General features: G+C 40.5%; 4 protein-coding genes across 6 annotated transcripts; 1 reads left to right on the plus strand and 3 right to left on the minus strand.

Annotated features, from left to right (window-relative positions):
* Positions 1 to 3356: 3356 nt before the first annotated feature.
* Positions 3357 to 52296, minus strand: LOC129113325 (stAR-related lipid transfer protein 13-like). The gene is given in 17 exon segments (XM_054625551.1): positions 3357 to 5423; positions 5512 to 5688; positions 6126 to 6343; positions 6702 to 6953; positions 7620 to 7734; positions 8177 to 8390; positions 8776 to 8974; positions 9245 to 9404; positions 9872 to 10042; positions 10424 to 11647; positions 11649 to 11767; positions 12343 to 12406; positions 13905 to 13986; positions 15107 to 15178; positions 45360 to 45390; positions 48274 to 48453; positions 52216 to 52296. Coding segments are annotated over 15 exon segments (3204 nt in total). The 5' UTR covers positions 45379 to 45390; positions 48274 to 48453; positions 52216 to 52296; the 3' UTR covers positions 3357 to 5305.
* Positions 52297 to 59909: 7613 nt separating this feature from the next.
* rfc3 (replication factor C (activator 1) 3) lies at positions 59910 to 62758 on the plus strand. The gene is made up of 9 exons (XM_054625781.1): positions 59910 to 60118; positions 60510 to 60647; positions 60808 to 60875; positions 61357 to 61454; positions 61617 to 61798; positions 61934 to 62070; positions 62186 to 62284; positions 62388 to 62457; positions 62557 to 62758. Exons 1-9 carry the CDS (start codon positions 60032 to 60034, stop codon positions 62746 to 62748), a joined length of 1071 nt encoding a protein of 356 aa, XP_054481756.1. The 5' UTR covers positions 59910 to 60031; the 3' UTR covers positions 62749 to 62758.
* Positions 62759 to 63779: 1021 nt separating this feature from the next.
* kl (klotho) lies at positions 63780 to 72026 on the minus strand. Of its 2 annotated transcripts, XM_054625780.1 has the most exons (13): positions 71201 to 72026; positions 70382 to 70812; positions 70196 to 70275; positions 69882 to 70044; positions 69556 to 69661; positions 68772 to 68921; positions 67935 to 68170; positions 67189 to 67384; positions 66718 to 66896; positions 66250 to 66357; positions 65912 to 66017; positions 65257 to 65383; positions 63780 to 64118 (listed from the first exon to the last, which is right to left on the minus strand). In XM_054625780.1, the coding sequence occupies exons 1-13, from the start codon at positions 71918 to 71920 to the stop codon at positions 63784 to 63786; spliced, it is 2937 nt and encodes a 978-aa protein (XP_054481755.1). In that variant the 5' UTR covers positions 71921 to 72026; the 3' UTR covers positions 63780 to 63783. The 2 variants fall into 2 exon arrangements, 1 of the variants encoding a protein (XP_054481755.1); XR_008532393.1 differs by lacking the exon at positions 63780 to 64118 and having other exon boundaries at positions 65293 to 65383; positions 65912 to 66043.
* A 2812-nt stretch (positions 72027 to 74838) lies between these two features.
* On the minus strand, positions 74839 to 103509 carry pds5b (PDS5 cohesin associated factor B). 2 transcript variants are annotated; one of them, XM_054625851.1, is made up of 35 exons: positions 103383 to 103509; positions 97710 to 97837; positions 97091 to 97294; positions 96721 to 96807; positions 94441 to 94538; positions 93392 to 93518; positions 92943 to 93023; positions 91969 to 92109; positions 90920 to 91035; positions 89712 to 89806; positions 89302 to 89447; positions 88492 to 88643; positions 87075 to 87188; positions 86753 to 86834; positions 86615 to 86663; positions 86260 to 86399; positions 84795 to 84910; positions 84497 to 84602; positions 84162 to 84322; positions 83821 to 83944; positions 83255 to 83413; positions 82684 to 82752; positions 82274 to 82410; positions 81834 to 81957; positions 81394 to 81598; positions 80324 to 80438; positions 79978 to 80110; positions 79740 to 79859; positions 79302 to 79364; positions 79047 to 79192; positions 78681 to 78753; positions 77108 to 77544; positions 76881 to 76961; positions 75762 to 75870; positions 74839 to 75646 (listed from the first exon to the last, which is right to left on the minus strand). In XM_054625851.1, exons 2-35 carry the CDS (start codon positions 97815 to 97817, stop codon positions 75614 to 75616), a joined length of 4251 nt encoding a protein of 1416 aa, XP_054481826.1. In that variant the 5' UTR covers positions 97818 to 97837; positions 103383 to 103509; the 3' UTR covers positions 74839 to 75613. The 2 variants fall into 2 exon arrangements, with proteins under 2 accessions (XP_054481826.1, XP_054481825.1); XM_054625850.1 differs by having other exon boundaries at positions 76881 to 76964.
* Between the last annotated feature and the right edge of the window lie 1178 nt (positions 103510 to 104687).

The following is a 104687-nucleotide window of genomic DNA, read 5'->3' on the forward strand; positions in this document are numbered from 1 at the left end:
TATGTTATACACTGCAGAATTTGAATAAAAGTGTCTGTTGCACGTCATACTGTTTACCAGGAGTCAGAAACCTTTTTGAAGTGCTATCAACATTAAGGTAATTATGACACCACATCAAATTAAGAATGTCCAATGGATCTGTAATTTTATTCCATCCACATAGGCAATATGCAGCAGCATTTAGAAAAAAAAAACATTTTCTCCCATAGACAGGACATTGTACACAATACACAATATTTGAAATGGTTCCTGTGAAACTCAGGTTTAGATCTATAGATTAAATCAACTAATCCATTAGTTGACAGAATAGAGTGTTTGTCGACAGAGAATTTTCTTTGGTTGAAGACAGTCCTGTTGTAATTCCATATGAGATCATTATACAAGAAAGCTGCCATCCTAATGAAAATAATCACATCTGAGTTGTAATCATTAACCCTGCCAACCTTCCAACAATCTTCTTCATCAACAACGACATTCAAATGAGCAGCACTTTACTGAACTCGCCCTTCTCCACATTGTGTTACCATAGCCCGTATCTTGATTAAAATGTCCTGCTTTTCTTGCTCTGAAGGTTTCTATACTGATACAAAAAAGGTAACGCTTCTAAACCTGCAGGGATTGAAAAGAAGATACACAACTTGACACATCTGTAATGAATATCCCATGGTCATGCTCAACCTGTTTGCCATAAAAGTTACAAATGTAATCAGGGACAGCAAAGTATATCTACTGATATTTGTTTCCATTATGTCACAGAATTAGATCAGGGATATTTATCTGATGCAGTCTGTGCAGCAGTGTTGAAGTCACATTTGCTAGAAAACAGACTCAGATGTACTGAAATTAAGAGATTTTTTTTATATCCCTTGTTTTGAATGTTTAACACGTTTCACTAATGTATGCCATTAATTTATGCATACCTTTGGTTACAGTATTCCAATACCAGAGTACACACTCAAGGCTAATGTACACACAACTGCCAACATGGTCTCATTAATAATGTATTCATTGGATAATTTATTCATTAATGACCTTATCATGGTTGTCTAGAAGAAGACAGTGGATGAGCCAGTCTAAGAGGAGATACATCTGTTTCCCCCTTTCTGACTCTCTCCCTGCTCAGCTTTATAGTGTTAATAATGTGCAGATAAAGGGCAACAACATTAAACAACATTCAAAAGTCAAGGACTACGAACCCTGCGGACAGTGTGAATCATCTTGGTCTCTTTAATGAGATAACAAGGTCTTTTTGTCAAATTCTGCTATTTTGGTCTGTTAATTAGATCGCTACATGAAAGAGGCTGGGTTAAGGTTAGCCATCATTCCTGCAATTATTTTCTTATATTTGTAATGGAGGAGAAAACATATGACGAATAAAAGGGAACGCATAAAGAACTAAAAGATCAGTTTTGTGATATCTAAAGCTTATAAAAAAGTATGCTCAAGAATATTAAAAAAATGGTGCAGAGGCATTCAGAAATCAAATACTAAAGCACTGTTAAATTTACACCACTTAAGTTGTTATTTATCAATTAAATGAGATATATTTAATTATATTTTTTGTGCATATTGTTTTTATTTTGCTGACCAAAATAAGTATTTATTATCAGACTTTTAATGTAAAAAAAATACTATTTATTTAAATGCAATACTCAGAACAACACAGACTGCAAACTTTATTAATAGTGATGTTTGATTCAGTTGGACTTTTGAATGGTAAAATGTAAGCCTATGTACAAATACACAGATTAAAGACTAGTCTGTTCTATAAGATATTGTTAAATGCTGTTGCCCTGAGAGGCATGCTTAACTTGACTTGACAAACAACTAACAAAACAATAAAAGGCAATAAAAATAGAAAAATACTAATTATGATTGTATGTATGTATAATGTCAGTGTGTTCACATGATACACATATTTTTTAGATTAATTTATACTTACACTTCCTGAGGACACCGGTGTCCATGGCGAATTAACGTCCACAAATCCTCTTAGAAATGACAGGGAAAATGACGCTCCTTGTTACCACAGAACTTGCCAGAGAATTTCCATATTTTAAAGTTTTCTTTAAAATCAAAGTACTCTAGTGATAGTTGTCTGTAAATCCGTGGATTTATTGCCAAAAGGAACTGCCAGTAGTTAATTCGGTGTACTTTTAATGTTGCCAATTCGGCAAAAATGTGTACAAATAATGCCAAAAGCAAACTTACCGACTGCACGGCTACGTTATACTCTCTGTTTACATCCCTCAAACCCCCTCAGAATATTGGTAATTGTAGTTCAAAATGTAAGAGCACGATAACCCCAAAATCGAAATAGGACAAAGAATAATATATTTACAATTTGATTAGTATAACTTGTTTCATGTGGCAATCAGTAGCAGTATTTTTTTCGACGGTATTCAGAATCCAATTGACATGGTTCTTACATTCCTGCAACACCGACGCTTTCCTCTACTCATTGACATGTTTGTTTTGTTAAGATAGGGATGTAAAGACTTCTTGGACAGGGGTAGTTGCTGGAGATGCACTTCCTGTTCCTTCCAGAAGAGGTCACCATCAAATCTTTTTGCAGGGTCACCCTGCGTGGAGGAACATTGATGACTTATTAACGCCTCTGCATTTTATCTAAACATAATGAGAAACAGCACTGTAATAGCAAATTACACTTTCTTTGCACAGTCTACGTCTTGACTCATGAATGACTCAAAATCTACCCCTCCAGAATATAGTGGATTCAGTTGGGAAAAAGCAATGTCTGATTCACCTTGTCAGTAATCCTTTTTGATTTACATAGTGTAATTTGCAACATGATGTTCCTCATTTGGCAGAATCCATGGTGTAGTGGAGCCGAAGTACACCCACAGTGCAGAGGATCATTGACATGCAGGAGCTGTAACCGTGTGCCCTAGATAAAATCACTGACATGTTAAATGGGGGAGAACGTAAAGTAATGTTTCATTCCTTTCTGTGTTGTTACACCCCCGCATACAGGGAGAGGAGAGTCTGTATTAAAACACCTTCATCGCCCTCTGTGAGAGTCCCCATCTGACACGTCTAAGTAGGTAAATGTGATTGAGTATTGATCTGAGCTGTGGGGGTTTCCTAAATCAATCCATTGAAAGGACACAGAGGGGCAACAGTGAAAATCTTCATAGGGAGAACCCCCTGATGACTCTTCACACACTTAAGTTATCTAAAAACATTCTACATGGCACCGTTTCCAGATTCATTCATGACCTTCAGACTCCAGTGGGACGAGAGCACCACTCAATGGACACAAGAGCACATAACAAGGAGTGATTTATAATGCCTGGTAATGTTAAAACAATTTAATATCAGAGACTGAAGAACATTTCCACAGATAACAAGGTTTTGTTGAATTCTTAGATGTTTTTATTCTCTCATGTAGTAACAGTGGTTCTGTTTCTGTCACTTTGTCAGAAATAACCACCTTGTTCTCAGCTACTCATATGTGTTTGGAGCCTCTTCCCACACAGCCAGAGGGCTCACGTCAAAGTCACTCACTCACTCTTTGTCTTTTTGTCTCTCTCATACACACATATGTACACAAACACACACACACACACACACACACACACACACACACACACACACACACACACACACACACACACACACACACACACACACACACACACACGGCACACCAGCAAAACAGCATCCACGCAGGATTTTGGTGGCACTGTAGAGATATTGTATCATAGCAACACCATAGCAACGCCTCCAGCTGAAACGAAACAAAAATAAGCTGATGCAGTGCCATGGCAGAGCAAGTTCTATTCTGCTATTGCTTTAGTAGGATGTCGTATGGGAAGTTCACATTTCAGCATATCAATATGATAGGAAGACCCTGAAAAGCTATGATGTTTGATCTGCTGGCACAGAAAGCGTCATATCTATATTTATTTACAATAAAGGCTGTACGTATATCTACAGTGCAGATACACAGGCACATCCATGCACTCTCACACACACACACACACATTTCAAACATGCTTCCCAGAAGCAGTGAAATGATCACATGTCTTAGACATTGTATAACATGACAGCAAAAAAAGGTGATACAATATACATCTATATAATGACAATGATAACTTTAAAATAACATTTAGATAATATTAACACTGAAAATAGTGACAGAAGTAAATCAACAGTGATATCCAACATAATGTTTCCACAACAGGAAATGTATGGACCTGATGAATGTTTGTTTTGCCCTTTCTGTGATCCAGATCCCTGATGTGCTCGTTTTTCCTGAACTATAGTGACCTTTTCACAATGTAATGCTGACACATAGCCATACTGTACTGGTCATAGTCATTCTAAATAAAAAGGGATTTTTTCAGAGCACTGGGATTAATGCATCTTTATCTGAGGAAGGCTCAATCATAATCAAGTGCCTTTTATAAATGTGCATACTTAAGTGATTTGTTCACCGCTTTGTAGGAGCATTTGATTATTGATGGACAAATTCATAGACATTAGAGGGACATTTTTAATCAGATAATTTATAAGCGTGCAAGATTTTTAAAAGCAGAACTAAGAATAATTTGAGCACTGGTTTTTAAGGTCTATCTAATAAAACACAACAAGATTGATATGAAGCGTTTCAATCAAATTAATCGTTTGTATTCCACTGGCTAGGCCATGTGACATTTTAAAGAGATGGAGTTAAGATAGATTTCTTAAAGTAAATAATCCATAGAAAACGGATTTTCTACTTTACTTGTGAGTAACCTTTATGTCAATTTTACACACTATAACATCAGTTACAGCTTTATCAAATTAAAGTGGTAGAGACGGCAACCATCGTATGTTCACTCCTTCTGGTGCTGGCTGTTATCTTAGGTCATTTTTGTTTGCAAGATATTGTATTAGATCAGAAGAATGATCCAGTCTGCACAACTGCTCCAAAAATGCACATGGTTATGAGATTATTATATGAAACATCAATGTCTATTGAAAAGAAAATCAAATTAGCTGTTCCATATTTGGAATTGGAATCCAACATGTCCTCAGTGGGGCAGAAAATGACAATTCAATATTTATGGGATAAATAAGAAGCGATATGTTGTTATTACAGAATTATTGGAATACATGGCAAAAAATCCCTTTTCGGTGAATTACGGTAACTCAGTACAGTATAGTACAGTACAGCTGAGTGTGGCTTCAGCAGTGTGAAAAGGTACTAAAGTCTACCGCCTGGATGATTCCCCTCCAGCGTTCTCAAGTTCAGCTGCTCTGGCAGTGTGACCCCAAGATGAAGTTTGGTTTCTGGGGTTCAGATCTTGGCCTCAGTGCTCGTCTGATCCGACAGGTGAAAAGAGGATCGGATCCTTTGAGCTTCATTAACACACAGATGACCGAATGCTTTGTTGTACCATTCTGGAGATCTTCCCCTGTAACAAGAAAAGCAAATAAGTCACATTACTATTGCGTTGTTTTTTAAAAACCTTTACTATGAGAGCACTTGAAGTCCGCCCACACCTGAGGTCCACTCTGGAGATATGTGTGAGTCTGGTCCTCCCAGTCCCACTGGGCTCTAGGAGGTACTGTGACTCCAGCACCACCCCCCTCACAGCTCCCGTGCGTGGGCTGTCATCATGTTCGACCGACACACACACCAGCGCACAGGAGCCTTTACATAGGTCTGTACGCCATGATCTGAGGGGGTGGAGGGACAAAGAAGAGAAAAGTGGTAAGTCAGGCATTCAATGTGGGAATGGGAGATATGGCTTGGTAACAACAAATAATTATTTTCATTGTTGACTAGTCTGCAGATTATGTAAATCAATTTATTGTTGGTCTATAAAATATAAGAAAAAAAACAGTCCAAAATGTCAATTTATTTTAATGCAAGCTGAAATTAAGCAGCAGATTCGATATTATTATATATAATATTTGATATTGAAGCCAATTAATTAATTTTCTTTCGATGGACTAATCGATGTAATGTTGCAGCTCTGCTTTTTGATACAGATTGATATTTCAGACATGTTCATGTATTTTAGGGTATGCTTAAGCAGGCTGTTTCGAAAAGTTATAGTTTAAAAATAAATTTACAAATCAAACAAAGCATGCAAATATACGTTTATCCTTACCTTAGTACCACATAGTCACAGCTGGGTTGAGGTACCATGTTGTGGCAGGAGTACTGGTACACGTCTGTCTGTTTATCCAGTGTCTCCAGAACTTTCTCCTGCTGTAGATCAGTCTGCCACAGAGGGCGCTCTCTCAGCAGCCGCTGCAGAACCTCGTCTGGAGTTGCCGGCACCTCGACACACACTCGCCATCGCCTCAGAGGGTTACCATCTCCCACCTTACACACATTATGAGAGTTAGATTTATTGTGATGGTGTAACAAAGAGATTCAAACTGTAGCTGGCAAAGTATAATTTGAACATGTGTGTGGGTCTCCATGCACAGAGATGTGTATACAAAAATGAATTTTTTCTTTAATTGTTCCCTTGTTATTAAAGTCTAAAGGTAAACAGTCCTTCACTTGAGTTGTGCTTCCTGTGGAGAAGCTAACTGAGAATGCTAAACACAAAGTCTGCGCTAAACAAGTAGTGTTATAATTTCAAATGCATTTATGAAGACGCCTGTTTTGCCCTCTTTCTTTCTTTCTCCCCTCTCAAAATCCCACAATATTCACCAGAAATTAAATGAACACACACCTTTTTGAATGCCAGTTCTGTATTGTCAGTTGTCGAGCGAGACACCCAGCCTTTGCTCTTATCTTTGGCCTCTTCCAGCAGGTTCTGGACCAGCCTTTCTAGGTGTGAATGATAGGATCCCTCCTCGTCCTCCTCTTCCTCATCCTCATCCACTTCCTCCTCGTGAGCCTTGCACAGCTCGTCCAGCGGGGGCACCATCAGCTCAGCCTCCATATAGGAGTTACGAGACTGGGTCACCATCTCCTCTGGGATCTGGGGGAAGGCCGGAGGACGTGCATCACATCACATCACATCACATCACATCACATCACATTACATTACATGACATTGCACCACATCAGCTCAGGTCTAAGTTCTACCATATCTAAAGCAGAAAATACACATTGATGAATAAAAAAGGTACAATTTGACCCTTTTGTCCATTCATCATTGGAGCAACAGCCTTTGCACTGAGGCTACAGAGATTTAAAACATGTCATTGCAGCTCCTGTTGAATTTTCTTTTTGTAAAAAAGGTGGACAGTTTAATATCAAATGTCCTCTTGCGAAAAACTCTTAAAACCACAATAAACTCAAAAATGCATGGTGATTAGGTCTATTGTTTTTGTCTCTTAATAGGTTTTCACTGACACTAGCATTATATACAGTACAGTCTGTCTGCCTCAAGGTAATGATGATATACAGTTTAAGAAATAAGCTCATTAAACATATTAATACTGAGGCCTAGATAATAACAACTCAGCAAGGGAAACATCACGACGCTTCCCAAAGTTATTTTTGTCTGTTAAAGTCACATATTCAGACCTGGACGTGCATCATTTCTTAATCAACACAATGAATTGCAAAACTTCTTTCAGCCACTTATCATTTTAGCTCTTATGGAAACAATCTCATTGAGAGGTAAATTGTAAATGCTGACCTGAAAGAGACGCTGGCACTCGGTGATCATGTGAGCCAGACCCTGGGTGGCTGCCAGGTTCTCACTCAGGTCTTTCTGATCGGGACGGCCCGTGGTGTACTTCTTCTGGATTGACCTTGAAGAATAGAAATTATAAAGAATATGCAGAATATAAATCATGTGAGCATTTGCATAGAGGGACAGAACAATGCACTTGAGGAAGTAAAAGCAATTTATATCAAAAGGAGTTCTTATTGATTTATAAATCCTTTAGCAAGCTGACTGATGTGCACAGCAACCAAAATTACATTAAAATTACATTTTTTTTGTGGTGGCAAATTCAATAGAGGGAATTAGTTTACCGTAAGCTAAATAACTATTATTTTCATGGTACTGAATAAATAGAATGTTTAAAAAAAAAAAAAAAAAATAAATAATGAGGCATTAACTTTTACCTAAACTGAACTTAACATCATATAATAAGGACATAATCTTCTCTCTAATTTATTTGTCACGGCCGAAGCTATTTTACATTTCTCTACATAAGCATCAGTGTGTTCATTAGTTTGTGACTGCACCTTGGTGAGAGCATCTCGTTCTTCAGTATGCTGAGGTGGAAGAGCGAAGGTCCCAGACAAACAGCAAGGTTCATCGGCGTCATTTGGTTCTCCTCTACAAAGGAAGTCACGTCACGCAGGAAGTAGAGCAACGCCTGCAGAACCTCCCTGTTCTCATCTGGCATCAGCAAGATGGCCGCTCTGACTGCCTGCAACCTCTGCTCCTTTGGGACGTCTGAAGAAAAAAGATGAGAAGAAGTGAGGAGTGATTGATGAAAGAAAATCTCAGTTCCCAACATCCAGTCTTTCATGTTTGTTTGTACATACATGCACATTTCATACACATAAATCATATATAAGGCATGTTGCTAAAATTGTACTTTTTATATCAAACACTGTTTCCGTCAGATGTGATTAATGGTGTCCTGAATTTCCTTGCAATATATTTCATGATAATAATAAAAAATCACACGCGTGATCATTTGAAACAGGCGACACACAGTCTGCTGACTGAATTTCCATTAAAACCAGCTCAACAATTAAAACCATTTACAGTCACTTCCTCTGAGGCAGATGCTGTGATAACATATAAACCCATTCATAGCTCGGAGGCGACTTACACTGGTAAATATGGAGGAAGGTTTCCCCCAGCTTGCTTGTCAGCAGAGGTTCTGGCAGGTCTCTGAAGAACTGTTTGACCATGTCGGCCACGTCGTAGGCTGACTGGTCCTCGTAGCTCACAGAGTCAAGGGACAACTCACACTGCTGCCTCAGAGCCTGAATTCGAGACTTCACGCCAGATTTGCGGAACAATCCAACCTTAGACGGGAAGGAAAGAAAAGTGAGACAAGCCCAACCAGGAAGCCAAAACTGCTGGAAACTTAAAGTGCACTGTTAAAGAAACTAGTAACTTTTGTTACACGTGTGTAAAACCAATTACATCTGAAATGTGTGGAAGAACAAGATCTACAGTATCGAAACATGGAAGTACACAAGTTCAGTGCAGTAGTTACGTTTCACTTCTGGTTAGCACTATATATGGTCATAGGAAGTGTACAGACTCTTATAAATGTTGTTTTCCTCTCTAACCTGGTCGAGACAGTGTTTTCTGAGGTGGCAGAGGGCCTGCTGTAAACACAGAGGGAGTGGAAAACCACAGCGCTGGACATGGATGATGAGGGGAACACCAAACACACTCTTCTCTTTGTAGTCTGGAACCTTCATGCGCTTCATAAACTTGGGCACAGACCTGGAGGGCGATAGACAGAAGACCATTAGGGAAGTGTGTGGGAGAAAGAACGGCGTATGCTTTCATTATCTTTACCCTCGTGTACATGCTGGTCAACAGAATTTCCCTCTCGGGGATAGTAAAAATACAAAAATGAGTGATCGTTAACAATGACGGCTGTGTGACTGAGAATCCAAGTTTCTGGCCGACACTGGCACCTTTAATTACGCACAGAACCATTGTCGGAGCCAGTATCAGTGTGGTAGATCAAGTAGATGGTATGGTTTTGCGTGGAGGTGTTGGTGCATGTGGTCCTGCTGTTTAAACTCTGATGTAGAGAAGTTGAAGGAAGCACTAACACACATACAGATCACACCTTGTAAACTCCCTGAATTGTGAATGAATGCATAAAATAGGAGCTTATAGACCCATTTTAGAGAGGTGGAGAGAAACATGTGGATGATGTATGTGGCAGAGTGTATACCCACCATGTCCAGCCATGTTTATTAGACATTGAGTATTTCTCCATGATGGCGGTGAGGCGGAGCAAAGAGAACTTCTGCAGCAGGCTGAGCTGGCCCGCTGATTGGCTAGTGATCTGCAGCAAAGATGCCGGCTGGTTGAGATGATCAGAGGTTCTGAAGCTGGGCCATCGTAGACTGGGATGGGGAGAGGATACCAGTAAAGAATGAGAAACAAACAGGGATTCAGTCAATATAAAAGCCTTACCAGGTTAATGTAAAGGATAATTACAAGTTGTGTCTTATTATCATTGATTTGGACATATTTCCTATCTATAATAACAACGTTGTATTCAAACAAAATCATTTCCGAGATCTGGGAATGCGACCAATCAAATTTGTTTAAAAAAACCTCCACGTGAGGCAAACAATAAAATACCTAAACTGCTCCTTGTTAACATCCATTGTAGTTTATAGACCAACCTTCAGGTTCTTCTTTGACCTCCTGCACCACAGTTTTCCTCTGCATTGAGAGATTATTACCGACATTTTAGGTGCATTCACTTTGGTTTCACTCACCGTGGTCTTGTCAGCGACGCCCCGACTCCGGAGTCCCGCCTCTCCCGACTGGTTCCCGTCGAATCGGTGTCGTTCAGGGAGACCCCATCTCTCTCGCCTTCACTGGGGGTGTTCCTGCCCTCCCCTTCCTCCTCCCCCTCCCCTGTGTCACCCTCGGGCAGCACACTGCGGCTCCAGTGGTCCACTATTTGCTGCAAGCCGCTGACGTGCTGGATGATGTCATCTAGGTGAGGGAACAGGTTGTCCTCTTTCTCCAAGTCCAGCAGGTCTCCTGTGCTGGCGTAAAGGTGGGAGCCCGGCACGTTGTCATAAACACTCACCCTGCTGCCACGTGGAGCTCCAGGACAGGAGGGCTTGGACAGAGGTTTGCTAGACCAGGGATCACCGGGGCCGTTGTTGGGTCGAGAGGTTCGGGCCCGTGTCTGGCGGCCATTGTTTCCGTCACCGGGGGAAGGCGCCAGGCTCTCTATGGATAGAGCTTTTGGAAAGGTGCCTGGTTTATGGTCTTTGGGGATGTGAACGAGGAGGTTTTCATATGAGCGAAACTGGTTTCTGCCAAACTGGCTCTGTCCTTCAGTCCTCTTACCCTGAGAAGGCAGCTCCATGTCCTCCAGATACATGCTGCTTCTCTTGCTGGCGGTGCGGTGTTTTGCACACACAGGCTCCTTCACATCGGGCGCCACTGTCTCACTGCTGGGGCCATCACGCAACGTGAATTGTTCATTAGAGTCATTGGTGGGCGAGACAGTGGATGTGGTGGGCGAGTCATTGGTGGGCGAGACAGAGGATGTGTCACCATCAGTTTGGTGGTGTTCTAGTTGGCTGATGGGAGTACACTGGAGCACCTGCAGAGCGTGAGGCTCCTCGCCGTGTAACACAGGCCCACTGATGACCAGCGGCGGCCTGCGATTTGACATTTTCCTCTTCGACGACGGCCCCCAGGTGCGCATTAATTCCATGCGACGCAAGAACTCTTTGGCTTTACTCCGCCCTCCTTGCCCGTGGCGACTGCTCTTCATTGGCAGGGAGTTGTAGTGTGAAAGATCCCTGGGGGGCTGGTAGGAAGCAGAGAGAGATGCCATAGATATAGAGTCAGGCATGGCGGAGGCGGAGTCCTCACTGTGCAACGAGGAGATTTCAGTGATCTCCTGCTCGCTCAGGTCCGTCAGCACACTCTCAATGCTCACTGTGCTGTGCAGCAGACCCTCACCCGGACCGGTCAGGGCTGCTCTCAGCGGTGCTGTCCAACAGGAAGTCCTGCAGGCGCGACCAACGTCGGCTGCTCCACTCGAACGTCCACCTTTTACTGATAGCCAAGGGGTCATCTTCGTCAGAGTCATCTCCCTGTGGAACCATAAAGGAGTTATGACAGGGTCAAAAAGATACAAAACAAAGGCCTCAATAAGAGTAACTATAGAATTAAGATCCTATGCTGTGTTCATATATTAAAAATCACGATTGACTCGTTTTATTTCCCTTCTAGTCCATTTAGGATTTACTACAAATAAATCAAGACTTATAGAATCAAAGTTTCTATTATTGGACAGATTTGGGGAACTATCCTTCATCATCAGCTCTACTGAACCGAAACTATCTGGACATGAGCACTAGTTGACCCTGCAACTGGATTTCATTTCATTTTTATTGCTTCAGTTTTAATTATCACCAAATTAGAGTAAGGTGTGAACATTAACATTAAATGTTGAATCAACTTTGAGGAACATGGAATCACATTTTCAGATGTACATTGACCAGACAAAGCACTGAACGGCTACACACAGACTGTATGACAAGCAATGAACAGAAATCAAACTATAAAATCCTTCTATGTGTCTATTTGTGGCAGACAAAGCATCCGCAAAGCGATAACGAAGATGTTTGTTAATTTGATGGCTAACAGTTAAAATAGGTTCTCTTACTTTCTTCTTGGGGTGGCTGACATCCAGTTTCATGGAGGCACACTTGTTCAGAGTATTTAGACGTCTGCAACATAAACACGCATTCAGATAAACATGTTGGAGCTGTTAGGTTGGATATGTTTTGTCTGTTGCTGTGTTAGTTTTTCTTCTGAACTGTCACTCTCTCATTTTCCCTCTCTTCCCTCTCACTCCTAACTGTCTCCCTTATGATGTTTTCTGACTCTATCCTTCTCATTACGCTCTCTCTATCACTTTCTCCCACACTGTCTTTAATCCTCCCTCTCCTTTGGCATCATTCTGCTGGGACTCATCCTCACCCTCAACGAGTGCATTTCCCCCAAAACACGGCCGGCTCCTCCCATCCACTTCTCTACCTCCTCCCTTCATCTGTCATCCAACCCTTCCCACCCACTTTCTCCCCCCTTCTGCAACTCAGGGAATGTGATCAGCGGCTGGTTAGGAGGGTGGTGTCTGTGCTGGTGCCTTTCATGATGGGATCATTAAAAAATCATTTTTGGGGCTCGTGACCTCTGTCATTTGAAAGATTTCTGCTTCTAACAGCACACTCAGAAATCCTCTTTTGTTCACTGTTTATTTTCTCTGTCCTCTCATACAAACTGGCAGACAAAGGATTGTTTGTTGCTGCATATAAACCAGAATCAAATACCAATAGAAAGCAGCAAGCTGTCATTTCAACTGTCTTTCTTGCTGAAAGTAAACATTCAGGTTTAAAAATATACACGGGAAACCCCTGTAGTCTCCACAGCCTGTATTTCTGCTGCAGGATGGAACAAACAATTTGCCCTGGTTTAATATATCCATACAGATTTAGAATAATATGCTCCATAAAGTATAAACTCTTGCATGCATATAGCAGTATATAATCCAAATTTAAACAGTTCTGAAAAAAGAACAATGTAGAGAGTGATGAATGAACCAGAGAGATCTCATTGTGAGTGTATCTTCCATCTTCTAAGACATTCTCAGGGGGTCTGATACGTATTCTCTCACAATATAGCTTTAAGGAATCACTAACGCTATAATTACCACACCCTCCTCTACCATAGATATTTGAGAGGCAGGGGTGAATAGAGAAGAAGGAAATAGGTAAAGGGTAAACTGGTGCGAGGCGGGGAAAACGTCAATGGGAAGAGAGGGAGATGGGAGACAAAAAGATCATAGAGGTGTGCAAAGGGACTTAAAACACACACTCAAAGCCATCTGGTAGAATATACTAGCATCCCCTCACTCCTTCCCCATTCCCTTTAACCCTCAGCCCCCCTGTTTTGCCCCCTGAGGGTCTCTGCTCTTTGAATGGGAGATCAGAGCGTGGCAGAGGGGAGGGGAGGCGACCAGATCAAAGCCTGGGCTGTCTGAGCGCCAAACAGGGATGGGGAGTTCATTATGGGTCGGGGTCAGACATCTAATGATTGGCGGCTAGTACAAGGCCGCAGGGACAAGTACAGAATCTGGGATTTTACTAGTGTTAAATGGGGCACACCACAGAGGAGGGAGGTTTGCATGTGTATGGCTTGATGTACAGTATGAACATGTGTCCTTACCGACATAGAGGCTCTACCAGATCCCGGTCCAAAAAGTCGTGGTCCCTTTTCACAGAGGAAATATCAACTGGAAACTGGGAATCTGTACAAGAGAGACACAGAGAGGAAGAAGAAAAACAAGAGATTGAGTTTTGTTAGTTAATGACTGACAGGAAAGTTTTCTCTTCCGCTTAACCGTCACTGAAGTTTGTGAAGCATGGCACAACTGCTGCCGTCGCTGTTAACACCTGCCATGTGGATATGAAGTTTAGAGAAAAAATACACAACCGCCTTTCTAAACCCTTAAATAACCAGTATTCCACACAATGCCAATGCCAAAATGACTCAAGCCTTTTATTTTGGTGATTCTCAGTGTGTGGTGGCAGTCTGCAGGCATCATGTGCACCCGGGAGCAGCCAAAGAGTCCAGGAGGCCGCCATCCATAACCCGACATTACTGGAGATCACAGCAGTTCTCAGCACAGTGTGTGTGTGTGTGTGTGTGTGTGTGTGTGTGTGTGTGTGTGTGTGTGTGTGTGTGTGTGTGTGTGTGTGTGTGTGTGTGTGTGTGTGTGTGTGTGTGTGTGTGTGTGTGTGCTAAAGCAAGACTGCTGGGTTTTTAGAGCTACTTCTTAGATTACTGGGGCCATTTCCTGTTTATGCCTCAACTGTATGAGACCCAATGATCATCACATGAATGAGCGCCTGTAGGCTTCACAGAGAGGCAGATAGAGGGCAAGACGGAAGGTAGGAAGTAAGGAAGAAAGGAAGGAGGAAAGAAAGCTGAATGAAAAGCAGACAGAAAGAGATAGTGAGGAAATACAGGCTGTAGAAAGGTGGAATGAAGAAGAGAGAAAGAGAAGCTGTGAGAGTCCCAGCAGTGATAACAAGGCCTTTCCCATGACCCCTCCCTCTGGACAGGAACTGAAGCCTTGAAATAGAACGCAGAGGCCCAGAAGACGAGGATACGCAGATAGAGGGATGGCAGGAAAAAAGAGAGAGGAATAGAGATGATGGAGAAAAAAGAGAAACCTATAGGCAGGATTGAACAAAAAGGAGGGATTTAAAGGGGAAAGTCTTTGTGTGAAACAAGGCACCTGGGTAAATGCTGGATTTTGGCTACTGTGTGTATGTGTGTGTGTGTGTGTGTGTGTGTGTGTGTGTGTGTGTGTGTGTGTGTGTGTGTGTGTGTGTGTGTGTGTGTGTGTGTGTGTGTGTGTGTACCTTCATAGAGCTGGGCGTACTGTGGAAATCCTGCTGCTCGAAGCCAATCACAAGCCTCCTTAGCCTCAATCTCTGTAAAGCAAGAAAAGGAAAAAAGGCATGTGTGAGTGCCCCCTTCAACATATTGATAATTTGGATTTGGGGATTTTTGATCTACGCTGTAATATGAAAACACATAATATCACAACAATTTTGTGGTGGAAAGTCCCCACATTATTGAATTTCCTTCTGAATTCCAGTGGACTGATGTCTTTTATATGCCCAGCATGGTGTGCCGTGTTAATAATTTGTGCTCTAAAAATAAACACGGATAAATTAGGAGTCATAAAGAGCATAACATTGCATTTGTCTGTCATCCCCTATCCCAGCATTTTGAGTTTACACAAGAGGAACATCTCCGGGAATTACATTTTTTCCTCTGGGAATTCACTGGAATGATGAGATTGGATGGCAGTGAGCCAGTGAGGGACAAAGGAAACACTTTACACACTTTAACCAGCAGTCAGACTTCAGCTGTTAATGCGTAAGTTTAACGGGCCTTACACATGGCACCACACCCCATTAGATGCTGCCGCCAGCACCACAAGACATTTTACAGGCATTTGTTTTACTACTTTTTTCCGCCAGCATATGTATTGCTCACACTGCTACGCTCATGTATGTATGTGTGTGTGTGTGTGTGTGTGTGTGTGTGTGTGTGTGTGTGTGTGTGTGTGTGTGTGTGTGTGTGTGTGTGTGTGTGTGTGTGTGTATACATTCTCTTTATGAGCTGACACTGATTAAACCGCTCTGCAGAGCTTTGCGCTGACAAAGACATTTAAAGGATCTTGGTGTCAGCAATCACATGAGTATTTTTTTTTTACAGAGAAATTGTATACACAAGCACATCCATGCGCACAAACCCATTTAATCCTATAGATACACACACACATGTGTTTAAAAACTGTGAATAAGTTTAACTGTTATAACCGTGAGTGTAAAGCTTAAGGTTTGTAGGTGGACATCTTGTAAAAAAACAAAGCAAGATCAAACAAATTATGTAAATTATAAACAATTAAGAATGAATTAAAAGCCCGTTTCAAGTTTTTTTAAGTTGTAATGGTAAAAATAATCCTTCCACACAGAGTTAATACAATACAATAACATCACTCTCTTTAAAAAAAAAACGACATTCAACATTATTTCTGCATCACTCTGCAGCCGCTGTCCTGATCTCGTACCTTTTTTTTAAAACCACCCTCTTTCTCACTCGTCTCATTCACTCATTTAGAGGAGCTGGCAGTGAACGGGAGAAGCACCGCAGAAACACAGGGGACAAAGTTCAGCGGGGCAATAAAAAGCCTCCGTCTTCACCGTCAGACATGGGAACGGTCAGAGGAAATGATCCTGTCACCGCAATCCAGCAATTACATCCCTCTCCTAGCATTCTCCGCATAACTCCTCTCTCTCTCTAAATCACATATGAAGCAACAGATCATGAAAAAATACTTCTTGTGACACTCTGAAAATAAACCGAGAAACACGAGAGAGAGTAGGGTGAGACAACCGAAAACTTACTTGAAGCCCTCATGGTGCGAGTGATGACATGCTTCTATTTATTTCTTCTGTGCTCTGTTTCCTCTCCATCCCGTGGCTCATCCACTCTCTGCTATCCAGCTCTCTCCGTCAAGTGGCAACGATTCTGTTCTTTCCTCCTCTCTGCCTTTCCAACCCTTGTGTTTACAACTCTGCCTCCCTCTTCCAGTCTGCCCATGCAGGGTTTCTCTCCCCTCTAATTTTCTCCTCAACCTCCTCTCTCACACTTGTTAGGATCCACGTACAATATCTCTCTATTTTTACATCTCTCTCTGCCCGATGCAGCACTAGACTCTTTTTTCCCCTCACCGTTGTTTTAGTAAGTTACTTGCCTTTTCCCTCTTGTTTATTCTTGTGTCAATTTATTTTTACTTTGCTCTCTCTGCACTTTTCTTGCTTATTACCTTTTCTCATCCCCTCTTGTTCTCTCTCTAAAGACAAATACTTCCCTTCATCCATCCGTCCTCTTTGCTTCTCCTTCTCCTTTCTTCCTCTTTGCTCCTACAAGAAGATGGCAGATGACACCACCTCCACATCCTCTTTGTCATCACCAGAGCTGCTGCTGCCCATCGCGTCCATGGAGGAAATGGTTAATTCCAGCTGGCGTTGGCATCAGCCAGCCAGCCACCCGCGGTCGCAGACTGCGGACTGGTGGACGCTAACCTCAAATGTCAGCTTTAACAACCTGGCGGACCAGCAAGGAGACTCTGACCTCGGCCTCTTTCTTTTGCTTCCCTCTACAAAACTGCTGACCAGAACAATGTGTGGGAGAATGCAGTGTGTATGCACACACATACATTACACACACCAGCGCAGATATTTAGCACAGTCCAGATGTTACCCCCAGTGAGTCAGAAGGATACAAAAAGGGATGAGACAGGCAGACAGCTGTGGTGGGAGGGAGGGCAGCTGAGATGGACAGACCCTGTGGGAAAACCACAGGGAGGAAGACTTACCACACCAGCCGCTTATTTACTGAATGTGAGATTTGAAAGATTAACAACTCATTTAATAGAAACAAGAAGCGGGAGACATTACAAGGAAGAAACGTTAAAGGATAAGTCTACATTTTTCTGACTGTCAACAAATCCCATACAAAGACCAGAACCAACCATCAACCAATCCTGCTTCCAATTACTTCCTGTGTATTGCTATTTACTGATTATTCTTCTGAGCCACACACCTCTATTGTTATTAATAACACAATAGTGAGCCTCGCCGATATAAAGGATTTTAAAACAACTGTCCATTCTGTTGTTCTGTTTTTTTGCACAATAATTACGACAAACACATAACATACTCCAGCAATCTTAGAGCTAAAGTTTTAGTTATTCTTTAAGTACTTAAATACAATCAAGTAAATGCCTCGATAGAGCCGCACAAATCTTCTTAATGTGCTGCAGCATCCTGCCTTAAACTTGGAAACACTCAATTTAGTGACTATAAATGAGGGATACCTACACATCCTAATACTTATCAATATACCGCCATTACACTGACTTTTCTTTTGTTCCACTCAAAAGTAATCAATAGTTATGAAGCTGTTGTAGTCCCCCAACAAATAGTTTTTTTGATCTAAGAAAAAGCACAAAACAGCGTGCGTCATTACTTGTGCATTGGCAATGCGTCTTTGTGTTTGAGCACAAAGGTGCCAAGTGGCAAAGCTCCTGTCAGCACGGGAACAAAGCACCACTATTCATCTGTGCAGAATTTAATCAAGAGATTAATTAGTACACAAATGTGTTATTAGTGGGCCACCAAACACACAAATGCACACAGTCAGACAGAGCTAATCCAAGCTGCCTACCGTGCCTTTCCTTCAGGCTATTCCATGTCTCTGTGTTCCTGCTGTGGAGAATATATGACAACAGGCAGCGAGCCACTAGAACAACAGCAGGGGAGTTAGACAGATGGTATGTGTGTGAGTGTGTGATGGGTGTGTGAATGTGGGCGTCCATGTGCGGGACAAAGGGGCTATAAGGTAGTTCCTTACATAACAAGGACGCCAGCTATGTTGCATAATACACATAATACAAGCACCCCCGTGTCCTCACAGTTTTTTTCTCAGAAAGTGTGCTTTTGCCTTTCTTTCCTCTACCTTTCATTTCCTCCCTTTTATCCAATGCCAGTAACCTTGACTTTTTGACAGCCTTTTCTCAGTGTTATGTCTGCTTTGTGCTGGGTCTCAAGGACTCTTAAGTGCCATGCATGACATCATTTCCTGCTCTGAATTTCCCAGGCGTCCAGAGCGGCATGTGAGCTAAAAACAGCAGCAGGAAGTGGACAACTCAACTGGATTGAACATGTCAGAAGGGACTCAGCTGGGATATATGTTACACAGACCATTGGGCAACATAGAGTAGAACAAGAAAGTTTGTTTCATTTTACAAAGTTATATTCAAACGCTGTTTGTTTTCAATGTGTCCATTCAGTCAAAATTCCTTTTGATAACTGGAGAAGATAAACTGCACTGATAAGTTACAGGGAAGAGATATCTTATAGTTTGTAAAGGCTGTATAGGCATGAATTGACTATGAATTTACTACACACACACACACACACACACACACACACACACACACACACACACACACACACACACACACACACACACTCTGCCTGGACTGCAGCCATATTCCCACATAAGCCAAAGCACTTAGTCCTTCATGTTTTAAGGTCACAAAGGGGGAGTAGTGGAGTAGTGAAGAAGGCAGAAGAGGAGTGATGGGAGAGAGGAAGGAAGGGAGGGAGGGAGGGAGGGAGGGACGTTAAAAAATAATATGTCCATCCCATCCCCTATGGTTCATCTGCGATGATGTCGAGCCCTCAGGAATGTGCTGTAAAACAGCATCAACAGGCCATGAAATCGGGGCAGGTTCAGGCGCAGCGTCTCCTGTGCAGCAGTCACTGAGGACTGCTGAGGTTAGACAGCCCTGGATGTGTGTATTAGGAAAGAAATGGCAGGACTGCTGTGAGTTGGCAGTATTAATAGGATGGATTATGAAGATTAAGTTGAGTATTTGGTTATGCCACTTTCCTCCAGCAGAGGTTGTTAAAGCAATGTGTTACAGCAATGCACTTTATCTCCAGGCTATGATTACATGATATATGTGTGCTGCATCTTAAACATTTTCTATTTATTGATTGAGCATTTATTGTTTTGAACATAATGTCCTCTTTTATTACTTGTTTCTTGCCACTTTTCCAGTGTGAAAAGGCTATATATTGTAGACCTGTTTGGATTTAGTATTTATTTTAGATTTGGGATACAGTTCTTTGTTGTTGTTTCCTTTAACCATGCAATAAATGATTGTTTTTGGCCAATTGGGGCCAACAAGCTGTGAGCACAACACTAAATTCACTTTAAGATGATATGGCTAACAGCTACCAAACACTTGCATATTTACACATCCGTTTGACACAGAGCAATATTAGCAGTAATCCGGAGTCCTGTTTGTGGCCACCAGATGTTCACTTTTCTTTAAACTCTGTTTTTGGTCTCCACCAACTCCCGTTTGAAATATCTGGCTTTCAAGATGGTTAAACTCCCACTATCTTCAACAGCTAGTCATTAAATTGGTCCATTTGTTATTTGGTGCTGAGCAGGTGATAGTAATTTTATCATTAATATTATAACAATACTGGTAACTGCTGCTTTAAATTGTCACCTATCAGTAAATAGACCATGTGCATATTTAATCAAAATGTCAGGAATAGGCCTGTGTGAAATGAATCAACTATTGCTTTTGAGAATTGTCAGATGTAGATTTGGTTAGGGGTCACTGAGTTCTTTTATATTTAAGTCTGTCTGAGACTCTACCAGCTGCTGGGAAGTGGAATGCAACTTGGGAGAGAATGAGTGAGAAAGACAGAGAGAGAGAGAGAGAGAGAGAGAGAGAGAGAGAGAGAGAGAGAGAGAGAGAGAGAGAGTATGATTGCAGAAGAAAAGGACAAAAGTGTGTATAAGTGCAAGAGGCAGGGAGTGCAAACTGAATAGTACATACCATTATCCAAAAACAGCACAGGCATAAACTTGCTTCTCCATCTGCATTCTTCATCTGCCACAGCTGTCATTGCTCTCTCTCTCTCTCTCTCTCTCTCTCTCTCCTTCACACATATCAGTTTTTTTAGATGCTTCATACAAGTTTGGCTTGCAAAGATCTGACACGGTTCTGCTTCCACATAAAAGCAGACTTGTGTGCCACGGTCAATCAGAACAAAAAACAACACAAACACACTATCTGATCTCTTTTAAGTGTACCAACATGACACCAGGAAAAAACAGAATAAAGATGAGAGAGACTCATCTTCTACGAAGGACTCAACAAACATAAGAATAACCCAAAGTCTCGTTATGAATGACGGGATGTTCTCCTCACTCCCCGGGAAACTTGAGTCATGTGACAGGAAGTTGAGGAAGTAGCCATGGAATACAAGTTGGGTAGGGAGGACATAGACAAAAACAATAACACTACAGTCCTTTATGATTTGTTATGACTTCTTTTAGATTTATGAAAGACATCTTTGGAGGAGGGGGGCTCCATATGTCCGACTATTAAAACCAGAAAGAAGTGTGTGTACTGGGAACCTTTGGTGTGTAAGGTCTTGCTTAAAAAGAAATCAAATAAAAAGCATGATGAAACAGAAGATAGATGAGTTACTTCTAAAAGTTGGGTCTATTCATTTCTGGTGTTGAGTAAACCTCTGATGAATAGGTTAAATATTGAAAAATGTATAAGTGAGGAAGACATCTCTCACATGAAACGGCTGCTATCAGAGTCCCTTTCTATGTTTTAAACTGACACACTTTCTTAATCAAAGCTTACATTGGTTAAATATGCAGCCACTTCAGTTTTTCCATAGGAGAAAATAAAACTAATGGGATATTTATACAAGGTAGACCTAAAATATCTAAGTATAGGTCTTGAAAACAATAATGGCAGTTTCAAATATAGTCAAGTTTCATATCTCTTTTGTAAAAAAACAAACACCAGCAAAAATTTAATTCAGAACATCAAACTTATCGAATAAAAAGACACTGTAAAACCAGTCACAAATCTTCCCTCTCTAGTTCTACCTTGTGCCAGCCTCCGTAGCAGCTGCTGGCGGGCAATGATGCGTGAGAGGCGCAGGGCAGAGCGCCGCCGAGGGGTGTCGCCCAGCCTCAGGTAGTAGTCCTGCCCGTCAGAGGTCATGGCCTCCAGACAGGATCCCTCATGTGTGCTGTCGCTGTCACTCTCACAGTCGTTACTGTCGTCCTTGGAACTTCGATCCATGCTCTCCATGATGTCATCAATTTCCATACCCATACTTTCTGTAACATCAGCACCGTCCGCGCCATTCTCGGCACCGACGGTGTCAGCGCTCTCTGCATCGTCCCTCAAATCCTCATCTTTGGCAGATTTCATTCTGTTTGCATTGTCCACAAGGTCCATAGTTTCTGCCACATCATCCATAATGGTCATACTGCTGTCCATAGCATCCATAACATAACTTCTAAAGCTCACTGACCTAAAAACCTTCCTCCCTTGCATCCCAATGAGTTGTTGAGAGTGCGCACCTTCGAAATTCCTGCCTCTAACAAGCTCTCACGGGAAGTCAAATCAGCTCCACTCCCAACCGCCTCCTCCTTGTTCAACTCAGTCGAACAATCACAAAACTTCATCACACCTCCTAACACGGATGACAGACCTTGTTCTCCCCACACACACACAGACAAACACACACATGAACAAACTCGCAGCTGAGATGGAAGGGAAGACTCCCAAGCTCTTGCTTCCACAAGGTCTTTCCTTTTGGTCACATGACCAGCAGCCAATGGCGTGAGAGCTCAGGGAACACAGCCCTGCTTCCTGACGCTGGGCCAAAGATACAGTTTGGTACATGCCTCGGGCAAATGTGCACATGTTTGTGTGAGAAAGGAATATCTCAGATGGGAGATGTTATCAGATTGAGGATAGGCCTGGAGAAAAAAACAAACTATCCCAAAGACCATCTGCCACTGTGACATGGGAAAGGGTAGAACAATGGAGAGTATGTGGGTGTGTGAGACTGCGCAAAGTAATTTATAAAGCAAACCTATTGTTACTGAAGTTGAGTAGGATTGTAATGCCATTGAGAAAAGTTCTCTAAATCCATGCCATCAAGTTTACACCACATGACATTTAACCAGAGGCGTGGCACAGAATTCCCCACCCACAATTTTTCACAACTAATAAAAAAAGCTACACATTAATCCTAATACCAAACTTATCACTAGTGAACTGTGTATGCAATAATCAAACAAATAATAGCTTTCTCTAAATTATGTGTTTTTTCACCGTAAGCTACGTGATAGAGCATTACGACGCCTGCTTTATGTCAAGGTATTCATCATTCTTATCTTATTTCTTAAACCCTAATATTGAGAGAGGCTTACTATACCACACAATGAAAGACAGCCGAACAATACTGGAGAATAATTAAATTATTAACTGTGTAACCTAATATGTCACCATTTCAGTCCTTAAAACGGTTACATAATAATATTCCCCTATTGTGTTGTGAAAGAAATACTAATGCCTGGATTAAAGTAAAGTCACATTTGGCATATGTCCTATAAAGGTTAATTTGCAGTCCAGCCTCACTTTCCCCTACATCGTCGTCTACACTTCCTTCAGAGCTCTCTTTACCTCCATCATCATCTGCACTGCTTTCTGCCTCTATTTCAGCCTCTCTCTCTGGTGCAAGAACAGACCCATCAAGAAGCACGAAGTATGATACATGATTAATGTTGGATTAGCATGTTTTGGGTTAAGTTGTTCAGTATAGCCTATATAAATCGGTATAGTGTATATTAACAATGTTTTGATAAATGGATGCACTTTTCATGGTTACAAAAAAATAATATTGCAAGTAATGGACTGTTCCGTGTTGGAAGTTATGCAATAGAAATGCCAAACTTTGTAAATATCTGCTATATTCACCTTTCTCACACGTTAATACAGTAGTACTTTACTAAATGCAAGCTGATTCATTATGAGCATGATGGGAAAGCAGCAGGCTTTGGCACCACAAAACAATAAAATCTAATGAAATAGAAATGTACTTAATTACCAGCCGTGACAGCAAGTGGCAGGTATTGTTTTAACCTTGTGAATCTGTGTGTGTCATCATGGCATAATGAGGTCCTGAAGACACCTACTGTAGAAGGAACTACCTACTGTAGAAGGAACTACCATAGAAGCAGTTTGAGTACTTTGCCAGATGTTTATAAAACTGTCTGATGCAGTCAAATGCAGTTCAAATCAAAATAAAGTCTGAGTTTGAAGGTGGGTGTGGTTGGAGCAACGGGCACCGGGAATAGAGGGTAGCAAGATGGTCTCTAGTTACCTTTCTATTCACCTACCAATAATAATAATACCTAACACAAAGCAACTTAACTGCCAGATCAGATGTTAAACCAGAGCATCAGCCTTGACAACCTTTAAGAGAGCTGAGATAGCCGCGGGTGATAAGGAGATGAATACAAGATTAGCAAAATACTGTTTTCTGAGCTCATAATCGTCACTCTCTCTCTCTGAACCATACAGTCATACACACTAGGTACTGAGCTCTTCCCCAGAGGCTCTAAGCTGCTCTTACAAAAATGTAATATCTTAACGTGGTTTGCACTTAAACCTAGCCTTGGCCTTTTCACATGGTGGTACTGCTAGCATTGAAGCTTGCACATGGCGTGGCTTTTTGCAAGTTTTCTTCCTCCATTCTCATTCACATATGTCACGTGGAGAGAAGGGCAGCACGTGGGCTTGTGCACTAGAAGCTCACACGCTGTCCATTTCCAGGTGTTTCTGACTCTGGTTGGTTGGTTTATGCAATTTTTAAATTGCGTTGCAATGTCCATCAAAATTAGATTAATCGTTCATCCATCCTAGTTATTAACTTGTATTAAACAGTGCTGCTTAGAGGCCGATTCATTTTATTCTCTCAGCCTTCATAGGAGGTGCAATTATGGGTCATCAGCATATAGAAAAAATATAAAGGGATGTCATAGTGATAAATAATCCATAATTATTTGCATAAAAGCACATTTTGGTGTAACTTAAAATTTCTGAAGGGGAAACTCCAGTTCAAACACTTTAACAAGTGCTCCTTTGATATTTAGTACAATCATGTTTAGGTATGTTCAGACTGAGTTTTTGTTAGTGGTTTTGTTCAAACTGAATATTATGAATCAGATAAGTTTGATAGTTGTACAACATATTAATTAAGAGTCATATAGCTGATGTCAGCATGTTGTTCCGAAGGTTCCATGTTCTTTTTTTTTTTTACATCATAATGGTTCTGGAATCATACATCACAAATGTCTATAATAGAACACCTGAGTGTGTTTCATTTCATTGCGCCTTCTACCCACCTTGAGTGCCGACGAAAGAGACAAGAGAGAGAGAGTACAATCCATTTTTCAACTGTTGTTTTCAGCAACATTTTCAGCAAGATGTTTGGAACTAGTTTCAACACCCTGCCGAGGTCTAAAGGCCGCATGGTAAGTTGATCAATGTGTTGAATTCTTTGTTATCTAGCAAAAAATGATTTAAATCTTTTCTCAAAAGAAAGTAATTATAAACTGCTGCTAACAATGTTATTATAAAACAATTTTAATGTTCACTTAAGTTAATCTCACATCTAATGTATAGCCCACTGACCTTTTAGTCTAAGAAGGAAAACAGATACACAAACACACAAGTAAGTCGGTACTTGTATCGATATAGTTGCCTTCCATCTCTCGCCTCATTATCTCAGCTATCAATGTAGCTATTAAAAATCTGCTGAAAAAATATAATGTACAATGGTAGGAATGTGATCAGGTATTTAACTAAATTAAGGAACATGCCACGGCCTTTTAAATCAGTGGCAGTAACAATGTCAACAAATTATTTTACCAAGTTTATTCATTCTATCCGAAGAAGATTTGTTTATTCTTTGAATAACCTAGATTACACATTTCATTGTCTTGTGTCTTGTGTTTTGCGGTTCAGGTTAAACAGATGGTCTTAACATGTATACAAATATTCTCTCTTTCAGAATCATATTGGTGACGAGGATCTTTTGATGATGCAAATCACAGAAGCCATGTCCAGACTTACCATAAGTGGACAGACTGACCACACGTCCAGTTCTTCCACTGAACCCATGGTCATTGGTGATTGTCCTCTGTCTAACACAGAGGTAAAAACACCAGACGCCAAAAAGAAGGAGGCTGATTTGTTTATTCTTTGAATAAACTAGATTACACATTTCATTTTAATGTTTTTCAGAGAGGGTCTTGTGTTTTGCAGTTTAGGTTAAACAGGCGGTCCAAACATGTATACAAATATTCTCTCTTTCAGAATTGTTTTGGTGACGAGGATCTTCTGATAATGCAAATCACAGAAGCCATGTCCAGACTTACCATAAGTGGACAGACTGACCACACGTCCAGTTCCTCCACTGAACCCATGGTCATTGATGATAGTCCTCTGTCTAACACGGTGGTAAAATTGCCTGAGGCCCAAAACAAGATGGCTGCCTCTTTGGGGAGTCAAAGTCAAGCAAACTACTCCACTGGCACTAATGGAGACTCCAACAGAGGCAAGCCCTCTCTTATGGACTATGCTAGACACTGGTGGACAACAGTCGAAGCGGTTCAAGGACAACCTGATCCCTACAATAAGGGGGATCACTGTATGAGGAGCGTTGGCTCTGGTTGCTCCAGGACCACTGCAGGGGAATCAGTGACAGTCAAGCAGACTTTAACACTAAATATTCCAGCTGTGGCCAAACAAAAACGTGGCTGTAAAAGGACATTTGAGGATGTGAATCCAGTCGGTATTAGAAAGTAAGTGTTGCATCACTTCCCTGTATTGATGATATACTGTGATAGTCTGGAGATTCAAGCAACTTTTTGATATATGCAAAAGGCCAGACAGCCCCGTCCCTGACATGAAGAGGAGACTAATGATGAAAAACAGAGAAAGAAAAAGAAGTAACAGGAGAGGCAAGCCTGTACAGGGCGCAGAAAAACACAGGTAGACTCTCTACCTGATACATATTTAAAGAAACTGTATAAAAAAGTGTTAAATTTGAGAATGAAAATGTGGTGTTGTGGTTAGGTAGTCAACATTTCAATTGGTTTAGCCCTCCCCCTTTAAAGCGTCACCTAGGGGGAAACAATGAAACTATTTATAATCTGTGCAGAAACCAAGGATGCTTTCTTCACCATGTGAAAAAGACCTGGAGAGAAAGGACCCAAAAACCGGAGGGTGCACCGGACGCTGTCATTCGCAGGTACATTATGTTATACAAACACACAAACATTTGGAACTCATTAATTTTCGCAGTATTTCACAAAATATCTTCAGATTTTGTCTAGAATAAACTATTAAGTTTAATTATTTGGGAAAGTAAGTGATAAATCTTTATAGAAACTTTAAATTGTTATATTTGAGAATGGGATTTGAGCGATTGAAACAATTTATAATTTGTGCAGATACCCAGAATGCCCTGTTTACCAAGTCAAAAAGACCTGGATAGGTAGAGGAGTAAGCGCTGATGGTGCACAGGACGCTTACAGTCTCAGGTACGTGATTTTATACCAACACACAAACATTTGGGACTCATATGTTTTCGCAGTTTGTCACGAGATAACTTCAGATTTGGTCTAGAATAAACTATTAAGTGTAATTATTTGGAAAAGTAAGTGATAAGTATTTAAAGAAACTTTAAAGAAACTTTAAAGTGTTAAATTTGTGAATGGGATTTCAGTGTGGTGGTAAAATTATCAATTTGTTTAGCTCCTGCCAATGCAGTCAACCTAGGGGTAAACTCTAATAATAAGTGATTAAAACCATTTATAATCTGTGCAGATACCCAGAATGCTTTCTTCACCGTGTCACAAAAAGTAAAAGGACCCAAAGACTGGGTCGTGCAGAGGACGCTGACAGTCCCAGGTACATCATTTTGTAGCAACACATAAACATTTGGAAGTCATTAATTTTTGCAGTATGTCACAAATATCTTCAGATTTTGTCTAGAATAAACTATTAAGTGTAATTATTTGGAAAAGTAAGTGATAAGTCTGTAAAGAAACTTTAAATTGTTAGATTTGAGAACGGGATTTTGTGTGGTGGTAAGGTGGTAAAATGTTTAAGTTATTCAGCTCCCCGCAAAGCAGTCAACCAAGGTGCAGAAGCCGATATCAAAGAGATTGAAACCATTTATAATCTGTGCAGATATCCAGAATACCCTGTTCACCATGTCAAAAAGACGTGCAGAGGTAGAAGACTCAGGGCTGTGAGTGCACAGGACGCTAACGCACAAACATTTGGGACAGTTTGTCACGAGATATCTTCAGATTTGTCTAGAACAAACTTTTAAGTGTAATAAAATAAAAAGTAACTGATAAATCTTTTAAGAAACTTAAAATAAACTTTCTCTTTAGACACCAAGGAGGCTACAGATTTGGTTTTGAATTACAAGCTGTTTGTGATTTAGGAACTTGTCCTCTAAGTGTTGTTACTTTATAATTTTTTGAACACCTTTTTACATGTCTTTCTTTGACAAAAGGGGAAAGACTGGACTAAAAAAGGAACAGTACCCCAGCTCGCCAATGCTACAGACCTTCTGACTGAAGGGAGCGAAGTGGACAGAGGAACCAGAACAATCATCACTGTCAATGATTGTAATATGTCTGGTCCCTGTCCATGTACTTGTATTTATGAACTGCCTGTCTGCTTTTTATGTATTGTATTGTATTGTTATTATTATAAAATATTGTATTATATTATAATATGTCATAATGTATAATATTGTAGTATACTGTATACTATTATATTATATTAAATTATATTATAATATATTACATTGTATAATGTATCCTATTATTATACTAGTAAATGTTATATTGTATGATATTGTAAATAAATATCATAAGTTGTTCCCTAAGCTAACTGGCGTCGTATCTCACAAGTAATTTGGGTTTAAAAACACTTCTATTTAGTTTAAAGATGGCTGTGTGTAATTTAAAGACTTGAATTACATTAAGATCAAACACACTCACGCAGTAGTAACAGTAGCTATTATCAGCCCTCCCTCTATAATATTAACCTTAATGCTTAAATAATGAGTCTGAAAATTACTTTCTGTATAAGAATAAATCAAAGTGAAACATGAAATAGTCGACCTACATGGGCAGGGTGTGTCAATGTGGATAAATGTTTTTTCGATATAGGCCACATTTTCCTCACATACTATATCACTGATTTTCACTTGAACAGCATATTTTGCTGCATCTTAATGATTATATTGACTGTAATGGATTTAATTATTTTACTTAGCATAAAGCCCACATCACGTGATCTAAATGTTGACCTTTGATGAGTCCAATGCTCTCAACACGAGTAGCAATAGATCCTTAAGCTTATACCACATTATACAAAATTTGAACGTTAATGCTCAGATATAATATATTTGACTCTTTTTCTTTATAATATTTGTCAAAATATACATACTACAAATACATACAAATTATAAAAATACATTATTATTTGCAATCTGTAAAGAATGCCTTTAATGTTTGAAAGCTATTGGATGACTTTTACCGTGAGTTAGTTCCTCTATCAGACAACATTACCGGTGATCTGTTTTTCACTAAATCATAGAATTTCTCCATGATCTTATATAAAACAAGTTTCAGCATCGACTTGTTCTTTCTAAAGAAGTCCTTATAAAGAAACACACATAAACCCCCTTCTATTCACTTCTGTAACAGGTTTAAGTAGAAACCAAAGGTCAGAGGTCACGTGTGAAATAAAGAGTGCTTGTCTGTAAGTGGTGTGTAGGAAATAATGAAACAAGAAAGAGAGAAGATGTGAGTTGTATTGTTGGTTTTCTTTAGTCAGAACTACACTTGAAAATAGCTTGTTTTGCATTTTTGCAAACCAAGCTCGTACACAAAGTCACACTCTCAAGCAGTTTAGCTGATCCAGCACATGCACACCACCCACATTCCCTGCTTGTGCCTCATGATAGTAATACGTCCCACAATAATGGTTTGTATTGTCATAGTAAGAAATGCTAATGTAAGAAATGTGTAACTGAATGTTGCCATACAGTGACGAGGTCAGAGGATAAATGTGTGGAATGCAGTGAAGGAGGGAAGTTCATACTTTGACCTAATTCGGCTGAATTGTGATTTGCCAGGCCTTAAGGATATAGGGGGGTCCTTTTAATTCATGTTAGGGAGATAATCGGCAGGGGGTAAGAGTGGGACGGGGCTGCATGTGAAAAGTGGGTCATTGCAAAGTCAACTTCAGGTCAGCAGTTACACACACACACCTGATCTCACAGTAGAGGGGTATTACAGCAGATCTGTTCAGTCTGCAGGTCATATGAGAGGTGCAACTGAACTGTCTGAACTTGTGAAATTTAAATCTGTGATTCAATATGATTATACTGGCCTCTTGAGGAAATCTGGGACAGATGAATTAGATTTTTTTTAATTTCATGTCATACTAGATTCATTGGAAAGAATACACTCAAAAAATGATAGAGGAGCACTTTGCAAACTGCCAAAGTGCTGCAGTGCTGCAGGTCACATCAGGCTGACTCAGTAATGTGACAGTGAGCTATTTAGATGTGTGTGAATGGATTGGCACAGGGTTGGCTGTAGTAACCAGCCAGTAATATAATATCCATCTCTGTCTCAGTGACACTCGGCCAACATGGGACAGAAAATAAACAGGCCAACTTAAGTGGAGACCCAAAAATAAAATTAAAACAGCTGGTCAATATTAAGCAAAGAATATCTATACAATATTCAGAGTTTTGTTAATACTGTGTCAAAGAGGAGCTCTCATCCCTAATTATCATGACCCGAACACTTGCCTCTAATAAAGAATATAAAATATGAACTTAATCTCTGAATACAAGTTGCATGTTATCATAATAATATGATTCTAACATTTACACATACTGTAATTCAACCATGTGATGCCCTTAAGTAAAGTCCTGTACCTACATATTTGTTGCAATAGATTTTGTTTACGAATTGCAAATATACAAGCGGAAGCGAAAAAATGGCAATATAAAGAGACTAACTAGCATAACTTTGTAAAAAGCTGCTTCCTCTCGTAAAAAAACAAGCCCTTCAGGGGTTTTTAAGTTATCTAAAGGATGACACTAGTGTAACCACTCTGAGCTCCACAGGCAGGGTACTTCCAAGCTTCAGGGCTCTGACTGTCAACGCCTGGTCACCTTTAATATCTAACCTGTAGACTTAAAGAGATACAGCCATGTGACCCGATTTGTGAGCATCCAAAGCTGCCACAGGCTCAAAAGAGATGGAAAAAAAAATAAAAAATCTAAAACGTGACCGGAGCAAAGTAAAAACAATGTGTGTACTTCTCTTAATCCTATACAAAGACATGTAGTAAAGACTTGCATATTCTGGAGCTGTGTATGAAGACTTGCTTGCTAACACAGATAAATAACATTTCCTTGAGGGAAATATGAGAAAGTGTATATTTTGGACATGTTGCTAAAGGCTTGAACCAAAGATGAAACCTCAGTTCGTTGACACAGCCTTGAGGTTATGTATGAGAGCATAAAATAAAGAGGCTGCTGAACTACAGGGCCACTACATGAGAAATTCTCATTAATCAGCGGGAAACACTGAACAGGAACATTGGATTTGATTCACAGTATTTTCAGTACAGCAGCATGTAGTTGTAAGGAGGTGATTCAAGGTAACATACACTCATACACCAACACTCACACCAAAGCAACTAAAACCCACATATCCCACATATCCCTCCCCTCCAGCTAACCTAAAAACCTGTGGGATTAAATCTAAATCCAGGTGCTATTATGTATTCTCAGTTTACACACACACACACACACACACACACACACACACACACACACACACACACACACACACACACACACACACACACACACACACACACACACACACACACTAACAGACACACACACACAAATGATTGAATGGAGCCATAAACAGAATCAAAATTCACATTAACATGTGGACTTCAGGATCTGACTTCAGGTTTTTTATCCTGCTTAACTTGAATTATGTTACTTACTTTGTTTCTGAATGTTAATTTCTGTTCAATTTAAGCATCAGGCAAGAAAAATTGTTGAATTGATTATCCAAAGTTATTGTCCCTGACCAAATACTACAGTTTCCCAACATGTACAACCCTATACAATATGCCATTTCTCTGACTAAATCATAGAGTGGAAAATACACTGCTGAATACCAGCATAACGGTGATGCCAGATGTGCACATTTTAAGGATCCCTCGACTCAAAATCTGATCCGGACAGATGTGAACTGTGTGCCTCCTGAGTTGATGGGTTAAGCAGTAGGGTGAGTGAGGAGGGGGAGCTCTGGGTTTGAGGGGGGGGGGGGGGTGGGGGTGGTTGGAGACTTTAGCTGGAGGACAGGATGAAGGGGTGAGAAATGAAGGGAAAGAGGATTACTGTGGGCAGCAGGTGCTCTCTGATGCTCCATTTGAATGATATCAATCTCTTACTAACTGTTTGCAAACCACCCCTATAAACCATCATCTATCATAGTTCACCAGCATGTCACAATGATCTTTAACAAAGCAGAGACAGAGACTTTGACCGATATCGTGGCCTGGTGGTTAGTGTATATGAATGTATATCTTTTAATTTGCTTAAGAGGCAGACATCTTGGTAATTACATTAAACCAGGGAGACAGATGCATCTCTCTCTCTCTCTCTCTCTCTCTCTCTCTCTCCGTCCTCTCTGACGCACAGTTGAGGGTCAGCAGAGGGGGAGACATATAACTCTGCGCCTCACTGTAAATATAGAGCAAACCGACTGATCCTCCAAACTTGGTGCATTGGCGCGTATTTGTCTCCATGTAAATGCCTAATCCAAAAATATAACCCCCCACCCCCCCACCCATTGCTCTCTGAAAAGATGCAGTAATGAACATAAACCATTATCCAGATTGGGACAACAAATGCTGAGCAGTTGGCGTCTGAAGCCCCGGCACATGCCTGCGCTGTTTTCAGCACTAATTTTGACAATGACCTTCCCAAAATACCAGGGAGCGCGCTGCGCGTGACGCTACAGGCATAACACAGAGGCTATGTGCAGCACATGGACTGATATAAACTTGTGTCCGGCAAATATAAAATGCCGTAGAATTATGTGACAATACATGAAGTCTAAAAAATAAATAAAAAAATAAAATATGTTTGAGGTTAAATGCTGTGCCAGCACTTCACCACTCATGCTGCAGTAATAGCATAATGTGACAGACTTCTATAAAACTGTATTCACGCATATTAAACAAAGTTTCACTTGTTTTTTGTTTGTTTTGGCTCTCTGACCTGCCAGCCGTCTCTCCCGGACATTCCTCCACAGCAGATCCCAAGCCTTGGACGTGGAGTCCCGCAGCTGCTCGCTGATCGACCGCCGCAGCTGTAGCTTGGCAGACCTTGGCTGGGTTGTCATTGCGGTGCAGCCGGACGCATGCTCCCTGACTAAAACCAGCAGCAGCAACACCCGTTATTCCTCAATATCCTCCTTTTTTATTCCACCGTGAGCAGCCTCCGGCCGTCTGGCTGGGGACGGAGCGTCCCGGCTGCTGCGTCTGGCTGCCGCAATGATCGTCACCGCTTCACCTGGTATGAAGCTCCTCTCGAGTTGCGTCACCTTCCTGCACCAGTTGGGGTTAGGACTCACTATTTACCGGGTGAATTAATTAATCCAGCATTTCTGCAATCCTGAGCCCGAGTCCTCTTGGTAGAGAGAAAGTGCAGCAATGATTCAACATAACTTCTGCATGTGAGTCTGGACCTCTGACATGGAGAGCCAGATGTGAGAGGCGGATTCCCCCTCCCCATGCAAAAGACTCTCTCTCTCTCTCTCTCTCTCTCTCTCTCTCTCTCTCTCTCTCTCACACACACACACACACACACACACACACACACACACACACACACACAGAAAACCTTAACGTTCTCCACGACCCAAACCCACCCACTCACCCAAACAAGGATCTCTTTCAATCCCCTTGATACACACTAATAACACACTGTCATACCAAACACACACACACACACACACACACACACACACACACACACACACACACACACACACACACACACACACACACACACACACACACACACATACTGAGATGTGTTGCCGGGAAAATCTTTCTTTAGCATCTCTGGTCATTCAGTCACAAATCTGACCTTAAAGAGCAGCTGTACAAACTGTTGCAACATACATATTTGGGCTTTAGCAGGGACTGGCTTTAAAAGAACCCTTATTTTTCCTATTAATTCCCTTCCTTTCCAATTAATGGACTGATGTTTCAAATCTTAAAGAACTATTGACAAATACAATGCAGAGGTAACCAAAACTCAAGCCGATGTCTCAACGGCCAAACGGTATGCAATACACAAATCACAGGAAAATAATAACTTGAGGCATTATAGCTGCATTGGCAATCTTTCTCTGTGATGTTATTGTTGATTTTTTTTGCCAGTAATCCTCAGGAAAAAGAAAAACACAACAAAAAATGGACAAAGAATGGGCTTCACTACGTGATTGCATTACAATATGACTAACTTATTATGTGCTTGACTAAGAGATAAAGTGTACTCAACAGAATACATGCTCCAGTCCGAGAACCTGAAGTGAAAGTGCACAAACACCAGCGGTCTGAGATGTCTCTCTTTGTGAGTCACATTCAGCCCTCTAACAGGTCAAGAGCTTCACTCGGAGCTCTGAGCTACTCCTGTGTTATCCCAGGAATGCCAGACGGAGTGATCAGTACAGACCAGGACACTCCCCAGCTGCTGTCCGCCTGACACCATCGGATGTCCCGTTTAGTGGTGTTGAGTTCCAGGTCAGCATGGATCCATGAGCAGAGACCTGGTTCGACATTCTGGCCTGTCGAAACTCACTCGACATCCAGAGTAGTCAGCAGAATCCAGGACTCATCTGGACACAGAATACCACTTTACTGGTATCGTAAACTGGGCTATGAATAATCTTGGGGGTGAAAAAATGTAACTTCAACCAAACTGTGATTTCTGAAGTTGGACTGATTCACCATCATGTTGAAAGGGAATGTTATTAAGACTGGAGCTCATGGCCCTGCTTTCCCTGCCATGGTTTGGAGTTTCCACCGACAGTTCATCAGTTAAGTGACCCGACGATTTATATTCCTCAGTTACACTGCAGAGATTAATGGCTGGCACTGGCAGTCAGCATTGATGAGAGGGAAAGTGTTTAAGAGGGAAAGAACGATGAACAATGAGGAGCTGACTGAAGAAGAAGCGTGAAAGAAGGAAGGAACTGAGGAGCTGATGGGAGACTAAAGCAGAGTAGATTGACGAGACCACCAACATATAGAACATCATGTGTGGGACAAGAGGAAGCAAGAAAACATACTAATTGTATCTTGGAATAAAACTTATGATGAAATTTATTTTTCTGTTTAGATTCTGATTTCAAAACAGCTTAATAGGATTCCCAAGCATTATGTTTGCAAATAGGATGGGACACATTTCAAAGTCACACAGTATGTTTCTGTCACATATAATTAGATTCAATTTTGAAAATGACATGGTGGAGACTGGGAATAATGTGACAGTATTCACTTTATTAAACAAGTTGTTGACAAGAAGAATATATTTAAAATTACGACTGACACTTAATATAAAGGCAGTCATTGCCAACTATTTACAGAGCAAAACAGCTTTTCTGATTTGATTTTCAATTGTTGTTTTTATGCGGGGGGTTTAACATTAGGCGCATAGTTAGAATCACATGGGGGCGTAAGGATAACATATGTACATCAACATCATTACAATGTTTCATTCCTTATGGTTAACTTAAAAGTTTGTGTTCAGACGTGACAAACAAACATGTCAAATATAGAGCTGTAACTATCCATTATTTTCACCATAGATTCATAATTTGAAAAAATGGCCGTCTCAATTTCCTGAAACCCAAGGGGACATCTTGAAATGTCTTGTTTGGTACCCTAACTATTGATTGGAAGAAAATAACTGAGCATCTGAAACGGTTGAATGAGCTCTATTTGTGGGTTTGGATTGGACATATTCAGGCACATGGCCAAGGATCACTCAAAAGAAGCTGCTGTGCAGTTACAATTTGAGCGAACTAATCATGTTGAGGACAGAACTAAAAAATGCAGACAGGTGAGGTGGTGACCTGTGTATGTGCCTTTAGAAGACTGAAAAATGGGACTGAGCTAACAAAAATATTTGATTATTTAAGTAAATGGTCCTATAAGGGTTAAATGTGTTGTTTTATATGGCATGTTGCCTTACATTTCCAGCAATGTTTTGGACTAAAGAACGAGCATGTCTGCAGATTTGTTAAAGAAGAACTGTTAAAGAATCAATTGCATGTGCATTTTGGGGAATTTTTCAGTTGTTTGTACAACTGCATGCGTGTGGTCGAAAGTACGTCATAACTGATACACACATGCACTAAATAGGTAATTTTACAACCATGAAACACAGCGTGACACCAAAGTGTAACATAAACCCCGAAGGTACCAGAAAGAGTGACGGCATGAAGACCAGCTTTCTCGTCTCTCAAAGAGACATAAACATACCACGTCACGTACAGACAAATGTATGTAAATAACGTGAAACCCACACAAGTACAAAGCGTGCCTAAAGTAATGCATAAGTGGATGCATATGTATTCAGTTTGAATATATAAACACATACACACACATTACCTTGTGAACTGTGTTGCCTCTGCAAATACCGTCATGTGTGGGCAGCAGGATTAAGGGACATACATTATCACAGCCAACTTCAGGCACAACAGGCTTATAATCAGAAAACTCTGAGGAGGAGAGGATTAATTACCAATTTTTATTCTAGACATTTACCACTGATATATATTATATATGTTAAATGTACTGGGATAAGCAGAACAGTGACTGAAAAGGTGCCCGAAACATTATCTGTAATGTAATGTAATGACAAATATCACAAATACGCTTTTGTGCAAAATTACAGCTCAATTTATTTAAAATCTTTTATTGACTAATGACAAGGTACTACATTAGACTTTTTTTAATAAACTGCCCATTTTTCAAAAGGAAACTCTACAGATTTTACATGTAAGCTTCAGTTAACTTGTCTTGGGAGGTGCGACTCTGCCTGTAAAAAAAGATGTATATGGCTCTTAAATCTTAAAGCTTGACCCATAAAAGTCAGCATAGCTCAGCCCCTGCTGCTTCCGTTTTGACCATTCTTTTTAAAATCTCTTGTGAGTCCCCTACATAGATTGTATAAATGAAGTGGATATAGTCACCACAATTTCACCCATTGGTTTGTGGACTACAGTTTAGAAGCCTCGAGTTCAGCATTTTGGTCGTCGACATCGTGTTTTTTGCCACCAAGAGTGACACGACAGGGTGGAGCTAAGTACAACCGAACGCTGAATGAGACATTTTTAGGCAACCAAAATGTTACAATTATCATCCATGAACTGGAAACACACTGTGCAGGGTTTATAGTTGACCAAACAACGCCGTGATAGTGACATATTAATCACAGCCATGTCCTAAAGCATAACTTGCTTTATCGCCTAATTTACTCTAAATATAATTGACCTAATGCTGTATTGAAAAAGACTTGAAACTATCGATTAAGACCATAAGATCAGATTTACGAAGGTAATAAATCACTTGAGAAGTAAGGTCATTTTCTCATAGACTTTCAGTACAATTGGACTTCTTTTTGCAACCAGAGGAGTCGCCCCCTGATGGTCGTTAGAAAGAATGCAAGTTTAAGGCACTTCCGCATTGGCTTCACTTTTCAGATCTGGAGGTTGCTTGAAGGAAATATACGTTATCACCTCTATCAGTGAGTGAGAAATATTAACATCAATAGATCTCTATAGCACAGCCAACCATGACCTTTAATACAAACATTAGTCATATTTTTTCAAAAAGCCAGCTAATCAGACCAGAGAATTGTTGAATAATACTGCTTTTTGATGTACCAGTAGCACCAGTAACTCATTTGCAGCATTGTCTCTATTGATGAAAATACAATCAGACTGGGTGGATTTGACTGAAAGAGTAGAAACAGAGGGGATTGTGGGTTGAGGTCCAGTGACAGAATGGGTGAGAAAGAACAGAGGCCCTGGGTCAGAAATTGAACACTTCAGTGGGAAACCCACAAAACCATAAGTGACTTTGATCCAGGATCAGTTTTGTATTTCTCCGCTGTGATGTTGAAGGCTATGATATGTGGATGGTGAGCTGGTCCTTGCGGTCAACCTTTACTCCTAGCAGGGAGGGAAAACACCATGGGAACTATGTCTCGCAGCAGCAGCCAATCAAAACACCAGCCTAACACATTCCAGGGTTTAAAAAGCAAATCAAAGCAGCACAATGGACATGTTCTCTGGACAGACCTGAGATCTGATTTTTAGGACAAATACACAGCAGAGCATAGACGTCTCAACCCGACGCAGTTACAAAAATGGACAGAAGGGCTTGTTTGGAGAAGGAATAGGTTAAGTTTCTCCCTCTTCTTCCTGTCAGGTCATTTCAGGTTAGGAAGTTGTATCATCAGCATGATATGTCAGAGACTTTGCACAAACTGCATGTGATGGTCACAAAGATGCTCAAGGCCCAATCTTGAATTATCAGTCTCCAATGGCTAGAGATGATTTTACAAAACCTGCTGCCATTTGCCTGAACAACATTTACGCAACACATTGCACTAAAAAAAAGTATTTCTAAATCACAATTACAATTGAAAACTGAATGCTTTTTTAAATACAATTTTTAGATTAATTTTGAATGCATTTGTACATTCTGAACATGAAACTTCTAGTTTCCAGGGTTTTCTGTCCCTGACTCTCCTGAACTGTGATAGTATGACTGTAAAAGGTCCACAGCCATAAAGGCACACAGATTCTGGGTTAGCAAATTCCAGCTGATCAATGATTTAACAGGTCACGTGACCAAAGACTCTGACTAACACATCTTGTCCAACCCACTCCTTCTCTCCCAGCTTTCTTAAATGAACATGTCTGCTCAGCTACTGTGCACCCTCTTTCCCTTTCCTCCTCCTCCTCCTCTTCCTCCTCCTCCGCCTGTCCCTGCTCATTTTTCTCTCCTCTTCATCTCTGCCACTGTGTCCGTGGTCTCTGTCTTCTATTTTCAGAAACACTCAGTCATTCAGGCCAAGCTGCTCAGCTCACTTGGCGCTACTGTTTGAGACTGAACACAAGCGAATACATAACCCGTCCGTACTTATACTGTATGTTACCTGAACAACTGTGTACATAAAATCTTTGTTTGCACATAATCAAAACTAAACAAAGGAGGAATCAAGATGGAAAATCATCTTCATACAGCTGAAGCATTCATGATCCTATAAAATAAATTGTCTGCAACTTCTGTGAGCATCACCAGTCTGCTTTAACTGGAAATCCTCAAGATTAAATGTAACCATTGAACAGATGGCACTTTGTGACCTTGACCTAAATCCCGAGCTCATATCATCTCTTTTCAGTGATCCCTGAGAGCACACACAACCATACTTACATGCACACACACACACACACACACACACACACACACACACACACACACACACACACACACACACACACACACACACACACACACACACACACATGCACAAACACACACACCTAATCATATCACTATGATTCACATAGTAATTCCATATGTTGCTCACTTCCTCAAACAGCATTTCGAAGAGCAAATCCTAACATCTGTTTATGTGTTCACTTGTGGTCGTGTTCTTTACCTTCAGCAAAACAACATGAGCTGAAACAGCATATTTGGCAAAAAAGTAGCTTTGTGGAAATATAAAGTTGCTTCTGTATAATTAAGTAGAGGTAATTAAAAGCTAAAAGATGTAAAGGAATAAACAAAATTATGATTGCAAAAGTATTTCCTCTATCATAGAGCCACGCTTTAAACATGGAAAAAAAATAAGTTAGTATTCAAGAGCTGATGTTGTGAACACAACCCTTGACTTTGATACACCAGAGTGACAAAGTGATTGACAGTCCCTCCTTGAAAAATAAAAGGCAGCAAAGACTCAGCAAGAGAGGGAATGCACAGGGGAAGACAGACGATGGTGGCATTTGAGATCCAAAGAGCATAACATTAAAGATGTGAGGGTATCTTAATAGTTTGAAGACGTTTGATTTTCCAATAGAAGAACGTCTCATTGGAAACGATTCAGACTTTCCTTTCTGACATTTGGCTTTGATCTTCACTAAAATGAAGAATGAAGAAATAATGCATACTTCTTAAAAAAACAATTTTAGGATCCCTATTCTTATCACGTGTCCTCATAAATCAGCCTGAACTGAAACAACAACAGTACGAGGAGCCAACATAATACCCATCTGTCCACACGGGCTTGAATCAACAGTATCAGTGTGTCTCTGTCAATATTTCTGCACCCTCCGTCAGTGAATGCTGCTCTGGTCGATCCCATCAGAAAAATGGGCCATGAGGAAAGTGGGTCAGGAGCTAATTCTGAGCGTCTTTCCCCTACACTCTCTCTCCAGTAACAAAAAACTTCCCTTGATCGGCCTGCGAAGATAAGTGTGTTAATATCGTCCACCTCCTATTCTGGAGACTGGATCACCTTCAGCAGGAGATGGCTATCACTGTGACCTGTCTGAGGCCCGGGAACACAAAGCAAAGGTCTCGGCCTAAGGACCAAGGAGGGGAGATGATACAGATGGGAAATTGGGGAAAACCAGGGTTTGGATATGGGAAGCAGACTCAGCCTGAGGTTTGAAGTATGGAACTTAATGGGGTGGGGTAGACATTGTATTTGGAGACAGACGTGGGGGTGTGAAAGTTGAGTGCGGAGGGCTACAGGGTGCAGACTGTGGTATGGTGGAAGTACCAGGGCCGGGAAGGGGAAACAATAGCTAATGGATACGGAGGAAACTCCACGGGTCACAGGAGTGCAGATCACATGCTGATAGGAGGCCTTGTTGCTGGGTGTCTCATTTAAAAGGCACTTAGGGGTCATACACACATAGTGTGGCTTTTAGCTGTTAAAATAAGCATTTTTTTGCAGGAAAATCCTCAAGGAGTTGCTCCTTCCTCAATCTTTTTCTCTGTGCTATAGGGTTGCAGGACCACACACAAACAAATAAGTGTGTAGGCAGCTCACAAATATGCACTCATATGTGTGTGGTCAAACGCACATGCCAACACATATACACAAGTAATAGAGTTTTACAATCTTTAAGCTCATTGTCTTGGTTTTATGACCTGTAACTGTTTTGGTTACCGTGTTGTTTACAGTCGTAGCAGACAGCTGCAATCAGTGACAAAGCTCTAAACAACAACTGTATGCTGCGTAACCAGCAACAAACAGCAACCAGACACAGTTAGCAACTAGCTGGGGAAAATAGTGGAGCATTTAGCAGCTTAAGTCAGATATTTCCCTCAGAAGTTGGTGGAGACCAAACCAGAGATAAAATAAGCATGTGAATATTGGACATTTGTCATGAGCAATAAAACATATCTCCAAATGTATTTCATTATTTCTCTGTATCTGCTGGATGTCCAAATGAATAAGGTGTTTGCAGCTTGTGTGTGTGTTGCTAATTTACCCGATAACTAAGTTTAATCAAAAGTAAAATGATGATTTGGGACTTTGGTGTAAAGTTACAATTAAGACTAGTGAGAGAGTCAAGGTCAGACAATTTGGGATAGAAGCATTATACTGTATGTGTGTTTATTTGTGTATGACTGCATTTGCATGTCTTGTTGCATGTGTAATCTTAACACATGGAGACAAAAAGCAACGGAGGCAACACAGAGGATTCATAGGGAGGTTTAGGGACACAGAAATATGCAACACAGCAAACAATTACAGTGAAACAAATAAAAATGGAAAATATAAATCGATGTGGGGGTCAAGTTACAGTTTGAACGATCACAAAAGACATTAGAGGGCTGACAGACAGAGGAAAAATGAAAAGGGAGAGGTGAGGGAAGACTGGGACGAAAGCCAAATCCACTTCCAGACTTGTTAAAGCACTGCTGCACACTGCTGCAATATTCAACACACACACACACACACACATACACACACACACACACACATGCTGACTTACTAAGCCCTGAGTTAATAAGGGACCTCCTAGTATCACAAACCTTTAATGTATGCACTCTGGTGGGCCTACACATCACAGCTTCTAACACACACATGCATACACACACACACACGTTAACAGCACAACAAGCCTCCGTCATTAAGCTATAAAGGTTTATTGCAAGTTAATTGCTGAGCTAACTGCTTTTCTGTGTGAGGTATCTCATGCATAACACACAGTGGCAGTAGTAGAGGTTTTCACAGTCTCACACACATAATAACCCAACCATGACATTCATAGACACATGGACACGCTGAACCCTCAACACTTTGAGTACTTTTACGCAAGTTAAAAGAAAATGTCAAGGAAGTGTGAGACTTTACAAACGGCAGCGTGACATTACCTCAAGGAAAATGTGTGTCAGATGTCTGTTTGAGCCCTAAATGAGCTCAATCCATCCAGTCAGACATATTAAAAACATATTTACAGACATGCAAGGACAAACTAAAATAGGTGGAGATTACACACAGCCTCCCCGAACGCTTTCCAATAACGTGAAAATCTGTCGGATTATGTGCTTCTTTTTTTTTTATAATCCTCGACTGCAGTGAAAGTGTAGAGAATGTGTGTCAGTGTGTGTTTGGTTCATGTCAAGGTCATTCGTAGCTTATCAGCTGCTCTAAAATAGCAGCACTCTTCTAAAATATCTTTGAGTGGCAAGTATTACCAGAGCACTAGTAGTGTTCTCGTCAGCTTGTCTGAAACAATGTAGAGCCGGAATGAACAGCTGGGACAAAAACATGTTTTTTTTTAAATACAGTAATGCACTGGGGAGTGACAGTTTAGAGTTTTTGTTACTGACCAAAGTTGGGGCAAATTATTTGTTTTGCAAGTCATAAATTAATCTTAACTCTTGGCTATGAAGTGCAAAGTCAAGAACAACTATCGAGTTGAGTAAAGGTCCTAAACTTTGTGTTTCAAGTGTTAAACAAATATATTATCTGTCCATCTGCTGGTCACAAGTATGACTCAAGTGTTTGCACTCAAGTCCCAGGTCAAGTCCCAAGTCCTAAACTTTGAGTTTGGATTCCTAAACAAGCCATAATGTGCTCTTCACAAACTGTAATGCACTTTTAACAACAGAGTTATAACATATTACATTAACAAAATCATCATCATAAATTATTTTTTCAATTGTATTTTGTTGGGTTAAAACAAGTTTTTAAAACCAGTGCATCCGAATTTATCAACAAAGAAAAAAGATGTAGGGAATAAAGTGTCGACTTGCTGTGACCGATTATTGTAAACGTTAGGTGATTCAGGAAATATATTGATTTGTGCCACAATTTTTAAATGACATACTTTTTAATCTTTAGGCCTTAAATCAAAAGGTTTAAGTCTTTGTTAAGTCAAAAGTAATTGGTTTTAAAGTCCAAGTCCAGTTGCAAGTGCTTTCGATTTGACCAAGTCCAGTCTAAAGTTATCACATTTGTGACGACTAGTACAATTTATGTGACTGAAATCCACACCTGTGCCACATACACCTTTCCTTCCTGTGTTCACAAACTGGCCGATTAATTTCAGTAGGATTAAGTATTCAAATTTTAGCTGGCAATGAATTTCATCAAAGATTAGTTGGGTCTATGTTATGATGATTGTCACGCACTGTGTCTTCATGTGCCTTGTGTAGCTCACGTGAAGAATCAAAGGAAATGTTGCCGTCTTTTCTTTGTTTATAGATCTGGAGTGAGCATTTGAAACAGCGGAGGCAGATTATGGGTTGATTTAAAAAAAAAAAAAATGCATCTTGCCATGATGGATCTATTTAAAAGCTAACACTTTCTAGAGCTAACGCCCTGCTACATTCTACTAGGGTTTAAATGCTGAAAAATCAGGTTTTATGCATGTGTGGTAGAGCTGTTGGCACTGTGGGGGGTGACCTAAAGGATTAATCAAATGCAAACAAACTTGATATCAAGTAAAGCGCTTAAGCATTTATACAAAAATGCTCTTCCATTATTGCATATTAATTCTTCAGAAAAAAATGTGTTCCAAACAAATCCTTTCATCTTTGCAGGGATTAAACATTTTTTCTCAGGGCAAATTTGATTTAAACCACATACCATCATGGCATGCATTCCCTCATTCACACCCACAGACAAGTCACACTAAAGAACAACATCAAAAGATATACGCTAAGGATGATTACGAAAAGCTACCGCCTGATGAGGAGACCCCAGGCAGAGAACACAGGTACCAACACCAGTAGTTCTGGTTTAATCTCATGGAGAGGAATTCTCTGTTTATCTGGCAGAGAGCAGACTGAATGTCAGCTATGTGAGCAGAGATATGTGCATATCATATCCTGTCCCTATGCAGCTAAGACACGGCCCACACAGGCCGACACACACTTGATTGATTAGACAGGATTTCTGTCAAAAAGCCAATGTGTTTCCTCATATCAGAGGAGAAAATAAACACTCTCAAGTGAGAAAACAAACCATGAAGCACCAAAGCCCAAACAATGAAACTAATCTACACTTCTCGCTCAGCGCTGCCATGTTTGTATGAAATGTTTCTGTCTCTCTCGCACACAAACACACACACTTTCAACCTCGTCGTATGCCAGCAACGGCATCACCTCTGACCTCCTGCAGCCTCTGGGGCCTCATTACCCAGACTGCACCTCTCCTCCGTGGACCATTGACAGTAATGTGACCCTTGCTGTGGTCAACGGAGACATCCCAACATGCACACAGCACCCACACACACACACATACAGACAAAACACACAAAAATAAACAATCCTGCAGCCCGGCGAATGTGAGACATCTTGCTGAGTTGCAGTTAACTACAGTCGCCATGACGCCTGTGCATGTCAATCAAAAAGGGACACAGGATAAGAGATATGGACAGAGGTCAGAGTTGGACTCATTAATCATCTCCACAGACTCTCATATCACTGTCTCTGGGAACTTGAGTCCCAGAGGGAAAAGCAAAAAAAGACAAAAATTCAAACACCAAACAGGAACAAATACATGAATGTTCTTTTTAATATATTTAAAAAATAAATTAATGTTTATAAGAGATATTTTCAATAAGAAAACCTCTGTTTTTGTTCTGGTGAAAGTATGATAAGCTTCCGAGTGTTATCACAAGACAAATTCCACTAAACCAAAACTTCAAAGCATAAAGTATTTGTTTTTTTGCATGAGCTCGCCCGCATATCTTTGTTTATGCACCTGAATATGCATGTGTTGTGTATGTGTACAGGCAAGGCTGTGTGTGCATGTGCATGTGTTATAGTAGAAACAGTATATCATTACTTCTGGGTGGTTGAGGTTTGTCATATTGGGCTGGGAATCCTGTGGGAGACATTCCCAGAAGTCCAGTTTTATCCCAAAGCGAGAATGCAAACAAGCCAACTGAATGGATACTGAAAGCACACAAGACCCCCCCACCCCTCCACCCCCATACCTGCAGATCCGCTGGTCATCCTTGCAGCAGCCTGACATGGAAAGAAAGAGAAGAAAACACACAGTGAGAACCAAAACAAAAGCAAAAAGAAAAAACACAAACACATGGATTCACATGAGGACTCTCAAGCTTTGGAGAATGTAAACTCAATGTCAGCCAAAGGCAAAAGACTCAGTTTCTCCTCAATCAGCAGCAGCAGCAGCAGCAGCTACGCTGGGAAAATGAAACACGTTTGATAGTTGGTTTAACCAACAGAAACAGATGTGTGTATGTCATATGATCATATTAAAACCCACCAAGCCCTAATGGCTTATTTGTTTGAATGTCAACCAGAGCTTATTGGAATTGGAAAAGTAAAGATTATGTCGTTTAACTGGGTGACACTTGGTGAATGACACTGAATCCCCTTCAGGACAGGCAACTTAAATCATAATAAATTATGCAAATAAATTAGAGGGAATTGGAAAGGATATTGTGCTTGTGTGTGTGTGTGTGTGTGTGTGTGTGTGTGTGTGTGTGTGTGTGTGTGTGTGTGTGTGTGTGTGTGTGTGTGTGTGTGTGTGTGTGTGTGTGTGTGTGTGTGTGTGTGTGTGTGTGTGTGTGTTGTCAGTGATCTCTTAGGAATCTGTGAGCTGATCTGGAAAAAAAGAGCATGACAGAAAAAGGTCATCAAAATAGATGATAAATAAATAAATAAAAATAATAATAATAACAAGTGTAGATGAAGAAAGAGAGTGAGGGAAGACAATAAGATCAAAAACAGTCACCAACAGTAAAATCCACCAGCAACAACCCATGACGCAAATATTCAATAGCTAGAATATTAACCCAGGAAATGAAAGCTTAAGACTCTGATCATGAGGAGTACATCGCACACATATTAAGTCCCAGGATACACAGGGATTGAAAACAAATAAGGTCAGGGAACTTAATGTTCCAGATTTATTCCCTTACCAGTGTGTGAAACATAATACAAAAACAGATTGTGTAACATTAATACTGCCACTGTCATAGGAAAACACCACATCCTTACAAAGCATGGGATTGGGAGCAATAATTTACCAAATGATGCACCTGCACTTTTGCAATAACACAGGAAGTTCTGCATGATTCCCAGTGGGCTTCCCCCAGCCCTGTTATCGTGTACTGTAAATCCCTAAACACACAAGGCATCATCTTACTTGTCAATTCAAGTTTCAAAATGACAATGCACTAAAATGTCCAATGATTTAGAGTGTAATTATTTACAACAAACTCATTAAAATCATTCAAATCATAATTTAAATTTTGTATTTGTGAAATTAGGATTATTAACCAATGTAGAGCATCCAATGTAGAGCATCCAATCACCACTCGAAAATATTACTGTGCTAACACTATGTATCTGTGTGTGCGTGTGTGTGTGTGTGTGTGTATGTGTGTGTGTGTGTGTCAGTGTGTCCATGTCAGTTTGGACAGCTGTGCTTTATCAGTCACAGTTGGGGGAAAATAAACCTGCTCCTTAACATCAGTGTGATCCCACGGCCCCTGCTGCTCTCTATACCTACCTACACTTTCACATACAACACACACACACACACACACATACTCAACTAATCATTTTGACACTTCAGGATTAACTGCATACTGACCAAAGGCATGTACCAATGTATTCTGCGGTTGCATGCCATCTCTTGTGAACATCTATGTTTTGCAGCTCAAAACCCAGTAACTTATTTTTGTCTTTTTGCTGTTCAAAGACATCTAGGTAGAAATGGGATATAAAGTGACAGTTTGTCAGATGTCTTTGTTATATTTAATTGTTGACAGAAACGGAGTATGTACGCAAACTAACATACAAAACATCCATGACCACTGAGCAAAATCAGTGCACTGATGAAGACCAGGTAATGTGGTTGAAAGCGCCAAATAATGCTACTAAGTGGACATTGAATTCTATTGTCTAGAAAAAACATTCAAGCTTAATGTTTTTGTAATTAACAATTACGAAACATCAATTAAACCCATTTCCCCATTCCCTTGCTCTTTACCTCCCTTCATCTGTCTGACAGTTGTAACTGTTGAGCCGTGGTGTATTTGTTTCACTGTTGCCGCAGTGCTGACACAGAGAAAGATGACCTTGCATCCTGCTGGATGGAGCAGAGCTGGCTCATCTTTTTACTTTCACCTTATTTACACAACAGCAGGGTACATGCAGACTGGACAGAAGCCCAGAGAGAGGGAGGAGAGACGATAGAAGAAACAGAACAGAGAAAATTGAGTGTTTTCTAAAGTGAGAGTGAGCTTTGGGTAGAAGTTACCACTGTAAGGCAAAGAATATATTAAAGCAGTGCAAAGATCAAACTGTTGGTTTCAGCAGACTCTGTCATTGTCCACAATTATACAGCACAAACTAGGCCTGAGCCTGAAGGTTTCACTCAGAAGATGTTACAAATCGAGTTTGGTAGACTTTTCTCAGACAACTGGTCAACTTCTATCAATCAGACGTGTCTCTGGAGCTCCTGTCTGCAGGGTCTGCAGCAAAGTGTTAGATGTTGTTTAAAACAGCATCCATGCTGTCTCTAAAGAGTAAGTGAGGCATGATTTAACAGCAGGTTTGAACTAAGTCTGTAAGATGATCAAATAAAGGGTAAATGACAGATATTCTAAGCTTGTGATTTGGTAACCTATAGTAATAATCAGGAGACAGAAAATGTGGGTTTCACATGGGAGAAGCTGCAGTATTGTTAAGGGAATAGTACGGAGCAAGGACCATACACAAACACTCATTAAATTAATATTTTTTAACCGTAAGATTACCCACAAAATCGTTCCAATATAACTAAACAAGTTGTTGCCAGTTCTGAGATTTTTGCAGACTGATCCACCACTTTAAAACACTCCCAGAAACACACAGAAAGACAGTCTCACTCACCCTGGCCAGTCGAGCATCGAGATGCGTAGGGGACGAGAGGGACGAGCGGGTCAGCGGCCTGCTGCGGGTCAAAGGTCGGGAGTGCCGCCTGGTCAGTGGCTCAAGCTTGTCCGGAGCTCTGTTGGTGACCTTATCCTGACTTGTCGCCTGACTCTCCGTCCTGCTCACAACCGAAGCACGCTGTGAGGACAGAGAAGAAGAAGTCAGATATTGTCAAAGAAAAAGGTGCTTCTTAAACCCAATCCATGACCCTATCAAGGTAGAGTTCAGCCTTGTACTTTGAAACAGCAGTTCACAAATACAATTTCATCCATAGGCCCATCCTGTAACTTTTAAGCCAATAAGAGAAATCCTTAAAGTTCCCTGAATAACTGGAAAGTTGAACATCTCCTGGGAAACTCCAACTGCGTAGATAGATCATGTCAGTGTTATCAGAAGCTCAAGAACAGCTGCTGAGTGGACTTTGTCGTGATGCATTTCTTTCCCACATCGGGTCTTCAACTTAGCTACATCCAGCATTTTGACCTCAGTATAAAATCATCAACTAGTAAGTAGTTAAAAAATAGTAAAATGATCACCACGGTCAATCATACAAAAGGTATTTCTACTGCTAGTGTTTCTCAAGGTGACAACATATTATATTAACCCCTTTAGTTTAGTTTTCCACTTTTCTTACTCTCCAAAGATAATATGCATTTTAAATTCTCTCCTTTTTCATCATAATGCTGACAGGAAGAAACAGTTAGCCATTCTTCTCATTTGTTGGTTATTTTTTAGTGTTAAGTGCCGTTATGTCTCAAAATAAGTTATTTTTGTTGATGCCCTACCACCTTTAATATCAGTCTCTATGTAGAAGTGTCTCCTCAAGTCTCTTACCCGAGTCCCTGTCTTCATGTCACCTGCCTCTTCAGCAGCTCTCCGTAATCTGTGTTTGGTTTCTGTGGAGTATTTAGTGGAACTGGTGTTGTAGTGGGGAGTGTTTGAAGATATAAGACACTGCTGATGATGTGTCTGCCCTTCTCTCTTTCTGAAAACTCCCCGCCTTATCCAACCCATCCTCGTCCCTCTCTATCTCCACTCAGTGACTGGAAACTCCATCCGTGCTTGACCTCATGACTCAACTACTGTACCCAATTCAGTGGGAAGATCCGCTGCTGTGCTTTCCGATCTCCCCTCCCGTCCACCACTGAGCTGATAACATGGACGTGTGTGAAAATGAGAGTGAAGGAGGAATGAAATATATTTCGGTAAACAGCGTGCAAGAATCCAATCTTCGAATGCATGAACAGAGAGACATATTTTCCTTTCATCACAACATACAATGCTTGTCTATGTTGAAAATTCCCCTTCTGACCCCGTGGAACATTTCCATCATAGAGATAGCATGATGTCGTTGCTAATATTCTAACTATGCTGTCACAGTTAGAAAGCAACATCAAGGACACTGTATCCCCAAAACAAAGTGCAGTTCAAAATGAAAGTCAGTCTAATTTTGGAGTTTCCACATTTGTTACTCTTAAAGGGGAAATTTGCCAATTTTCAACAGAATCTCTATCTACTAGCTCTATAGTGTGAAAAACATCTTTAGTTCTTGCCGATGTCCTCTGTGTTTTTGGGGCCCAGTTGCAAAATCTGTTATTCTTCCTGCACCCATGTCATGAAAGTGACGTAGTTGGAGGCAAGGAAGAACCAAAGGGTTCTACTTTACCTTGGGTAGTGGTGGAACGCAATTCTATTGAAAAACCTTTTTGTTCTCTTTTCTTGTGTTACATATCCAACAGCGAAATGGCATCCCAAAATATAAGTGCAGAGGATGTGATGAGGAGGAACAATTGGACATAGTCACTGTGACGTCACCCATCAGTTTGTGGTCTGCGATTCTGAAACCTCGAGTTCAGCATTTTGGTCATCGCCTTTTAGTTTCTGGTTGTCGCTGTCTGTGTTTTTTTGCAACCAGAAGTTACGCTAGAGAGTGGAGCCAAACATAACTGAAAGCTGTATAAGACAGGTTGTAAGACGTACACATGGACATCTTCCAATACAGACAATGCCGTTGTAGCGACTTATCAATCACATCATCTATTTTACTCTAAATGGGACCATCAAAATGAATGAACATGATGCTGTATTGAAGAAAACTTGAAACAAGCAAATTGAGACAATAAACTCGAGTTAACTGAGGTAATAAATCATGTGAGTAGTAGAATCATTTTCTCATAAAATTCTATACAATCAAAGTTCTTTTTGGAAGAAGAGCAGTCGCCCCCTGATGGTGATAGAAAGAATGCCAGTTTAATGCACCTCCAAATTTGCTTGACTTTTCAGATCCAGAGGTTGATGCCTGTTCTTTGTTCAACAACAAATTTCTAAAATGTAAGGGGCTTTTTCACAGTAAATGTGATTAGGAGGGATGGTGATTAATGGATATTTTCTGATTACACTACAAACAGAAGCTTGGTTGCAGTGAAGTCTGCAGTTTTTTCTTTACTAAGCCTTCGACTTGCAATAACAAAAACGTAATTGTGGTTAGAAGATAGATATTAAATTACCAGACTGTTAGTTATTTCAAAAAAAGATCCTAATTCCTTATTACTCCTTCCTGCACCCAACTCTGAATGCCTTTTATTAGGCATTATTGTTCTGGGCGTGGGTCATTTAATCTTCATTACTGTATAAATATTTGACATTTTGAGATAAATAGTCCCGTTGCTCCTCTTCCACTACAAGGCAGGCGGCTGAACTGAACATCATCATTGATTTATCTTTTTATTGATCATAATAATGTGTTGTATTGCTTATTTTACCTTGGTGGGTTGCTGCAAAAATTCCATCCCGACTGCAAATAAAAGTTGCTTCAGTGTTACATAAAAATACTTGACAGGTAATGTGACACTAGCTAAAAGTGTCTGTTTTACTGCTGTTTTACTGGCTCGCCAGACTGTTTGATTAAGATTAGTTTGATTAAATGCTGCCTTTTTATAAGAATTCCTAAAGTTGTGTGCTGTTGGTTTAAGAGCTATTTGAGGTTACCAGATTTACACTTGGTGAGCATAATGAGGCGGCCGGAATGTAATGTGAGAGGAGAACAGAGGAGCCCAGCAGAGGACCTGGCTACAGTCTCCTTCCAGAAATTATTTTAAATAAACGTTTTAAAATAACAGTAAACTGGTGTGAACTTGGCTCTTACTACAGGACCTGTAGCTCCTGGAGGATTGATGCTGTTTCCAGATGGAGACCAGACGAGTCAAAAACCATGCCATTTAGGAAAGGCTTTAATGGCGGAAAAACAACAGGCTTGGAGCTCATCCAAACTATTATTCTTAATTAATTTACCCCTTATTAAACAGAGGAGAGACTGCAAGCCTGGAGACTGCAAGCCTGACACGTTGGGCCCACTAAGTGGGCCCAACGTGTTTGTGGTGCTCTGTATGTTGACTCAATGGTAAAGTCTTCACACTTGAGTGTGTGGGACCACGTTTGGTATGATGTTAAAAATGTATAAACTTTGTCTATATTGGTATAGATGCAAACCTAATTACTAAAGATGGAACTTTGGTAATTCAGCTACACTGACGTTGAAACAAAACTATCTATTTTTAAGTCTGATTTGAAGGTTACCCTTATGTGATTTATAAAGTTACAGTTTAAAAACATAATAATCTTAAAGTAATGATTACTTATGACTACATATACCTTCATACATGCAGAGACTCCATTATAGTTAGATTCCCTTCTCTTGAACAGAAAGTCTATCCAGACTCCATGTACACGTTTATGCAAACAACTTCCTCACGTCACCTTTATGATTTGGCCGTTCATTCATTAATTTAATCATTTGTTCATTTGTTTCTACCATGATTAATATCCAAAGCCTGTTTGAAGCGCCATATAAATGAGTCAGACTTGACTTGACTTGACTTGATTTGACTGTACTTGGCTTACCGGGGTGCTCTGCTGCTCCTCGTCGGCGTTGGCCACGTCTGAATGGGAGGAATCAGCGCTCTGGACTTCCTGGATCCCCTCATTGAGGTGATCCAACTTTTTCTTCAGCAGGGTCATGGAGTCACACTCAGCAGCCTGAACACACAGATTAAAAGACACAAACACACACATAAATATGGCTCAAGGACAAACCCTGGGGTTAACCTTGCACTGATGTATGCTGGCCTCAAAAAGATCTGCTGAACCTAACCAAACTCAGACTCCTCTTCCACCCGTCACAGCCTCCAGCCTACTCGCAGACGAATATTGAGCTTTTTTAGCCCGACTAGGGGTACACGGTGTACCCTGCACTGTGGAGGAGGTGACACCTTCCTAATGAGATTATTTTAGAGCAAGGACAAGAGAGGCTTTTGATGGCAGAGAAATGCTAAAACCAAAGATAAAGATACAGAAATAAACAGCCTTTAAATAATATAAAAACAGCAGTGTGGCCAGCGTACATTATTTAAGTGTGTTGTAATATCTGTCCACTCCATACAGCTCAGTTATGCACATACCTAAACCCTCGCTTTCCCTCTCTTTCCCTCTCCACCCATTGGTCATGGACTCTGACTGAGACACTTGTTCACAGGCCTTCCAGGAAATGAACACACTGCTTTGTTTCTGGGCTCCGCTGCCAATCCTAGAGTCCCAGAGGTTGATAGCAGCACATAGGGCCCCTTTGAGGAGCTTGAAGTCCCAAAACAGCCCCCTCACTCACACACATGCATGCATGGACACAAGTGTGCCCTCACCTACCCACCCACCCACCCACGCACACAAACACACCATTCTGTCCGCTCCCGTTTCCAAACCCCATCATGTTGACCAGTTTAAAAAATATCTGCAGTTATAGCTTTGGCAGTAAAGCCATTTCCTGTGTGTTACAGCCCCCACATCTCCAGATTCCTACACACAGAAGGCTGTCTATGTGCAGCAGGGTGCTATTTTTACCCTCACTATGGGGGACAGAGCCAGGGCGAGGGGAGAGCACAGGGAGTGGAGGCTTTTCTGTGGCATGAGCTACTGCATGAACGTACGCTGAGTGGCACGTAAAATGTGCTCATGTGAAAACAAATGCACACCATGGCATGCGCATAGACTCCCATTTGCACACTTACTTTTCTCAGCAGAGTGCTCTCAAAGTTCATACAATTTTAATAGGTCTTCTGAACACAGTATTGACGGAGGGTAGAGCTCTTAATGCATCACTGTATCTCTGGTACAAGACCATTTCATTATCAGTCTGAAAGGCTATAACACCCATTATGGTGACACATACGTCGAAGTATGAATAAATAAAGAAGTGAGGCTATCCTTGGTCTGTACAGTAAGTGTGCTCTGCAGAGCTGAAATGAAAGGTATGTGTGCATGAATCAATGACAATATCATGTTGGAACTGTAACTCAATTACAGAAGAGGGGAAGTAAGCAGCAGACACTTGCAAACAAATTCTGTTGATCCTCCAAATCCAAATAGCTAAATATAACACTGGGAATTACAGACTGATGCAAGTTATGTCTTCTGGGAATAAAAAAATGAATCTTTAAGATAATAAAGTCACACCTTCTATAAGAAAACAGATCATAGTTTGTATGCTCAAGTAAGAAAAAAAATCTATATATATAACGTTTTTAACTTGGTAAAAACAGCTGAATTAGTTGAGAAGGTAATGAGCCCAGTAAGCAAGACTGAGATTCAAAACACCTACAGAACATGTTAGGAAAACTGTCTTGATAGCGGACTTGAGTTAAACACACAAGCATGTAAGATTCATGTCACTCTAAATGCAGCTTAAATACTTGATTTTTACCCTAAATTGTTACCCACATTGTGGAGTGTGACGAAGCTGCCCAAAGCAAAATATCCCAGGAATGTGGAACCACAATGGGGCCTCTTTGACTTAACAGGTATTTAAATGAGCACTGCCTAAGCCTGTCAATAAGTGACGTAAAAGCTACTTGGTCAGACTCTAAGAAGGACATCACAAAAGGAGCGGGGGGAGAACAAATCCTTTCATTTCAGTCCAAGAGAGGAGAACAGTGTGTATTGTGCTAGAGGACTGTTATGGGAACGTGCCAGTGTCTGAGGGCCGCTCTGACAGGTGTGAGAACGCCGTCAGGGGCACGCTCACACTATTACCACGGTGGAGGCCCGCTGGTGCGATGCATGCTGGGAAGTGGTGATGCCAGGCCAGGCCAGGAGAAAAATGAGAGGAATTTACGATTAAAGTTATACCTGCCAAAATATTCCATTTTTATTCAGTTGGCCTTTTGTTTCAATACGTTTGTCTCTTTCACATCAAAAAGATTTAATATTCTAAAGAATTCAAACAATTATGAACTCTTTATCTCTAAATTGTTTGGTAGCATAACAGTCGATGTTATGATTAGATTCATTGTTGGCATGTTCACCATAACTCAAAAACAAGAAAGGTGCAAAAGAGGGAGAGTACGATGACATGCAACAGAGATGAACAAGCCAAAATCAAACCACTGACATTCTACGACATTCTACATATTTAACACGTGCATTTTTGCCTCTATGACCACCAACCCATCAGGATGCATCAACTACCCTACAGTGCAGTGTGGCCTCAGTGTACATATATGAATGATGACACCATTTATATTGTTCCTAGCTAATGTTGAAACTTTCATGGTATTCAATATATTAACATTTACACTTTTGAAAATATCTGGAAGACTGACACTCTTGGAAAAAATATAACAAGCGCCAAAGTAATTGAAAGAAGCTCATGCTGAACAGTTTGAAACAATGTGCTGCCCTCTAGTGGTGAAAGTAGGTTTCACAGTAACAAAATAGGCCTTTTTCAACTGATGACAGTTTGTCACATTATGAAATTAATGATGGCTTAATTCCATTTAGCTGCTTCAGTTTCAGGCTCATTGCTTCCTAGGACAGTTATATAGAACAGAGCCATTATTAATGTCATGAGTGCTTTTCCTACTTTGAGAAGTCAACTTGTCTGCTGTGAAAAAGGCCTCTCTGCAGCACAATGCAACACAGGCACACAGCTACTGAACTGCTTTCACTAGCAACTCTACATATTGAATAGGACTTCTTTGTCTTTGTTATCACTCTGCTCCTGTGTTGTTTTTCTTACCTGTTGTCCATTGTTCTGCAGTGTTTCCTCTTCCTCCTGGCTACCTGTGAACTCAGGTTCACATTTGTTGGTGGGCTTCTGCCGGCTGCCAGGTGCAGGTCCATTAGGCTGTGCTTCCTGTCTCTTCCTCGAGCACTTCCTGTTCCTGCTCAAGTTTCTACGGTGACGACTGACCAGGAATTCCTTATATTGTGACGCCTGAGGAAAATCATCGTCCTCATTATCGTCTGCCTCTTCCTCCTCAGTGGTGGATGAAGAGGACTCTCCAACGTCAGAGATCAACTGGTTGTCAGTGCTGCAATCATTATCATAGAACACAATGGCACTTGGCTTGTGCTTTACTATTCTTAGCAGATCCAAGGAACAGTCATGTGATGCGTTATCAGATGCTGGGAGATGGTTGCAACTGCATTTATCCATGTCGCTGCCTGTTCCAGGAACCATGTCTGAACTCTGTCTGCGTTCACAGTGTCCATTCCGCTTTGATGAAGGCTTAGTTGTATCACAGGTGGAGCTGATGTCCACCTTCAGCTCCTTCCACTTTTGATCATGACTGGCGACTGGACCCGGAACACAATGTAGCAGAGGAACAGGTTCAGACATGTTGGAGCTTTGAGTCAAGAGGGGAACTTGAGCTTGCAGGTCACTCGAAGGGACACCCACAGCCTGAGGGTAAATATGCCTGTTAGGCTGTTGTTGAACAGGCAATGCAGCTACTGGACCTTCATGCATCACTAGGGAACCAGTCCTCATCTGTTGAGCCTATTATAGTGCGTACAATGGAGACTCATTCGAACAGAGCCGGGTGGACTGTCATGAAACAAAACAGCTGCTAAAATCATGCGTGGACTGGATGGTATTTACACTTTGGCCCAAACTTGAATGGCCCAGAAAAATTCCTTTGATACCTGGGCTGGAGAGAGATGGAGAGAAAGAAAGAGACACAGAATGTAACTTTGGGCAAATGATGTCTGGATTTGCTTACAGACTCAACTGTTGCATAGTTTATCGGCCAATCGATATTTTCCCTCTCAGTAAGACGTGGCTCAGTGCTGCAGTTTGAATTTATAATTTTAGCAAAAATAAATTTCCCACTGTTTTGGATTGAATATTCTTCTAAAAGTACAAGTTATTAGAAATAATCACAAATGTGACTGGTCTATGCCAAAGTCAACAAAGTGTGTCTTCACAAAAACCCCACAGTGCACCACTCCGAAGTTCTTCTTTGACAAATGCACTGTGCTCAACCACATTGTTTTTTCCTGGTGGATATTTTTGGCTGTGCCCAACACACCCTTTCCTTACCTTGCATTTTTTTCTTTGTCTTCCAAACATGGAGTTGTGGGTCTTAAAACTAGGTTAAAATGATATCACTGTTAAACAAAGACAGTATGTATAGGTAAAACAAAAACATTCGTTTTCTACCACACACTTGCTAAAAAAAGGAATTTGTTCCCAATCTAGGCAATGTGTCAACTGGTCTCTGAAAAAATATATACTTTAAATTAACAACATCTTAATTGAAATTAAAAAAAATTAAAAAAATCTTAATCTCAATATTAACCATAATGGAGCAACTGTAACTGTTATTTCTTTCTTTAAAACACTTTTAGGAACTATAGGCTGCTTTATAAAGAAACACCAAATTCAAATTTCAACATACCAGATATTTTTGTGCGGAAGTTGTTGCCTCGAACAGCACATCCAGGTAACAAAAGTATCCAGAGGAGGCGATGTAATGCGTATACGCTGCATGAAGCCGATAATACAGAAAGAGTGAGTTTACCTCTGAAAAGACATGAAATGCTGTGAGGGGAGGAGAAAGAAAGAAAGGTTTGAGGAATGCTCTCCCCTCCTACATTACCTCAGCAAGAAGACAGTGAGTTCCACAGGCAGGTGTTTGTCCTACCTGTGCAAGTGTGTGTGTGTGTGCCTGTGTGTGTGTGCGGTGTTATTTTGCATGTAAATGCAAGCATATGCAAGAGAGAAAAAATATACATTATGCACTCAAAGCACATGAAATATAAAGTTCTCTTGTGGAAATGATGAAACAGATTAAATAGCTGCACATACATTATAAAAAATAAGACTGTGATTAAAAGAATTGGGGTCTGAGTCGCACCTTTCATCCTCCCCATTCCTCCTTTTCACTCAATGCTGTATAATACGACTCGAGGCAAAGCATTTTTCACCTTGGTAGCACATTCCTCAGCAACACATGAGGTAATGCTTTTAACATGTTCTTATCTTCTCTAAAAAAATCTCTCAGTTCTTACTGTTTGTAACTGCAGCGATGCTGTAAGCCTTGGTTAACAAAAAAGGACTTAAGGTCCTTAGAAAACTGACGATGAACTGTGGAATTCCTCAAGTTTGCCAGCAAACATTGAATTTTATGTTTTGTAGGTCAAGAGTACAAACCTGTTATTTGTATGTTAACCTTGAGTATGGTTCTGCCTGTTGAGGCCTGTTTGAGGTCTAAGGGAGAAGAGATCTGGTCAAGGTAGAGAGCGTGCTGAGATTTAAGAGTTAAGTTATTCTAATCTCAATCACGTCTATCCAACCACAATCACAAAACAATATATTATTCACAGAGGGCGAGAGCTTGTCGAGGTATAAAGATATAGGCTGCAATTCATTCACATAGAAAGGAGATCAGCGATGGAAAGTTTGAAGCAGTCTAAGTATCACAGAATGACATTTAAAAGCAACATTAGGTATTTCCACATAAGATTATCATCATGATAGTGCAGCATTAATCTTGTATCTTGAACTGTTACGTTTTTCTGAGTCATTGACAGTTGACAGTTTTCACAACAAGGTCCATGATTTATCGCCGTCAAAAGAGAATTTTATGTTGAATTTATCAAATGAAAAGGATACAAACCAAGTGCCACTGTGTTTTTGGGTGACCTGTACCTTTAAAATACATGTAATACCTTTAAAAAAACAGCATCAGCACAAGTTCAACTATGAGGCAAACTTATTCATGGGTCAAAGTGATACTTATAAATTAATATATTAAGCTATCTTGCATGAAGGAACTTGATAAACTTCCACCAGCCGTCCCAGGTGTTTCACTGTCCCACATTACTGTGATGATGGATGCTAATTAATTTAACTCAAACATGTATTTCAGTACAAGCTATGCCAACCTGCCGCAACATGCTCCTACATATACAACATTCCTGTCATAGAAAGGTATAGTTATCCGGGTCAGGCTGAAGAAAAGCAGGGAAAAGAATAAGCTGAGATAGGATACAGTACGTGATAAAACAATTAGAGAAAAGAGAGAAGAGGTTAATGAGTATTTATAACAGCTTATGATTGTCTTATGTTATGAAGTCTATAAACCAATACCACTGAGGGGAAAGCACATACAACATTTATCAAGACTAGCTGCAGAAAAACACACACTGAATTGTGTAAGCTTTGTTATCTTGGCATTGTGTACTATGGATACAGTGTAAAATATAAGACAGATCAAAACTTGATTTTGACAACAAACATTGACATGCATGAAGTCAGATAAGCAATGAAAAAATATTGCTTTCCAATTTTGTCACTGCATGACAGAAAACATGGCATTGCAATTTGGCACTTTCTTGCCTGCTGGCGGAGGAAAAATGTTAATGAATGCACTATGTGTAAAGTTTTTCTTTTCAGAAGTTGATCATAGAATAAGAACATTTAATAGGTGTAATACATAAAGCAGCACATTTATTTAGCTCCTCTAAAAAAACTATCAGCTCTCATTCTCATTATGGCTTTGAAATGACCTGGTGGTGACATCATAAGCTTTTGTTTTTGTTGAGTGGAATTAAATTCTCACATTCCTTGGTGATAACATCTTAACTTCACTGTCTTCACTGTAAACGCCTGCAAATATGCTGCAAAAAAATAGAAGATGCTATCTTTAAGAGTCCAGATTAATGTGCTAGAGGGCCCCTAGTTGGTGCAACTTTTGCTGCTGGGTCCCTTTTAACTCCTTGTCCTCCTCTGGGCTCTATCCCCATAAGACACATGTTTTGTCCAGGGTTGTCCTGTATGGTATACACACAAATCTATTTACGCCCGAACATAATAACAGAAGTCATGCAAGAGTGAATCTAGAGGTCATCTCTTGGTGGTCTGCACATATCATCACAAAAGATCAGTGGTGGAATGTAACTAAGAACTATTTTGACAGTATTTCCATTATACTGCCTCACCACTACATTTCAGAGGGAAATATTTTACTTCTTCCACCACTGCAAAAAAAAAAAAATTACTGTGACTCTGGAAATAACATTATGTTGCCCATAAACATGTCAAATACAGCGCACACTAATACTATCTGGCTACGACCACGCTTATAGTGGTGTATTTAATTACTTTATACTTTACAATACATAATTATGTCATTAAATGTTTAAAAAAATCCTATCGCTGTCAGATACAGAACATGTCAGGTGTCCAGTAGCCTGCTTACAGTGTAGTGGTAGATTTACCACACGCCTTTAGCATGTTTTTGACCCTTTCGGCTGTCCGTAGCACAAGAGGAAGTAGCAGCGCGGGTTGCCTACGAACACTATTTCGCGGGAGAGTTAGTAAACTAGACCCAAGCTGTCTGCTGTCAACACGGACGATTACAGTTATTACATTCATAACACAATGAGTTTGTGGGTGGACAAATATCGGCCGACTTCCCTCGGGAAACTCGACTATCATAAAGAGCAAGCGACTCAGCTGAAAAACCTGGTAAGAGAAGCAACCTGCATGCTATGTTAACTCTAATAAGGCTACGTTAGCATTAGCATCACACTCAATATCTGCATGTATGCTATCAACTAATTCACTTTACCCAGATCAATGATTCCCCGTTGTTAACCCAAATCATCTAGCATTACCAAGTGGCAAATAAGGCAAATGTCGTTGATAAGATAGTCCAATGAAATTTGAGCAAGTATATATATATATATATTTATTTTATTTTATATATTATTTATTTATATATATATATTATATTATATATATATATATATTCATATATATTTATTTTTATATTTATATATTATATTTTATATATATATATTATTTATATATATTTATTTTTGTATTTATATTTATATATATTTATTTATTTTTTCAGGTTCAATGTGGCGACTTCCCTCACTTGTTGGTGTACGGGCCATCAGGCGCGGGGAAGAAGACCCGCATCATGTGTCTGCTGAGGGAGCTGTATGGAGCCGGGGTGGAGAAGCTCCGCATAGAGCACCAGACCATCGTGGTGAGAGGAGATAACCCCACAGCTGCATTATAATACAATACAATACACTACAAGCAAGCAGCTTCTCCAGACACCTCTCCTCTCTGTCTCCACGAGGACACACTCAGATTGTCTGATGAAGGCTTACTTGTAACCCTGTTTTGTGTTTTTACATCTCCAGGCTCCCTCAAAGAAGAAAATTGAGATTAACATAATAGCCAGCAACTATCACTTGGAAGTCAACGCAAGGTAACTAAATGATGAAGAAGTAGCTATTCACATTTATTCAAGTACTGTACTTAATCACAGTGTCGGAGGCATTTGCGTCAGAGAATTTCTCTTAATTTCATAGAAAATGTGTTGTTTTTTTTTTACTCTAATGCATTTATTTTACAGCTTGTTGGTTACTTTGCAGATTAGGATTTATTAATAGGTCTTTATGTTTGAGTTATTATTAGCTATCTACTCTGTAACTGATGTTAGTGGTGCACTTTTCTCCAGTGAATGGTTTGTTTGGTCACTCATTCAACAAACTGAGGTGCAGGACAAAACGTGTTGATTTTTACAAGTCAGGTAAGAAATAGACCTTAGCAGGAACGATGATGTTGCTCCGCCTGTGATGGCAAACACGGGACAAGTGATTTACAGAGAAGATATGTGTGCTGTGGCAGACAAAAAAACGTAATTCATTTCTGTTGGACAATGAGTATTTCTGTTCTGTTTCTCACAGTGATGCTGGATACCAGGACCGTGTGGTGATTCAAGAGCTGATTAAAACCGTGGCTCAGTCCCAGCAGATCCAGACAAGCACCCAGAGAGAGTTCAAAGGTAGGAAAGACGCATACCTTTGTTACTTTAACATTCTTAACATTTTTAAGAATGCTCTAAAAAAAATCAAAGGATAACATCCTTCCATCAACTACTTTTCCCCGATTCCACCCTGTGCCTCTGTGAAAACATAAAATCAGACCGTCACACTTTTGTTCTCAGTGGTGTTGCTGACAGAGGTGGACAGACTCACAAAAGACGCCCAGCACGCTCTGCGCCGAACAATGGAAAAGTACATGTCCACCTGCCGTCTCATCCTCTGCTCTACCTCCACCTCTAAAGTCATTGGGCCGATACAGAGCCGTTGTCTGGCAATCAGAGTTCCTCTGCCGAGCATAGAGGAGGTGAGGTGGAGATGATGTTGTTAGTAATCCTCTGAAAGTAGCACATTAGAATACCTAAACATTGCGGCATAAGTCACGATCAAGACTACGTTTGACCTTTTAACCCCTTGTCTCTGGGTTATTGTTGTCTGCCAGGTCTGCAGTGTTTTGACATCGATCTGTAAAAAGGAGGGTCTGCTCCTCCCACCTGAGCTCGCCAAACACATCGCTGAGAAGTCTGGTCGCAACCTCCGCAAAGCCCTTTTGATGTGTGAGGCATGCAGAGTGCAGCAGTAAGTTGTCATAAAAACGTATTATCATTCCTCCACGGCATAATCTTTGGATTAGCATTGGATATTAATAAATGAAAAGGAATGTGCTTATTTATACTGCATTATTCTTTCCCAGGTATCCATTCTCTGCAGACCAAGAAGTCCCGCAGACGGACTGGGAGGTCTACCTCAGAGAAACCGCTAACGCCATCGTCAGCCAGCAGAGCCCTCAGAGGTAGGAGAGGCAAAAAGAGAGAGAAGAGGTTTAGTTTTGTTCTGTAGCAACTCAGGAAAGTTAGTCGGATTTTCTGCTGATTCCTCATCTGTGTCTGTTCCAGGTTGCTGGAGGTTCGCGCCAGGCTGTACGAGCTGCTGACTCACTGCATCCCTCCTGATATCATCATGAAGGTACCGTTTACTACACAGCATCTTCCTTTTTAATGTGTTAAATCTGCAGTGATGTTTAAGGTCAGGAGTATTCATTGTATTCGTCCAATCCTCTAACAGGGTCTGGTGACAGAGCTGTTGAGTAACTGCGATGGTCAGCTGAAGACAGAAGTGGCCCACATGGCCGCCTACTACGAACACAGACTGCAGCTGGGCAGCAAAGCCATCTACCACCTCGAGGCCTTCACCGCCAAGTTCATGGCCATCTACAAGAAGTTCATGGAAGACGGTCTGGATGGGATGATGTTTTGACTGTGAATAGAACCTGGATACTTTTCTTATCAGGATTTCGACAGCCATTGTTGCTTTCCTGATATCTTCCAGCGGACTTGATACAGATCTGGATTCTGTAAGGCTTGGTGGTGACATTAACATAACTAACCCAGAAACAAGTACGCTTTAAAGTTTGTGGCTTTCTGCCATGGATTGTTGCCCAAAACCTCAGCACTGCACATAGTTTGTAAACCTTGAACTGTCACTCTAGTGGGATAAAATAATCCAAACAGAGCAATTTTATGGTAGTATGCACTTCTTTGTATTAAAAAAAAATACTGCAAGAACGAGATGTTTACCTAAAAAATCTGCATCAGAACCAAAAAAAATGGATTTGTTTATATAAAAAAAGAAAAGGTATGATGGTGTTCTCTGGAAATGACCAGATGTGGATTTTATTATTATGAACAAACGCCTACATTACTATCTGATGTTGCTCCAGGTTTCCCAGTATGAGAGACAGACAGGAAACACAGGGAGTGAGCGAGGAGGATTAATGAAACAGCCTGAAATGAACCAGGGCTGTTCAAAGTATCTCGTTTAAATTCTACCACACCAAAAAAATGTTTTGTTATTGTTTGTTTTTTTCACCTTTTTATTTAAGGAAATGTATTGTCAAGTTGAGCACTAAGATAAGAAAGACATACTAATTACAGTCACAAAACTGCACAAAGGACATTACAAAAACGTAAAAAATAGTCTTTCGAGATGTTCTGTCAACCCATGAAGGCAAATAAAAACACCCAATTTCATCTTTCACACGTGCTATCCGAGGTTTCCTCCTTTTGGATTCTATGGTTAAATTATCTTGTGGAGTGCGAGAGGTCTCGAAAAATGGAAACCCCCCTAATGGGAGACTCTTGACTTTCCGAACGGCATTAACTCACAAGCAGTTTTGAAAAGGCCATTCTGTGATAAATACTAATCAGCTGGAACTGATAACAAGCTCAGTTTTTCTTCTTTTGCTTGAGTAATTTATAAAAAAAATAAAAAAAAATCACACAGTCACAATCATCAGTAACACTCTTTGTGCCTCTTGGCTGTGTAGTAGATGATGAGGCCCAGGGTGATGAGCACCGCTGAACCTACCAGAGTCAGGAAGCCCACCACAGGCCTCTTGACCAGCGCATGGCAGCCCAGGCAGGGCTGAGGCATGCTGGGACACTGTTGGGGCGCCGCTCCCTGAATGGGGAAGCCGTTGTGCTGGATGATGTTGCGATAGTTGGAGAGAGAGGCCTTGATGATGACCTCATCGTGAACCTGGCCGTACAAGCCAAAGCCCGGGTCCCTCTGGTCGCTCAGGGCGTAAGCAAAGTAACCCTTCAGGTTTACGCCGTCCAGAGTGTACGCTGAGGAGGAGAGACAACAAGTGAGAAGTTCAGCACTCATTTTAAGGTACTAGTATGTGCATGTGGAGGTGAGTTGTCGGGCTGGTGTTTATGTTTAACAAAAAAAAGTATAAGCTTGACCGTTAACCCCCCATTTATTGACTATCAGTAGCATATAAACATATAATAAATTACATAATGAAGTAAGAAGAAGAAGTATTAAAAAAAGTTATTTTTAACAGTTGTAACTTCTCCTATGCAGACATATTTAATATATAGTCGACTGCTAACTCAATATATATTTAAATTATAATTAATACATCATTTTTTTCTTACATAACTATGTTCTGAGCTAATTATTCAATGTTTCTCTACTGCTTGTACGTTTTATAATACGGTGTGTTGAAATAAAGTGATACCAAAACATAAATATAAAAAATAAAGCACCTGTTTTGATTAACAATCCCCAAAAAGGTACTTACAAATATTTTTAATAAGGAACATCTCTTCTGAGTTTTTGTTTTTTTGTAAACCCAATTTATGCCACTATTTAGAAAAATAAGAAGTAAGATAAGAAGTTTCAAAGATAAAATCATTAAACATAAAAAAATGATTCCTGATATCTCGTGGTTGATGTATTTTAGACTTAAGTTACTAGAGTGGAAGCATCACTCTAAATAAACATGTACTATAAACAATATACTATATGCTCTATAAATATATACTTTCTGTGAGTGGTTGCCCTCTAGTGGTTACAGAGCACATTGCAAGACACACTAACATACTATACTATTTCCACATCACAGCATGACACTGCAAGGCTTCAAAGTGCCAGCCAAAGTCTTCACTGAGTTTAACCCAATAAACTTTGCAAGGACAGGTAGTTGGATAGCCAGTGACCTTGACTCCACAATTCAAGAGAAGAGTGTGTTTCTCTGTTGATATTTTTGTCCGTATGGAGTCAGCTGACTGTTCAGGGGTCGCTGACCTAAATAACTGTCTAATAATTAAGCTCCACTGAGGCCAGTAAGGGGAAAAACTTAAATCACCGCTAAAGGATTTACCACTCAGTACACAAATGCAGTGATTACAATATTCAGCAGTTTTGCGTTAATCCTATAAAATCCAAACAGCGAGATATGTGTGTCTGTAGTCTCACCTTTCAGCGCCTCATTGATGTAGTTGTACAGGTAGTAGACTCTGAGGCTGTCTTTGAAGCGGGCCGGGTCTTCCTGTACCCCATTAGCCATCACGTAGACGGGGACGTCACTGTAGTGCTCCCTCACCTGTAACGGCAGAAAAGCAATGTCAGTTTTTATCTCTGTCAGGTTCTGCTATCAAAGTTTATCACATCGAAACAACAATTAACTTTCAAGTAGAATATGAAGAATCTAAATCACTGAATTAGAAGTGCAGAGCAAGGAACTCAGAGCAGGAGCCCAGACCTGCTCATGAAAATAGTGTTTTTACTGCATCTACCTAAAATACCATCAATAAGCCACTCGTGGTTTTTCAGGGAAATCTCAAAGATGACCTCCAGAAGACATTTAAAAAATACTGATAAAAAGTGATTTAATATTTTCCAATAAGAATACAACAACCTGGTTAAATATTAAATTGCATCCCTCAATGAAAAACCCCAAATCTATTAATATTCAACTATTCTCAATATCAAACGTTTAACTGCTGGACACAAGATGCATTTATTATGTCCCTGTCAACTTGCCAAATACTGGTTTAAGTAAAGAAGAAAGGGTCAATCAGCTCTACATCCAACATTTTAACTCTTCACAAGACTGCAAGACTAGTCCCACCCAGTTGAGGGCTTTCCTCAGGCCCCAGGGCACAACGGGCCTCGGAGACATGATCCATGTGGTGTCTATCATGTGCTGGACCTCCAGCATGGCTGTGTAGGTGTACCTGCACACATGGAGACGATACAGAAGCTGAAGACAAAATAACATTCTCATTAATATCTGATGACTTTAAGATGCTGGATGTTTCACTATGTCTGGGAAAATTATCTGTCTTTAACTAAATACTATTGAAGTGGTGTACAGAGGAGTAGTAGCTTTTAAAATAGCACTCATCTCTCTCCTCTTTTGTTTCCTGTCACTGTCAAAATATTGGTATTAAAGGGATTTGATCTTACGAGTCTTCCTTGGCGTGTGTCACCAACTTGGTACTGAAGTGACTGATGGCAAAGAAGTCGTACGTCCCTTTAACAAGCTGTCTGTCCTCCTCATTGAACACTGGCAGGCTGAGGAAGCAGACACAGAGAGAAGACGTCATTTTACATAGGAGACACATTTCACAAGTACAAGTAGTAGTTATGGCTTTGCCCCCTTAATTATTAATTGTGTATACTTAACATTTTGTCATTAATGAGATACTGCTACTACAACATCCGGCTCAACGATACTGATATCTCATCATATTACATCTTTGAATAATCCCAATTAAAATCCAACCCTTAAATCCTTAAATCCTGTTTAATGTGGACACTGAATTACAGAGCCTAGTTGATTTGTTAACATTTCTTCTTTGTGACTCTAAACTGCAGTGCTTACTCTATAGCCAACAAAGTGACTGTATTGAAGTATGAATGAAGTATATGTACTCTAGTGAGTTGAGCTGCCGCAGCCAGCTCCTCATCCCCAGAGGATAGTCCCCACTGCCAAAGATGGGCTCTGCAAACCAGCCGACACGGAAGTCCAGAACCCTTTTGGCCGGTTCCACGTCTTCGCGGCTGAATGAGAATGCCGGTTCCACCCAGTCCATGTGCAGAGCCAGAGACACCTGAGTCACAACAACAAAACGTGGCGGCACAGGTGATCATCTGGGACGTTTTAATTCTCTTAGTGACTAAAGTGAATCATGACAGCTTTTAAATTTACTATAATTGCTGTTTAAAAAATATTGTTAGGTCCTCTTTATGCACAAGGAATTTCTGTATTTTACATGAATTGCATCAGAACGAGTAATTCATTTGGAGCAGCAAACGCAGATGACTGTTTGAATACTTCCATATGATAAAATATGATAAAAATATTCAAGTATATATAATACATTAATACATTTCCCTTCTGACCTTTCCTCCCTGTGTGTGTCTGAACTCGCGGTCATAAACGCGCCAAGCCAGAGCGTGCGCCCGCAGCATCTGATGACCCTCCTGGTAGCTCACCACCTCATCGTTGGGCTCGTTCAGGGTGATCCACATCTTCACATGGGCACCTAGTTCTCTGTAACAAAGTCTGGCATAGTCCACGAACGCCTCTGGAGTCTCTCTGAGGAAATAAAGATAAATGCCTACAATTTTAAAAAGCAGGCATAAAGCAATCGCAATATATAAAAAGAATGTATTTAAAACCACTGATTACACACAAATAAATTAATATCATAGATGAATCATGGGAGATCTATTACCATCTAACAATAAATGTTGTGCCAATACAGATGAAATGCCATTACATTAGATTGTTCCATTGTTTAAATATTGTAATCACTGGTTTTACTGATATCTCTTTATTACAGGAAACGGAAAGATGATACCATGGCAGCAAGTGATAGCTGTTTCATGTTGATGGCAACAAGGACAGACTGTTCCTGAGAACATCACTGCATGTTTACATCAGACAGGATGTAAATTGTAATAAACCATATCTGATGAAGATGTCTGTTTATTAGTCCTGTGTTCGGAACATATTTTCAAGCTCTAACAGTCATGACACCTGCTCAACATTCATGTAAATAATCTAAAATTTTAATTTAAATTGGAAACTGGATAAAAACCTGCTGGAGTTAAAAGTGCTTTAACTGCATATTCATGCATCTGACCTGTTCAGCCACTTGTTGGCGGTGTCCAGCGGGGCCGGCAGGCTGCTGCGTAGGCGTGTGTGGTGCCACAGAGTGACCACGGGCGTGACGTTGGCCTGCAGCAGCTGACGGGTGAAGCAGCGGTAGTAGCCCAGCAGGGTGGTGTTGGGATGAGCCACGTCACCTGTAGGCACCACAGCTGACCAGTTGAGGGAGAAGTGGAAGTGGTTTACCCCTACCTGCCGGATTTCATCCACCTGAAGAGAAGGGGAAGATGATCAACGTGGCACAACTTTTACACACCTGGAGAAACAGCACAAATCTATCAAAAAAACTGAACTTTTTAATACAAAAGTCAGTTGCTGAGGCACCATATACCCAATACAAGTATGTTACAGTAAACATTTATGCAAATCAGTTGTTGAACCCCAACAATTTGAGCATTCGCAAGTACAAATACTAGCACAATTACTATCAAGTTCATAAAAATACGAGTGAGATCAATAAAAGTGACTGAAAGAACCAAAATATACTGCATGTTTTTACAAATATGTACCCCAAGTGACAGAAATGTTACTTTAAACATTTTTTTAAATATAATTATTAAGGGTTACTGAGAAAATAAATGTCCTGCAATTTGTTTTCTATTTCATTTATCTATTTATTTTGCATTTTGGAGTCACTTTGGAGCTGTAAAAACATACATGATCTCTCACTGACTTCCCACATATACACTCTGCCAAATGTGTCAATTATGTGCATTTATGTTATGGTATGTGGGAAGAATATACTTTTCAGTACAGAAGCGTTCTCTTCCTCTACCTCTTAGTGTGTTAAGCTATTCAAAGACAAACTTACCTGTTGTCGGATGGTGGCGTAATCAGCACAGTGTGGGGTTCGGCGTACGGGTGGTGCACTGAAGCCCTCCAGCCTCATCAGCTCTCCGTTGTTGGAGATGTTCCACAAGTAAACACTGGGGTCTGCAAACTGGCTGGGCGTGGTCTCCACCTATATGACATGAGGCCAAACAGAACTTACACACCAACGTAAACATGCACTCGGTCGCCCTCTCACCCCGCGTTTACCTGATACACACAAATATAAATAAAAGCCAAATAGGACAAATCGATAATAAGACTTGGCCCTTTGCTCTTTAGCTCAGTTGGCCGAGCTGGACGGTGTCAGGTTTTGTGGTTTATGATTAAGAGAGGATTCATCGTTGTGGCCGTTTCTGAACTGGACTTTCACCATAAAAAATGCAAGTTCAAAATAATGAGAGGAACATGATGGAGGAGAGGAATTGCAGCTACTAATTTCCTTCCTCACAACACTAAATCAGATAATTTAATATAATAATAATAATAATAATAATAATAATAATAATAATAATAATATTACAAAAAGTGTTGATACTAAATATTAGTTAGGTTTGTACTGAATCTCTCAACCAAAGCTAATGCAGTGTTAATATTTTATATTGTCAAGTTCCTCTATTTCTGATGAAGTATTCTCATTGAGTCGACCTCTGCCCTTTGTCAACGCCCCTATCTTTCCACAACACGATCATACATTACACACACTCCTTCCTCTCATCCAAACAAACACACAGACACACACGCACACACAAAAAGAACACACATACCTGTATGGAGTTGGCTGATACCCCCCAGGCGAAATCACACGGGAAGATTCCCTGTGCTGGTCTGTTCTCTGGGAGTTCTGGGAAACCGTTCCTCTGGATGACATTTCTTTAAGAATAACGAATAATCATCCCTTCAGGAGGAGCTGTGCTGAGAGTGAAAACTATCTCTGTAGTTGTAAGGCATCATCACATGCATGTGCCATTATGTGGACAGTTTCATCAATAAAGCCTTTAACAGAAATATTAGTATCGTTATTGTTATTTCACACATTACAATATGGTGCCTCCTTTGTCAAACTCCCCACTGGTCACATGATAACGCGTACCTGTAAAAGGTGGCAGACGTCTTTGGCTCTCTCGTCATGTCCAGAGTGTTGAAGTCAACGTAGTACAGTCCCCGTCGTATCCCATATTCCCTGTGCCACTCGAAGCCGTCTATCAGAGACCAGGCTGTGTATCCGATCACATTCACTCCATCTATGATGATGGCTGACACAGACAGATGGAGAGACATGAGTCAAGTCACTAGCTTCTACTAACTTGAGATTTCAGCTTCATGTAAAATGGTTCATGCTCATATTGGAAAAGGGAAACAAACTGTCGTGGTGAATGTTTGACAGCAGACCCTATCTTTACTCACATTTCAGTGCCTCTGCAATGAACCTCTTGAGGTAGTACATGTGTTTTGGGTCTTCTGTCTTAGTATTGCCAAGGACGTACCTGTGTTGAGAAGTAAGTAAAAACAAGATGTTCCACAACACAGGAAACGGCAGAACAACACACAAGAACATCACAGACGGATGGATAAATCAACATCCAAACCTACCAACCACTCTGGACCACGAAGATAGGCGGCTTGTTGTACTCTGCGTTGACCCAGTAGAGCAGCATCCTCAGGTCCAGATCCTCCTGCTGCCCAAACTTCAGGCTGTCGTTGATGAGCTGGAAGCTGAGGGCCGCTCCGTGGGAGAGGGCGAAGAAGTCGGCCGTTCCCCTCACATGCTCCCTCTCCTCCGGGGTGAAGGAGGGCAGCCGGGAGCCCAGCCTGGCCTTCATGCAGGGAGGGTAGTCTCCATCTGTGAACAGAGGCCGGGCGAACCAGCCCAGGACGTGGTCCAGGGAGCACTGACACTCTCGCAGGCTTTCCAGGCGGGTGCGGCTGGGCTTGATCCAGTGAGAGGCCAGCGCCATGGACAGCTTGCCCCGCTGACGGGGTCGGTAGTGGCGATGGTAGAGATGCCACGCAGCTGCATGAGCCTGGAGGGGAAACGGACGGAGAGAAGGAGAAATGATGGAGAGGATGGTCGAAAATGATCATGGAGAGAGAAAAGTGAAGTTTAAAATACTTCATAGAAATGAGACAGTTGAAAGACAGTCAAACACAGGGAGACTTGTTTACACCATAATAAAAATAAAAAATAAAAAAAAATTAAATTAAATTAAAAAATTTAAAAAAAATTAAAAGTGAAAAAAGATGAATAAACATAATAATAATAATTTGGAACTGTACTCAAGTAAATCATTTACTGGAACCTTTTTGTTCTTCTTTTTTTACACTAATTCCTAGAGGAATACTGCATCACTTACTCATTAACTAGTCAACTAAAGTTGCTGGATACTTCTCATTTAAAAAAAAAAACCTCACCTTAAGGAGATTGTGTCCAACACGGAACGGGAGATCGGGGTCGTTCTTTATCCCGGGAGCGACCACCCCGGTGCCGTACCCGTGCCGCGCCACCACGAACGGGTTATCAATAGTGATCCAATACTTCACGTCATCCCCGAAAGTCTGGAAACAGAAATCTGCGTAGTCTTTAAAAATCCCCACCAGATCCGGATGGCTCCAGCCGCCCAGGGTCTGCTGCAGGTGGTCGGGCAGGTCCCAGTGGTAGAGCGTGACCACCGGCTGCACGCGGTACTCCTTCAGCCTCCTGATGAGCGTCCGGTAGTAGTTGGTGCCGATTTCGTTGTAACTCCCGCGGGTGCCGTTGGGGAAGATCCTGGACCAGGACAGGGAGAACCTGTAGTGGCTGACCCCGAGCTGTTTGATGGCTCTCAGGTCTGCGTGGACGTTGTGGTAGCTGTCGCTGCCCACGTCCCCGGTGGCCATCCGGTTCCCACCGCGCGTAAAAGTGTCCCAGATGGAGAGCCCCTTGCCGTCCTTCTCGAAGGCGCCCTCCACCTGGTACGCGGCCGTGCCCACCGCCCAGATGAAGTCCTTGGGGAAGGTGTCGTAGAGGAACGCCTTGTCTCCCGGATAGGGCATTTTACTGAAACGACCCCACGTTTTCAAACCAGCGTTGGGCTTAGCAGCCGCAGAGGTGAGAAAGGCGAGACATGTGAAAATGGCGAGCAGAGCTGTCATGGTGCCTGTGATGTCCAGTGTTACTCTCTGGTCGTTATTTCACCATGCTTGGGGCTGTCGGTGGCTTTATAGCGGGCTGTGGAGAGCAGTCAGCCAGCTGTGAACCCTCCACACGTCGCCTCTACAAATCTATCAATTATTAGCCAAAGCACCTGACGCACGAAGGTCTCCAGGCACAACATGATGTTCAGAGGCCTAAGTGATCAATGGTTTGCTAAACAGGGACACATTCGTTTAAGGTTTAACTAGAGGGGGTAAAATAAGGTATGCTCATTTTGAATTAGGTTTATTTCTTTTATTAGTATCTTTAGTAAAGCCTCAGAGTGCTTCTTCTTCTTCAAGATGAGCATTTCCACTTGAATTTGATTCACCTCCCTCCAGAGTGACCCAGGTGCAAAAAAGCCTTAATGTGATCTCAGTAACGGCACCATTATCATACATCCTCCACCGGCAGATAATCTCATAAATTCATTTAAATGTCACATGTCAAGATGCAGGAAAAAAAAAAAAGTCATCTGCATTTCTCACTGGATCAAGTTCAGTCAGGGAGAGAGAGATGGGGGAGGAGAGGGTGAGGGGGGGTGAGGAGAAGATATGCAAACAGCAGAATCAGAGTACCCTGCTGCACCGTGGTCACATTACTTCCTTATCGTCCTGCTTTCAGCACGGTTGCTTGGAAACTCAGGCCTCTTACTGCTGGCCATCTTGGTCCATGGAGCACCTGCATAAATAACTGAAGAGGTTACCGGCTGTTGGATTGTTGGATTGTTTGTGTGTGTGTGTGTGTGTGTGTGTGTGTGTGTGTGTGTGTGTGTGTGTGTGTGTGTGTGTGTGTGTGTGTGTGTGTGTGTGTGTGTGTGTGTGTGTGTCTGTGTTGCAACAAAGGAATAAACATTTCATGGATAGGTACCCTTTAAGATATTAAGCCTATATTATTAACATGTATTCTGTTTCAATAAATTCTGTTTTGAAATAAACATTTTAAAGTAAATTGGGAATCATCAAAGACAACAACAAACAGTAAGTTTTGTAGAGTTTAAATGATTGGTCGATTAGTCCCATTGTCTTAAAAACAGAAGACGGTAACGTTTTGATAATAGATTACTTGTTAAAGTAATTTTTTTATAAATAAATAATATATATATAAAAATAAATATTCCCTCCTTTCAGTTTCTCCAATGTGAGAATTATCTGCTTAATGTTTTATATAATTGAAAACTCAATATATTTGGGGTTTGAACTGTTGGTCAGACAATCACCTTTAAGTTATTATTTTTCCAGTTTTCTGATATTTTATAGACCAAACTACTAATGATTTAGATTAATGGATAATGAAAATCAGTTGTTGCAGCCTTGAAACTCGAGGTTTAGTAAATCCAGCAGTAAATGAACTGCTTAAGTATTCACAACAGAAATATTTATAAAAATGTTGTATGTTGTCAACAAAAGATAAACTACAGAATAAGTAATATGCTGGTGACCTGTGCAAGCCGGTCAGTTTACCTCGTCTGTCATCCAAATGTTTTACAAATACAAATGTCAACAAATATATAAATAAATAAATCACAGCATGTCTATTTTTAAATCACGTACTGTTCAGCAAGTGACAGATTGTCGTCTTTCATTGTGTTTGCCTTGAAAGGCAGCTGGTTTATCTGATGCAGGAAAACAGATTCACCTGGCAGCGGAGCAGCACGTGCATTAAGGCCGGTCATGGATCATAACCTGGGGAAGAACGCACTGTGTGTGTGTGTGTTTGTTTTTCCACCCAGCTGAGCTGCACTGGAAAGCTTAGATCTAAAGTGTACATACATAAGCAACGTGGAGCACAGGACTAAAACACATATTTAACACAGGAAGAACACCATCAACTGATGTTTAGCAGCGTGAGAGAACAGACTAGTGATGGGACGGTCTGTGTGATTAAATCATCATAAAGTCATCTCAAATTTAGAGCTCATAAATCTGTCTGAGAAGATGAAGAGAGGGTCTGATATGCTATTAAGATGGGGAAAAACTCCACTCCTTCTGGTAGACTCTGAAATCTTAAGAAGCGGTCACGTCCCACTTCCTTTTGTCTATTTTAGGCCTGACAAAAGAAAAAAAGATGCATCAAATGAATTGTCCATGGTTTGTGGCATTCAGCAGCTATACATTGGTGAGCAGCTTTTTGACAAACCAATGGATTAGTGACACACTTTTGGAACTTTACGAGATGAGCAGGTCTCGGCTGCAATGCGTTCCTGAAAAGTGACAAAATAAAAGTATACTTAAAGCAGTCCGTATACACACAAAGGAAATAAATATGCGTGAAAAAACATAACTGTTTGCTGATGCTGGTGAAATAGCTCAGGCTATTTTGGTTAAAAAACTATTTTCTTTCTCTTTATAGTCTTACTGACGGTGGCATTTTGTTTTTTGCCGTTTGATACAATAAAGATTATTAATACTGTTTACAATTAGGATATATTACTGGGACACAGACATTTAAGGCACTTGTCCATCACAATACAATTGATAGTGTTGTATATGAACAGTTCCACCTCTGATCATAATAAGCCTTTTACACAGCAGAAAAAGACTTCTCACAGCAGGAAAAAGCACAGGTATGACTTATTACATCAACAATGGTCACACTTCTGTGATCTGTTAAGTACAATAAATCACCCTTACTTACCTGAGAAAGTTTTAAAGGCACTGTATGTAGAAAAGGCTAACAATACTTTAAAAAGGCTCAATTACAGATACTATTAAAAGTTTCCAAAACACTGAATTCTAGATGAACTTCAAGCTGGTTTTGTGATGTCATTTGACACGTTCTTCCTTTTTGCGTTACACCTGAAGGCATCACGGCCGGCAAACTGCTTCATCCAAAACTTGAAAAAGGAAATAAAGAGAAATCGAGCATGTAAGGTTTTATAGAGAATTATATTGATACAACGGGGGATCTGACTGGGTGGATGTGAAGTTAATCAGCAGTGACAAACACTACAACCACAGCTGCTCAGGACTTCCATCTACCAGTACGTACAAACCTAAAAATGAGACGCACACTACAATCTTTTCCAGAGGCAACCCTACATTTGGACAGGTTTCGGACACTTTTTTTAATTTTTCAATACATGGTAAAAAACGTTATTCATATACAGAGCTGTAAACAAAAACGTGGTTTTCTTTTAAAGTAAAATGACACAATTAACGTCACAACAAAACAAAAAACAAAAAAAAAGATGATGGTTGATCTCTTTCAGTTTTTAAAAGTGTGACACAGAGGGAATGATTGATAAGCAATATTGCTTTATGGGAGCACTTTAATAATAATAATAATATTGGCGGGTAAAAGGCTTTACAGCATCCCCCCCAGTCAGCATCAAACAACAACAGAACATGAAACAGACATAAGAGACTATTTACAAGTGATCTTTTTTTTGTTTTTCTGTTAAAATTATTTCTACTTAATGTGGCGAACATCATCACAATGCAACACAATGCAACAACGCACAGCTGATGATAACGATGTACTGATGTAGTGTGCATGTGGCATATGCAACTGTGTGAATTTGTGTAACAGTAGGAGCGTCGGCGTATGAAAAGTTTAAAAAGTTCAATGTCCATATTTTTCTTTTCTACGTCATTCCTCCACGACATGAGAGTAGACGCGCCGTTTCTGTTTGTCCTCCTTCACTTTTTAGCTCATCTTCTTCGCCCCGCTGGCTTCTTGCGACCCTACAGAAGAGAGGGGGATAAACGGTGAACAGGAAGCTTAGAAATCCTCTACACTTCAGAAATTAGTCGAACATTAAGAGCTCTCATACATGATTCATGCTAACACTTTAAGTACCTTCGGTGTTGGCTCGTCCTCCTGCTGCTCCTCCTCCTCCTCTTCTTCTTCCTCCTCTTCTTCCTCAGAGTCCTCTTTAACAGCAGCTGCCTTCGATCGCCCACCACGCCTGGACACCACAGAGGGGAAACGCTCGGATTCAGAATGTCTCAGTATGCAACAGGGAGAAACTAGTACACGTAGAAGCACAAAGCTGCAGCTCTGCTCTAACACAGAAAGTCTCAGAATTTTCTAGGATCTTTAAATATCAGAAATCAGGTGCCGAATGTTTTTGTCATATTTCCTCAAACTGTCACTATATCCTGACAGTAGTTCATGAGAAAGATAAACTCCTCATAGAGCTTCTTAGTGTATTTGCAAGCTTCCACCACGACCCCCAAAATACAACCAATCAAATTCACAAACTAGTCGGCATTGATCATATGAATGAAGATTCTGTTCCTATATTGCCTATCTCTCGCCTCAATCAGACACTCCTCGACTCTCATTGGTTTATTTTCTACGAATCTTGCAAATGCCATTTAGAAGCACTAAAAGGAAGCAAAGGTACCAGATTTTTTCACACATAATTATTATGTACTACTGTTAGGATATTGTGAGCTTGAGCAAATATGACAAAACGTTATTGTTATTAAAGTCACCAACTGAAACCCTTATTTCAACCAAAATACATCACAGAAAAGGGATGACATATATATATATATATATATACATTTATATGTATCTATGCCAAAGTAAATGCAAAGATACATTTACAAATATGCAGTTATGTGACCAAAAGCAGTGGCACTACTAAGACGATGTGGAAAGTTTTGTGCTTTTCATGGAATTTCATATAAGCCACCATGAGTATATTTTGAACATTAAAAAAAGGAGTGTGTATATGTTGAGCTTCAACAGTTACTTAAACAGTAGTTCAAGATAAAACATGTTGACCTTGTGCTCAGCTTTCTTACTCAAGAAAAACTCTGCTAGGCTCTTCCGTTGCAATTACTTTACCAGTCAGTAGCAGCTGAATAAAATTTAAATTCATGGCACACAAACAACCTTCCAAAGTGCGAATGTGTGCTGGAGTTCATTCATCAGCCTGAAAGATGACAAAGCTAGTGTGCATCTTACGCTGGTTTCTTGGCAGCTGGCTGAGCTGCTTTGGGCGGACGTCCTCTCCTCTTCTGCGGTGTGGACTCTGCTGACTCTGTGCTGCTGAACGAAGACAAAATGCAAACGACACCACAGTTTGAGACAGAAATTCATCTTGCAGACAGAAATCTCAGTGCCAGCAGCAGATGTTGTCAGTGAAGCTGATCCAACTTCCCTGTATGCTTTTACTGGATACGGTGTCTTACCCTTGTGATCGCCGCGGCGCCCTGGTTTGCCGGCCTCCTTTAGTCTTCAACTCCATATTTTCACTGCTCCTGTCCTCCTCTTCCTCCTCCTCCTCTGCTGCTGCTGCTGCTGCTGCTTCCTCCTCCACCCTCTCCTCTTCCTCCTCCTCCTCCTCCTCTTCGTCTTCTGGAGGAGGAGCTGCCTTCTTTCGGCCCCTCTTCCCTTTGGCAGGAGTATCCTGACTGGGAGTAGCAGACTTCGGAGGCCGGCCCCTGCGTCCTTTTTTCGGCGGGCTGTTCTGTTCGTCCTCGGGCCGGTTGTCCTCGTCCCACTGGTCCTCCGTCTCGGCCACTGCGGTTGTGTTGGCTGCTGCCTTCTTACGTCCGCGCTTTGGTTTACTGTCCTGGTCTTCGCTGGAGGTCACTCCCCGTTTGCGACCGCGGGGCTTTTCAATATCCTGTAAAGGAAAAAAACAACAACATCTAATTAGTTTAAATGTTATTCTTTTCTAAATGGCAATGTTTTTTACAACCCGGAAAACTTGCTAAATCTCTGGTTTCCATAATAGTTTTGCTTGCTGCGTAGATAAACTGCTTAAAACCGACTATTTATTAAAATGAATGTGAAAAAAAGTTGAAAATTCCTTGTAAATAATGGTACAATCCTGTGAAATATCTTAAGAAAGGGAAGCAACATTGATAGTTTTTGCTAGAAGATACTATATTTTTTGACATTTGGAGGAGAGCGAATTGCTAAACTGCTCTGATTCAGAGCTCAACAAAAACAAAAATATGTCGGCAGCCTGTCTAGAGGCTGTTATGAATGATAGTTAACACAAAGCATACTTGTTAATCCTATCTTGACTTAAATCCAGCGGCTGTTTGCACAGTAGAATCAAAACATAGAGTCACAAGGGTTTATGACTGGAAACACTCAACTGGATCACAGCAACAAACCTCTCTACTCGTCCTAAGCGACTGTTATTTCGGATCATGTTTTTTGTGCAGCCGTATAAAAAAGGATGAAGAAAATGTCTGTTTCGTTGCTTTTAATACTTAAGTTTTTACATATTAAAGATCATATTGTACACAAAAAGCCATTTTATTTTTGCCCGTTTATCCTGTTGGTGTCATGGGTGTTCTTATCAGTACAGTCAGAAGAAGTAAATAAAGCTTCAGTTCCTAAAAATAAGGTTGTGCAATTATGATAAAAATAATACCAGCAGTCTTTATAACTCAGTGGAGGAACATTATTGTTGTTATTAGAATCAAGAGGACTATAATAATAATGTTTTGTGTGGTGATTATGGCTGGGCTCTGTCCACATAAAATATCTCAATAGTTGGATCAAATAACTCCATAATATTTTTTCCAGGATTACTGGAGCTTTCAGATATTAAATAAAGATGATAGTAATGTGGATATGATGATCAAGCACATTTTCACTTTGATAAAACACACAAATAACTTTAATTAAAAAGACAAAGCTGCAAAAGACCGTGAAAAGATATCGTTGATGTGCTTTTGCTGTATTAGAATAAGCCCTCTCACATCACAGAAGATATTATACCAGTATATGAAGAGGGTTTAGTACCTTGTCAGTGCTGTCTGCTCTCTTCAGGCTGATGTCCTCGTTTTCACTGGGATCCATTTCTGTGCTGTCAAGCCTGAAACAGTAATTATTAATTGTTACTATTTTACATACCAACAAATAAATGCAGCTAAAGGTGCAGCAAGATACAAAAAAACGTATATTTGTGTGGTCACGAACATGTTGCTTTCTTTATTTTCCATTTGGTGAATAATTAGACCAGAAGTCTTTCTATGAACGTTTGGACTGGATTTTGTGTCTTGCTCAACCACCCTAAGCGGGTCTAGGGTCTTTACCAAGTATGCTGGTCCACCCTGTGTGTGGCGACTCCTTAAAAAGGAGTGTGTATGAGCATTACAGGTCTTGTACCTGGTCTTGCTGCGTAGTGGGGAGCCCGGGTTGGACGAGGAGTCGTCGTTGCTGGCCGTCTCCATACGTGAAGCTTTACTCTGGAGCGGTTTCCCCGCCGACGACAGCGGCTTGTTTACTGCGCCCAAAACGTTAGCCGACTTGGGCTGGATGAGGGAGGGGAGAGAGATGACAATATGTGTCTCACTCGACAAAAACACAGAGATTAGATGCAAAAGCCAACATATACCATTTCAGAGGTTTGATTTAGCTTACCTTTCCTGGTGTGAAGAAAGACTTCATCTCTGGGGGGAGATAATTCTTTGTGTTGCTGAAATTCTGAAACAGGGAGAAATCTTATATCAGAGAAATCTTCAAAAGAAAAAAATCACATCAAAATGTGTGCCAGACATGTTGATAACTCCTGCGTTTACACAAAAAACTGGGACCCTCAAAACCAGTTTACTGCAACCAGGAAAACACAAGTCTGATTGGGCACCTTTCAAAGAGGTGCACATGTGTTTGTACCTGTGACGGGTGCATCTTGACCCATCATTTTAAAAGTCAAAAGGGATTTTTTTTTTTTGCAGTTCTCACTAGCAGCTCAGCTATTAATATGAACATATACATTTAAAAAAAAAAAAAAAAAAAAAAAAAAAAAAAAAAGAACGTAAAAGAAACTTTTGGGAAAGGCTTCGGGGAGCAGCGACCAACCTTGTCGGGTTTGGTGAAGAAGCATGTGGGCAGCACAGGGTCTTTCGGAGACTCTAGGCTGTAGGTGGTGCTCTTTGACATGATAATGTTCATGGCTACATCACACACTGTGTAGAGTTTCTGTACAGGGAAGACACAAAAGTCTGGTGAGCAGGATGGCAGTAAGAGCAGTGAATAAATATGTGCTGTCCATACGTGACCTGTTCAGTGAACATGAACTTGCGGACTTAAAATTTACCTCGTTGGTTTTGGGATCTGTGGGGGCCTGGGCATCTTTCGTCTGTTTGATATTTTCCACCATTTTCCTGATGAAGGCATGGCTGTTGTTCTCGTTCTTGGCCATGATAATCTCCAGGACAAACCACAGAGCTCTGATCAGGAAGGGAAGTTTGACATCAGCAAACCGGACTATGAATTCTAGCCATACTTTTGTAGCTCTTGTGTGTCCCCAAAAATATGACTCTACAAACGTAAGCACCAGGTTGTAATATCCCACATTGATCTAAGAGTGATTTATAAAACGTGCAGTATTCTTTCATCATCAGCGTTACCAGCAACCAACAGCTTTCTCATAAACTACTTACTCTTTAATTTCTTTGAGCTGCTCGATGTCCTGCACTTTGACGTAGTCTGGGTCGTGTGCCAGCAGGTGAATGGTGTAGGGCACCACGTACTCCGGCAGCAGAGAGAACAGCTTGTCTGTTGTCACACACAAGGTAAATAAATCATCACAACGGTGCTAATAATTACTGCCATGTGCACTGAGGTGTGTAACAATTTCTTTTTAATTTCCTCTTCACAGTCGTATATCTGTCTTAACTTGCATATATTCTGGTTTCGATATATACTGTAGACTTTACAAATTAAACAAGGCGAGACTTGTTTTATGCTACAGACTTGCTTTTGAAGGTGTGGGCCCATTATTTATAGAGCTTTTTATATCATTTTATAGCTTCCCACTGGTGTTCCTTGTGTGTTTTACAAACATTCACACTTTGGTCAAAGTATATATGTTTTAATGTCAAAATGCTAGTTTCCCGAACCCTTCCATAAAACATTCAGAAAACCTGACGGAGGTTTTCTGAATGGTGATGCTGTTACATATACATCATCATGATCAGTGTATTACATTTAGTAACTTTGATGGCGGTCAGCACGCTTCGCAACAGCTGCAATCAGACTCTACTGTAGCGGTTTAGAGAAGCAGACCGTTAGTGCTGCCACGTTAGGTTGGATTCGAAAGTCACAAAATAACACAAACAAAACCAGAAACTCCCATGTTCTGCTAGGTAAAACAACAGTTCTTATTAAATGGAGTCTGGTGGCTCCTTAGGGAGCATAGAAAACTGCTTCAGTTCCCCGTCGAAAAGGGGTGTCTGATTGCAAGGTAAACCGGTGCAATATTGTAAATACAGCATGCACTTAAATTGAAGTAGCTAAAATACGTGTTTTCTGCTGCTCCTCCTATCAACTGCCGCTTAACACACTGATAAAAAACTAATTTTACCTCACAGAACACGGGAGTATAGCCTAAGTGCAACCCCACTTCAAAAAATATAAACTAACCCTACTCTTTGCCAAAAGCTAACACAGATGGACCTGCCCTTTAAGATAAGAACAATTTACAAAAACAAACAATGGTGAGTTTATTTACCACTGATGGCAGCGTGCTGTTTGAGGTACTCTCTGCGTATGTTGACATTTTTCACCAGGCACTGGCGAGCGTGAGCCCTCCTCTCCTTAACAGGGTCCTTGGCACACAAAGCGAACACTGCCATGTATTCCAGAGGCAGACGGAGGCGACAAAGGCCCCGGTGGAGCTTCTGGGAAAAACACTGTCGCACCTGGTAGCACTCATCCTAGAGAGCAAAGACAAAGAAGCACAGGAAACAGTGACAATGATTGGGAGGAGAAGACATATTATGGTATAGAGAAACACAGGGAGGGAGTGGTGGAGTAGGGCTGAGTATTGAAAAGAAAATGATACCCGATAGTAGTGCATCATTTCAAAACAATATAAAAATCAAAACCATGAGAGAGAGAGAGCCCTAAAACGAGCATAAGCTTAGCATGAAAAGAGGAGACAATTCATACGTTGATGACGAGAGCACACAGCTGGTATTGTTCCAGCGTGATGATTTCGTGATAGCAGGGCTCCTGTGCCAGCTTCAGCAGGGCGCACGCCGCTGCCAGCCGCAGCCTCGACATGTCTGGTTTACTGGGGGAAGAAGGGAAGGAGCAGAGGAGACAAGAGTAAACAAGGATTTCTTCATTTATCTGAAAATGTGTTTGCAATTAAAGCCTAACATCCCCTCAGGGTCCATAATACCCATTAAAAATCCAGCATTTCACTGAAATTTAAATGATTATGATCTCAAGACAAAGCTTCCTCTGAGCTGCTCAAAAGGCTGACACACACACGCTCGCACACGCACACACACACACACACACACACACACACACACACACACACACACACACACACGCACACACACACAGGATCTTTGTCTAAGGAAGAAGGCTATGTCGTTTACCCCATCCTGCCTTGCTCCGTTAGGTCTCCATCACTGTGTAGAATAGCAGTCAGCATCCTCAGCGTGGAGTTGCCCGATTTGCTCTGATTGTTCTTCACTCCTAGTAACCACCGCACCATCAGCTTTATGCCCTGGATCTGAATGGAAGAGATGGGAAAATCATTTTTTGGTCAACAAAAGGCGCATAACTTGAGTTACAATATTCAGAATCAGGGGAAATGTCTGTTCATTAACTTGCAAAGATAAATACATACAGCAAGATCAAGTTGAAATGATAATTAACACTGCAATTCTGTCTCTGAAAGTATTCTTCAGATATATGTCCAAAAAACCACAAAAAAAAACCACAGCAGTAAGTAGACTGAACAGGTGGACAGTTTCTAAGAGACACATGAGGGTTCAGTGCTGACCTTGGCCAGAGTCTCTGGGGACACCTCCTCATCAGGAACCCAAAGCTTGGTGGTCTTCTTGCCCGGGATCTACAGACAACACAAATTATACTTTAAGACTTTGAACTGCCTGCATTAGTATTTTAGCTTATTGTGATGTCATTTCTTGGAGAACAAGCTAAAACATAATAAGCTAAAAGGTTATGCAAGTCAATAAACCATAATAACTAATAAAAGTATTGAATTTGTATCATAAAAAAAATGAATAAATAAAAACACACTAAACATATTTTTTTAAATATGTAAACTAGATACATAAATTCTGAATGTGAAACATTAACAGAAAGTTTTTCAACACAACTCACATTATCTATGTACGTTTTATAGATTTTTACATGTTAATTTTTATGAGCTGAGTCAGAATGTGTGTGCAGTTTTGTTACATGTTCTGTATGTAACCTCCGTTTCCAAAGGGTTGATTCCAAAGACAAGAAAAGACAGCAAAAATACTGATTTTAGGTTTGAAAACAAAGACTTTGCTCTCAACCCGAGTCTGGTTTATGTCATGTATGTATGTATGTATGCATGCATGCCTGTCATTCATGAGCAGATCCTTCACAATGAAGTTGGCGACTAGAGATTTAAGCGGTGCAGCAAACTGTTCTGGGGCTAGCTGAGCCAGGTGACCCAGGGTGGTCAGAGGAGTGATGAGCTGCTCCAGGTTAGCAGGGTCCAGGCCTTTGTGCAGAGGCTGGAGACGCACAAACACACAACATTTCATTCACACTTTGATCGTGAGGCAGACATGCAGAAAAACTAGTGAAAAAAATCCATAGGCCTCACAATATATTTGACTGTTCAGCTTTAGGAGGCGTGTCCAACACATAACGGCATGCAGTGTTTAATTATTTCATTTTTTAATGCATTTAAAGTGAATATTGTCCCCTAAGGGTAGTTTCTCTTTAAACTTTCTAAATACGTCAGGAACATTTATAAATCTAAACCGTTTCTTTGCATAAAATGATAAAACTGCAATTTATTGGTAGAACACAACATGTGTAAATGTTGCAGAATGTGACAAACCCAGAGATACGCACAACTTTGTTTCCTTTTACGAGTAAAACAAATGTAAAACCAAAGAGATGGGGGCCGACAAACCTCGAAGATTTGGGCGAAGTGTGTGTCTCTGTTGGTGAACATGGCGTTGATGCAGTGGATGGCATACTTGGCCTGGCGAGGGGGCCCTCTCTTGGCTTTGGCCTGCAGTACAGGCAGCAGAACGCTGGGGGGAGCAGGAAGGAGACCACCATTACAAACCATAAAAAGTATTTCCATAAGTCAGAAAGAGTGCAGCATGCTCAAAGTGAACCACAGTGATTTCTATATCCGATTAACTACCAGTAGTTAATGCACATATCCTGCTGCAGTCACACACACCGCACACATCCTGCTGTAAGCTGGAGAATGAATGAAAGCAATAATATGGCAATGAAACGTACGATTTGATGTGAGGAAAACTCTCTTCCATCTTGCTGCCTGTGTTCTTGAAGATCTGCAGAGCAGCCTCCGCAACTTTCTCGTCATCCATCTTCAGACAACCCAACAGAGACTCAAACGTCTCTGCAGAGTGGAATGAAACCGGGTGTGTGAATGAAAGCACCTGGGATGAAAAACAAAGAGGGGTGATAAATATTCAGATAAATATTTTTCAGCCAAAAATAATAATAAAAAAAGTGTTTTATATACTTTAAGTTAACTTTAGAATTGGTTGCATCACTGTAACGACTGCTGCTGCCGGCCTATGTCTGGGGTTTCTGGCTGTTTTTTTTTTTACCTTCAGCAGTTCCAGTCCTGCTCTGATGGCCTCTTCAGTGGGGACGCCCTCCTCCTCATCATCAGCTGTTCCATCTATAGATTTGTTAACCTGTTTTATCAACGCACTGATTGATGATGGTAGAGATAAAAGAGAGAGAATTAAAAAAGGTCATACAGTGCACAATTTAATCAATCATCACTGGTATTTGAAGTCTTTGTATTAATGTGATGACTTAAAAGTTGGTGTCATCAGCCATTCTACACATATACATATACACACAAACACACACACACAAACAAACACACACAGACAGTACCTGATAGATTCTGTGTCGATGTGAACAGGAGCGATTCTCTCCAGCAGGAACTTGACCATTTCCAGAAACGGATTACTGGGCTGTTTGGGGCTGCCAAGCTTTTTAGTGATGTCTCGCTGAAAAGGTGACAAACAAAAAAATGCATGAAAAAAAAAGAAACTGTACCATCGCCGTGTCTCACAACTGTCATTTTTAGACTTTGTTCGATTCTGTTGGTCAAACTAGCTCTGTAGAACCATATTCACTTTAAGTGTCCTTAACACCTGTTGGTCTACCTTCTATAAATATAAAGCCCCTTTCAGACATGCAACCTTTTGTAGTGATCTGACAGCAATTTCAAATCAAATCGCGTTTATTAAGTAGAAAAAATAGGGTACAATAGAATAAAATATAATAAAAAAATATTGGACAAAGGAAACAATGAACAATAACAGTATGTTTCTGGGAAATAGAACAGAGAATAAGTATTGCCATGAGTGAGTTTCAGAAATACATTCATATGTAATGTATGGCTGGTGGGTGAATTATAATCATGCGTTATAAATTGTGTGTAGGAAAAATTATAGATAGTGAAAGTCACAGGTTCAGGACACGGATGGCCTGAGGGAAGAAACTCCTCCTCATTCTCTCCATTTTTTGCCTTAAGGCAGCAGTAGCACCTCCCTAACCGCAGCAGATGTCCTCTCATGTCTGAATGAACACCCTGATCGGACACTTAACTTTTACGAATCACTTTCAACATGGCTCAAGTCTGAACTGAATGCTGTCAGATTAAGGCAACGGCGGCAGCAGCACACGGTGAAAGGGAGCAGAAGAGAGATTGTTTTGCACCCTATAACCACTGTAATCAATCAATTTATCTCAATCATCATCTTTATGCACAAAAACAAGTCAAGGATATCCATTTTCTCATATAATTTTTGCCCTTGCGATGCAACCGGGGCAAAAGAGGTTAAAAAAACAACAACTAATAATAATCAGACCGTATATTTGTGCATTCCCATTCATGCCAACAGCCTGGATGAATAAATAAATATCCAGTAAACTGTTTGCATGCAGCATGTGAATTAAACAAGAGTCCCAACTTCATGTCCTTTCATTCAACTTTTGCGCACTGTTGGATATTATTAAAAACGGGCAGCAGAGTTTACTATGAAATAACATGTGCCCTCATGTCTGATTGCATCTGAACGTAACATTAACAGACAGCAGAGTTAGCTTGAAGCTCCTCTTAATGAAACTATAAAACATTTACTGCCACCTTCATCAGTCTACATGGTCTTTGACTATTTGTTATTACCAAAGATAGATTATAGATATACTTTATACATTTTACATAAGAGATTACTGAAGACAAACTCATAAATTATTCAATTGTAACTTTAAGGTTATCGATCACAACAAAAACAAAGCCAGTGAAGAGATGACAGCATTGACTCTGCACCGATGAGAGAAATGTACTCACCACACAGACTTCAGCTTGCTTGCAGGAGCACGAGGGGCTGACCAAGGTTTCCAACTGATCTCTGATCCGCTCGTCGTCTTCCAGGACCTGAGCCAGCTTCTTCACAAAGTCCTGAGCCTTGCCCGGGTCTGGCAGGTTCTCTATAGATACACAGTATTAAAAGCTTATGCCTACAATGAATACATTTGAAGCAAGGGGCGGTTAGGTCAGGCTGTTTCTGCAATGTCATGAAAAGTTTTGTTCATTATTTTCTTTTACTTCAGATATGCTCAGTGGAAAGATCATGTTGTAATTCAAACACTTAGACGTATGGTTTTTGAAATAAACTAATTTAATATGTGAGTAAATCCCTTACTTGTGATCACCATGACTTTGGCAAATACGGCTTTGCTCGATGCTTCAGACTGAAACACACAAATAACAAAACGATTATAAAAAATAGTTCAGAAAACACTTTTTTTTTTTATTGTAGTATGCTCCAGTTAAGAGTTACCTTGGGTTTTTTAATCAAGTCCAGCAGGTCTTTGACATTGTGCCTCAGCAGATTCTGGCACTTCCACATCTCATTCAAAGCTCTGAGAGGCACAGGTGAGGAAGAGTCAAAGGATGGAGATGGAAACAGATGATGATGAGGAGGAATGGTAGTAGTACAGCAGGAAAATAAAAGGGTTTCATCTTGAACATTTGTTCCAGACAGTTCAGTTATTGAATAGACCTAATTTCATTACAATCTTTCTCCAATCCATTTTTTTACAATGCCAACACTAATGAAGACGGCAAGTCATGTTGATCTTATTTGTGTGAGAAAAACTTACTTGACAGCATTTGTGTCCAGGGTGGCATACAGGTAGTAAAGACACTTCATCCTCTCAGCGGTTTCCAGGTTGTGAGGAACCATGTACTGGGCAAAGACCCGCTCCACCAGCAGCCTGTGCACACGGAGGGAAGAATTTTGATTTAAATGAAGAATATCCTCAGATACTTGTTTTCCTATTCAAAGGTTTAGGCTTAGAGTCCCGACAGTCATCAAGCTACCGCTGGATTTGTTTAATAGGATTATCTAGACAAGGCTCTGAAATGAAGGCGGCTCGTGACAAAGTGCCGTGGAAAATTTGAGAATGCCTTTGAAAGAAAAAAACCAGATAGTGCCAAAGAAAAAGACAATGCTACTCATACGTGCCCTCTTGAATTTGATCAAATAATCACGCATGAATTAGATAACAGTTCCTCACTGGCAGATCTAACCAAACATATCAGAGACTAATTAAGCAGACTGATAGGATTTCTCAGCGGTCCCGGTATAATCTCACAGTTTAATACCCCCGATAATAGAAATGGGACATTTTTAGAAATGTAGTGTTCTTTTGGATAATCATTTTCAGAGGTTTTAGAGAGAATTTGCTGAGCGTGCACAAGTATTTCAACACTGCCCTGTTTAACTTTCATACAGTTAAACTGTCAGGAAGTGCCTGTTACAGTACAGACTTTTCCTGCTGGCAGCTGAGCGGCTCCACTGCAGCAGAGTGATTTAAAGGATAACTGGACCCTCAGACACAGTTCAGAACATTTATACATTTGAGACAACGTTGTTTCATGAAGTTGTCGTTCAGGCTTTTTTTCCAGAGGTGCCCACTTCGCCTCAACATGGCTCATCTACGTCTACTTCAGCTAGTGACATTTTGAAGACTGACTTTTGACATTAGCAGTAAGGCACGGCAGGATCTGGAGAAACACTACCTCACTAAATGTTTCAGGTTAGAGTGTAGACAGTGATGCTGCAGTGTGCTGCCTGGCTCGTCTCATGCTTTGAAACAACATGTCCTGCATATTTCAATTTTGTATGAAAACAGATGTGACTGCTTTCCATTATGGAGCCCTAAAACCCTGATTTAACTGTTTGTGTTTTAGCTGGGTTTAAGTGTTTGGCTCACTGCCAAAGTCTGCTCTAAAGTATTTCAATGCAATGTCATTATTTACATTTGTTTGTGTAATCCATGGAAAAAGACATAATAATCAAACAAAATGAAGTGCAGGAATCCAAATTACTTTGCCAAAAGCTCAAAGTCAATTCAAGGAGCTCACTGATCTTAATCTGCATCCTTAAGGGAACATATAGAAATGCTCTACCTTTTTAACAGTTATTAAAGGGTATTAAATGCTTTATTGAAATTCATAAAAGGGATTTTGACATTTTCCTACTTTTTTTCATGTCAGCAACACATTGTCACAAACCTGTCATCGATGCTGTTTTGGTAGTAGATATGGAGCAGCTTGTCTTTTATCCAGGAAATCTGTTTAGAGGCCTCCCTGCCTCCCTCTCCCTGCAGCGAGTACTTCCTGTAGATCGATGCCAGGCCCATCATGGCCTCCTTACGTACACGCCACTGATGGAGGAGGAAAGGGAAAGATAATGGAAGAACATTATCAACTTTATGAGAAGATACAGTAGCATTGTTTGACAACTTTGTCATAGAAACAAAGCTATTAGTGACAAAACATATTGCAGTCCTTTAGGAGCAGACCGCCTTCTTTCCAAAAATAGAAACACGTTGCCATGTACCACAAAAATATAGCAATTTTAATATTTCACACTGCAGGATTCATAATGATTTGTTTTGTTCATTTTTGTATTAATAAATAATTGTCAGGACTCAACATTAACGCTCACCCGACAAGTAAAATATGCTTATAAACAGAGCTGGAAGCTATAGTCAACGGCGGTCGCATTGAGTTACATTATGGTGAATTCAAGCTCTAAACAGTAGAAATGAGTATTGGGCAAAAGTAAATTACAATGTTATCACGTGTTCAAATGTTATCTTGTAAAAGAAACTAGTTTAAAAAAATAGTTTGAAAGAGATTTCCTATTCATTTGAATTTTGTATCTTTGTGCAAATAACCACTATATACGACAATGACACATTAAATGGATTACATTTAGAAGCGTTAACCCTTTTTTTGTACAATTGTCCAAATCACTGTGGATTTATGAGCCTACATTTTCCTTTCTTGACAAACACACACAGAAAGTTGTCCACTTACTCTCTTGTCCAAGGTCCTCTCCTTTACAAAATTGAGCAATGCGTCATTCACTAGAGACAAGTCTTTCTTGGCAGCAGTTACTATAGACACGATGACATCATGGCGGATGGCCTCCTCTGGGTCATGTGATCTAACCCTCAAGAATTCTGGGAAAGAAAACAGGAACAAATGAGTGGGATGTGAGAGAACCTGACACCTCTAACAGAAAGTATCTGGCAATTACCTCATCACTTAAAAATAACGCATTTGTTCAGGAACAAGAATTAGACTGTAACTTATCCTTAAGAGCTTGTAAAGTGAGTGTTGTGGTATCACATCCATATTGTGGAAAAATAATTCAACGCTGGTCACAATGAGCAGGTTTCCAAGAATGTATCTGCTGAGAATTCAGTGCATTTCAGCTGCTTTACCTGTGAGATCTTTGGCCAAGTCTGGGTGGTTCATGAGACAATGGCTGGCAAACTTAACACATTCCAGCCTGATGGGCACATGGATGTCATTAAACCTTTTGGGAAAAGAAAATCAACGTTACTATCAGCAACTCCACTCTGCAAAAACATGAATAACCCAGCAGGTATTTTCTGTATGCACAAACTGTAACTCAGGAACCTAAATGTGAGATTTTAATGATTGTAATGCAGCTAAGTCATTAACCAAGAGACAAACCTTAAATTTCAAACTTAATAAAGAAAAATTATATTTCTAATTCTATCAAGCAGTGTGTGTTTGACAAATTACAAATGGAAATTGACTGTTTAAGAGCCAGAACGAAAACTTTGTTTAGTGAAGCAAATGTGATGATGGTGTGAAACTACAACGAACACTGTATCTTATAACAACAATCCATTTTGTATGAATGAACCACCAACAACAAGAAACAATAATTTCATTTTGCAGAAACATATTGTAACCCTTATGATGAAATTGAAAATATAATAATAATAATAATAATAATAATAATAATAATAATAACTTTATTTATATAGCACCTTTTAAAAACAAGGTTTACAAAGTGCTTCGACAGACAAGCCAGCAAAACAGTGCAATAGAAGAAACATTAAGAACAATCGTTAGGATAAAACTAAACAAAGAAACAAAATGAAATAACAAGAGACAATCAAATAAACAAACAAAACAAATAAAATCAAGTGAAATAGGTAAAATATAGTAAACAAATATAAGATAAAATACTAAGACCAAATGAAAATGAAACAATAATACGACGACCTCACATCAAAGCCATTCTGTAAAAATGTGTTTTAAGAAGTGATTAAAAGAGATTACTGATTCTGCAAGCCTTATCTCCTCCGGCAGGTCGTTCCAAAGCAGAGGAGCCCTTATGGCGAAAGCACGGTCGCCTTTGGTTTTTAGTCTTGACTTTGGAACAGCCAGAAGGGCCCCACCTGAGGATCTAAGGCTGCGAGCTGGCTCATACGGGGTCAACATTTCTCCTATGTATGTCGGGGCCAGACCCAGACGTGCTTTAAAAGTGATCAGCAAAATCTTAAAATCAATTCTAAAACGAACAGGGAGCCAGTGAAGAGAAATATGATTATTTTCAGATTTTTTCAGACTTTTAGGATCCGTCGACTCCATAGCCACAAACGCTGTAACCCACCTGCCCAGGTAACACTGCCAGAGAGGTTTGTTCTGTGCAGCCAACTCAGAATCCTTGGCTCCAAACATCTTAGCCAGCAGCTTCACCACTTGCAGCCTCTCATCATTATCATTACTCTGCAGAGACAGAGCAGAAGGAGAGAGAGAAATTATGCACAGAATTTGGCTGTGTTGAATGGACAGACAAGCCAAGTCAATTACATCGACGACATTGGAAACATTACCACTTTCATAAACACAAAGGCAGCAGTTTCTTTGCTATCAATATTGTTTTAGAATGAGACGTGAGGGGGAAAAGGTAACAGCAGAGACAATGCGAGGTAAAGACAAAAAGGTAGACAGGTGGTAGGAAGGAGAGAAGGTGAAAGAAGAGAAACAGTGGGGAGAGAAAACAAGCAAGGAGAGATAAAGATGTAAAAAAGTGATGGAGAGACAGTAAATGAATGAGCGAGCATGAGAGAGAGAGAGAGACACAGTGGGAGACTGTAGTCTGTGGGGGAGAGATTTTATCGCAGCTATTATTTTGAGGAGACGGCAGTGATCTACACTCCCTCGGAACAGTTAATGAGCGTTATCCATCAGCAGGAGTCCTTTATGAGACACTGCAGAGGCAACGTTATGTTGACTGGCGGACTGCTCTATCTTTCTAATATGAATCAACAAACCTGCAGAGGAAGTGAAAATGTGCAATTCTGTGGGTAATAGGTTAGAGAATTAGGTTTTTTGGTCTGGTGTGTGAATATACTCGTAATATTGATATTAACCCAAAACTTGCTGCTACTTCCAGCTCTATAATATCACAACAAAATGTAATAATGACAATAACCATAATAATGCCATGCATCTGTCAAATGTCCCAATAAAGTACAGAAGGGTGCACAAAAACAATTATAATATCAGCATGATATGACAAATGTAAGATGCTCCATTTAAACACACTCACAAAAAAAAGTAAAAATGTAAAAAATAAAAAGTCATAAAAAAAACAAAAACACAAAGCATTTTTGGTGTTTCACTGTTTATCTAAAAGAGTGTTTTTTTTTTTACTACCTTGAGTTTAAACTCGAGCTGCGGCAGCACCGAGAGCAGCAGGTGGCTGTCTATGTTGTAAAGCTCCAAGATGAGGTCAAAAACATGTTCGGACAGATCGCTGACTGAGGTCTTCCCCAGCATCAGCACCTGGTTGAAGAACTGATGAAGAGGACAGAGGAAGAATAACACAAGGAAGAATTAAGGTAACTGATAACACAATTTTTTTTTTTTTTTATAAAAGATCCTGCAAATCAAGCTGTGACTTTTCTGACATTCGGCTCCTTTTTCAAAACTTTTTGGAGGATCTGCATATCTTGAAACAGATGTAGAGGCAGACGATCAGATTTCATTAGCCGTCAGAAGAGAGTAAGCATGTGTAACAAAGACCACAGATGATTTATTGACATTGCAAGTTCTCTGGTTTCTGGCTCCTCCTCTATGGTTAGGTCAAAGGTCAAGTACAAACAGCATCCCTGAACTGTTTGGGATTCAGTGTCTTACTCAAACACCCCTTTGCTCTGCATGAACCGGGTCCTCCAGCTTTGAGAATACCCACCATATTCAAGTAGCCTCAGTTAATCAAAATTTCCGACACTGAAACTGCATGTGTCACTGTGAGCTTCAGAGCTTGAATGCATCAAATGTTTTATGATCAACAGCTGATTTTAATGACCAACATATCACTTAGCTTCATCGTCTGCCCAGATATAAACCTCTTGCAGTGCCAAGACATTTCAAGCATGGCTGGCCTTGGTTCAATTACGCTTGCAGCGCTAGTGTCATGCTCTTCCCATCAGACACATTGAGACGAACCTTGAATCTCCAGTATGCACTGTTTCACCAATAATTGGTAGAACTGTATGATTTTTTTTGTAGTTTATGACTATTTCAGGATATGTACAGCTGCATGGTGTCCAGTGTTTAATTCAGGGGAAAAAAATAAAAGTGTATAAAAGACAAAAAACAAAAGTGTGTCAAAGATTTAATCTTACGTTGGTGATGTAAGGTTCAATAGCCTGAGCAGTCCTCTTCAGCAGAGCTTTGGCCAGGTCATACGCTTGTTTATTCAAATTCTAGAAGGACAGAAAAACAATCAGTGAATAAAAAAGCAGGTCAGAGAGCATGTTCAGACAGATGACAAAAACTAAATCCATCATTTCTTGTTTTTCACTCAGCAGAATCCCATTCGGATGCTTCTACCCCAAAAGACGTCCACAGATTTTTGTGCACAAATTCTAAAGCTGCTTTACCTCTTTTCACCTGCAGGGGTCTCATTGAATTACAGGGTATGGAAAATGATATGCCAGCAAATTAAGTTCAGAAGGTCAGTTACTGAGCATCCTCTACATCAATATTCATGGTGCGTTTGTGTGCATGAATGTATGGTGCTCTTTTTGTGACCATGTCCGTTGAGTGCACGTGCATTATTTTGTGCACATACCTTGTGTGCGGGCACCAGGTTGACCAACACGGTGTCCAACAGCTCCTGCGATACAGTGTCTCCCTCGCAGATGATGGAGCTCATCAGGTCCACCATATGCATGTGCACCTTCTGGTTATGGCCGTTGCTAGGGAAACAAGGCAGAAAGGGTCAAAGACCAAGGATGGCATCAATGCATGACTTAAAATACAATATTCCCTACTGGTTCCATGTTGAGGCACCAACTTAAAAATTGACTGTGCTAAATCAAAATGTCAGATATGTCTTGGTAGTTTTTAAGATTTACTTTGCTGACAGCAGGCATTTTGTGGGCTTTGTGTTCTTGCTGAATCTCTCATCTTGAAAGCAAACTGTCCTCACACACAAACAGACTGCGATGCACCAATCACACAGAGGGTGGGTGTACTTGTCCGTAATGATCTGCATTACAGCGGGAGGCAACGTTTTATTACCTAGATTTGTATCTCAGCGACTGCCGTCCTCAGAGCTTCCAGGAATAACTAGTGTCATTACCTCCCGTTCACTGACGGTGTCACTTACACACAAACAAACAAACAAACATCGGGGCTGCATTCCCCTACACCTTCAAGCTCACTGCAATATATCAAGCAGAGCTCTTTAAATTCTACCTATATCATGAAAAAAAAAAAGCATTGTGTTGGCACAACCTTGACACACACACACAACCATAATTTTGTTCCAATGGCAAAGAGCCAAATACTGCACTGCAGAATTCAGCCCTCAAGGTTGCGCTCAGCAGAGTGAAATTGAGAGCAGAGTTAGGAGGAAGAGAGGAGAGGAGTGTGGGCCATCAAAGACAAACAACTGGACTGCTACTGTGCTGTTTAATGATGTTGCAGTGGAGACAGATAGAGGTGTTAGGGGGAGCTACAAAGGCTCATGTCTGACATTAAGAACTGCTGCAGACAAAAAGCGGAGGCGATGTGGGAAGAGAAAAATAATAGATGGACACACAAACCCCACGGCAAATATATGGACACAAATATTAACAACCACACTGAGCCGCCTTTGATGAAAAAAATACTTACTTGATGACCTGGAAGAGTGTTCTGTAAAGCTGGGTGAATATCTCGTTGCTGTCTTCAAGCTCAAAGCAAATATTGTAGGACTTCACCCATGCTATGTTCTGAACAAAAAGAGAGAAGAGAGGAGGCAGGAGGTTAGTGACAATGCAATTTACAATGCAGCCAACTAGGAAGATGAAAGAAGAATTTGGTAAGGGAGGAGAATGTTTACACATACAACACTTACAGATCAACATTAGCAATCATTTGGAGATGTGTTTGTGGCCACCGGATTAATTCAAGTGAAACATGCACCATCTTTTAGCTCCATTTTTGGTCTTAACCAACTGTCCTTGTCTGTTGGCTGTTTGGTGCTGAGCAGTTAGTGTGCAGTGGGTTATAGCTTTTCCCTTGAAAACAGCTGCAACAACACTATGAGAGCACTGAGAGTGAATTGCAAAAACAATAAAGTTGCAGCCGGACAGCTAAACAATGAGCTTAAACTCTGTATTAAGCTCTGGTTCTGGCTTGGCCCGATAGAGAATCCCCACCTGAATCTGCAGCTCCCCTCAGCTTTACACCGAGGGGAGCTGCAGATTCAGGTGGGGATTCTCTATCGGGCCAAGCCAGAACCATTGCCACCGTCCACTTGTGTCGGAGCATTTTCTGATGCAACCCATGCAGGGTTCAGAGCGAAAGGGCCGATCGGAAGCCTCCGGAGGCTGCATCAGGCACTGCCAGAGAGGCGGTGCATTCTGCGTGGAGAATCAACCTCAAAAATGCTGCCGTTAAGAGGGTCAAGACGAATTTGCCTTTGAGATACGTCCACACATCCAAAGGAAAAAAACAGAAATCTTTGAATATCAACAGTTGATGCTACCAAAGCGCCGGAGCCCCCCCCCCAAAAACATTTCTGGACAGCCCCATTGTAATCTGTTTTAAGGTTTTCAAACAGAGAGTCTGCTGCAGCCTGAAGAAGAAAAAAACTAAAGTGACAAATGACTGCAGATATACTTACAGGTATCCTATAAGCTGCTGTTGCACAGCAGAACAGAGCGCATGTAATTCAGCCACCACTGCTTCCTCCTCTGTGTCTCTAGACTATCCCTCAGCATCATTTATTTAATACAAGACAGTTACATAAGATCTTGAACACACGTGCAATAGTGAATGCATTCAAAATACCAGTGGTCCAATGCTGTGTGAAATTCTAATTCACTGAGATAAAGCAAAACAACTGCCAAAGTTATAATGCACAGAATGAGCCTTTAAGTCAACAAGTCATACACCAACGGAAGCCCTTCACAGGTTAAGTTGTTCACATTAAACCTTTTAAGTAAGTATCTCTGTTGCCTTTTATAAACTATTAAATAAAATATCACAAAAAAAAAGGGGAAAAGAGCTTCTTTTTCCTGACTGATATACAGTGGATTGCTTCTAATATAGGGAGAACAAAGTACATTATTGAGTCAGACCAATAAAATGTTCATCAACAGTGAGTTTGTTGGTGTAATGTTGGTTATTTGAAAATGATTTATAATGGTTTAATGGGAATAGGCTAGCACTACTCAGGAGTCAGAGACAGACAGATAGAGGGGACAGCCACTCCCACAGTCCTCCTCAGCTGGTAAAATGATCGAGCATAAACGGGTGGATGATTATCTCAAAGATGTTGAAGCATAATCAAAGTGTTGGACCCCTGTGCAGTAACTTTTCATACGTGTGCTTTGCAAATTGGATTTCCATCTTCCACATCAACTCCCTGGTCATTTAGAGGATAGAAAGCTAGAATGTCAGTTACCTCTGACATATTTACAGCTCTTTTTATCAGCTCTTGTGGTGAGTGGCACAACTCATCACAAAACAAACTAGCACAAAAACATGTGTCAAGTGATTCGCTCGAGCAGAGCTGTTACCGCACAAACAAACAACCTGACTTGTGCAACAATCCGGAGAGATCTTGACAAGCAGATATCATAGAATCTTCAATTCTTAGTTATGAAACTGTGACGTTATTTAACTGCAATGACGCCCGTACAACCTTCTGCTGCTCATCTCATTTTCACGTTGTAGCTTCAGGTTGTGAGTATTAATTAGGCCACCAATCTAAAACGTTGTTTTTTTTCAGTCTAAACAAACCAAAACATTTTTTTACCTGTAGTTATTTGTTAAAAAACAAGTATCTACACATGTTGAACCTAATTAGATCCAATGAGGGATTTAGGCACAATCTTGGATTCAAGTTTGATAAAATGGGATCCAACCTGAACTCTACTACTGATCCATAAACATACAGTCACGTACCTCAAGCAGATAGAAGTATCTGTTGAACTGAGCGCTTTTGGTGTCCTCCAGTCCTTTGAGCTGTCTTGTGATGAACATGAAAATGTCCTAGACAAGAAACAAACAAACACAAAGTGAATGCTCCACACACACAGATGTAGTCGTAAGTAAAACTTAGCTTATAAGATTTAATTATAGGTTTATACATTTCAGCTATTTTCAGCCAACTTCTCCAAAGAATAAAACGCAATATGTCAGTAAGTATAAAGTGAATACTCCAGACAAGATGAAACAAGTCATGCAATTAAAACAGTGAGTAATGCTGGTGGAACGCAATGTAAATTTGCAGTATTTTGTTTAATTTGCCTAAGTACAATTTTCACCAGCGTACCTTGAGTTTGTCTGGGGAGGTGTAGGGCGCCTCGGGGGCGTAAATCCTGAATATGTCTGCCAGACAGCAAGCCACCAGCAGACGCACATCCTTGTCTGGGTGTTTGAGGAAGAAGTCTGAGGCCAGGTGGAGGGCCAGGTTCAGGTACAGCTCCTTCTCTTCCTCAGAGTCCTGGTCCATGTCCATGAAGGTCTTCACAACCATCTGGAAGAGGGGTGGGGGGATTTTATGTTGGGGGGAAAGAGAAGGTGCTGGAGGTTAGTGACTGAGTTAACTAAATAGCGAGGTGAGTTTTTAACAAACTAAAGTCTGCAATCAATCCAATGAGGTTCAAAGTCCCTCTAGAGCATATCATTTAAAAAGTCAAATACAACTTCAAATATTACATCAGTAATAATTAATATATCACTTCGGGTGAATCACTCAAAGTTAACATTTTTTTTTTTTTAAATCTCATGAAATCTTAAATATTACTACTATGCAAACACTTAAAACATCCTACATCCAGTCGTCAAATAAATGATACCGTCACACCTTCAGTGATGAAGCCTGACATTTACCCCATGATCTGTGCGACCACACAGTAAACAGAGGAGATGCAGCAGCAGCAGACACTGACCTTGAGTCTGCGGACCATTTCCTCTTTGGAGATTTTGTCAGAGATCTCCTTGACCCCCGGGGGGTAGGTCACCTTCCCATCTGTGACTCGAGCTTTAGAGTGAGCCATTCTCTTTAGCTCTTCACTGCCTGAGGAAAGAGGAAGTACCGTTAGTAATAAAAGCAGAGGAGCACCAGAGAGAAGAGGAAACAGAGAACACAGACCAGAGTGACTGAAAACCTAAAACCTTGAAGAATTGCTGAACCTTAACCCCCAAAAAAAAAGAAGAAGAAAAGTCGCACATTGTTAACTATTTGGAACCCGAGGCCAATCTTTTTAAAACTTCAAAGCTTCCACAGAAGGCTGCAGAAGAGACTTCTGAAATAGTCCGCGAGTTATTCACAATTCACAGAAATAGCTTTCTACAAGCTGAATCAAGGATGAAATTGCTGCATTCAGAGAGCAGGCCGACGTTTCACTGCAAGCTGCTGCGACCATTGTGCTTCGCATTTCATTACCACCGCCACAAGCCTGTCAAAGACAACACCCAATTCATTTCTAGGACATTCACATGATGCCGAATGCGCTTTGACTTTCAACTTAGTACACTGCTCATTGTACGGATCAGCCATGCTGCACTTTACGCTGCTCTTTGGCAACGCTACAGAACTGATCTGTCTCACCTTGCCGCTGCTTTTTGTCCATTAAGGATATTTAAAAGGCAGAAATTGGTTCACGCATATGACATATGTACATCTCGCCTACGTTAGACATATCAAAAGCCTGACTCATAGTTCATGAATCTACAAAACTAGGCATGCAATGTTATATATATATATATATATATATAAATATATATATATATATATATATATAAAATAAAAATATATATATAAAAATAAAAATGTATGAAACTTTGCAATGGGGGTTCATAAAGCCTCTAAAGCATTTTATTACAGCAGTGCATTAATTACAGCAGCAAAGCTAGAGGTAAAGAACTTCCCAGGAATTTCGAGTAAAGCAAAGTCTGATGTTTTGCAATCAGTTAATTAGAAGAATCCAATGAAAAACACCTTAGTCACAGCCTGAGAAATAGAGCCATTAACCAAATCAATCCTTTCCTCCAGCCTCAATATATGTCTTTGTCTGTTTTGCTAGTAGTTTACTCATCTTTCTACATGTGATCATGTAGCCAGTCATCATCTCCTTTACTCTTGAATGTAAATAACAATTTAGACACATTGTGTATATTACTCACGTAACAATAACTCTTGGTCTGTTGTCTTGTTAATGTGACCGTCTTCAGACAAAGATTGCAAGTGAAAAGAAACACTGTGTGAAGCCTCTCAACTGCCATGTTCTTGTGATTAAATAAGCCCACCATGTTTACTTAATAGAAAGAAAAAAAAAAATGGAAATGGCTAAATAAATATGCAGCTTTTATATAAAGCGCTTTGCAATTTGCCTCCCATTCATATTTACAGTCACGGTGGCAGCAAGCTACTGCGCGAAAACTAAAAAGGCCATCGGCACAATTCGAGATTCAGTGTCTTGCCCACTTCAACACGTGGGTGGGAGAAGGAAATCCCTGTGGTTAGTGGACGACCAGCTCTAAACCCTGAGTCACAGCTGATCGTGTCATGACAAATGGTTTAACTGGTATCGAATCAATAGGCTCTCTCAACAAAAGGCTGCAACTAACAACAATCATCATCATCAATTACACTGGCAATTATTTACTTGAGTAAACAAGACATTGTTAGGTTTCTAAAATGTGATCAAAATTGTAGCCATTTTTATTTATCAGTAATTTAAAAAACCCTCAATAAATAAGACGGTAAACTTAATTGTTGGATTTTGGCCTGTTGGTTGGACTAAACAGGTTGGCTTTGAAAACTGTGATGAGCATTGAAGCATTTCATCAACTAAAGTTTTATTGTGTTGTATTTCTTTGCGTCATCATCATTGTCCATATTGTAAAAAGCCAACACAAACTCCACATCAGTGGTGAAATCAGATGGCTGATTAATCAATGCATTTTAGCCAATGCGGAAAATGTTGCTGTTCATCAAGATTTGTTGTGATTTGTAGTGTTAAACAATAGCCAACTGTAATGTTTGTGTGAGTGTGTTGTTCAGGTTTTGGGCCGTTTGTTGCACAAAACAAAACATTTGAAGAAGTCACCATGGGCTGTGGAAAATTACATCATGTATTTCCCATTATTTTTACAATTTAAAAACAATAATGAATGAATCGATAAGGAGAACAATCTGTAAATGCAGCCCTACATTTCTCTCCTTCATTTTAAGTTTCAGTTATCCTATCGTAAACCCTCTATACTCAGTATTTCAATTAAAATATCCTTCTTTATACAAGTATGTGCAAGCAATTTACTATCATTTAAAACAAGTACAACAAACATGCAATCCTCCAAGAAAAGCAGCCTTGTTTAATTTCAATCAATAACAAACATGTCTCATTTTGACCAAAAGCTTTGATATGGCCTGTGATATAACTACAGTATAATGCTATTAAAGAGTAATTGGCAACATTTCATAGAAATACATGACATAGTGTCTGACATATCCTGAATGTTGACAGTCTGGTCTATAGTCCTTTCCCAGATTTCAGTCATTAATCTGTCTTCAGAACTACAGTCCAAAGACAAAACATGCAACAAGATGAATTGTTTCATCAATTCTGTCTCTTTTTCTGCCATACTACCTGCTTTTACTGATTAAGTACCAGAGTTGACTGAATGTTTTACACCCCAGGCTTCTGGTATGTGGTTTGTTTCTTTGCGAGCTCCAATATCTCATTCCACAACAACCACCTGGCACAGGGGACTCAGCAAAACAAGCTTATACTACCTTTTACAAAAGACACTGCATATAAACTCAAAGCGTTACATTGATTGACAGATGATTTTTCTTCTTTTACCAAGTCTTGTTTGTGCCTTATCACAAATGACGCTGCTTTTGTTACTCAAGTAGATGTGATAATTATGAAGCTGGTTCAGTAGTTCTGTCGTTTGAACAAAGTGCCGGGTTTGATTTACAGTCCAGACCACAAACTGAAATCTGAATAACGACCAAACAATTTTCTGCAGCTGTACTTGAGCTTTTTTTACACACACGCACACACACACACACACACACACACACACAGTCTGACTCTGACCTTCTTTTCCACCCCACAGCTGCTGCCAAATTTGAGTACATCTCTCTCTCTCTCTTAGTCTACCACACACAGAGCTCTGGCAGCCAATCAGAGTAGAGTATTTCTCGACCTGGGGGTCCGTCTGGGTACCATCCAGCAGAGATTATTTCACTTTGAATAAAAAGCAGCAGTAAATAATCACACACAGGCAACACTAAAGCGAACATGGGCTACTGTCAACTCAGTACAGGTTTATCAAGGTAAAACACATGTGTTCCCCCACTGAGGGTTTCCTATCGGTCTGCAGCTTATGCTCTCACCAATTTACCTCTCTGACACAGCTGCCAGTAGAAATATGAAGACTCTCCTAACCTAATCTGAACCTTGACACAGGCATCCTTTGTTTTGGCCCTGTGGGTGATTACGGGGAAGAGAGTGACTGTCAGCAAACAGAAGTAAAAAGGAATGGACACCAGCTGGTCATAAGGGAGAACTCAACGACCGCCACACGGGCACCCACAAATACAAAGCACAGGAAACTGGCTGAACAGGGATCCACTATGGAAGAGTTTAGTTTTACCCCAAATTAAATGGAATAAGACATTTTCTGAACAGAGCACGTCTCTGCTAAATCTGAACCAGTGAAGGACAGCCATAAACAACGATGACGCAGAGAAGTTGGGTTTGAAATGAGTCCAAATGTTTTGAGTATGAGACAAGTTCAGAGTAAACCTTCAACATGCCGTATACTAACAGACAACACAGTGTCCAATCACATGTCTCGTGTTATTAGTGAAGTGCAGACATAACTCCTCTTCTGTATCCATTTAACACAAGCAAACCATCTCAAATAAATAAACAGAAGACTTCCATTGTGGCTTTGTAGACCAATCATAACTTTGTCAGGTTTTTTTTGTTTTAGTTGGAAAAAATGTAGTTGTAGCTTCAGCCTGTATTAGGTCTAAAAACTTGGACAAACAAAAAAAAAAAAAAAAAACACCACTGAAAAATAACTCCAAACAAAAACACTACAACGTGATTTCTGATGCGACACTAGCCCATGTGCTTTTGTAAATAGCCATTATAAAACTATAATAAGAAATAATACAGCACCAGTTAAAAGTTTGGACACACCTTCTCATTCAACTAATTTGAAGAATAAGATAAGATAATCCTTTATTAGTCCCACAGCGGGGACATTTACAGGATTACAGCAGCATAGAGGATAGTGCAAACAAGAGACATAGTAAAAAAACAACATCAAAAATAAGTATTAGTCTATCTAAAATACAAAACATATTCTGGTTTGTTGAGCATTTGTTTGTTTACCACATAATTCCATATGTGTTCCTTCATAGTTTGGATGTCTTCAATATTAATCTACAATGTAGAAAAAAATAAAAATAAAGAAAAACCATTGAATGAGAAGCTTTGTGTCCAAACTTTTGACTGGTACTGTATATGTAAAAGCAAGCTATAAAACACAGTAATTGCATTTGGTAATGCTACCCCAAAATCAATACACGGCATTCCATATTGGCTTTTTAGAAAAGCTATCTTGATTTTTAAGTGTTATAGGGTAGCAAAACCCCAATGAACCTTTCCAACAACCAGAATCCCAGGGCCTTACAACCAGATGTCCCAGACACCTCTTACAGCCTGTGATCCGGTGGACAACCCGAGGTGTTGACGGTGAAACGAGTCAACAATCACAGACCGATGGCTGTCACAACAAAAGCACCCTGGAAGAAGTTCAGTGCTGCGTGCGATTTCATAATCCTTCCTGTTTTTGGTGGCTTAAATACTATCACTACTCAATCACCAATCATGAAAACATCCATGTGCACGGGATGAGGTTTGTGAGTGAAACATCTACCCATTAAATACACTATTAACTCTGCAATAAATAAAAACAATGTGCCTTGAGCAAGCAGCTTATAATACAGAGTAATAATGCAGCATATAAACATTGCAATGCACAGAGTTGCTTGTTGTTGTGGTGCAGCTGCACGTCGAGGCCAGGGGACTGGGATTCACCCAGACTGCCTTGTTGCCGCTATGTTGACCGTGGCTAATCGAGTTAGCTGCCTTGAGCTAACGTTAGCACTTGTGCACACAACACCGACTTAGCGTAGCGGAGCTAACGTTAGCATCGGTAGCAATCTCAGTGACAGAGGGCGGACATGGAGGAGCGATACAGCGAGACAAAACACCCCCGGCTGACGGCTGACACGTCGGTATGAACACACCGAGCCCCGGCCACACCGCCGGGTCGAGGCGTTGTCTGCTCGTGTTTTACAGCCTAGTATTTCACGAGCTAACCAGTCTGCGCCGCAGGACCAGGGGGGCAGCCAGCGGAGTGGGTCGGGACACGGCTGCCGAGAACACAGGCGAGCGAGGCGGGCTGCAGCTCCCGGCTCCTCGGCGGACACATCCCGGGTCGCACCTCATCGTTCAGCCCCGCAGCATTAGTAAAGGAAAAAAATCACTACATCCCAATCCCAAAAACATTCGCTTATGTGTGCAGTGCTTTACCTGTAACGGTGAATTGTGATAAATCGTGTCCTCCTCTGCAGCTCTCTTCCCCCTCCTAGCTCCAAAATGGCGCCAATATGTGTGGACTCGGTGCCCGCGGGTCCACGCGATCAGTGAGCGTGCAGCGCCACCCATAGAGCGAGAGCGCGCGTGCAGGTCTGCAAGTGGAGCCCTGAGTATCCTTAAAAAAAAAAAAGAAAAAAGAAAGAAAACTAATATTATCCATCTTTTTTCTTTTTTTTCTTTTTTTTTTAAAGAAACATCACTATCCATCACAAGTTTTTTTCTGTCTGTAAATATTATATTTCAGTTATTGTTGTTTTTCTACTGTTTTTATTGCTTATTTATAATACTTGTTTTTATTTTTTATTTATTTTTATTTTTCATTTTATTTTTTTTATCTTGTCTTTCTTTACTATGTCTCTTGTGTGCACTTTACTCTATGTAAGCCTGCACATTTCCCCGCTGCGGGACTAATAAAGGATTATCTTATCTTATCTTATCTTAAGTTTTACTTAATAATAATTAGACAGTTTTCCCTTCAAATATATGTTTTCATTAAAACTATATTGCACAGAATTGATCATTTATTGAGAGAGGTTAACATAGCAGAGTTGTGTTGTTTCATTGCATTAACCCTTTCATGCATAGAGGTCACTACAGTGGACAGCTATTCAAATCCACTACAATAGTGCTCACTGTAGTGGCTGATGTGCAACTATGCCATCAAAACCCATGCATATACAAGAAAACAACATTTGAATAGCTGTCCAATGTAGTTACCTCTATGCATGAAATGGTTAATAATAATTAAACAGTTTTCCCTCAAAAGATTTTCTAACCCTGATGTATTTTCATTAAAACTATATTGCACAGAATTGATCATTTATTGAGAGAGATTAACATAGCAGAGTTGTGTTGTTTCATTGCATTAAGCGGGTTTTGTTCACCCAATGCTGCTCAGAAAGGTCATTTTACAGTTTAATTGATGAAAGCATAACAAAAATGTAGTTCCTTGACATTAAGTATTCGTTTGTTTCTGCACTGTACTTTTGCTCTGGTTTATGCTCTTAGATGCTTGTTTAAGAAAGGAGATGCACTTATGACTTCTGGTGACTAGTAGTTCTCTTGAATACCTATGTTGAATACACTTCCTGTAAGTCGCTTTGGATAAAAGCGTCTGCTAAATGACTGTAATGTAATGTAATGTAAAGTAACCTACATTTTAATAATAATAATAATAATAAAAATAATACGTTATTTATAGAGCGCTTTTCAGAGTACTCAAAGATGCTTTACAGACAT

The sequence above is a fragment of the Anoplopoma fimbria genome, chromosome 24, assembly GCF_027596085.1.
Source record: "Anoplopoma fimbria isolate UVic2021 breed Golden Eagle Sablefish chromosome 24, Afim_UVic_2022, whole genome shotgun sequence".
NCBI classification, from domain to species: domain Eukaryota; kingdom Metazoa; phylum Chordata; class Actinopteri; order Perciformes; family Anoplopomatidae; genus Anoplopoma; species Anoplopoma fimbria.

What these genes read in the sequence shown, in the direction of transcription:
- rfc3 (XM_054625781.1), top strand. Translation starts at nt 60,032, where the DNA reads ATGAGTTTGTGGGTGGACAAATATCGGCCGACTTCCCTCGGGAAACTC. An exon ending in CACCCAGAGAGAGTTCAAAG is followed by an intron (nt 61,455 to 61,616) that starts GTAGGAAAGACG and finishes TTTTGTTCTCAG; the next exon opens with TGGTGTTGCTGACAGAGGTG. An exon ending in GAGGCATGCAGAGTGCAGCA is followed by an intron (nt 62,071 to 62,185) that starts GTAAGTTGTCAT and finishes ATTCTTTCCCAG; the next exon opens with GTATCCATTCTCTGCAGACC.
- kl (XM_054625780.1), bottom strand. Translation starts at nt 71,920, where the DNA reads ATGACAGCTCTGCTCGCCATTTTCACATGTCTCGCCTTTCTCACCTCT. An exon ending in TTCGTGGTCCAGAGTGGTTG is followed by an intron (nt 70,276 to 70,381) that starts GTAGGTTTGGAT and finishes TTCTCAACACAG; the next exon opens with GTACGTCCTTGGCAATACTA. An exon ending in GCCAACAAGTGGCTGAACAG is followed by an intron (nt 67,385 to 67,934) that starts GTCAGATGCATG and finishes TTATTTCCTCAG; the next exon opens with AGAGACTCCAGAGGCGTTCG.
- pds5b (XM_054625850.1), bottom strand. Translation starts at nt 97,817, where the DNA reads ATGGCTCACTCTAAAGCTCGAGTCACAGATGGGAAGGTGACCTACCCC. An exon ending in TTGAACCTTACATCACCAAC is followed by an intron (nt 92,110 to 92,942) that starts GTAAGATTAAAT and finishes CCTCTTCATCAG; the next exon opens with TTCTTCAACCAGGTGCTGAT. An exon ending in ACGGAGCAAGGCAGGATGGG is followed by an intron (nt 81,958 to 82,273) that starts GTAAACGACATA and finishes TTCTTCCCCCAG; the next exon opens with TAAACCAGACATGTCGAGGC.